Source organism: Tetrao urogallus, assembly GCF_951394365.1.
Source record: "Tetrao urogallus genome assembly, chromosome: 1".
NCBI classification, from domain to species: Eukaryota; Metazoa; Chordata; class Aves; order Galliformes; family Phasianidae; genus Tetrao; species Tetrao urogallus.
In genome coordinates, this window is record NC_136813.1 from 117,362,100 (window position 1) to 117,503,605 (window position 141,506).

The 141,506-nt window shown below is 47.7% G+C and overlaps 7 protein-coding genes across 15 annotated transcripts; 5 read left to right on the forward strand and 2 right to left on the reverse strand.

The window, feature by feature from the left end:
* Positions 1-4,529: 4,529 nt before the first annotated feature.
* PTMS (parathymosin) lies at positions 4,530-6,897 on the reverse strand (the record flags this gene model as incomplete). Its single annotated transcript, XM_079535257.1, has 5 exons — positions 4,530-4,580; positions 5,116-5,180; positions 5,345-5,426; positions 6,138-6,209; positions 6,850-6,897. 5 exons carry the CDS (start codon positions 6,895-6,897, stop codon positions 4,530-4,532), a joined length of 318 nt encoding a protein of 105 aa, XP_079391383.1.
* Positions 6,898-12,840: 5,943 nt separating this feature from the next.
* MLF2 (myeloid leukemia factor 2) lies at positions 12,841-18,806 on the forward strand (the record flags this gene model as incomplete). The annotated part of the gene is made up of 8 exons (XM_079549077.1): positions 12,841-12,890; positions 14,838-14,964; positions 15,430-15,465; positions 16,498-16,551; positions 17,299-17,424; positions 17,769-17,928; positions 18,015-18,255; positions 18,761-18,806. The coding sequence occupies 7 exons, from the start codon at positions 12,841-12,843 to the stop codon at positions 18,191-18,193; spliced, it is 732 nt and encodes a 243-aa protein (XP_079405203.1). The 3' UTR covers positions 18,194-18,255; positions 18,761-18,806.
* An 11,991-nt stretch (positions 18,807-30,797) lies between these two features.
* Positions 30,798-33,307, reverse strand: COPS7A (COP9 signalosome subunit 7A; the record flags this gene model as incomplete). The annotated part of the gene is made up of 7 exons (XM_079540851.1): positions 30,798-30,863; positions 31,143-31,294; positions 31,584-31,689; positions 32,150-32,352; positions 32,428-32,516; positions 32,972-33,047; positions 33,146-33,307. 7 exons carry the CDS (start codon positions 33,305-33,307, stop codon positions 30,824-30,826), a joined length of 828 nt encoding a protein of 275 aa, XP_079396977.1. The 3' UTR covers positions 30,798-30,823.
* A 5,888-nt stretch (positions 33,308-39,195) lies between these two features.
* ZNF384 (zinc finger protein 384) lies at positions 39,196-88,986 on the forward strand (the record flags this gene model as incomplete). Of its 8 annotated transcripts, XM_079544152.1 has the most annotated exons (10): positions 69,002-69,039; positions 69,383-69,438; positions 73,223-73,293; positions 73,446-73,686; positions 74,005-74,335; positions 85,608-85,832; positions 86,485-86,667; positions 87,477-87,555; positions 88,400-88,558; positions 88,711-88,986. In XM_079544152.1, 8 exons carry the CDS (start codon positions 73,228-73,230, stop codon positions 88,984-88,986), a joined length of 1,560 nt encoding a protein of 519 aa, XP_079400278.1. The 8 variants fall into 8 exon arrangements, with proteins under 8 accessions (XP_079400280.1, XP_079400278.1, XP_079400279.1 ...); XM_079544154.1 differs by lacking the exons at positions 69,002-69,039; positions 69,383-69,438 and adding an exon at positions 39,196-39,214; XM_079544153.1 differs by lacking the exon at positions 69,002-69,039 and having other exon boundaries at positions 69,379-69,422; positions 73,227-73,293.
* On the forward strand, positions 45,320-47,045 carry PIANP (PILR alpha associated neural protein; the record flags this gene model as incomplete). Its single annotated transcript, XM_079550259.1, has 5 exons — positions 45,320-45,336; positions 45,442-46,007; positions 46,403-46,484; positions 46,617-46,844; positions 47,024-47,045. The coding sequence occupies 5 exons, from the start codon at positions 45,320-45,322 to the stop codon at positions 47,043-47,045; spliced, it is 915 nt and encodes a 304-aa protein (XP_079406385.1).
* A 9,916-nt stretch (positions 88,987-98,902) lies between the features above and the next one.
* On the forward strand, positions 98,903-112,649 carry ING4 (inhibitor of growth family member 4; the record flags this gene model as incomplete). 2 transcript variants are annotated; one of them, XM_079548820.1, is made up of 8 exons in its annotated part: positions 98,903-98,994; positions 110,324-110,395; positions 110,578-110,744; positions 110,924-111,038; positions 111,355-111,463; positions 111,776-111,923; positions 112,321-112,382; positions 112,610-112,649. In XM_079548820.1, 8 exons carry the CDS (start codon positions 98,958-98,960, stop codon positions 112,647-112,649), a joined length of 750 nt encoding a protein of 249 aa, XP_079404946.1. The 2 variants fall into 2 exon arrangements, with proteins under 2 accessions (XP_079404946.1, XP_079404945.1); XM_079548819.1 differs by lacking the exon at positions 110,324-110,395 and having other exon boundaries at positions 98,958-98,994.
* A 9,242-nt stretch (positions 112,650-121,891) lies between these two features.
* Positions 121,892-140,001, forward strand: ACRBP (acrosin binding protein; the record flags this gene model as incomplete). The annotated part of the gene is made up of 10 exons (XM_079549478.1): positions 121,892-121,916; positions 122,236-122,445; positions 128,811-128,905; positions 129,333-129,438; positions 130,077-130,464; positions 138,379-138,511; positions 138,714-138,893; positions 139,000-139,167; positions 139,239-139,325; positions 139,888-140,001. The coding sequence occupies 10 exons, from the start codon at positions 121,892-121,894 to the stop codon at positions 139,999-140,001; spliced, it is 1,506 nt and encodes a 501-aa protein (XP_079405604.1).
* Between the last annotated feature and the right edge of the window lie 1,505 nt (positions 140,002-141,506).

Genomic DNA, 141,506 nt, shown 5'->3' on the forward strand with positions numbered 1-141,506 from the left:
GAAAGGCAAGTTGCATTGGTTTCCCATCTGGCATATAGGAATTGACTAAGAAATGTGACTACTAATCAGGGGGCCTAAAAAGGCCCCTTACCCCCAGAGAAGCACTGGGAAGAAAAGTAATGTATCTGCAATTATTATTATTATTTTTTTAATTATTATTATTATTTTTATTATTTACCCCCAGAGAAGCACTGGGAAGAAAAGTAATGTATCTGCAATTATTATTATTATTTTTTTAAGCTGATACAAAAGAGTGGTTATGGACTTTCCTAAAGCACTAAAGGTTTCTCCCCCCTGACCAGCAGTGTTCAGAGGGCCCACTTGTTCCGGGTCTGAAGGAGGGCTCATGATTCTGTTTGCACGATGCTTTTGATTACAGCAACCTTGTTTCATTTACTGGCTTGAAACTGATGTGAAAGACCAAAGAGACTGGGTGGGGAGCATCATTTGCCTGAGGTGGAAATGGGGAGAGGACAGATATAATACGCAAAGAATATTTGTTTCTGTGCTCAGCAGTTCAGTTCAAACTTCCACGACAGGCCTCTTTTTCTTCACACACTCACAGAAAGATGCTGGTGGGAAGGGACCTTTGAGGTCTCTAGCCCAATCTCCTTGTTCACAGCAGAGCTGACGCCAAAGGTAGATCAGATTCTTTTACATGTACCAACAGCACTGACAAACTTAATTCCAACACTGGGACCGGCTCCCTCCTCTCATGCTTCTCATCCACAGCTCACCAGCACATCCAGAGCTGTCTTCTTCATGAGACCATGCCTACGTGGCCCCTGAGGAGGAGCAGACACCCAGCTCCATCTGCTCACAGCTTCCTGCTGTTCAGCTTCCCCCTTATCCTGTGCTGCCTGGATGAGGAAGGCCTGGTGTGGCCACAGAACTTCTGGAATGTTCCCAGCAGCCAACGCTGGCTGGGCTTAGCTGTCCCATGCAGCCTCCAGCACTGCCAGCCACCCCCTGCCAATGGTCATGCTGAGGCTGTTGAGACTCAGTCCCACACCTTCAGGCTGTGAGCTGGTGGACCCATTGTCCAACCATTCCATTCGTTCAGCTTCTTCAAACTGAAGAACACAGTTGAAAAGTAATAATTACCTCTAGAGCTATGGAGGCATCTTACCCAAACCACCACACTGTGCTGTGTACACAGCCAGTCCATGCCCAGAAACCACTGGGTCTTGTCTCCTTTAGCAAGACACAACCTTCTGTGTATCACCTACAGGTGGCAGGGCCACCAAACATCGCAGCAAGAAAGGGGCCATTGACACCAACCATCTAGAGACCTCTAACAACACTGTGATCAGGGCTAGAAAGCTGCTTACAAAATTGCTTCCTGACGGCAAAACCTCTTTCATGTGAAACCAGCAAGGACTTCACTGCAGGCATATTAAAAAACTAAGGTCTGGTCTGCAATTGCACTTGCCCTGACCAAAAGACAAGTCCACCCGGTGCGCGTTCCTGCACAGACAGCCTCTTGCAGTCTAATCCCAGTTGTGCTGACTTCTAGTGTGACCTTTGGACAGCTTTGAGGGAGTTCTGCCCCCAGCCGATGAAGCTGACAGATGGTGACAGGAATTAACTGAAATGAGCAGAGGATTAGTGCGGAGCTGAGAAAGGTGGCTCAGGCTTCTGGATGTTATCACTGCTTCTGAGGGACCCCACCACCGATTTTACTGCAGAAGAAGAATTAGGCTCAATGGTGAAGGACTTCTGCAGGTCTGGATGCAAAGTGCAGGGCGTAAGTCCATATCCAAAACTTCTTCTGGAACTCTGAAACTTGCTGTGATTGTCCAGTCTGCTCCAAAGAAAGGAACTGAACTGTGCAATACCCAATCGTTATCTGTATCCCTCAACTCAAGTCAACAATGACATCCTGCAGAGCACCAATATGAATGAATGTGGAAGCAGACGTTCTTCTATTTCCTTACCTTCAGCTGTATCTTCTGTCCACAGGTAGTGACAAAGGTGTCCAGTAAAACTAAACAAGATGGAAGAACTGTCAGGAGCTGTGGAATTGAGGACTCCATAGAAACATGGAAACCAGCTGTCAGCCCCTCATCACTTCTCTCTGTCCTGCAGCATTTCTCTTGGAGGAAATGGGGAATGGCTGCATATGCCTAAAAGGCAGGTGCTGCCGCACTTACTTAAGGGTGATCAGATGGATGGATACAGGGATGCTGATGTTGTACTCATGTGGAAAGCAGAGACCTCTCCCACCTCATCTGCACAAGCACTCCTTACTACTCAAACTATGGCATCACTGCTGGGAAGATGCATGGAAATTGGAATGGGCTTTTGTAGAGGTTGGATTATCCTCTAATGATCCATGTTTGGTACCAAACAGTAAAAGTTGTCTGGTCAGCAAAATCTGGGGCAAATCCTGAGGACTTGCTCCAACGTGAAAGTATTTTGAAATGAGCAGGGACTGGAATCTATCAATTTTTTAAATGGAGCAATAGCAGGAATATAGAATTGCACAAGCGTGGTTAAACGATACGTGCGGGTTGAATCAGCACATTCATCATAGTGCCCAGAGGGAGCGGGAGCAGGGAGAGGCATTGCAAGTCAGCCTGATGCAAGAGCTACCTGCTTTTGAAATGCTGCTCACCGGGGAGATGGCCAAAATGGAGGTGGCTGCAGTTGCTGAGAGCTCCACGACACAGGGCAGAGCTGCACGAACACGGCCTGTGTTGGTGTGACAGCTTTGCTGCAAAGCACCCAAACGCAGAGCCTGGTGTATGGCTTCAGCTGGAGATGGGGCTGTCGCAGAGACCTGCATAGATGGGAAGAGGGCTGGCAGCAGCTGTACCATTTGCACCATATACTTGTCACTCTGCATGCCAGGCCAGGTCCTGCAGCCAAACAGGGACATTTGGAGAAAATGACAATGGATGGCTTGCATCTCCAGAGACCTGTGACTGTTTGTACTGTCAGTATCTCATCTGTTGCTGTCATTGGGCATGCACAAAGCTGCTGATGCTCAGACAAAAGTTGGTATTATTTACGGCTCCCAGGCTTGGTCACTCATTGTGTGACTGCCAAAATACAAGTTTAAAAAGGAAGAAACAGTAACAGCAACTTTAAAGGTCTCCAAAGATAAAAGGCAATTATTTGACAGATCTCTCCCAGGCAGCTGGTGGGACAAAGAACTGAAGCTCTTGCACTCTAAACATTTCCCTTTCATTCTGTGACTGATACTGCACAGGTCATGCTTGATGCCAGCTGGGGCACGGATGCTGCAGAGCAGCACTTGCCTGCACCCAGCAGGCACAGCTTAGGCTCCATTTCTAAGCCACCATCATCTGGTGCAGAGGCTCGGTTTGTTTCTAGAGCCTTGCCACAGCCCCAGAGCTTTACCTTAACGTTTGTTGCACATCCTTGCTGCAAGTGCCTGGCAGATGGAGCTGTGTGAGAGAGGGAGCAGAACCCTTGCGTGCTGATTTGCAGCATGCAGGTGCCATTTAAATAATTGTCACAGGTTTTTTAACTGACTGACTTCTTTCCACCAGCTGCTATCCAAGCCATCCTGCTTTTTCCAGACTGACTTCTACTGATCAGAGCATAACCTAAGACATAGACACAACCATCCACACAAGTTGTCTGAAATATTTTTAAACGCTTTTATTTACAGTGCTAGTTGAAAACAATATATATATTTATATCTATAATCCTCGTGATGTCTGTGCCATAGAAAATGCTGTGGCTATATTGCCTTTAATTTACAAAAAATGGTCACAAGAGAATCTCAACAGAAAAATGGAAATCAAAGTTTGGTCCCCAATTTATCTATCTCTTGATTTGTTTTAAAAAAGCCTCCAAATTAAAAAAATATGCAGTTCAGATGAAATTCATATATAAAAACAACCCTTTTCTTCTGAAAAATTCACGAGGGTCAGCTTGCTGTCATGTAAACTTGAAATAAAAAAAAAAAAGCTTAAGATAAATCCCATCTCTGCATATGGTTTAACAGAACCATTATTTGCTCGTAATATTCTTTTTACTTGTCTCTCAGGGTTCAATGGGAAAGCAAATGAGAGGAGGCCTAGGACTGGAAAATGCACCATGAGATCTGTGCCCGCAGCCTCCTGGACTCAGGGAGAACATCTGACAGCAGGTCCTGGGAGCAGAAGCTGTCAAGAATCTCAGTCACACTAGTGGAGAGGGAGGGCAAGTGAAAAGGAATGAGAGGTGCTTGCCATGTGAACAGCCAGTCGTGTAGGCTGGCAAGGTTACGCGTTGGGCCATGATGGAAAATGATGAGATTCTTGAGGGAAGAGGCTCATTCGTATGTGGGGCACAGCTGGAAAGATGTGGGGAGGTGGAATAATTTCAGGTAGGGAACATCATAGATGGGCTGGATCTCTGGGTGGGAAGGAGACTGCTGTATTCCCTGTTTGAGAGCTTTTTTTAACCGTTCCTCATCTGAGATTGTGTGAAGCCAGAGGCTAATGAACAGTGCAAGCACAGGCTGGAATGGAGGAGGAGAGATGGACGGAACAGAGGAAATGGGAGGGGAGGACTCAAGCGGAGGACCCATTTTCTGTCTTCTGCCTCTTTGGATCCACTTCATCCTGAGTACGACAAAGAGGGAAAAAAAAAAGTTACCAGCAGTTACTGCACCAGGACATAATTTCTCCAAAAAATTCTTACTGCTGCTCGTTCCTTCACACAAAAATCCTATTTGGCCACCTGAAATCCATTCCTCTTTGAAGTATTTTGAGTGTCTGATGACTGTTTCACTGATAACAGTTAAGACATGGACAGCTTCTTTTGCAGGAGCACCTGCACTGCTGCTTTCAGGAGGCGTAGCAAGCACAGGCTTACACCACTTCACACAGACCCTGAGACCTGGCCTGCAGCCCAGAAATTACAGGTCTTAGCAGGGTCATCACCCAGCAGCTCAATCGGCCCTGGATCCCACCAAGAACCCATAAGGATTTATTGTCCCTTCTCCACATCAGATTTGTTTACTCATCTTCTGCTGAAACAGCAATGAGATGCAGAGATGAACTGAGATGCTCAGCAAAAGCATCCTCATGGACTTCATCAGCACACAACATGGCCAGCTCGCTCCTTCTCACTGCCTTTACCCACACAATCACTTACCTCCTCCTCCTCTGCAGATCGTTTTTCTGCATGTCCGTCCTGCTCTTGCCCATTTTCGTCTCCTTCTAAGCACAACCAAGAGCAGAAATTGTGAATTAATTAAAGTAGCATTTAAGGAAATGTAATCTCACTGTTCAAGAGCTCAGAAGAGGAATTTTCCTCCTTGTCCTTTTATTTCCCCAAAATTTCTCCTCCCTGCAAACCCCCCATTTTTCCTTATCATACCCACCGTCATCTTCATCACCACCTTCTTCTTCATCCACATCCTCTGGATTCTCTTCCTCATCCTCTTCAGCTCCATTTTCCTCATCCTAAGCAAAACAAATTTGTCAGAACAGAAACTACTGTCACAGTGACGTTCCCATGTGCTCTTTGCTGCAAGAGTGAGAACATCCCTGCCACACCAGCCTCCAGCTAAAAGCACACACCAAACAAGTGACCTCTGCACTGTTAGTCAGACCCTGTCCCTCCCACATCAGCTGTCCCACACTGCCAAAGCCCTCCACCCCTCACGCCTCCTCGACAAAACCAATTCCCCCATTCCCTTCTCACACTGTGAACCTGTGACATGCGTTGAGCTCATATCATAACACACGTAGCAACATCCTTCTGGTTACAAGCTAATGGCAGCTGGTGCTAGCTGTACATCTACTCCAGATGCTCTTGACCTCTGTCAATCTGTGCATCTCCTTGCTGCTCCCTCACGCACCCGGGGATACCTGAGGAGATGCAGTGCCGCATCCTCTTACTGCCACCTCCTGACTCCCACCTGCCCTGTCTCCGTTCTCCACTTTGATCCTCTTGCTCATCGGCACTGCTCACTACACCAAGTTTTTCAAGACTAATTCTCCAGTTACCCTAGGTCTCGTCCGTTTGCCCCCCTCCCTCCGCAGCCTGTCTGCTCTGTTCTCTTCCTCCATCTCCCTTCACTCTCACTTCCTGCAGCGACTCTTGCCGACGACCCTTCCCAAAGCCCTCCCATCTCTCTAACCGCGCCTCGAAGAGATCACTCCACGCCTCACCTCTACTACCTCCTTCTTCTTTTCTTTGTGGACTGCTTTCTCCTCCAGTTTCTCCTTCTTCTCCTTCATTTCCTATAGGCGACACGGGGAAAAACATGGCAGCGCTCAGCGGCCAGAAACGAAGCCGATCGGACGCGCGGTCCCAGACAAAGAGAGCTCGGGGCAGAAGATGCAGAACGGAGGCGCGGACAGCACACGGCGGGCAGCCCGGCTTTCCCAAGCACGCAGGGCAGCCCGGCTGGCGGCACGCTTCGGGGCCGGCCGCGCGGCGCCGGGCAGGGCGGCCCCGGGCCAGGGGACGGCCCTCTCGCGCCGAGGCGCCCGCCCCCGGCCTCCTCCCGCCGGAGCGGGGCGGCAGGTTGTCGGCGCGCCTCCGGCCGTCTGCCGCCACCTTTGCGCTCCGTTTTGGTCGGCTTTCCGCTTTTCCGTCGCCCGCTAAAGCCGCGCGGAACCCCTCGCGCGCTCCCAGATCCGCGGGACGGAGCGGCGCCGCCGGGCGTTCCGCGTCCCGCTCGGCCCCGCGCCGCTCCGCCCCACCCCCAACCTCGCCGAGCGGGATCCCGCGCGCGGGCCCTCGCGCCCCCCGCCCCCGCTCCCCATTGGCGGAGGGCCGCGCGCGCCCCCCCCCGTCGGCCGGGCGGTCGGGGCCGCTGGGAGGGGGCGGCCGAGAGGGCGCGCGCCGCGGGCGGGAGCGAGCCGCGGGGGGTCTCACCTTGGCGCTCAGCTCCGCCGGCGCCTCCTCGACGCGTTTCTCCGACATCCCGTCAGGGGCAGCGCGGGGCCGCTCGCGAACGTCGGGGAGCCCCGAGGAGAGAGGGCGCTGGGAGGGGGGAGGGTGGCGCGCGGCGGGAGCTCCGAGTCCCAGCGGTCCGGCAGCACGGCTCCCGCCCCGGGGCCAAAGTGCCTAGGTCTGCCGCGATGGGGGATACGGCGGTGGAGGGGATTTATACCGCGCCGGGTGACGAGGGAAGGAGGGACCTGGCGAAGGGAGGGGAGAAGGCGGAGGAGGAGGGAGGGAGGCAGGGACGGAGGGAGGCGGAGGACGGCCGTCGGCAGAGCGGGCCTTGAGAACAATGTACGCTCGGCACGGACCGCGGGCCGTCCGCCTGCCGTCACACGCCGGCCCCGCGCGGAGTTCCGCCGCCGCTCGGTCGGGTGACGGCGCGGCGGTGTCCTCGGCCGGCCCGCCCCGCGCCCGAAGAGGGCCCCGAGGTGCGAAGGAGGAGCCGCCCCGGCATCGCGCCGCCCGCACGCCTCGCCCGGGCAACGGGCGGGCCGAGGCGCGCCGCTGTTCCCGCCTAGGGAATCGCCCGGGAACGAGTGGCCGGGGCGGGCTCGGCGAGAGACGCTGCTGGGACGCGCGGCGGGGCGGCCGAGCAGCCTGGCGACGGGCTGGCTCGTGCCGCTCCCGCCTGGAATTTTCCACTCGGCTGCCGCCCTCCCCCTGCAACCACTGCCAAGCCGGGCTCCTCCCCGCGGCCGCGTCCTGCCGGGCCGGGGACCCGCGGTGGGGGCGGGGCGGGCAGGAGGATGTTTTTCCCGCGCTCTGCGGCGGAGGCAGGGGGCGGGGCGGGGCCGCTCGCCGGGTTGAAGCGGGTGGGGGAGGGGTAGCTAGCGCGTCCCGCTTCCCCATATAAGGAGGAACTGAGGGTGGGCGTCCGATTGGGCCATTCAAATGAGCAGTTTGCCTGGCAACAGGCTTCCTATTGGTCGTTGGGGGCAGGCTCCGCGTGGGGGAGGGGGCGCGGGGAGCGTTGCTGCAAGGACCAAGGGAGGGCACGTGGGGATGCGGGCGCGGCGCGAGGACGGAGCGCGGGGCGGGCGGTGGCGGTGCCGCCGCCGCCGCCGCGCTCGTCTCTCAGCCCGTCTCTCAGCCCGTCCCGCCATTCCTTACGACTGCCTTCTCACCTCCGGCAGGGAGGGCCGACGAGTGACGTTCGGGGGCGCTACGCGAGTCGTCGGCGCCTAAACCCGAGCTCCGCGCTGCGGGAGGCTCATCCGCGGCCGTACGGCAGCGACCGCAGCGGCGTACGAACCCGCGTGTCCTCTGCGGGGCTCTGCGGCTGCTCCCTGGGCAGCCCGGCCCTCCCGCTGCCTGCCGCTCTGAGCCCGCCGGCCGGGCGCTGCCGCGGGGCTGACGACAGTGCCGCCGTCTGCGTTGCTCAGTTGTTGAGGGCGGCGGGAGGCGTGCAGCAGCGCCACCTGGTGGCACGCTTGGGCGATGCCGTGCCGGGAGAGAGGCGTCTCTCGTACTCAGTTTGAGTATTTGATAGAAAGGGAGGTTGGTGCGTAGGGAGAGTGATAAGTATACATCTCCTAAAGTAGGAATGGTGAAAGACCACGCGGGTGAGACAGAGGTGGGGGATCCCTACCTTGTCATCTGTTGTCTCCTTCACAGCTAGAGCAGTTCCCCTCAGATAACGTGATTAAGCTGTGTTCGTCTTGGCTGCATACGGTAAGTGCTGCCTGCCCCAGGGAAACTGTGCTTAACACAGACATGCAGATCCAGTCTAATGCAGGAGAGCACATCATGAAAATGCATGCATTCAGTGTTTTTCCTCCTGCTTCATAAGCCCCTCTAGCCATCTTTTCAGGTCTACATGCTGTCAGAATTTGAGTCCTGGCATTTGGTTCCACTTTCATCCCTCTTTCCTGCAAGAAACAGTAAATCTTCATTTCTGGAGCTGCATTCAAAAATAGGAGGAAAAAAAAAAATGAAGTTGATGGCTGGATGTTGTCATATTCTGCTTCTCCTTGTCAGAGATGCATGACTCACAGCTCTGCTGTTCTTTGCACCAATCCAGGATTTTTGTCCTTATCTTTACATCCTCAACTCCTGCACCATCACGCATCCTGTACCAGAGACACATCCATGCTAATGCACAAGCAGACCTCAACACAACATCCCAGAGAAGAAAAAATGAAGATTGTATTTGGTGATGATACTGTGCCCAAACAGTTACACTGACACAGGCAACGTGCCCTCAGATGCAAATACACAGCACTTTATGGGAGGGAAGTATGTTTCCAGCCACCTGTGCAAGAACCATTTGGTTAGGTCTGTGACCTCTTCCTTCCCCCTGTGTATTCTCCAGCAGTCAGTGTGCAGTCTTGCTTCTTCCTATTCAGACTCCCCACCATATTCTCTTTGCAGTTTTTACTCAGATCTGTTGATTCAGAACTTCTGCTACGTATCTGTATTCTTTGTCAGCGCTGTTCCCATGGCCATTGCTCCCACGTTGTCTCTGTTTTCCTTTCTTGCATGTACAAAATTCAGCTCATGTCCCCTTCGTTCTTCACGTCCCATTTTTCCCTGCATGCCTGTAGTTTTTTTTTTCCCTCATATCCTATGTGAAACTCCATGCCCTGGGACATGCCTGCTTCTGTATCCCATCTGCTCCTCTGATGCTGATAGTGGGATTTCATTGGCTTCTAGTGTGCCCTGTGGGCATCCTTTCACTGACACCTGTGTTTCTCAGGCCTTCTGTTCCTCCATCACATTGATACCTCTCTGCATTTTGTCTGCTGGGTCAATTTACAGCTTTTCTCTGCTCTTCTCTCCCCCATCTGAAGTCATCCCTTTTGTAGTATATGCATCTATACTCATCATGCAATGTGAAGATGTAAGTCACTTTTCAGTATGTTCAGCAGTCTTTGCTTGAAGTTGCTTTGCAAACTCAGCAGAATATATTCCATCTTTATTGGAGTCTTCAGCCTTTAGACAGGATGATGGAGGTACAGAAGTTGCGTGATATGTCACTGGGAACATCAGCAATATGCATGTCTGCAGCCTGGGTATGTAATTTTCTCTGTAAGTTACCATTTTTGTGTAGCATGCTGTTTGTACTTTGTGTTTTCGTGGGTGTGTACATCTGCAGTACTTACACTTTTGTGTACAGTGATGGTGTTTTCTATCTTTTCGTGCATTTTCTTTTGTGAAATTATGGTATATTTCTACTGATGTTAAATGTTAAGTCTGCCAGTACGCATCTTCATAGTGAGCATGTGGCTGTGTATTTGTATGGTATGTATTTTTATGTTTCTAGCACATGCATTTATTAATTTTGTTTTAATACCTTCCTAGTCTTGTCATAGTACCATTGTAGCCAGGGGGAGGAGTTACTAGTTTATGGTGAAGGCAAAAGTAACTCTGAGCAAAACCAAAACATCATATTTGGGTATGAGAGTATTCTAAGAATGTTATTCTGACAACTAACTCAAAGGTGGTTCCAAAACTCTTCCAAGCTACTTGTTGAACAGCAGAAGAGCAGAAGGCCTTGTGTTTGCCTCAGCTTTTCTTAGATGTTCAGAAATTCAGGCATAGAGTATCTATCCTTTCTTTTAAGGTGAAACCAGCCAAATCTGGGGGGGGTGGGGGGTGGGGGGGGGGGTGTGCACGTTTATGCATTTAATCCACATTGTTCATTTTTCTATCCTGTGTCCATTAAAAGTCATACAGATTATTGATTTTGTTTGTCCTCCGTGGTTCCATAATCAGAAGTCAAGAGGAAATTTCTAGAAATTCAACCACTGGCCAAACTTTGCATTTGGAAATATGTCTTTGCAAGAAGCAATGCAAATGAGCACTGCTGTGGGCTGCGGAGCAGTGCAGATAGCATAATGAGAGGAAGCAAAGGGAGTAAGAGTGATTAGGGATGAGAGCCAGCCTGTGAGAGGATCAGAAAGGGGAGGAAGGCTTTGAATCACGATTTTTGTGAACTTGTCTTCACTAATATAGCACAGATGGAGGTTGTGCTTCTCACTCATAGTGTGACAGACTCATTCTTGAGCAAAATATTCTGAAAGTAATCACTGCTAAGCAACGCATACCCCAGTCACTGCAAGCTGGCTCTAGCATTCCAGATATTGTCACTCCTGAGGATCAAATGAGAGCTGTCCTCTTAGGGTGCCCTTCATGTGAGGTCAGAATTAGTTGCTGGCTGAGGATTACGTAAGAGGCACGCATGAAAGGAACCGAAGCAGAAGTGGCTGTGGGTAGTTCTGACTTCTGATAATGAGAATTTCTTTGTCACATGGACATTCCCTGGAATATTTGGATGTGTTTCTGCCTTCTTGGAAGAAGCTGTTTCTGTCCTCTTGGCCGCAATGATTGGTCCCTGGAAAGAAGCAGGTGAAAGGTCTGATATTCAGCGTACCATTTATTTACCCACACCACGTGATATTCAGTTTGCTTTTAAAATGCGTACACTGTGGTCGCCCCTTTGGCTGACTGCGCAGCTAACAGTGATGGGGATGTTAGGGGGGAGGAATTCTGCTTGGCAGCAAGTCAGCAGCAGGCAGCAGAAGATGGAGTTCAGGGCAGTGGCATCAGTCCTTGATTCCATTTCGTCCTTTACTCACCACCTCCTTTTTCCCCATTCTCCTGTCTGGACAGCTTAAAAAAGGAAAGGAAATGAGGCAATGTGAGTAATGGTTTTGATTCATGACAGAAAACTGAAACAGCTTAAACAAAGAATGTGGCAGAACAAAAACGTGAGCCTTGCTGTGCATCCACACCGCCATGCTTAGGTACTGTGTGTCAGCAAATGGCCATCCACTTGGTGCACATTGGATGTAAAGTGGAGTACAGAAACCTCACGTACAAATGGTGTGCAAAAGTGAGATTCTGCATTTCTGACAACGGGGAACTTGTGTACGTTCCAGAAAAAGGCTGCATTTCCACTTTCCAAGGTGTCACATAGCTTTGGCCACCAGCGAGACAGTTACCGAAGTGGTAACACTGCTGGTAACATAGGTGACATAGGTTACAGCACGTGCTCCTGCACCTCTGCTTCCCCTGCCTCCGCTCTGGGAGGCAGCAACGACTGACGCTGTGTTTGGAAACAAATGAAGGAGCCCTGCCATCTCTGGGGGTGGGATGATTGCTGGGATCTGTGGAAAGCAGGTCATTTTGTCCCAGACTTGCTCCCAGTCCCATAAATAAAAATGCTTTCATTCTTGTCCAAGCAGCTCTCTCTCTGCCTGCCCCCGGATCCTTGCCGGCTAGCCGCACACACCCAATCCAGCATGGGGCCCGCCCCGTGTGGTAGGAGAACACGCCGAACAGGAAATGCTTTCCAGCCCGGAATACACTGAGGGGTGATTCAGGAGCACAAAACCGGAGGCAGGGAGGCCGAGGCAGTGTTTGCAGAAGCTCCAGGTGAGTTTCCGTGCCCACAGGTGGGCTCCGACCGACGGCAGGGCGCCTGAAGCACCAGAGCAAGAAGCACCAGAGGAGGGGCGAGATGTTCCTACCGCTAGGAGGCGCTCTGCCGGCCCCCTGCCGCTCTGCCCCGAGCAGCGGGGCCTGGGCGCCGCTTCCTGCCCGGCCCAGCTCCCCGCCTCCTCCGCTAGCGCACGGAGCCGTGGGCCTGTGCGCGCATGCGCGAAGCGAACCGGCTGGAGCGGAAGGGACGAGCAGGGTGCCGCCATGGGAGTGCGGGCGTGAGCGGCCCGCGTCTTCTTCGTTCTCCTCTTCCTCCTGCTGTCGTCCCCTCGGCACCGCCCGGCGCGCCTGCGGGCAGGGGAAGGGGCACGGCAGGTGGGGGCGAGCCCGGGGGTGGCGGTGACGGGGCGGTGAGGTTCGGGTCTGGGGGCGGCCGCCTTTGCGGCCGGGCGGGGTGCTATGCGGTGCGATGCGCTCGCGGCTCGCTCAGCGCTTCTTTCTCCCTCCGCAGAGCCCGCCCCCGTGGAGGGCAGCAGCATGTTCCGGCTGATGAGGGACGGGGAGCCGGAGGACCCCATGTTCGCTATGTGAGTCGGCTGGGGAGGCTCGAGGGGGAGGGCGGGCCGGGGCGCTGTGGCGGCGCCTGCCGAGCGGGGCTCTGAGTGCGGGGCCGCGTGCGGCGGCGCGGGGCTTCCGCGGGAGCGCGAGCGTACCTGGAGCGGGGCGGGCGGCGTGCGGGGAGCCACCGCCGTGGCTGAGGACAGTGTAATTAAATAAAGTAGGCCGAGAGCACCTGGCTGTCTGACAGTGCTGGAGTACCCGACCTTTATCTGTGCTTAAGGATTTCTGTATACGGAGTAGGGTTTTGATGATATCTTCTGTGCCTGTTGTTTGTGGCGGCTCTGCTGAAGAATTCATTAATGAAGCTGGAGAAAGGAGGTTGTGGATGCCCCATCCCTGGAGGTATTCAAGGCCAGGCTGGATGTGGCTCTGGGCAGCCTGGTCTAGTTGTTGGCAGCCCTGAACATGGCAGGGCGGTTGAAATTACATGATCATAGTGGGCCTTTTCAACCCAGGCCGTTCTATGATTCTAAAGGAGCTGTCAAGTTGCAAGGGACTAAACGAGGAGAATTCTAGTAGTTTTAAAATACAAGTCTGAAAATCTGATGTGGCTCCCAGTAATGCTTCTTTGGGTTTCTTCTTACTGATTCCTTTTTTTCTGTCCCCTACCCAGAGATTGGTTGGTCAGAGGTGGCAGTTCTTGCCAAAGTAGTTAAGGATTAGTGTTATACAGTGGGAGGTTTGTGTTGAGCCTGGCACTACTATAAATTTGTTCGAATTAATTTATGTAGGAAAACAAAGCCGTGCTCTTGCTTATAAAATTGATTATAAGAATGTTATCAACTGTAAACAAATTAGCAGGAGAGGAGACCTTGATGTCTCAGTCACAGGATGAGTGTATGTTCTCACTGATGTGGCAGCTATGAGTCTAGCTTTTATTATGCAAAGCATTCCCAGTAGAAACAGGAAAGTATTGGTTTGTGCTAGATGGTTTTGTGATCTCAGGAAATTATGTGCTGTTCAGGTTGTTTGTGCTTTGGAAGGATGAATGCAGAACTACCAGATATGCAGAGAAATGCTGTGATATTTCTCAGACTCCTTAGTGTGGTGGCTGTTTTCTCTGACTGTCCCCGTTCTACTTTTTCCCTCCTTGCTTTTCTAGTGTACAAGTATGCCCTCAAAATGGAGGCTGCACAGGAAGGAAAGGAGAAACATGTAGGGACCCTAATTATTGCTCTCTTTCATTCTTACACTGAGACTTGGACCTGTAAAAGCTTTCTGTGATGTCAGCCTTTTGTGGTTGTGTGCATAACGACCCAGGAAAACAGCAAATTGAGATTATTAGGGGCAGAGGAGTATCAAACAGTCAGTGTCAGACCATGTGGTGTATGCTGGAGATTTTGGTTACTGTGTTTGTGCACGTGCACCTAAGGAGGTGAGAGAACAACAATTAGGACTATGTACACTCTCATCCTGTTAAATGCAGCCCTTTCTTTGCAGCCAGGGCAGTGGTCTTTGCGTGCTTCCCTGCGAAATGCAGAACTATTCTTCTAGAACAGTTTGTGTGTTGTGGCTGTTAATGTTTTGATGGTTCAAGAGGAAATGAGTATGACATGATGGTAGTACTTGGACTGCAGGTCTTTTACCTCTTAGAGCAATGAGGTTTTGGAATATCCTTAGCCATGTTTGGCCCAAAAGTATATTAGCGGGAACAGGACATGGAGCTGCTGCGGAATAGACATCAGTTAGTGCTTAAGAGAGCTTCTGTGGCATAATACTTTCAGTCACAAGAGAAGAAATGGGATCCAGCCCCAAGGATTAGCATATGCGATACTGAGTTCTTGGGGTTCTGGATTTTCAGCTTAGAAAGTACAGTTGCATAAGAGAAACTCCGAGTCAGAATGGGTGTATTATGCAGGACTTTGTGTTCTGTCATCCTTTTCTCACCACTGTTCTCTCAATCTTTCCAAAAGGGACCCTTTTGCTATCCACCGGCAGCACATGAACCGCATGCTTTCTGGAAGTTTTGGATTTGGCCCACTGCTTGGTATCACTGATGGGACCACGCCAGGGGCTCGTCAGGCTGGCCGCAGGATGCAGGTAAGAGAGGGCTGACTACAGGCTAAGATTTTTTTAAAACTGCCTTGTTAAGCTTCTTTCCCCCACCGTTATTGGATCAGGCGTTTCCCTTACCTTCTTAGAGATGGTGGAGGTAGAACTGGTTTCAGAAACAGTGATGTTCTTGCTGTTTGTTCACTCTACATATATGTGTTTCTTGGCAGCTGTGTTCTAGGTTGAATGGGAGGAAGGGAAAGTGTATATGCTGTCTCAAAGCCATAAATCACTATAACTGAAGGAAATTGGGGGAATATCCCTTCTGTATGGTTTGTTAGTGGTGATACTGTTTGAATCCTCATGAGTCAGTGGGTTGCTTTTTTCATGCGTTTATTGGCTCTGAGTGTTCCAAGTCCTGTTTCCAAGAAGGATGAGGGTGCTCTGAGGAGTATCTAGTTGTTTGGCTGCCACAAGGTCATTGTTTATTCTGTTTTTCTGCTGTGTTGACAGGCAGGAGCTGTTTCACCCTTTGGGATGCTGGGCATGGTAAGTCCTCTGTTTTTCATTGCCAAGTTTGTGCTTCACTAATAGTAGCTTCACCTTGAGATTTGTTAGAGCTGTGGGCAACCAGTAGCAGAAATGTAAGTCCGTATATCTTAACAAGTAGTGAGAGTGGGATGGTTTGAAGAGACAAGTATGAGCTCTATTTATTATTAAATTTATAATAAATGGTGAACTGAATTGAAACTGAAGATAACTGGTTTCCCGTGGACCGCTATTCCTGAGTTGCTGTATGATTTTAGACTTTCCACTTCTTTCCCTCGTACTTTTGTCTGTGGAGCTGTTTTAGAGGAGTCCTTTTATATGGGCACCTCAAACAGAGAAGATCCATAAAGCTGTTACAGGATGGTATTTCACAGGAGTTGGGATAGTTAATATCCAGGAAGAATGGAGAGTCTCTTAACCTTTGTGTCTAAGAAGAGGCTGTGGATCTGTTTGGAGATCATTGTGAAACTGTGATGACACAAGGAAAAGACTCGGCCGTCATTAGGCAGAGGCAGTAATTGAACTTCCTTTGAAAATGGTTGCAGAATGAGAAGCCAAGAGAGTAATTCAAGAGAACAGAATTGGGAATGAGAGTAGCTGGATGTATGTGAGAATGTCGTTCCTGGAGCTTGTTGATCTCAGTCATCTGCTGTAGTAAAACACTGGAAATAAGTTATTCCAGATCTAGCAGCTTTAGCTGCCTCACTCTTCAGTATTAACTTAATGAAAGAGGCCTAGCGTCCTGGAATTGTTCTAGCTCAGAAAAGGATTAATAATACAAACAGTTGGACTTCAAAGGATAATAAGATTGTGTGTGAGTGCTGGTCTGCTGTAAATGAGAACAAGAAGCCACTTGAAGAAGGGAAAAAGGAATCGGTGCTTTTAAACTGACACTAATTTTGTTTACATATTGCACAATTAATCTGTGAGACCTGCTGGCTGAGTATACTACCTGCAGCCCTTAGGTTTGTTGTAATTCTTTTCTCCCATACCCATCCAAATTGACTATTCCTGTGCTGTCTGTTTTTGTAGGCAGGTGGCTTTATAGACATGTTTGGCATGATGAACGACATGATTGGGAACATGGTAAGAACCTTCAGTAAAGTAATCTGCACGAAAGAGGGAAGTACTGATGGTGCTTCTGCCATCCTCTCTGTTGTCTGCTGTCCTATTGTGTGCCTCTTTAGTGCTGGCTGTGATCAAGCTGTTAGAGTGGAGAAGCTGTAACATCCTGCTGAGCAGGATGGAGTGACAGAGGTGTTGTTCCTGGGGCATGCCTGCTGAATTCAGGGAGGAGAAATGGAATGGAATGGAAGCATGAGAGTAGACCTCTGCAAGAAACAGGAGTTGTTCTCCAGAAAGATGGACCAATGGGGCTTGTACTTGCAGAATCACAGAGTGGTTGAGATTGGAAGGGATCTCTGAATGTCATTGGGTACAAACCCTGCTCAAGCAGGGACACCTAAAGCAGAGTGCCCAGTCCCACATCCACGTGGTTTTTGAAGGTCTCCAAGGAGGAGACTCCACAACTCCTTTGGGCAGCCTGTGCTGGTGCTCCATAAACTGTGCTGTGCTGGTGCACAATAAATGAGTGCTTCCTGTTGTTTAGAGAGAACATCCTGTATTCTAGTCTGTGCTCTTTGCCTCTGGTCCTGGCACAAGGCACCACTGAGCAGAGCCTGGTTCCATCTTCATTGCACCCTCCCTTCAGGGTGAATGCAGCACAGATACTTTTGTAATTCTCTCCTGCTTTGTTGTATGGAGAGAGAAATGGCTGTTATCTTTTCTTCCCACTCTTTTCTTCGTTATGCCATTGCCCGTCTTCTTTTGCAGGAACATATGACAAGTGGTGCAAACTGCCAGACATTTACCTCTTCAACTGTCATCTCCTATTCCAACCTGGGTGATGGGCCCAAAGTATATCAGGAGACCTCAGAGATGCGTTCGGCACCTGGCGGGGTAAGGAGGAGGCCACAGTGTGTCATCCCAGCAGGAGGCTGCTGGTTTTGCTGGGGAAGGATAGCATTTCATTGGCAGCTCAGTGTTGGCCACCCACAGGATTTCTGCTTTGCAGTCAGTTGTGGATTGAGGAATGTGTCGTGAGTCACTGAACCATGCTGAGCGCCCCTGAGAGGAGATGGGAAGTGCCAGCTGGAGAGGAAGTCTTTTTTCCTTATTATTATGTTCCGTTCGACTGGGGCTGGTGGCAAGCGCAGCATGACTGAAGTGCTGTAGGCAAGAACCAGAGTGTCTTATCGGGCTGGGGGAATGAATTAAAATGTTGATTGTCGATCTACCCTCAGATTCGTGAGACTAGGCGGACCGTAAGGGACTCAGACAGTGGCTTGGAACAAATGTCTATTGGGCACCACATCAGGGACAGAGCGCACATCATGCAGCGATCCCGGAACCATCGTACAGGTGACCAGGAAGAGAGGCAGGACTACATCAATATGGATGAAAGTGAGTACTGTCCCGTCTTCCATCTCAGCAAACCCAGCTGCCGCTTCCCACCTTTTCCCTGGCTGAGCTTGTTCTTCCTGACACAGGTGATGCAGCCGCTTTTGATGATGAGTGGAGGCGAGAGACATCCCGCTTCCGGCCGCAGCGAGGACTGGAATACCGGCGTCACGATGGCAGCGGCAGCCGCCGGGCTGAAGGGACTCGTCTTGCGATCCAGGGCCCGGAGGATTCTCCCTCCAGACAGTCCCGCCGATATGACTGGTGAATGCAGAGCAGACCTTGTTGGGGGTGCAACATGGTCACCCCCAAGTCTACCTACACGTTCTTGTAAGTCCTAACACGGCTCTTTTTTCATTCTCCATTGCCTGGTTGCCTCTTAACCATATGGATTTTCTTTTCATTACCCCAGTCTTGCATTATTTTGGTTGGAAGAATGTTTTCTCGCTTAATGTAAAGAGCAGAGGAAGATGAAAGTCTTGAGAAAATACTGAATGGAAAGGTTCGGCAAGGTTAGCCTTGTCACCAAGAAAAATATGTGATGTCAGCCTTAGGTGATGGTTGAAATGGTATGAGGTGATGCAGGATCACAATCTATGGAGCGTTTACATTATCATTATGTAGAACTTAGAGACTTTTTACTGCCAGTCCAGTTTGAAATTAAAACAAGTGCTGCTTTCTGGCCTGTGTTTTGAGGGTTCACTTGGATATGGTCCTGAATTTGAAATTTGGGGTTTCTTTTTATTATTATAAATGTTAAATCTTATCTGTCTTTGCTGCTTTCTAATCACATTTTGCTCTTTTTATGTTCTCTCTTTGTTTCCCTTCCTTCCAGGTACAGACAGTGAAATTCTAAAGCCCCTTCAAAGCACCACTTGGACCCTTCTCAAATTTAGTATTAACCTCCCTGCCACTTAAGAATTGAAATAAAGAAACTAATCTTCTGCATTGCCTTTTTTTTTTTCTGCCCCATTTGGGTGCTGCAGTGGTTCATGGAGCATCTCACTAATGTGCAAGGAACACATTAATCGACCATTCCCTTTCTGTCCTCCTTTGGTTCTGTTCTTTCTGCCAGTAGTGGTGGGCACGAGGAGCTGCCACCTTGCTGCTTCTGTCCTTTCCACTCTTTCTGTGGTGGGTTGGGCTGGTTATGAAGTTTGTGTTTAGTCCCCTGTGAAAGAAAGACGAGGGAATCCTGCTAGACCCCCTTTGTTAGTCCCCCTCACAGGGACAAAGGCTTCTATTCCCCTCTTGAATTCTTGGTACAGCTACAGAGTAGCTGAAGGATGTGCGTTGGAGAGGTGATGAGCAGAACAAAAGCCGGATAGTTTGTGCCCTCCCCTCCTCTACATCTCTTCAGTTGGCTCCTCCACTTTTTTAATTTGTGAAACTTGTAACTAGATGTTTACTGAATAAATAAACAAACTGTAAAGAATTGTTCCATCAGTTTTTACCTTCTGCTAATCTAATCATGCCTGCTGTGGGATTAAGTAACTTCTTTTGTATCACTGGGAAATTACTGAAGAGAAACTTGGTGTCTAATTGTAACTTTTCTGTAAAGACTTCTCATGTAGTTAGGAAGTGAGATAATGCTCAGTGACAACGTGGAAACTGTAAAAGGTTTCCACTGTTTGCAAAAATATGCTTTTTCATGGCTGTGGTTTCACTGCATGTTTGATGGGGATTGGTTGGTCTTTATTGCTGCCTGGCTGTTTGTGCAGCCTTGAACAAGGGGCTCCTGCATGACTGGGAATATTCCCATTATTTTATTTCTTTGCAACTGGGGCTGACAGCGTATGACATCGTTATTAACGATCTCTTCTTAACTCTGGTATTAGATGAAGCTGGAAAGGCATTAGGAATACACAACTAAGAAAGGTCTCCTGTGTTTTTGGGCCAGTTTCCTGCTCTGGCATGCACTGATATATAAACCATTTCATAAATTCACTTGGAACGGAACAAAGGAAATCAGTGATTTACACTTGAAAGTAGTGTGCCAGGATTCTACCATGTATTTCCACGTTGTCCATCTGGGAGCTAACAGGAACAGGGATCTCAATGAGTACTGGTTGTTTTGTCCTGAAAATCAAATGTGGAATTTGGTGCTTTAAAGCTTTGTGTAGAGTATACATAAATTCTACCCTCCAAGGATGCACGGGGCAGAGCCTCGGCTTATGGCAGGCTCTTTCCCCACTTCCATGGCCTCCTCTGTCCCATAGCAAACACAGCAGGAGTTTTGTTCTTCCGGTGGCCATTTACAAGGCCTCCACAGCTGGGGTGCAGTCAGACAAGCCTCCAGCATCCATGGAAGTGATGAGAGGAAAGTTGGTTGAGACAGTGAAGTGTTGGAAGGGCGTAAGCTGGCTGCTCCCTGGAAGTGGCTGGAGTTGCTGGAGATTGCATAGTCTAGGCAGGCCCTGAAGTGGGTAAGGTCAAAGAAATAGCTACGCACTGAAGGAGGCTTAGTGGAAGATTAGTCCTCTTGTGGTTGTCAGACCTTGAGAGAAGGAGCTGAAACAATAGAGCCTTCATCTCAGCAGTAGTCTCAAGCTAATGCAAGATATGATACCTCATATTATGATCCAGGAAAGAACCAACTGGGCTCAGTAAGTTGCTTTTAGCATTGAGACTGTGAACAGCCACAAAGTTCTGGCTGTTCTTTAAGCTGATGTCTGAAGTAGAGAACAGGGAGATGGACACAGTGATGGAGGGAATGACTTTGTCCTTAAACACATGAGAATTGCCCTAATCTTGACACAGAACAGATTGAAGAGAAATGTGACAACTGGGGTGCTATGACCATTTGCAACAGTGACTCTTCACAAGCTGAAACAACACATGAGTAGTTGTGCCTCCATACCTGGATTCAGCCTCTGTACCTTGCTAGGTGCCATCCTGCTAACGGATCTTCAATCATGTGCTTTTGCGCTTGGTGGTAAAGAGTGGCAGAAGAGAGTTACCTGGCTTCTTGAACCTTGTTAATGGCTGTAAAGTCATTTCCAAGCCTCTGCCTTCTCTGGTATTCTAGGGAAATGAGGAAAAGGTTCAGTTAGAGGACCTTGTGTTGAAGGTAGGAAGCAGAGGACAGGACCCTGAGAAGTTGTAGAGATTCTGAATCAAAAAATACGTACAGGAAGTATAGGGGGAGGTGTTGTGGTTTAACCTGGCAGGCAGCTTCACACCACGCAGCTGTTTGCTAATCCCAATGAGATGGGGGGAAAAAAACAGGAAAAAATAGTAAAATTTATGGGTTGAGATAAAAACAATTTACTAAGGCAGAAAATGAAGGGAAATATATATACATTTATATATATATAAAACATTTATATATACATAAATATATTTACAAAACAAGAGTTCAGCAATGCATTGCTCACCACTCACTGACTTATGCCCAGCCAGTCAGTCCCTGGCCAACTTCCTTCCCAGTTTTAATGCTCAACATGAAGCCACGCGGTGTGGAGGATCCCTTTGGCCAGTTTAGGTCAACTGTCCTTTCTCTCTGCTCTCAGCTCCTTGTGCACCACCAGCCCCTTGCTGGCAGGGTAGTGTGGGAAGCTGAAATGCCCTTGGCTTTGTTCAGCACTGCTCAGCAACAAATAAGCCATTGGTGTGTTATCAGCATTGTTTTTCTCCTAAATCCAAATCACAGCATTGTACCAGCCACTGTAAAGAAAATTGCCTCAGTCAAAACCAGGACAGGAGGAGCTCCCCTCTGCCACTCTGCAGGCTCCTTCCAACCCAATGGTTTGATTTGGAAGGAACCTTTGAAGACCATCCACTTCCAACCTCTCTGCCATGGGCAGAGACACTTCTCACTTGACCAGGCTACCCAAACCTTGGACATAGCCTTGAGCAGCTCCAGGGATGGGACATCCACAGGCTCTCTGGACAGTGTGTTCTGGTGCATCATCACCCTTATTGTGAAACATTTAATATCTAATTTAATTCTATTCTCTTTCAAGAGCACTACCACTTGTCATGTCGCTATGTAATAGTCTCCTCCCCTCTTTCTCATAAGTTTCTTAAGAACTCCCTTAAGAACCTTCTCCAGACTGAAAAATCCCGATTCTCTCCACCGATCTCCACAGAAAAGGTGCTCCAGGCCTCTGGGCATTTTTGTGGCTTTTCTCTGGATCTCTGCTCTAACAGCTCCACGGTTTGTTTGTGCTTTGGGCCTGAGAGCTGAAAGTTGTACTGTAGGTGAGGGTCTTGTGCAGACAGAGCAGAAGGGAATAATCCCTCAATATGTTAACATCTGACTTTAGACAGCAGCAGGTTGCCTCCTGAAGAAGTGAAGAGGGTAAATTCCTTTTACTCCTCTAGACCTGGGAGCTGGTTCTTCAGCTACCCTGGGTTCTGCTAAAGTTTTCTCAATTGCTTCAGGCTGCCAATGATCTGGGCACAGCGGTGTTTCAATAAGCGTCTTGAGGGACTGTGAAAAAAAAAAAATGTGAAGGAAGAGGGAAAGGGCAGAGCAGTGGGAATAGATTCACTGTTTTTGCTGCCTTTTGTTCAGCAAACGCTAGTTGTGGTTTTCATCAGACCCTGGTTTGATGGAAAGTTGCTTGCTGATTACTGATACAGGTTGTTAATTCAAACAAATAGCGTGCACTGAGGAGAAGCGGGTGCACAACCATTTATTTATTCCTGTTCCCATCTTCAGAAAAACTATGAGGAGCTTGAAGTTGTTTAAAGTAAGCAGGTGAAGTCTGTGCACAGAAGGTGCGCTGCCAACTGAAATGCCTGAAAACAAGAACATGTGCAGTCAGAAAGCCCACTGCTGGTTAAACCCCTACAACTTCTGCTTTTAAATCACACTGAACTTGATCACTTCCCTATTAACTGGCTTAAAGTGAAAATGACTTCCTATTTAAAAGTAGTCCACCTTTTGTATCCGGGCATACCAAAGCCCTGGAATGTCTTCTTGTTGCTGGGCTTGCTGAGATTCCCCCCCCTGAATGAAGAAGTTAGTGGATGTTATAGCTGGACTTCTCCCAACAATTTACTGGGTGCTGCGGGAGTGGGAAGAGGTCCCTGCTGACTGGAAGCTAATCAGTATTACATCAATCTACAAAAAGAGCAGAAGAGAAGACCTGGGAAACATGTTAGTCTAGCCTCAGTACCTGGAACAGTTATGGAGTAGCTTACCCTGGATGCTGCTGAAAGGCAATCATCAATGGCATGAAGTTTAGGAAAGAAGAATACAACCCTGCAGGAAGATATGTGCATAGCCTTAAACCAGTTAGATTGATATCAAATCAAGAGCTTGAGAGGTCAATCAGGTTAAAAATAAAGACAGATATATCAGTTCTCATGCTTGCTTTCTCTAAGTTATCCCTGACTACTTTCATGTTTTCTGATGCAGTCGTGGGTTGGGTTAACAAAGGTGCTGCAGGAATCTGAAGTTACACCAGCATGGCAGGTCTAACTTTGCCACCCAGGCCTGTTCTCTGATTAAAAATAAATGAAAGCGACATCATTAAAACAACAAAGGGGCATACATTATAAAACGTGGTCTGCTGATAAATTTCAAGAAATGAGAGGAATGAGAGTCCCCAGAATACTAAAGTATTTCTGGTAGGAGGCTGTTCTGAAATTAATGCTCATTAGTAACTTGATTAATGATTTGAGAGAAGATATTAAGCCAGTGCTGATGAAGTTTTTAGGGGACACAAGCAAAAACGGAGGTGATAAATTTTGGTAAATGATGAGATGCACAGAGCAGTCTGTAACCACTGGTGTGGTCTTTACTCATAAACAGTATTTCTGGCTGCACTGAGAACAGAAGGACGTGAGCCTAGGCAAATAAATGTACTCTGTGCTCTTTCAAGATGGAGGGCTTTCCTGGCAACTCTGGATGGACCCTAGGAAGAATTACCTGGAGATCAAATGAACTCAGGCTCACCGAGCCTGCATGGCTTTTGCTTGATGGGAGCCAGGTTTCTGACAGCAGAGGGCTCTTTAACCCCGCAGAAAACACGCGGCTTCCCGATGACGGAGCTGGAAACGAGCCGCGGGCTTTCGCCGCACACAGTCGTTGGGACGGGAGGGGACTCTCCTGCTGCTCCAAAACCGGGATGGGACGTCCCCAAACAGGATCTGGAAAGCAGGCACAGGAACGAGAGGAGTCAGCTCCCGAGGAGCCAAACTACACGATTAAATTGTTCCCATCAGGCTTTTACAATCCATGAATCAGAAGGAGCGCAGGCTGGCAGGGTGCGAGACTGCAGGGGAGGGTGAGAAGGGGAGGGAGAAAACTGGTGACCTAACAGATGCTTCAGCGCAGGGAGGACAAAAGGCAGAGCTGCAGGAAACGGAGCTGTCTGTAGGCGCGGTGTTCTGTGGAACGAGCGTAACTGCGAGTGCAAAATCCCGAAGGCAAACAGCGCTCCCGCAGCGCGGACTCGAGCATTGGAGAGCGGCAGGATTTCAAATAGACCTCATTCCGGAGGCGAGGTTAATATCACTGGTGTGGTTTTGCAATGTTTAGCTGATGTGGGAAACGTTCTAAAAAAGTTACTGGATTTTACTTTTCAGCCCTGGCTTAAATGTAACTGGGGGTTGGTTGGTTGGATGGTTGGTTGGTTTTTCGCTCCTTGGTTTTTTTTTTTTTTTAAAACAACACTTCCTAAAATGCCCCCATGAGAAAACTCCATTTGGATTATTATTTCCTCCATAATCTCCTTGAATCTGGCTGCTCTGGCTGGCTGGGCTTGTAAATCCTGAGGGCTCTTAATGCAATCCGAGGGAGAGAGGAAAGGAGATACAAAGGAAAATGGGATCAGTGCTGTCTGTCTCCACTTGCTGCTGCCGAGAGTGGCAATACAGCCTTTTGACATCCTCCTTTACTGGTGACAGGGAAAAAACCAAACAGACACATTCCCAAACTGGATCACAGAGTCGCGCAGTAGAAAGGAGATGGCCTTTAAGATGTCAATAGCAGCAAAAGGGATGCACAAACTAAAATTAAGACTTATGTAGCTGTAACCTCTTAGCTGTAAATTGGAACCTCTTTGATAATAAGAGACAGAAAAGAAGAAAGGATCACCAGTAAATCACGTAATAACTGTAAGCATCTACTGTGGCAAGAAGAAAAAGACAAATGCAATCCTGAAGGCATTTCTAGTAATTATGGGTATGCACTACCACTGTTGTGCAAGATGCCGGTGAGGTGCCCAATGCATCTGTGCTCGTTTCTAGCCAAGAAAACTTAATTGAGAGTGCAAGTAAGAGCTCGTAGGATATGTTGTGTGAAGAGCTCACACAATAGGAAGAGATTGATTGGGCAAAGAAAAGTCTGAACACAGGGGAGAGAGACTGGAAGGAGGAACAGCTTAATCTAAAGCCACATTAGCACAGGAATGAGAGCACATAAACTAGTTGTGAATACATTTAAGCTGGAAATCAGAAGAACTTTCTATCAGGTATAGCAGTCAGGCTTGAGGGCAGCCTTCCTGAAAGAGTCATGGGATGATAAAATTAACCAGGTTTTTGTTGGTACCTGAGGAGCACACACACAGGACTGCAGCACTGCCAGCAGCACGAAGAGCTCACGCCTGGTCAATGAGCCTCCTGCTAATTCTACACCTACAGTATGAGTGGTCCTGTATTCTGTCCTTGCTCTTGTGTTCTGAAGCTGTTGTTAAATGCGGGGAATTCCAGAGGAAATGGGGCAAAGCCTCCGAACAAACATATCCCCCTGACCAGAAGGGGCTGCAGTTTCACTTGTGTCTTGCAGTTGCTTTTCATCTGTGCACACATGCTACAGTAATGGTGCACATTTTGTTATCCGTCCAGAGTTCACAGCTCTTAATTCCAGCTGACACTTGGGTGCCAAATGAACACATCACAACATGAATGTGGCTGCACATTGCACACACAATTCTGCTATGGATGAGCCCCTTCCCCCGAGCAGCAGCAGCCCAGACCAGCAGGCAGCCATCAGGCCTGGCTCATACTGCACCCACAGGGCTGTCCCGAAAACTGGGGCAGTCCTGAGGAGAAACAGCCAGGAGGGGGGCAGCTGGGAAGCCAGCAGAGAACTGGAGAAAGAGTTTTTTGAACCTTACAGCAAAACAACGGCTACTGCTAGGAACTGGGATGAGGAAAGAACAGCCCTACAGTCAGGAACTACAGAAGGCTACAGAAGGCTGAGCAGGGGCTGCCCTTCTTTTGAGGCCTAGTGGATCCAAGTCAGGGGTGCTCAGCAGGATGTGGTGCTGAGGGAGGATGTCTCTGTGTCCCTGCTGCTGGCAATAGGCCTGGTGTGTGGGCAGCCAGTGGCACTCCAGGCTGAGCTGTGCTCCTGTGGGAGCAGCCAGGATGTGGGGAGATCCCGCCTCAGGTTCAGCTCCTGGCTGCCGCTGCCAGTGCCGTGCTGCCAAGTGCAGGGCTGCGGCTGGCAGCAGTGAGCTGGGGAGTTCTTCAGGCAGGAATTTTTCCCAGTCATGCAGTAAAGAGAATTGCCAGCATTAACCCCAACTCCTAATAAGAAAATACGGCTGCCTCTCAGCGAGGAACAGCTGAAGGTGTTTGGCGAAATACAGACATTGCTCTCCTCACTCAGATGTAAACTGGGAGGAGCAGGGATTGAGAAGTTCAGTTGCTGCCTTTTCCTCTCTCTTGAATCCAGATGCACGAGCCCTATGTGTGGTACACGAAGAGGGTGGCAGCCAACTGCAGCTCAACAAGGCTGGCACTCTGCATGCAGGGCTGGCACAATTCCTGCTCCTGGAGCAGGGGCTGACGCAGCTCACGCCTCTCCTACAGCCCCCTGAGCCTCATTCTTTTGCGGTGCTGCTGCTGTCTTGTGTCAGATGTCTCTGTTCTGCTGTACTCAGGGCTTCTCCTTTCTTTGGGAGATTACGGGGTTAAAAACACAAAGAAGACATTTAAAATTAAAATTAAAACCTATAATAATAATGCTCAGTACTTATCTCACCCGTGCCATCTTCAAAGTGATTTACAAATGTTAACTAATTAATTAATTTCCACATTCTCCCTGACTCAAATTCAAAGTCAAGGATGAAGTGAGCAGGGAAATAAAAAGCATGGTTTTCAGGTGAAGGGCAAAAGGAAACCTCTGCTCCTGCCCACTATTTGCTGCAAGGCAAGGCCATTTGCAGCAATATTCTCATTCTGTGTTGAGCAACTCTCATTTATTTTTCAGCCATACAAAAGGTCTAATTTTATCTGCTACCTTCTGTTTCCTTCTTTTCTTAATGGAGATCTTAAAGGTGCTCCCTTCTGAAAGTGAAACGGAAAGACTTTCAGTGCTGTGCAGATGCCTCTCCGTCGAATACATTTAATCCCGCTCTCTGGACACATATGGCACAATGGGGCCTTGAGAAGTGCACAGAGCCATGGTAGTGTCTTGAAAATGCAAAGTGATAGTGTGCCCAAGCTGTGCTCATAACAGACCACTGCAGAGTACAGCCTGTGATGCTAGAGTATCGCCTACCTTGCTGCAGTCTCTGCAGCCTGAGTGCCAGCTGTGCTCTGCCAGACAGCTGTGCCTGCTCTTCCAGTGGTGGGTTCTCGACAAATGTCGAGAGGTGTCACCACACCGTCCCCATTGCATCACGTCACTAGCTTGGGGTAGCTGTGAAGTGCCCGAGTGCCTCCCCCCATCTGTGCTCTGTTCTTCACAGATCAGTGCTCTTTAACATCTTCACTGATGACACTGGCAATGGGATCAACTACAGCCTTAGCAATGTCACCCTTGCGGATGACACCAAGCTGTGAGATGGTTGACATGCTCGAGGGTTGACATGCCATTCATGGGGACCGAGACAGGCTCAAGCAATGGGTCCAGGTGAACATCAGAAGGTCTGATAAACCCAAGTGTGGGGTCTTGCACCTGGGTTGTGGCGACTCTTGCTATCAAGACAAGCCGGAGGATGTAAGGATGGAGCACAGCCCTGTCAGAAAGAACTAGAGGGCATTGTCAGATGGCAGCTGAACACAAGCCAGCCATGTGCCCTCACAGCCCAGAAAGCCAACTGTATCCTAGGCTGCATCAAAAAAGTGTGGCCAGCAGGGCAAGGGAGGTGATCCTGCCCCTCTGCTCTGAGCTGGTGAGACCTCACCTGTAGTACTGTGTCCAGCTGTGGAGTCCTCAGCACAGAAGAGACGTGGACCTGTTGGAACACATCCAGAGGAGGGCGCAGAAGTGATCCAAGGGGTGGAACACCTCCCCTACAAGGATGCACTGAGAGCTGGAGCTGTTCAGCACAGACAAGAGGAGGCACTGGAGAAACCTGCTGGCAGCCTATCAGTATATGAAGAGGGGCTATAAGAAAGAAGGGGACAGACTCTTCAGCAGAGTCTGCTGTGACAGGACAAGAGGAAATGGTTTCATACTAAAAGAGGGGAGATTTAGATTGAATATGAGGACATTTTGTATAATACGAGTGCTGAGACACAGGAACAGATTGCCCAGAGCTGTGGTGGAAGCCCCATCCCTGGAAATGTGCAAGGTCAGGTTGGACCAGGTTTTGAGCAACCTCATCTAGCTGCAGATGTCCCTGTTCACTGCAGGGGAGTTGGACTAGATGACTTTCAAAGGTCCCTTCCAGCTCAAAAGATTCTAATTTACCTTCTGTTCCCCTTCAGAGTCCATTCTCCATTCTCCTCCCTCCCTAGGCTCAAGGCACGGTGGCTTTACAAGTGGCTCCTCTTCCAAAGGACATGTGATTGCTACCTTAGTGCTTGCCAGGTAGCATTTCCCTGTTAACATTTCTCCTAGACTTGCCCTTCCCAGAGGTGGGCAAATTTGATGCATGCAGTCATCACTGCATCTCTCAGACATTTGCAAATGCGGAGAGCACAGCAACCTTCCTCACTGAAACAAACAGATGAAGGTGATGCTATGCAGAGGTGGGAAGGCTCAAAATAATTTAAACAAAAGCTGAAAGCATAGTCACCACCCCTTGCTGTGTTTTATGGAAAACAGGACTCATCAAGTAAACTCACTATTGCTGCCAATTAGCCAGACCTCTCTAAGAATGCTGAGACAAACCTGATGTAGATGTCTGCAATCTGCAAATCTGCTCCCACAGGCAGATTTGCCCCTCCTGCCCAGACAACATCATGCCACAACTCTCTTACTTGGTATGTCTGTGTCAGCTGGCTGCACCTGATGCCTTGGTGCATGGGATCATGAATCTGGGGCTGCCCTTAGGGAGCCCCTGACCAGGGACAGATATCACACAGGAGCAGCTGGCATGTCCTACCTGACCTTGCACATGGGGCCTCTGCTACCGACAAAGATGGCCCTGCCTGTAATCGCTGGCAGTTTCTGGGCACAGGAGACATTCATTTCCCACTGGAACTCAGTGCTGCAGTACGTCAATCCAGAACCAGCAAAATAATATCAGTATGACACAAGATGGCACTCTGTGGTGTTTGAGATGACCTCACACCTTGTTACCACTACAAAAATGGTCTCAAACCCTCCATTGCCATACGTCCCTAACAAGCCTTGCTCCCCTCTGTACTGCCTCCCCTCTACTGCCTTAGCTCCAGCTCTCATAGGCTTGCATAGGGAAATGATGCAGACGAGTTCATCCAAGCCACTGAATTGAGTAAGTCCCATTCATGCAGACAAAGTTCAGGGTTTTCTGTTGTTACACTAATTATTTGGTGGCTCGCTCAAGCACAAAATCCAGATTCAAAGAATCAAATGTTAGCACAGGCAGAACTGAGTGGGTATAGGAGTCACAACGTCAATTCACATCAGCGTACACTGCCACAGAGCCATCATGCAGCGTGACATGCGCAGCTGGCTGCCTCTGCTCCAAGCCAGTCTCATAGATGCATCCTCTGAAGAACATGATGGCTTCATTCTGGGCATCTCACAGCAGACAATTTCACTGGATTTTTTTTCAGCGAGACTCTTGGTGTCATCGAAGAACAGGTTGAGCAACACCTATTCTATGGAAACTCCCCAGAAGGGCACTAAGTGTGTTACTGTCATTCGTTTTTCAGACAATTCTCTGTATCATCACTTCCCATTTTTTCCCAAAACCTGTGAACCGAAACAAACACGATTTTTTTTTTTTCCCCATCAATGCCTGCATCTACCTTTGAGGGTCCCCAATATTCCGGATGCAAAGCAATTACATAAGAGACTCTTTAAATACTATTTAAGGTTAATTCCAGCTTTATGGACTGTTATCCCAACAACGTGGCACTTCCTTCTAGAATGAGAGGTATTCTGAAGGCACTGCACCCAGAAATAGGACAGGGGCTCTCAATATCATGGCTTATTTTAAAATATCTAAAAATTGGTATATGAGATAAACAGACACCAACACAGGAGCACAAGTTTGTATAGATATGTCCATAGATCTATATTTTTATTGTTTATATATATTTATAATATATTTATATTCTTTTAAAAGAATCCCTTCAAAAACTACCCTCCCACCTAGCAAAACAAAGATTAAACAATCAAAGATGGCAGCTGCACCCTGGAACAAGGTGTCCCAGGGGTCTCAGAGAGCCAAAATGATTGCTGAGCACCACTGCACTCTTTCCAAGCTTCTGTGATGCCCTACAGATGCAAAGGTGACAGGCAGACTTTTATGACTCTTTAAATTTACCTGCCAAAAGACAGGGATAAAGAAAGAAATGTGATTGTGGTGACGGAACCTTGAGGGGTAGAGGAAACAGTAACGCATTCAACTGGAAGCTTAGAGTGTGACATGATTAAAAGGTGGGAAGCACTGCCCAGAAAGGAAGTAAAGAAGACAGAAAAGAGAACATGCAGGAAAATTAGTTGGCAAGACAGATCTCAGAAACGAGCTCAGAAGCATCACACTTAGGAGGTGGAGGGGCAGCAAGAGTCCCAAGTCTCTTCCTCTCACCCTCCGACCTGTGAAGGGAGATCCAACTAGTTTGATTTAGACCAAATCTTCGCACTGCCCCGGAGCCTGTGGAGAGAGGAAGAAGTTTTAGACTGGACACTAAACTTCATCTCTGACTTCCTTCTCTAAGTGTACACAAAGAGCAGCTGGCATTCAAGGAAGGCTTATGAATCGTGCTTCAGATCAAAAGCTGCACCTTCTGAATTAGCAGGAGGCAGAGGTCAGGCTGGACCATCCCAGGTCTAGGGTGCAGACCCCTGCAGTCAGTGACCTCACTGCTACCAAACAGAACTCCCCTGAATACACATAAGGCAGAGGCTATGCTCATTTGCCACCATTCCTCACCCTTTGGCTTTGGAAGTCTTCTTGCTGGTCTGGCGCTGGTTGGTGCCAGGGGCAGGTTCCCTGAGCTCTGTGAGGTGCTGTTCCGGGTCTTGAGATGTGGCTGCAGCAGCAGCTGCTGTTGTCACTTTAATTGTTTTCTTCAGATTTGCCACCTGTAACAGCAGTGAAACAAGAACCAAGTAATTTCTCAAGTCTTTTTCTTTTTTTTCTCCTCTTCCCTTTTTTAAAAGACCTGGAGCTAAGTGCTAACTGCTGTCCAGACCTCTGCAATGCCGAGAAATGTTTAGCTGAATCACAGTTCTTCTTCAGGCACAACCCCCTGAGGGTTTTAGCACAGGGTAATGCCTTACTTGAGCAAGGGCTGTAAGTTAACAACAGGATACTGGTTCTACTCTTTCTTTAAGCAAGGGGTACTGCCTTCTCCCTCTTCAGCCCACTCACCTCACTCTCTATCTGCTGCTTAAGTGCCAGCTGTTGTTCCTTGTGTTGGTTGGCTCGGCTAACCTGTTCTTCAATGCCAGACAAGACAACTTCACAGCCCTGGCACCTGTAGAGAAAATGTTAAGCTGAACAGGACAGGTAATCTGTACTGCAGGGAAAGAAACATGAAGATGATAGATTTAACTGTAGAGAGCAAGAATTCTGAAAGGCAATGGCTACTCTAGGCAGAATAGGCACAGGGGCGCCAGTCCAATGTAATAACGTAGTGACATTATTACCTAGGAGGGAGACACATAACAAAGTGGCACTAGGTTAGGAGCTATGGACATATACTCAGAAAGACTCTTGCCAGCAGGTGGGACTGGATGCAAAATTTGCTGCAGTTTTCCTCACCCCTCCAATGTGGAAGAATTTCAAAAATTATTTTCCACTGCCGTAAGGGAAAAGGGATAGAGAAGGTCACATTGCTACGCTGCCCTCCAGCAACACACAGAGGATGATCTGGCGAAGCCCCTGACCATTCCTGCAACCTTTTAAGGTATTAATATGGGCGGCTTCCTCCTCACCACTCCTGCAATGTGCGGGTGATGGTGCTTAGCTCCTCCCTCCGGATGTCCCTCCCAATGCTGTAATCCACCTCCAGGCGCTGGTTCCGCTGATCCAAGCTCCCTCGCAGCACATCTGCATACACCGCCTCGATCACGAGGTCCTCCAGTTGCCGGACATTCTTCAGCTGTAACTGCTCCAGCAACACCGAATAGGGGATGCACTGTGGGGACATGACAGTAATTACCACGAGGTAAACTCAGAAGAAGGAAAAGTAGAGGTAAAATAGGGGGATTACCTTGATCTTGGCAGCCAGAGTGACGACTGACAGGTGCCTCAGTTTGTTCTTCTGAGCCTCTGTCAGGGGAGGGAGGTTTGCTGCTTCAGCTGTTGTCAAAGGGAAGAAGCAGGTATTAGAATTTATACCTCATTTTCTATTACCCAGTCCTGCAACAGAAACATCTGCACCAGTCCCATTTCTTAGAGCTTCAGCACACCAATCCCCAAAGCGATGCTTTATCTTGACAAGCCGTCACCATTAATCCACAGCTCAAAGGACCTTTTCCGAGCAGCCTCTCCTCTCCTCCATTTCAAGCCACTCCTCTAGCTGTCCCACACCTTATTTATGGAGGCTTCCGCATCCCAATGGATTCCTCAGTCCTTCCCTCCACTCCTCACAAACACCGTTGCCAAGATGCTTTTGGAAGTTCCCCATGCAGCACGCAAATGGCAGCACGCAAGCAGCAGCGCCTCTTTCTGTGGGCCTCCTCGGCCCCATGCCCAAACACAACCTCGCCCCCAGCCTGGTGGCACAGGGCTCAAACCCCCGAGCCCGACCTCACCCAGGTAGTCGGCGTAGGTGCCATAGGCGAAGATGGTGAGCAGGTGGAAGACGGGAGAGAACTCGGAGTCGGCCAGCTGCGGGACAGAGGGAAGAGTCAAGCCCCGCCGCGCCCCAGGCCCAGCCGCGGGCAGGGCAGGGCAGGGCAGGGCAGGGCGTGACGGGGCGGGCTCACCTCGCGGACGGCCGGCATGTCCAGCAGCTCCCCGAAGACGTAGATGCCCGGGGCCTCCAACACCTGGTGGATGAGACTGGCGAGCGCGGCGCCGCGGGCAGCCTTGGCCAGCAGCAGGAACTGTTCCTGGCTCTGCCCCGTCACCTTCCCCTCGGCCGCCATCCCGCCGCCGCTGGGGTCTCGGCCCCGCCGCGATGGCGTCCCGCAGGCCCCGGCCCCGCCGCCGGGCGCCACCTCCAGCCCGCCCCGAGACCGCTCCTCTATGGTGGCGGCGTCGCACGACCGTCCGCTTCCGGGTGTGACGCCACGCGGGCAGAGCGGCGGGGCGCCCCCCGGCGGCGGAGGACTGCTCGGGCGGGGCGGGCCGGACGGTCCCGCGGGCGGCTCCCGGTGCTGACCGGGATTGCCGTCCGCTTGGCGCCGTTGGGCTCCTCGGAACTCGGGGCCAGGCCAGAGCTTGGTCTCCACGCTGAGGCTGCCGGCAGGAAGGGGGCCCAGTGCTGGGAGGCCGAGGTGGAAGTCTGAGTTATAATGGTGGCGGCCCCGCCACTCGGATGCCGTGGAAGTGGCTCGCTGCTCGCCACAGCCACAAGCATCGCCGCAAGCGCTGTGGCCAGGGATGTGGGGAATGGCCGTGATTACTCTCAGAGATAGCGAGGCCTGCGGTTCTCCTTACGGAGGGATCGAGGGAGGAGAAGGGCTGACAAGGTCGAGCAGGGGCCGTGCAGGTGAACTGCAACACGAGGTATAACTATCTCCTTCCTGCGTTCACCTCTCCATTCCTGTGCTTAGGTCTACTTCACCACACCCTGACACCTGGTGCATCCACCGACACCAGCGCAAGGTGCATTCTGATCAGGTTGAAGCGTAGCCCTGCTGCTCTGTAGCATGTATTGCTCTCTCCCCCGCCCCCTCGTTGGCTCCTTCCATCTCAGTTTTATCTTCCTATCGATCTGTTTCTCTCACACTCTCTGACACGCTTGCTGCCTTTCATTATTAGTCCGATAAAGCAAGGCAGCCTGAGCATCCCAGCTGCACCAGCCTCCCTCCGTTCTCCTCCTCTGTGCTGACCCCAGGTCCTGTGTGCTCTTTGCTGGGTCACCACAATTTTTCTTCTCCTTTGTCCTGCATGGAGCTAAAACAAGGGCAAGGAATGAATCACACCCTGAGCTCTCTAAATGAGAAGGCCATCGTCTTGTGGGCAATGTGAGCACACGGTATCTTACCCATAACTTAGCAAAGTCTTTGCCTCATCCCTAGATCAGAACAACAGATGTTGAGATTAAATTTCGGATTTTTGGAGTCTCTAAGTCCCATGATTTCATTTTGTTACAAATTCTTGAATGCCTATCTTAACATTACAGGGTAACTGTGAAATGAGATGTCTGTGTAACCTGAGTCAAACGTTAGGGGTCAAAAGTAGGAGTGCAGATGAACACAAGCCTTTACAGCGTTTCCAAATTTTAAGATGAATCTCATAATATCGGGAGGTTGTGGGTTATTATTTCTGAGTGTTAGGGATTTGTAGTCCTCTCTGCAGCTACCTCTCTCTTTACCCCCCTCTTCCCAGAATGAAAGTACCATTCTTTTCCTGCTGTAGATCCACCTTCTTTCCCATGTACCCACTGCCCCACTTTAGAGCTTGCAGGGTCTGCGGAGTCATACTGCATTGTTCTAGGTGGCTTCTCTCTTTGCCACTGCAAAATCAAAATGACTTGTCAATATGCTGACAATATTTGTTCTCTAGCCCTTCTCCAAACATGGTCACATCTTCTGAGATGATTTTTCACAACTCTGTGCAAGTGCCACAGACTCTTAGATTGTAAGGATGGGGCAAGTCTCTTTGGCATGCAACATGATCAGGAAGATTTTTAACCCTATAACTTGTACTAGGTTAACACACAGGGTGGTAAGACCTGTGCCTAATTACATCTAGGGCAGCCTAACATCTATTGCTTATAACGGAGTTTAAGAGGAGGGTGGCTGCACAGTAATTCTTATTCCCATGCACTCTCACAGCCCTTGGGAATTTGCAGATCAGGAACTCTTTTTTGCAGACAGCCTCCAATCATGATTCTCCAGAAGAGAGAGGAACTTTCACCTCACATGGTGGCCTGTGTCTGTGATTAGGCATTGCCCAGTGACTGGCTCTCGTTTATTCTCTGCCAGAATACCTGGTATGCTTTTCCCAGGAAGGAAGTCATGCTGTAGTCAGGTCATGTCTCTTTCTGCTTTTTGATAAGTTAAACAGGTTGACCTCTTTAAATTACTGAGATCTCTAGCCTTCAGATCGTCTTTGATTCAGAGTTATTTTTAAAGCATGGACTTCAGCACAGAGAGGCCTGATCATCTCCCTTCTTCTTCTCACTCTTGTCTTTGCACAGCCAGGCACTTCTGCAGTATTGTCCACAGAGACTGTGCTGGTGTTGGTTTTTGTTTGTTTGTTTGTTTTCTGTCTGATTCCTTTTAAGATACCTTTTTTTCAATACTGAAAGTTGCTCACTGTAGACATAGTCTTACCTACTTCGTGGACATCCTTTCCTTTTCACAGCTGTACAATTTGCTCTCATCTGTCTTACAAGAAGTTTTAGGAGAGTGACCACCTTACCAATGCAACAGGTCATTCTGCACTGGCCCTACCCTCGTTATTTTCAATACTAACAATATTTGTGTCTTCAGCAAACTGTCAGAATAAAACATATCTGCTCACCAAGCACTGAATTAAATATTGACTTACACCGGACCAAGGACTCATACTTGGGCATCCACATCAGAAACTGTCACTCAGTGAGGGGCTTTCAGATGTGGGCCCTTTGCATTTGGTTCAACACAGTTAACTGGTCCACTTAATCTCCTGCTCTGTTAATATTGTGTAAGGCTGTTTTTTCCTCACCAGATTGTTTTGGGATATTAATGCTTCCAGAAGCCTAAATAGATCTAAGCCATCACCTATTCCAAATAAACCTGAAGTCACATCAAAGACTGACAAGAACAAAACAAGTTTATGCAGCAAGATCAGTCTCCTTCAAATCAGGCTGACTGGCATTAGCTGAAGAATCTCATATCAGCTCTTCTCTTGCTTTGCCTAGAAATTTTCAGGTCTTCTGTTTGCTCTTTACAAACACCAGCACAGCACCGCTCTTCTCCAGTCTTCTGGGACATCTCTGAAATTCCAGAACTTATTAACAAGTTGTTTTTCGAGCAATAGGACTGAGGAACCTGGCTTCTCTAAGGATCTGTTGCCTGTATTTTATACTTGCCATGCCGTCAGCCAAGGTACCTTGATGACACCCTTTCTGCAATGTGCCACAGCTGCAAGTCCTTTCCCCTTGCCTGTAGCCAATGCCTTGGGCTCCTCCTTCACCACTCTCTAGCACACACAGCTTCCTCAGTATTTTCTGCTCAATTTATTTCAGCTTGCTGGCCAGACTGCTCTGCCCAGCAGGGTTTTGCCCAGCAGCGTGGCCATGGGGTCTCCTCCACCACAGTCACCAGCAGCATCTTTGACTGCTGGCTCTCTCTCATACAACTTATTAGAGCTTATTTACCTTTCAGACTCTGCTTCATTTGTCAAGCCCAGCTGAATGCGGCCCATGGCAACTGACAGATGAGCTGATGGACTGATGGACAGCAGAGCAACTGCAGGAGCCTCACTGCCCTCAGGACACAAAGCTAAATCAGAGCAGCAGAGGTCCACTTGGCCTCAGGACTGGTGTAAATAACCTCTACGTGATGAGCGTGCCAGGCAGAAATAACAGCCTTCCATCTTTCTAGGTGCGATGGTGCAGAAGGTACACTATCGATCCTGGTCCAAATCTTGACCAAATACACAGCAGAGGGAGTTTTCACATTTCCATCTTCATTTTGTCTTCACATCACCTTCACTCGAACACCCTCAGAATAACACTTCCTTCTTAATATATCTCTCATCTTCTCTTTTCCACAGCCATCCACCTGCAGCTCCAGCAGCCCACCCGATGCAGCTCTTCACTCAAATGTCCCTGTTGTTTCTTTCAGCCCATCCCAAGTGCCTCCTTTTGCCACTCTGCTTTTCCAGACCCATGCTCCCAGAGAAGCGTGCCTTTCCCTTTATGTCAGGTGAGAGTGATGTAAGCATGACATCAGCTCCTGCACTTGCTGTTCACGTTGCCCCAATTCCTTTCCTGACTTCTCTCACACCTCCCAGGGTTTCCTTGATCCCTACAGCATCTTCCTCCTCCTCCTTCTCTTTCCTGCCTCTGGCTTCCTTCTGCAGTTTTGCTCTTCAGGGGGATTTTTAGTGTTTACGTCATTTGGATTTTCGCCCTTTAACTGACCTTTCCCTGGTTGAATTTTCTCAACTGTTTTGTGCTTCCCAATTATTCTAAACACATTCATCATAATTTGAAAAGGTCAGAAGGAGCCTGCCTGGCTGAGGTTGCCCCTTCCAGAGCTTTCTGCCTTTGGCTCCCCTTGGAGCCCAACCACGACAAGTCTCCAGTCAGTGCTGTCCTGTCCTGTCCTGTCCTCTAGCCACCCTGAGCAGCGGCATGCAGGCATATCCAGCCATGCACAGTCACTGTCCCAAATGTGAAAATCCCATGGACGCTTCCAAAGGCTTACAAAGGCCCTGATGGGTGAAAGGTGTTCACAGTCCTGCTCACAAGTGTGGGAGGGAACTCACGGAGGGTCTGATGGACGGCAGCAGCCCCAGAGCCCTAAGGTCTGTCGGAAAGTGGCACAGCCTGTTCCAGGCAACGCGCTGCACTTGGGCTGTGTACTGAGTGCCCTTTGGTCACCTGTGTCTGTTCCTGGTACTGTGGCAGGTTGCTTCATAGAGCAGCGCCATCTGTACTATTTCCTGTTTTATCAGGGTCAGTGACAGCCTTTCCTCATCATTTCATGATGAAAAGTTTGATTGTTTCTGAGGATCTGAGGAAATTGCTTTCTGGCTCCCTCATATTTCAGACCCTGGAGTGGAAGCTGCCTTGATGCCTCTGACTTTCATCTCCTACCCAGGGCTGCTTGGCAGCCGCCTCCTGATTTGGCCTGTGCCTGCTGATGGTGCTGATGGTGGAGGGCGAATCTCCCTGCAAAACACGCAGCCCCTCGGAGGCACACAGTCTTTTTTCTCTCCTTTCACCGCCACATCCCTGCCATCTCCAGACGCATCCATCGATCCCCAGCAGAGACAGCTCGGGGACCTGCGGGCCGATCCCGCGGCTGGAGCAGACCCCACTCTGCTCCCACAGCACCCGGTGTCCCACTCGGCCCACGCGTGGGCGCCTCGGCTCTGCCCGTGGGGCTCCCCCGGTTCCACGCCGGCCTCCGGGGCTGAGGCCCCGGGCCCGGAGCTCGGCGAGACGGGAACGCGGGGCGGGGGAAGGAGGAACGAAGGCGGCGGGGGCACGGCGGGGAGGGGGATCCCGAGGGGTCCCCGAGGCCGGAGCCGTCCGGCGGAGGCGTTCGCTCTGCCGAGGGAAGCGGCGGGTCCCTTGGAGACACCTCTCTCCATAGCAACCCAATCGCTTCCTGGGAAGATCCCGAAATAACCGACACGACGGGAGCGGCGCGGAGCGGGCAGCGGCGGCGGAGAGACAGCAGCACCGGGCAGGTCCGGCGGGGCGGCCGGGGAGGGCGGGGAGGGACCGGCGGTGCCCCTGCAAACCCGGCACCGGGGCTCCGGGCGGCGGGCCTCCCCGGAGGGCGCTCCTCGGACTGCAGCAGGCTCGAGGGCGACGGTGCCGGCCCGCGGCCGTGCCAGCAGCCATGGGGTTAACGGGAGGCAGCGAGCGAGAGAGACGGAGACGGAGAGAGAGAAAGAGGGGCTGGACCAGCGCTCGGCAGCTGTTTATTTCAAGGCATCTCTCGCTCCCTCTCCCTCAGCCAGGGCTCAGCCTCGCCGAACCTTCCTTCTCCTGCTCTCCTTCTTTCGTCCTGACCATGAGCGGCAGCGGCGGCAGCGGCCGTGCCCCTCCGGCCCCCGGCCCCACCACCCCGGCTGCGCCCCGCCCGGCTCCCCGCAAGGTAAGTTCGCTCCGGGCTCGGGCACGGCGTAGGGACGGGGCCGCAGGGCGAGGGGCGGGCGGTGTGCGCCCGTCCACGAATCCTCTCTCCCCGTCTCCTTCCCCGTGTCCTTTCTCCCTTCTTCTTTCCCCTCTCCCCATCGAGGTACCCGTCCCCTCCCAGCCGGCCGTCTTCTTTCCCCGCCGCTCCTCCTTTTCCTCTCCGGGCTGGAGGTACCGAGAGACCGGGAGGGAGCGGGCACAGCCGCGGCGTTGCTGCCTCTCGCCCTCCAGCCCCGGGCTCCATCACAGACCTGTTGTTCTGGAGCACCGGAGCCTGCGTTGAGCCAGACGACTTCAGCCTAATTGGCGCAGCTGGAGAGAAGAAACGGAGAGGTCAATCCCTCCTCCTGCACGGCCAGGGGTGCATCGTGTCACAGAGAGCGACTTGGATGGGGAGATGGCACCTGGAGCACTCGGATGCCCGAGAACAGTAGAAAGCTGGGAGGCAGGAGATTGGCAGACTCATGACATGTATTGCAGGCAGGCACTAGATGGCAGGGGACCGGTATCCTAGAGTGCTGGCTGGAATGGGGCCATGCTCACAGTTCCCAAATGCAGGAAGACTTGAGCTCAGAGGACCACTTGTCAGGGATATCCGTAGTGAATCCTGTTCCCTAGATACCGAGGTTTCCAAATTCACAGGCACCATCAACTCTGCATCCCTGGAGTGTGCCCTAGCCCAGCATTTCCATGCCCAGCCCACGGGTGCTTGCCCTGGCACCCAGCAGTGGTATGCCCGCCAGCTGGCACTGAGCCCTGCAGGACCTGTGCTGACACTGGGTGAGCCCACAGGCCCCTCCATGAGGCTGGCTGGACCATGGCACTAGCACCAGCCTATCTCCTGTCGGGATGCAGGCAGAGCAGCCTGACATGAGCCACGACATTCAGAATGCCAGCCCCGAGGTCAACTTGCTCTGTGAGCCATCATTCCCACAAGCACACAGGAAATCCCTCCCCAAATGGGCTCAGCTTCTCCCATGGCTGGGCACCAGTACTTGGCCTCACACCTCCAGCGGTCTGAGCTCCTTCAAGTGTACCGATTGCTTCCTTAGGGCAGCTGACCTGGAATCCTTTCCTTTCCCCGTTCCCTCCCAGAAGGATGCAGAATCCCTTCTCACCAACACTGAGACTCATGGTTGCTGGTACCAAAATGATTGCAGCTCTGCATCTTGGACCACAAGCTCCAGGATGCTCGCAGCCACCAAGAAAAACATAGATGCAGGGTGCTCAGGGCACAAGCGGTGTTGCAGCATCTCACTGCCAAGTGTCCCAACTCTCTCCACTCAATGCCCAGAGGAAGCTGCTGGGCTCCACAGTCCCAGAGTGCCATTACCTATCAGTAGCTATCACCATAGTCCTGGGTGCTGGCTGGGAGGTACAAATGCCAGCCAGCGTTCTGCCTCCGTGAGCAAGGCTGGGTCCCCCTCAGGTTTGTTTTGATTTTTTATTACCGTTCCGAGTGGGATCGTTGCCGTGGGGGAGCCAGGCACAGAGAGGATTTGCATGAAGCTCTCGGTGCTGCAGGGTTGCTAATGGCGAGTGCTGTTTCAGCTGGTAGCAAGTTTCATAATCTTGGCCCACCTCTGGTGGCTGTTCTGTTCCTCAGGGCCGTAAGCATCTTTTCCCTTCTCCTATCCCTCCCCCTGCTCCCCAAAGTGGTCGGCAATTTTGTTGTTCCACTGGAATATATCTGTCACGTGAGGTCACCGCTGCATAAGTAGAGGTGATTGATTGCTTAGGTTGCAGGGCCCCATCCCATGTTGGGCTTTGAATACCGGCTTGGAGACCTTAACCAGACCCGGTTCTCGCAGGAGAGCGGTGTGGAGTGTGGAGAGGCACGGTGATGCATTCCCGACAGATTGAGTGGCTGAGCAAACAGACTGCTGCATTTGGAACTAGCTGGAGCGCTTGGAGAGCAGACAGCTCCATTCCTAGAGGCACAGTAGCACAGCAGTCGAGCCCGAGATGCTACAAAAATACAGATAGATCATCGTCTGCCAGCCGAGCCAGGCAGGAGTGGGCGCAGCTCCCTTCCCATCCCCAGATGGAGGAGGCTGCCCGCTCATCACCAGCATGTCCTGCGTGTGCTCAGCCTCACCCAGCATCCCCGGTCAGAGTCGATCTCTTCTCAGCACCGAGAGCTGTGAGATTCTCAGATTTTAGGGCCAGGGGACCATTTTGATCATCCAGTCTGATCTACAGTGCTGCACAGGCCAGAGAATTTCACCCATTTCATTTCCTGTGTCAAGCCCACAGCCTCGGGTAGAACTAGAGCATCTCTTTGAGAAATACATGTAAATGCTTCAGGCAGCAGGGAATTCACCGAGTCTCAGGCAAACCGTTCTAGTATGTGGCCCTCTTTATTAATAGTATTGTTCCCCATTGTCAAAACTTCAGTATTCTGTAACAGAAGGTTACAGATTGCATTTGATGTGAGCGAGCTACAGCACGGGTAGTGCTGCACGTGGCTGGCACCTCCACTCTTCTATTCCAGTGAGAGCTTTTATACTGGAATAGGATTTCTCCTTGGGACTACTGCATACCAGAGTTCTGGACATGGAGGAGTTGCCCATAGCAAATCTCAGGGCTTCATCCAAGCACGGTGGCGTCTGGACTCCAGAGCTCAGGAGTCATATCTGCGATTCAACCTGTGCTCCCTGCTCAGAGCTGGCATGCAGCAGGTTGCACTCCCAGGCACTAGTTAGGGTGCACATTCCCAGCTCCCTTGGTGAGCTGCCATGGGTGCTTTGGGGCAGAGCTGCTGAGATCTGCTCTCACATCCCAGCTGCAGTGGCTGTGGGCTGCAGGAGATTTACAGAGGGAGGACGCTTGGCTGTATCACTGGCTTAGGGGAGCAGCAGCATGATTTGGGCTTCCATCCTGCAAATTCACTCAGAGCAACTCCTAATCTCCAACTCCTGGATTGGCTCCAGATCTACAGTCTGACCCCATAGTGGGGTCTGTACGCAATAGCAACGAGCAATGTAATTCTTACTCCTCGCTTCCAAGCACCGAGATTCACAAACTGAGCTCAGTGAAGTGCCCTGGGGAAATAGCTTTGTCATTCACACTCTGTCATCTGTGCATAACAGGACGCTGGAACGCGGTGATGAAGGCCCCGTACCTAGAGTGAAAGCACACAGGTCCATCTCTTCACCCTGGAAGCAGCCCTGTCCATTTTTATCACAATTAGACCTGGGAGACAGCTGAATGCAGGAACTGTGCCAGGTGGTGCTGATGCAGAAATCCAGTCTCCCTGGCAAACAACAACCACCTGAATGGTGTGAGGTGCAAAGACACTGGGATTTGTATCTCCAGGCAGGAAGAGCATTCAAGCTTCCTCCTTCCCCCCAAAGATCTGCTATTCTTTTCAGCAGCAGGATAGAAACTGAGTCAAGGGCATTTGCTGTGCTTGCCCTGAAGCATGGCAGTGTCTGTCCTCAGGACACAACTCCCCCTGTCAGCAGCTCAACGCAGAATGCCCCAGACATGCTTTATCTGCTGCTGTGCAGGTACACTGCAGGGAGATCCATGCCCTGCTCTCAGCACCAGTGCTGAGAGCATAGGAGAGTCCAGCCCTTGCTGGCTGGCATTTCAGCACGAATTCCTTCCCCTTTGCTCTCATGTGGGAGAAATGCTGGTGCTCTTTCATCAAACATGCCTGCTCTGCTTGTGCCAGGACACACACTTGAGTCTCTGGCCTCAATATCATGAACGAAACAGAATGCACTGACTGGCAGCAACTGACATTGTCTCAGACTTGCACTCCTCTGGAGCTGCCTTTAGGGTAGGGCATAAGAAATCACTTGCTTTTCACTGTCTGTGGCAGGATCTGTTTACAAAAGTGCCTTAGGTCTGAGCCTTGCACCTGATTTCCAGCTGTCACCATCACAGCAGATGTGCGGGTCTCGCTCCCTGCCCTCAGGTCTGGTTACAGCCACAACCTGCTTCCTAGGGCTGAAATTTAGGTTTCCAGGTGCAAAAGCAAGAACAGTTTGGGTCTGTAAGGTACAATAGGGATCCCTGTTTTCAGGCTTTCGATCCTGGGAATGCTCGGTGCTTTTGCTGGAGTTCACTGAGGCAGGCAGTGCAGGGAAGTCTCTACTGCTAGACTGGAGCTGGGTGACTCGTGCCATTGAGCAAACAGAGCATGGTGAGTGGGGGGGAATGCAGGCCGGCGCTGTGCGCCATATCGTGCCATAGCTCTCCAAGGAGGAACGCTGGCACTATTAGGTGTGTCCCCCTCTGCCCTGTGGGACTAGCATGGCTGTTCACCTCCAGATGGAGAGAATTTCCACTTCTGCAGTGGCACTACCCATATTCACATCTTCGGCCTGATGCCAGTGCTGTGACTGGTAATTCCATGCAGAATGTGTCTTTTCACCCAGAGGGAACAGCTGTCTATTCCCAGCTGTGGCATCCTGAAAGCAGCCCAGTGGTTTGCATGCACCCTGGCCTGAAAGACTCACACAGAGAGATTCCTGACATTTGGAATTCCCTCCCTTTCCCAAGTCCAAAGGAAATTCTGTCTCAGATTTCCTTGCCAGACACGATCCTCCACAGCATCATGATCACCATCCAGATGGCCAAGATCTTGCTAGCATGAGGGAGTCTCTAGCTTTGGAAGAAACTTGCTCCATTCTGCTGCCTCTCTGCAGAGCTGCATTTTAACGAGCCCCTTCTAAGGCTTAGAGGTTCAGGAGCAAAGTACAAAGAAACGCTGAGAATAGCTGCTCTTTTGTCCTCATCTTCATCTGTGGATCTCTCCAGAGACAGATCTTGCCCTGGAGGGAAGGGCAGGGCACATTAGCCGACAATTCCTTTTTTCCTGTGAACTTTGTTTAAATATTTAACAGAAGAAAACTAAAAATATCCCGGGTTAATGCAGTAGGAACCAGACAGCTGCTCTCTTCTTAGGTGTTCTTCCTCCCAGCCCCTCTTTTCAGGCGTACACGGTGGGGCGAGGGCCCCCAGCCCAGTGAGAAGGCTGCAGGAGAAAGGCTTCCAGCTCGGGAGGGGCTGCGGTGCAGGGCTGCCAAGGACCAAGAAGGGAGACGGCCGCGGCTCCCTGGGAGCTGCAAGGTGCAGTGCGGCGGGCACAGGACTGGAGATGCTCAGCCTCCACGATGACTCCCTCCTGAGTTCCCATGGCCAAGCGCTCTCTTTTCTCCATCCTAGAACCGCAGGAGGGCACAAATGGGGGTTGTCAGTGCTCGAGCTTCCCCCTTCACGGTGAAGGGACAAGCTGAATGTCGTGAACGATTTTTCCTGCATGAAGTCTGTGCTGCGGAGTGAATCCCGGGTCAGGTACATAACAGCTCACTGGGGAAGGGCCGGCGCTGCGCCATTCGCTGAAGGGAAGAGGCAAGCGGCATGAAGGGCAGGCGGCCGCGCAGCTGCCGGACTGGTGCCAAAACCCATCCAGGTACTGCGCCCTGCCCTGCGCTGCCCCCAGCGGATGGGTGACTGGCAATAGGAGAGCTGGCGGTGGAAGGGAGGGGCGGTGCGGAGGACGCTTGGACAAGGAGTGTAGAAAGGTAATTCCGTTTAGCTAAGAGGAAAGTAAATACTAAATATTTGATAGGCATATTTCGCTCTTAAGTTCTTCACTAATGCTGGACTTTTCTCGCTGATTCACTCTCTCTTTCCCAATCTTCCTGGTTTATCACTTGTGCGCTTCCCCTCTCGCTCCCTCACCCCGGCACACAATGAAGAGGCTCCTTTTTAATAAATGGATTACATGCTCCACACTATAAATAAACACGGGAATTAAGATTCCAACTTGTTCTGGCGATAAGCAAACAAAAGCGCCAGAGCCCCCCCTCGGCCCTCAGACAGGAGTGTCTCCCAGGAGGCTGCGCACGTGTCTCTACACGTGTGCTCAGGAGGCAGCTCATGCTCCCCTGTGCGTGTTTCTGTGGGTTGGGGAGCAGTGCTGCGATGGATACACCTGTATGCACTGCCATGTTGTGCCATGCTCTGCCCGTCAGGGCTGGGGGTTTGCACCAGTGCCGAGCAGAGAGCGACGGCCACGAGGTGAGGGCGCAACTTAACCTCTCTCTCTTGCCTTCCAGTGAGCAGCATGAGGCAGGACCTCGCCGTGTGACGAGGTGTTGCTGCATCTGCGATGGACCCCGGTGCCTGGTAGGTTCACAGCCCCTGTGGATGCGGGAAGGAGACAGGTGCACGTGCAGCGGGCCTTCCTAGCGTGAGAGACAACTGGATAATGTGTTCTTCCTCCTCTCGCAGCAGGATGCCTTTCCTGGTCTCCTCCATCCACTCCCTGCAGCTATGGCACTTCCTCCTCCTGGTTTCAGCCATTCCTCCACCCGCCGTCTGGTCTCTCCGCCCTCGTGGCCCCATGGCTGCCCGGCCTCTCTGTGCCCGTCGCAGCCCCTCGGCCCTCCGGCCCATATGCATCTGGGACAGGACCTCACTGCCGGAGTGGGATTCACGCCTTGCCACGCCACGCCAGCGGGTCCTGATCCCCCGAGGAGGGGACCAGCGCCATACCGTGCGGCTGAGACGCCAAGCAGCAGGAGTCAGGCCTGCCACCCCCTCTGGCTTTGAGGATGGCATGCCCTCCTCCCAGTACCCCTGGGCCATAGTGTGGGGCCCCACAGTGTCAGATGAGGATGGAGGGGATGCCAACTCGGCCAACCCCGGCTTCCCACCACTGGGTTACACCTTTGTCTCACCACGTGGGATGGCGACGGCGCAGCCCAACTCCCACTCGCTGCTGCACAATGCGGGGCTCAATCTGCGTGAGACCCCAGCCACCCTGCGGCCCTTCCTGTTCGGGCCCCGGGGTGAAGGTAGGCTGCCTGTTGCTTCTCCCAGCATCGTTCTTGCCTACAACCATGGAATCATAGTGTATCCCAAGTTGGAAGGGACTCACAGATGTTACCAAGTCCCACTCCTGGCCCCATGCAGGACCATCCCAAAATTCAAACTCTTTGAAAGTGTTGTCCTCCAGCAGCCTGGGGCTGTTCCCTTTTCCTTGAGGAGCCTGTTCCAGTGCCTGATCACTCTCTGGTGAAGAACCTTTTCCTAATGCCCAGTCTGACCTACCCTGATGCAACTCTGTGTTATTCCCTTAGGTCTTTCTGCAAAACCCATCAGTGCCCCAGCAGGAAGCCTGAATAAACTGCTGCTTTGTGGAGGCTGATAGGGTGGCTGCCACACTGTCCTTGTCCCCTTTGTCTTGCAGGAGTGGATCCCCAACTGTACGTCACGATCACCATCTCTATCATCATTGTCCTGGTTGCCACTGGGATCATATTCAAGTTCTGGTAAGTGGTGCTTGGAATTCATGGATGTTGTTTCATGATGGTGCTCTGGGACTATGGACTTGGGTGCTGAAGAATGTGCTGAACCCCTGGATGCAAGGGGCACTTATCATCTTGCTGCTCTTCTCTCCCAAGCTGGGACCGTAATCAGAAGCGCCGGCGCCATTCTGGGCAGCAGAGCGGTGGGAGGCAGCAGGACAGCCAGCAGCCCCTCACAGACCTGTCCCCCACTGCCATCAGCATCCTGGGGCCCTACAGTGATTCCCTAGCACCCACCCCTGAAGCGGAGGAACCCAGGCAGGGGCAGGAGGGTGTAGAGAAACTGGGGGGCCATGGGAAAAGCACCGCCTTCCAGCTCAACCGGTGAGTCCAGCAGGGAGCAGTGGGTGGCAGGCACAGAGAGCATAAGGTTGAGGATGAGTGGGGCAGTTCAACCCTCCGAGGAGGGCCTTTGGGAGAAAAGAGCACTGACTGGTTAGGGGGGCTCCAGGGCAGCTCAAGCACCCACCTTTAATTCTTTTCCAATTCCCTTTTCCCCCCAGAATTCCACTGGTGAACCTGTGATGCAGATGGGAGAAGCAGAGCTGGCTCCCCGACCCTCCTGCCACAGCGGGGAGCCCACGCTTCTGCCACCTCTGCTACCCCAGGAAAAAAACAATCTCCTTGTGCCACGGCCCGCTGCCACAGTCGTTAACTAACTCCACCAGGATGTGCCTGGGCAAATGGATGAGCTGGGTCTTGCTAGCATCCTGAGGGGGAAGGTTGGAGGCCACCTTGCAGGACGGCATGCGGAGCGAGCAGGACGTGGGAGGGGAGGCAGCTGTTGGTTTTGTGAAGTCATAGCCTGCCCTGCCTTTCTCCTCGCACACACACACACATGCTCTCCGACCTCTGCGACTCTGCCACCAGTGCATGCCTGACAAAGGGGTAGGTGAGGTGGAAAGGCGTCCCCTTGTCCCCCTGTCCCCATGGCCCCTCTGTGTGTCCCTTCCTGTGTCGTGTGCTTTGATGTGAATGTCTGGAGTTCAGTGGCTGCAGCTTCACCTCTGGGCTTGGGATCAGGTGGTGGCAGATCCTCCTGTTCCCAAGGCCTTGTCTTTCCTGAGGGCCCGAAGGCGAATCTTGGGAAGAAGAGGCTCACCTAGCACCTGTCCCTCTCAGCTATCCATTTCCTTGAAGGAAGCATTACCCCACCTTTGATATTCACATCTTCCCATTTTCTTTCTGCCTAGCACTCCTCTGTTTTCTGTCTTCAGCTTGTATCTTTCTTCATCTTAGTTCCCAGTGTTTCTATTTTTTTCTCTCAGTTCCTCCTCCCCTCTTCTCTTGCCAGTTAAGGTTGGAAAAAGTTCCTTTAGTTTTCCAAATGTTTAGATCCCTTGGAAGTCTCCTTGCTGCTCTGTTCTGCCCCCTCAGTCTCCTTCATCAAGGTTTTATCTCTACTCTGTGGTGATGTTCATCAGAAAATCAGAGTTGAAGCCTTCTGGGCATTTAGCAAGAGTCCTGTCCATTGAGATCCTGCTGAAGCAGCGAAAATGCAGCAAGCAGATACAGCTGCGTATGAGGAGTGTGAGCTTTGCTGGGCTGTGGTAGAGAATTGCTTTTTGACACTCGTGCTGCAGGCAATGAGCAGCAGAGATTACTCTATTTGCTTGGGATGGAAAAGAGCGATTTAGAGAGCTTTGGGGGTTGACATGCGCTATTGGGAGGTCTCTTTCGGAATGCCTTGTGATGGGAGAGCCCTGAGGCAATGCTCACCAAGGGCATTGAGAGAGGGGTATCTATGTGCAGCCAGACACGGGATGCCAACTTCCCTGACCACACATTGTTAGCAACAGTTGTTTCCCCCCCTTGGCTTTTGTGGATACCTTCAAATAAATTCGCAGACTAACATAGCAGCCACTGAACTGCAGAATGATACAAATTTAGGTAAGGTTGCCCCAAGACCTAATGGACTGATGGGTCCAGAGACAGGAACTCGGCCACCATTTTAAGGCTGTAGTGTACGGCACAAGGTCTCTGACAAAAAATTATCTTTTATCTCCAAGAATAGGAAATGGCCTTTCCCCCTTTATCTCTGTGGTAAAAGCATATTCTTGACAGGACAAAGCACAGGGAGTTTCCTACAGGGTCTGGTTCTGCCCATTTACCCAGCTGAACGACTAGTGATCTCAGGTCCCACCTGGCTCACTGTGAAGGACATTTAAATGAGAGGGTAACTTACAATAAGCTTCATGGAAAACAGTAGAGATTTGGAGAAAATGACAGGTCAAATAAAATTATTGGCTTATTAGAAGCACAGAATGGATGAAAGATGTAGGTGGAAAAGGACTCTGGAGGTCTCTAATCTAAGCACAGGCTGAGTCTCCACTCTCAGCAGTGGATATTATTGCTTCACTGTAAACCAATCTATTACTGAGCTTTTTCTTCACTGAGGCCCCTCTCGAGGCTTTAGTGGACATTTCAAGTTGCGGACAGACAAACAAGGGAGCCTCTGGCTCTTCCTGCCCGCTGCCCTGCTCCCACCACCCGTGAGTACAGGTCAGGGCTGTTCCCCCTCGCACTGGCATGAACAGAGCTGGAGAGGGACGTCTGCACGCAGCCTGCAAAGGGCTGCATCAGTTATTCCTGGCAGTTTACAATATAATGCCTTCAACTTGTTTAAGTAATCCTCCAGACCGGGCTAATTAGATTGCTCTTTGATCAATAGCGCTCATTGAAACAAGGCCAGAGTTTAGACTCTACCACTTCAAGGGCTGTCCTTGGACTTTCCACATGTTGTGTTCAAGAGAAGCCCTGTGAGAAAGTGGCAGGGCACTGCAGAAGGGGTAGTGAAAACCTTTTCCAACACTTGCTGCAGGAAAGCCATGTGCTCTGCTGGACATGCTTTGTAAACTCTGCAAACACATCAGTTTTCAGTGTTTTGTTTTGTTTTCCTTTAATGTGTCTTTGTTCCTATTTAAAGTATCTCCAAGGAATGAAACCTTTCATGGACATTGTGGTAAGATGGAAGCAGGGAAATGCTGTGAAGAAAGCTCTTAAAATAACAGAAGCTTGGAAACGCTGAACATCTTTTCCAACACCAACTATTCTAGCCAAACATGTTTTTATCATGGTCATTCACTCATGTGAAACAGGTTAAATATGGGAAAAACCTTCACTGTCCTTCCAAAATTCAAAACATTCAAAATGTGTTCGGACACATAAGCTTCTTCCAGTCAATAAATAATCTCACTGCATCTGTTTTCCCCATGGCTGGAGCCTTACAAACCACCTTCCCCTGTGCAGAATGGAGCCTGCCACCTCACTTGGTCCAGGTAATATTCTGTGAGATGCGCGCACACATGGACCAGTTGACACCACCAAGCAGAGGCCAGCACCCTTTCGGTCACAATCTGACAGGTTTCCCTGTCTTCCGGGTGACCGGAGGAAAAAGATCTGGGTTGAATTTTGTCCAGTGGAAATTTCACAGAGAGAAATGTGTGTGGGGAAAACTACTGAAAAAATTTGTTGAGTTGGGCTGAGCCTGTCTGATATTTCTGGTCCATTAGATGGAAATGTCTGGGTGGGCTGGGCAGCTGCGTCCCTGTGGAACTCCTCAAGGGACTTGCTCTTGCAAACAACAGGCCTTGTCTTCCTTCTGGGGTAAGGAAGAAAGGCTCAGGGCACAATCCTTCCCCCCTGCCCTGTGTTGTGTTGGAGCAAGACCCCGACTCTCTTCACGCAATAGAGTGAGGTGACCACTAGGCCAAATCCTGCCTGAGCTTTCCCATCTGGTTGGTGATGACTGGTTGACAAGGGAACAGAGCTCAGCCATGTGCTTCCACAGCTCTCCTCCAGTGTGACTTACAGCGACACAGCCAGCCCGGCGTCCCACAGCTTCAGAGAGGGCTATCTACCTCTTCCTCTGCGGCACCGAAGTGCCCTTGTAAATCTGGCCCTTCACACCCTTTCCTGCTAAGGAAAATTGCTTGGAAAGGAGCTGTTTGCTCACCTCCCACACATTCTCATATGAAAACACCATCATCTTCAGATCGGTCTGAGTAAAACTGTGGTTTTGGCTTTTCGCTCTGAAAAACCACGCCTATGGCACAGCATTATAGTCAAGTCCTGCAGTACAAAAGCCCTGAGCCAAACTCCAGCTAACCAACCATACCCCGGCTATGTCTCACTATATTCTAGCCCTACCTTGGCAAGACAATGGAGGGGGGCCCTTCTTTCACCAGCTGCCAGCAATCTGTTCCTCCTTTCCTGTTGTTTTCCCCCTCCCACTGTTTCCCTGCTCCTGTCCTGTACCAGAGTCTCCCTCCAGGTTCTGCTCCCCTCCTGCTGTTTTGCTCTCCCACTCTGCTCTCGTTCTCTCTCTACCATTTGGTCTCGTTCTGCTGCAGCTCCCACCCTCTCTTTGCTCTTCCTCCTGCTTTCCGCTCGGTCTCGCTCCCCCTCCTCTGCCCTTGTGCGCTGTGATATATATTTTTGTAGGATTTCTCTTCTTCTTGTGGTGAAATACTCAATTCTTGTGGGATGTTAGTTTCAACATTTTTAAATAAACCTTTGCAAAATACTGCAAGCAAAGCTCTTGCTGCTGTGGAAGAGGCTGCAACAGAGATGTCAGGGGTGGGAAAAGAGGGATTTCACACCGGTGGAACTGGAGCTCAGGCATCTGCTGTCCTGTGCCTTCCTCCAGAAGCAAGAGTGTCTTAGTTCTGCATCCATCTCACTTGGCTTCCTCATGACCAAAAAGGTCTCACAGCCTTCCTTCTAGCTTTCCCCAGGAGCTGGTCCTGCTGCAGGAAGCTCTGGGGGCTCTGCACACCCACTTCTCAGCCCCGAGCGGCTGCTTTTGTGGCAGAACTGCTACCACCCAGCCACTTTCTGGGGCTACTTGTCACACACGGGTTTGTGCTGAGAGCCAGGGTGGCGGTGAGAGGTGAGTGAAGCTGGAGAGACAGAGAGATGCAGGAGCAGAAGCCTCCCTCTCTCTGTTCCCCGCGGCTGCCTCCGCAATTTCTATTTACAGCCCTGCTGCCTCCCCTCCTGGCCATAGTGCTGCTGCTGCTGTTGCTGGTTTCCAGGGCTGCACTGTAATTAAGCATCCTCGTCTCCTGCAACTCCCCCACTTCGTGAGCTCCAGTGCTGATCGGTGCTAGGGTGGGCAAGGAAGGGGTACTGGAGACTACAGCAGTGCCAGTGGCACCTCCAGAGGGCAGCTGTGGCATCGTAGTACAGTGGAGAGGGCTGCCCCAGCCGGGTCTGTGGGAGGCTGATAGCACCTCTTTCTGTCACTGAGCTGAGGGGTGGGAGGAGGCTGTCCCTTAGCCCTGCTGCTTTTGGTGACTGATCACTGGCTCTGGAGACCAATCCGCTCTCACCCGCTGTGTAAGGAGACCGTGGGGCTGGAAGGCTGAAGAAATGTTGCTGGAGAGGTGGCAGATTCTCACTATGCTGACATTACAGACTCACATGCTCATTGGTGCAGTGAAATGGCTTACACAAACCTTGGCTGCTTCCAGCTAGAGCTTCAGCCCTTCCTGTTAGCTCCTCTGTCAGCAGATGCTTTTTTTTTTTTCCCAATGCCCTCTCTGCAGAGGCTGCAGGCGCTTAGTGGGAGCTTCCTATTTCTTCACCAGGAGTAGCTCCAGGAACTGACCCAGTTTTGGCTGGTTTCTTGGAGTACTGACTCCCCAGTCTGGCCCTGTCTCACCACCATTTTCCACTCTGTGGCTTTTGCCCACTTCTCACTCTGAATTCCCATTCTCTCAGCCTGCTCCCAGCTCTGCCTCCTCCCCTTGAATACCCATCCTTGTTGCTCACTTTTAGGGGGCTGGAAAGGGGAGCTGCATGCTAAACAAAGGGCGGTGGAGACTTAAGGAAGGGACATGTTCGATCAAATAAATCACAGAACAACACCTAAAAACTGCACAACTACATCAAGACACGTGAAAAGCCCCTCAGGAAGAGGTCAAAACCCAAGCACAAGGTATTGCTGACCACTGTGATTTCTTGGGAAAGAGATTACTGCAGAAACACATTATGAAAACAGCTCCCAAAGCTGGGATTCCCTCCAGCTGAATGCCTTCAATAACCTGCAATAAATTCTCCCATAATGTAAAAAATAAAAGAAATAAAATTCAGGCAAAAGTCTGCTGGTGGTGCCTGTCCATGTTAGGGTTTTGGCAGTGAGCTAGAGCACTCGCTTGCTTCCCCTGCTCAAGGAATACTTCCTCAGCTGGGGTTGGGAGTTAGGCCTGCATGTGCCCTACACTGCTCATCCCTATGGGGTTGTCATGTTGCTTTCCACTTAGTGTGCCCTCATAGAGTGCCCTTGAGACAGCCAGCCCAGCACTATGGGCATGGAAGCAGTGGAGGGAAAGCACCTGTAGAATTTTGAGCATCCCTGTGCTTCTCAAGCCTGTGGTATGGACTGGGAATGGTGGCAAAAGGCATGACCAGCTTAAGTCAGAGGTATCTCTATGCCATGCTCAAGGGATGCAGCTGTGCAGGTGGCAATTTAATAGGGAGTAATGCACAACTTAAAATTGCCTTGAAGAATCACCCTGAAACAAGAGACCACACATTTCAGTGTCATGTGAAGGAGCTGAGTAGTTCCTTTGGTTTACTCCTGCTTTGATCCTCAGAGGCAGAATTGAATCTTTACTGAGGGCTGCTCTGTCTCCCAGTGCACATTGCACTTGGTGAATAATAGACCATTCAGTGACGCATTCCACATTGATCCAAAGCCCAGCGTTCTCAGGAAGTGACCAGAATGCAAGCAAAACCATCTTCAATTTCAGATCAATCCCCACAAGGGATTTGGCAGGGTGATAAATGACAGTCTCTGCTCCGGGGACTTGTCCTGCATCCCTGTCAGAGCTCTGGTGGCAAGAGAGCAGTCACTGCAGGGCAGCCAGCCTAGCTTCAAGCCCAGACTTTGTAAATGGCTGGACATAGTGTGGGAGTTCATATAACAAGCAAGCACACAAGTCTGGGGTGACTTGTTTTCTGAATGTCAGAGGACCATAGCTTGATGCCTACTGGTCACAGCTGCGTTGCAGCCTGGCTGAAGGGCTGGTTTCCCCAGAGAATGCCTGGACAGGCAATCATGATTCTTGCAGGTGTCATCTGAGTCCCCAAAAATGACCAAGAAAGCAGGAGCTTTCTGAGCCCTCCCTAAACCAAGAGATGTGGTGGTTGTCCTCTGCTAGTGTCTGCTAGTGTCTAGCCAGCTTAGTGCAGCAGATGCAGCTTTGGTTTAAAGTATTTATTAACCAAACTCTGCATGCAACAGCTAAACACATCTACAGCGGAGGCTTGTACTAGTGCCATTAGGTTGACTCAGAATGATTTGGTGACACCAGGATGAGTTAGTTGAGCCTGAAATGATTTCCTTTTCATGTCTTTTTGCTTTACAGATTCCTTTCATGAGTGACATACTACATGTGAGTGAACATCATAGAGATGCAGTCCAAGGTTCTGCCTAGCATTACCACATGCTTCCAGATACAGAACAGGATTTTGCAGGAGGTGGTAGAGATCCCTTCTTTACAATGAAATTTCTAGTGCATCGGGTGTTGGGACCTTCATAGTAAAGCTGAGGGTAAAAAGACTGTATCTATAGTTAGATATCAGTTTCTTGCAGCTACTCATATTGGCTAGCCTGCTGGTGGCTGTCTAAAAACCATGGTGCAATGAATCTGAGTGCAGTAGAATAGAGGGGAGATCTTATCCCAGGTGTTTATACAGACTGGGTGAAGAACCCCTTGAGAGCAGCCCTGCAGAGAAGGACGTGGGGGTCCTGGGAGACGAGAAGCTGGACATGAGCCAGCAGTGTGCACTTGCAGCCCAGAAGGCCAGCTGTGTTCTGGGCTGCATTAAAAGAGGAGTGGCCAGCAGGGAGAGGGAGGTGATTGTCCCCCTCTAGTCAGCTCTTGTGAGGCCCCATCTACTGTACTGTGTCCAGGTCTGGAGCCCCCAGTACAGGGAGATTGTGGAAGCCCCGTCCCTGCAGGCATTCAAGGCCAGGCTGGATGTGGCTCTGGGCAGCCTGGTCTGGTGGTTGGCAACTCTGCACATAGCAGGGGGGCTTAAAATAGATGATTTTCAACCCAGGCCATTCTATGATTCTATGATTCTATGGTTCTACGATTATCAGTGTTTATAAATATCTAATGGGTGGGAGTCAAGTGGATGGGGCCAGGCTGTTTTTAGTGATGCCCCACAACAGAACAAGGGACAACTTGCACAGACTGAAACATAGGAAGTTCTATACAAACATGAAGAAAATGTCTTCACATTGTGGGTTACAGAACACTAGAACAGGCTGTCCAGAGAGGTTGTGGAGTCTCCTTTCTCTTTGGAGATGCTCAAAACCTGCCTGGACCCTTCCTTACACAATCTACTTTATAGAACTTGCTTTAGCAGGAAGATTGGATTAGATGATCTCCAGAAGTCCCTTCCAACCCCTACAGTTCTGTGATTCTTTGATTTTCCCATGGTACCTGCTACTCAGAGAAGAGCTGGGATGCAATGTGACTGAGGATAACACTGTCTCTTCCAGAGCCTCAGTGACAGCACATTGCTGATGCTGAAAGAGATGGCCTAACAGAAACACAAGGAGCTGGAGCTGTCGAAGAAACACTTGAAATGGAGTTGGGAGATAAAGAAAGAGCAGGAAAAGGCAGGGCAAACAGGGAGTGGGCAGAACCAGAAATATTATCTACAATTCAAGGATGGAGCAGGACGAGGAAGTAGGGTCAGAGGAAGGAATCAGAACGGAAGTTTGTAGTTAGGAGGCTTTAAAGTTGGGTAAAGAAGGACAGAAGATAAGGTGAAGGAGCAGTCTAAGTTCTCATAGGTACAAGGGTGCCAGTGACTTTGAAGCCGCTGTTTAGGGCTGACCCAGCTCTCCTAAGCTTTGCAGTCATCTCAGGAGCAGCTTCCCCACCCCTGCATCCATTTTGCAGGTTTAAAGGTTTCAGTCCTCTTGACGTTCCTTCCAAAGGATGACACATGTTGTTTCCTTTTGTTGCTATATTACTTTCTTGATGTTATTTATTTGGCCACTATTTTGAAGGAACTGAGGTGGAGGCCATATCATTGGACTTAGAGGGGTACCAGGAACTAAAGTATAGGGGCTGTGGTCAGAATATGCACAGCACAGAGATCACCAATGATGATGCTGTCAGCGTCTGCCCTTGGGCTCCCAGAGCTGGTATTTTGACCTCTGGACTTTACAGCTGAAAATGCAAGAGTGATACTACCTGGAGTGGGGTGTACTGAGAAAGGCAGTCTCTCAAACTCAGCTATGAATACAACAGAAAACCCAGAGAGAAAAATGACATGTGAGAAAAACATTCTGCAAAGAAGCCAAGGATGTAAACATGAAGGAGTGAGTGGTGGCATGCACATCAGATAGATGCACATCATCCTGTACATCAGAGGGGCAAGTGCCTGCTGGAAAAGCAATGCACTCACACGCAGTGATAATGTGAATCCAGACATCTGCCAGGTTGGTGACTGAAGGAAGAGGCCAGAATTTCCCAACTTCTGAGCTGGCTGTGCATCCTTGATGGTTGCAGACATTTGTTCTCTTCTTCTGTGATAATTGTATGTCATTTCTCTACATGGTTCACTGCACAAATGACTTCATGTACTTGCCCGAGCTGTGCTTTGTTGTATTTTGTTTAAATATGCAAAATTGTATGCAACTCCATGTGACATCTTATGCAAATCACTTCTTGTGTTACTGTGCATATTTGAAATTAATTTGAGTGCGATTGCAACCCTGACTGTGAAGCCCCTGTTTAGGCTGAGCATTCCCCTGGCTGCACCGATCCCTGCAGTTATCTCAAGAGCAGCAGCCCGAGCCTCCCCCACCTGCCGCAGCCTGGATCCAGAGGTGACATCCATGGGGGTGATGCGGCATGGATCAAGGTCATGTTCCAGATCTCTGCCAGTCAGAGCAATCAGAGGGAGAGGATTTAATGGAAAGCTGGGACTCCAGATTCATGTCCCAGAAGAGCCCACAGACATACATTCACAGAGAACAATTTGCAGTCCCCACAGAGCCAAGCTAGACTCTGGGCAGCAATCTGCCATCCAGCAGCTCAAGAGCTCAGTAAAATGTCATAAGGCATCTGGGCTTAGAAAAAAATACCAGTGTTACAACGTCAAGAATTAAACTTCCTTTCTGGAAAAGCTTGCTTCTTAATGATCTGCCCTTTATGGCAGCGAATCTGCAGACAGAGGCAAAATGCTGTAGATACAGGTGCCCTACGTTCTTAAAAAGATCAGATTCCATCAAAAACAAAAACTAAACACATCAGCCATAACACAGGCAGCAATACAATATCTACACTAATCTCTAAACACATACAAGCCATTTCAGCAACATTCTTCATGCTAATTTTCCCTTTTTTTTTATTCCGCCTGGCTATGAGTCAGCAGCTAGGCTTGAAACCCCTAGCTTTCATCACTGAGGAAGATGTAGACATCACTCCAGCAATGCCTTAATCTTCTACTAAAAAGCAGAAAACACAGCCAGTCACAGATCTTGCTGTAACTCCCATTTTACACTGGGCTTGTACATAACCCCCTGTGACCTACAGTGAAATACTTCATGCAAGGCTTTCTGCTGTGGGCAATCGGCCACATACGGGTGGCTAGGCATGCCATGTCCAGGGCTGCTGATGTCCAGGGCTGGCTACAAGGCAGATACTTTTGCTTGGTGCAAGACCCAGTGGCATGTCCAGTCCTAAGAGAAATGCTCTCATCTTTCTCCCTGGCAGCTGCTCCTGGGGCATCCCCTTCTCTCATCTCTGTGCCAAACCGGTCTCATCACTGTCCATATTGTCCTGCCTGGAAATGGGTGAAGTATGTTCCTCACGTCAGCTTGTGTGCAAAACCTCCATTAATAAAGTGAAAACAGTGGAGAAGATGGCCTCAAAGACTTTAAGTGCCCGACCCATAAAAGCATTGTAAAATCATTGCGATGTGGATGAGCCCCCTTGTGCTTATCAGAAATCCCATTGGATCTGCAAGACACCCAGCTGTCACCCAAGGCAACTGGCCCTGGGCCTACCTGTCACTTACTGTTTGCTCTTATTTCCACCCCAGCTCTCCATGTGCTTCAGGCAGCCATGCCATTTCTGGGATTTGTATCCTGCACTCCCTGGGTGACTACAGCAGTACAGCTCTCTCTGCAGGTTCCACTGGGCACCATCCTCACCACCCTGAGCAGCTGGCACCAGCTCCAGGCAAGCCCCAGGCGTCCTACTTGGCTTGTGCAGCATGAAGAGCAAAGACATTATGAAAATGTCCTGCAATCCCATAAGAAGAGAGGGCTGGCAGAGATCTCCTGGCCTGTGGCAGGCAGCCCCATCATCTACTCCTGCTCAGGGACTCCCAGTCTCCAAGCAAGCTCAGACTCCTGGCCCCAGCACTGCTGTTCCAAAGGCTGTGCCAGCTCCTTGCTCCACGCTATCAGGTGTGAAGCTTCTTCTAATTTCTAGCCTCAGTGTACTGATGGCCCAGCCTATAATAATTCATTCTTGTGCCAGCACTGTCCTTAAGCTTAAATTCAATGACAAAGCCCTTTGTTAACACAGAGTTAATGTTGCTTGGTGATAGCTCATTCCTTCCCAGAACATTGAGTTCATCAAAACGCAAACTGGTGGAAAAACAGGACATTTAGAGTTAAGATGCATGCCCAGGTTGCCTTCCTTCTGCTCCTCCGAGCTGCCAGCCCTCCGGCTGCATTCACTTGTCAGGTACGAAGCCCTCTGCCATGGTGAAGGTATACAGGCAGGGGAGTGCCAGACCCCTGGGGATATGCTGGGGGATAAACCGGATCCCAGCCTGGGATGAAAACAGAGTGCTTCTGGCTATGAGACACCCAGGCATTCAGTGCAGAGCTTCCAAGTACAGGGAGAGATGGCAGGTGATTAGGATGTCGTAGGGCAAAGATTTCTCCAGGCACTCTCCACTCTGCAAAAACACTAAGGAAAAACTTTCTGCTACGAGTCTGCTCATAAAAACGCATCCCCGTAGTACCAGGCCCTCGGAAGAGCTGTGCAGCGCCCACTGGGAGCACCCCGATGCGTTGCACTGCAGTCCCGAGGGTGGGCGAGAGCCGCTTCAAGCAGGCAGCGCCCTTAGCGCAGCGCCCTGCCACAGCTGGGCGGGCCGCGTGCTTCCCGGCAGCAGCACGCCGTTGGTCCTATTGTGCAGCTGCAGTCATGCTGCTTGGCCACAGAGGCTGCTTTGTCTAAGGTAAGGACACGAGGAGGCTGCCACGAGCTCCAGCCCCGTCCTGGACTCTCCATACACGTAACTCAGGCCAGCATTACAGCAAGTCACAGAGGTGCACGACGTTCAGGGATCAGTTCTAAAACACAGCGGTTGCCGAATCTTCAAGCACAGAAGCAGAGAATGGTCAGAATGACCCCCTCCTGTGCACCCCTCCAAGTTACTGCTGCCGTTTTCAGCTCATCTTCCTCTCACCCATTAAGCCATTAGTGCTTTAAAAAACCCGATTGTTTAAATAAGCTTATTGCAGTCACTGCTGCTGGCTATGCTCCCGCTAAGCAGTGTACTGCAGGAGAGAAGGTTCAGCTTGAGCAGCAGCCACCCATCTGGTCCTGCTCTGACAGGACTGCTTTGTGTCCTGTCAAACCAGGCTTTGTGCTAGGCTCCTATTTCTAGTAGTTTTGGGGCACCAAGCAGTATTTCTTAAATCTATGGCCTAGTTTCTCTAGTTTTTGGGGTTTGGTTTTTTTTTTTGTTATTATTGTTTTGCATGTTGACTTTCTGCAGGACCTCCCTTTTTCTTAGAACAGTTCCTTTTCATCCACATGCATGCTTGCAATTACCTGCAGATGGTGGGAACCAGTCTGGAAAAGCTGGAGCTTTCATCTGGCAGGCCTGGAAGGCTCTGATCCAGAAGGAGAGAGGGAATGAGTGCAGAGCAATTTCTTAGGTGACAGCTTCTCCCCAGGCAGAGCTAAGGGCTCCTGTGGCAGATGCTCACTCTGCCAGTAAGGCTGGAAAACAGCCCCAGGTGACCACAGTGCTGAAGGAGTCCCCGGAAAACATGAGAAACCTTGCTAAAATGAGCCCAAGTGATGATGCAAAGGAGTTTCTAGGAATAACTGCCCTGAGGATGTGGAGATAGTAACCGCAGCCCACCTGGGAGGAGTTGCTCAGCTTGCTAGGCAGGAGGCACCTGGCCTGTTGGAAGCTTCCTGCAACAGGGCCCAACTCACACAGACTGGCCCGAGGACCCACTGCTTCTGAGGAACAGTGCAGTAAATGGTTTCCAAATGGTGCACACACTCCTCTGGGCAATCTGAGAATCCTCTTGGATTCTGTAAATCTGTCTGGAAAGTCAGAGGTGCTCCTGCTGAGAAACAGCAACAGGAATTAATCTGTCAGTGCAGCTTTTGGGTCTGTCAAGAGCACCCGGAAACAAGTTCCCAACCACAGTGTACTCAGTTTGTCTGGTGCACAACTACCCAGAAACCAGGCTGCGCTGTGAAGAGTCAGAAACATAAAGGTATAGTGTATGAAATGTAAAAAGAATGGTGTTTTCTGTCAAAATATACAGATCACAGCCATAGGTGTGGACAGCAGAATCTGCTTGTCCCCAAAACGTAAGACCACTCACTGGGAACTGCCCCTGAAGTGTGCCATCCCCACAGCTGCAGTGGTGTGAAGGGGAGATTGGCTGCAGGTCCCAGCTCTGTGACTGGGCTGTGCGCTTTGCCACAAAAACTCTAGATGTGGCTGCTTCTTGGTTTGTTCAGCTCGGAGGGGCTGAGGGGAGGCCTCGTGGCAGCTGCAGCTCCTCGTGAGGGGAGCTGAGGGGCAGCGCTGAGCTCTGCTCTCCGTGACAGCAACAGGGCTCAAGGGGACAGCATGGAGCTGTGTCAGGGGAAGGGCAGCTGGGGGTTAGGGGCAGGCTCTGCACCAGAGGGCATTGGGGCCCTGGAACAGGCTGCCCAGGGGTGGTGGGCAGCCCCAAGCTGCTGGAGTTCAAAGAGCACTGGACAACACTCTGAGACGTAGGGCTAAATTTTGAGTGTTCCTGTGTGGAGCAAGGAGTTGGAGTCATTGATCCTTGTGGGTCCCTTTCAACCTGGGATATTCTATGGTTCTGTGATTCTTACAAGGAGAGCAAGGTGTCTTCCGTGTCCCAGGTGAAGGGATGGAGCTGGTATGGACAAGAAGGACATGGCAGCTTGCCCTGATTCTTGTAGGGACCTGTAATCTCCTACCATGTGACTACACACTGTGGCTGCTAAGGACAAACAAGCATCCAGGTACGTGATATGGATTGAGAAAAGATGGAAAGTTTGCAAGATGTGCTGTGAGTAGGTAACACTACTGTTTCTGGGTTTAGCTTTTTGGGAAATATATCACGAGGAGAAGGAAGAAATAATGCAGGGAGATAATCTGTCTGTGGTACAATGAGAGGAAGCAAGGCAGCTAGTGAGTTTTCCCAGACAATGTTGTGAACACATGTGTGTAAACACAACGCTTACCTGACACTTGGGAGTCCTGCCCAAGGGATGTGATCCAGACATTAGGAAAGCTTTGGAATATGGTAGAGATGTGAGAGCATCTGAAACTGAATAGCCACTCAGAGTAATGCAGCCTGAGTCCTCTTGCTGTGTCAGAATCTGCAATGAATTTCAGAGGCACTCCTGGTATAGACGTGATGCCTCAGTGATACTACAGCCTGTAAAAGCATTTACAGACCATCCCTCTGAGCTTTTGGTGCTTACTTGAGGGGCTACTGGCAGCTCCAGAATTTAAATAGCAGACTGCTTGTTCGTTTCTGCATTTCACTTTCTCACTATTGCATTTCAGTTTTTCACTCCTGCATTTTATTCTTTTGCCTCCCTTCCCTTCAGATTGCCACAGCCCCAGATGCCTCTCTCTTAATCCTCCTTCTCATGCCTTCCAGGCAGCAACAGCGTGTATGAATTAGCTTCCTACTCAATATATATTTCAATGTATATTTCTGAAAAGAAATCTCTGATGTCAATTCATCAGGAAGATCACATCAAGCCCATCTAACTTCACTCTCTGACAGGGTAACTGGCCGGGTGGACGGGGAGATGCAATAGATGTGATGGGTTTTGACTTTGAGACTTCAAAGGAAGGCATGAATCTCATAAACAAACTAGGGAAAGAATTATGTCTGGAACTGCTTAAATCTGAATGAAATTGCCAAAAAGTGTTTACAGCTGGTTCAAGAACACTGTGCCATTGGAGTGAAAAGGCATTTCTAATGGGGCCTCTGAAATCAGAGGATTCATTTTCGTTGGTGAAGACTTGAGCTGCCTGGTTGGAAAAGCTTTTTAACTCTCAGGCTGTAAAATGCTGGACTAGATTGGCCAAGGGAGTCTTGTCACTGGAGGCTGTTGAGAACAGGTTCAACAAATATCTGTCAGGGATGAGCTGTGCTTACTTAATCTTGTCCCTGGGTCAGGATGATGAATTAGATCATTGCCTGAGGTCTCACCCCAGTTTCATTTCCTTCAATTAAATTAAGCAGACCTCAGAAACCACTGACAGAAACAAGCTATAGCAAGCTCTGCTTACTGCCTCCTCACAGGCCAGGTGTTAGTCCAGCACTAACCTTGTCCTGTAAACCATCAGCCATTCGCCTGATGCTGAGAACCCAAAAATGAAACTGTCGTGTCTTCTGTCTGTACAGGCATGCCACACACTGAGTTCAGAGGGGCTTTTCTGTACCTCTCCAGAGAACTGAGCCTTTTTTAAGATCCTGGGGTTTAAACTTCTTTCCTCGGAGGGCTTCTGGGAGAAGATGTCATGTGGGATGGAAACCAATAAATCTTCTGCATTAAGAATATTAGACTGAGGACTGATCTCTTACCCTTGAAAGAAGGTCTCTGGGGAAGGAGTAGCCCTCTGCCCAGCTGAAGAAGCCAACCTCCCTCCATCCTCTCACAGGGAGAGCAGGGGAAGCAAAGAGGTAGACTCTATTACTGCAGCTCCTCTGCACTGCTGCCAGCTCTGAGCCTGTCTTGCTTCTGACAAATTGTAAACACCATCCTCAATAAGATTCACGTAATGATCTTTTTAAGGCTGTTGTCTTTGTGACCACGTCACATCTGTGCTTCATAATCACCTCGTGAGTGATGAATGCACAGAGATCAGTCTTTTCTTCTGTCATTTCTAACCACTGAATCTCACTACATAAGAAAAATTCTTGTTAGCAGGAGCAAAGAACAGGGCCTTACACTGTCTGTGAGTAATTCCTCTAAATGCATTTAATCAGCAAACTTCCTTTTCATGCTGCTTTTTTTGCTGAGCTAGAGCCATTACTGCAAACAGAATTATTCCCAAGGCCAGTAACATTGCTCCATGGTGGCAGTTCCCTTTTGACTCAACACATCACCTCCTTTTCCCCAGTGTTTTACCCATCTAAAATGCTCCTAACCACTCCTGTCATTTCACCTCACATCTGCCTTCCACCATATACTGTAGCAAATACCCTACTGAAATCCAGCTAGATTGGTTCTACCAAGTTCTTTTTTTTTTCATCCAGGTAAAGGAAAGGAGGTATAAAGAAAAAGACCAAGTTAAAGGCACATATTGCTTTTGTTGATAAAGCCATCCTGTATTTGATTCTATTTTCCACTTACTGCTGTAGAGTTAATTTTGTTTTCCTTCTGTAATTTGTTCTTAACCTTACACTCTATTAAGACTAGACTAATGGGTTTGCAGAGGCCCTGAGTACTTTGTTTTCTCTCTTCCTGAAATATAGCTCCCCTTTTCCACTCCTCGCATACTTACCTTGAATTTGATGGATTTGCTGCAAATCTTTGCTCCCCAGACTTGCCAGTTTTGTAAAACCACAAATATAGAAGCAAGAAGAGCTCTGGTCTTGATGCTTGAATTTTGCTTCTGCCCTGATACAACTTACTGTTCTCCACTCTCTCCTCCCACCTTCCTCAGCATCATCCTTCCTGTTGAAAAATGGCTCAAGGCAGCTGTAAAGACCCGGAGACGCTTTAGCAGCACTTTGGAGAGCACTGAAGATGATGTGAGGAGGGCATCAGCCAAGCATCCACAACTATGCTCTCATGCATTTTGAATGACATTTCTGTGGCTGCTGCTGTTCAGAAGAATATGGATGTCACGGTTAAGGGAGTGATCCCCAAACCAAACAGGTCCTGCTGCTAGGAGATGTGCCTGTACTTGGAAGAGAAGGAAGATGGGTTGAGAAGAGCTACAAAGGGTAGCAGGCCAGCTAGAGAAGAGATGTTCGTGTACCAGGGCTTTGCCGATGCCAGTGCTACTGTCAACAGAGATGCATTTCCACAGGGTCAAACAAGCATACTACCCTTCTGGCTTGTAGTATTATGAGGACACTGGACATTTGCTCACAGCAAATCAGTAGCACAGATCAAATCACAAACTCACAGAAAAATTCAAGCAGGAAGGAGTTTTCAGAAGCATATAGTCCAGTCCCCTCAGGGATCCTGCTCAGAGCGGGACAAGTGTAAAGCCAAATCAGGCTTCTCAGGGCATTTCTCCCCATATTTTGAACATCTCCAGGGGTGGAGATTCTGCAGCCTTTGTAGGCACTTGTTCCACTGCTAAAGTGCTCTCAAGAGGGAGAGGTTTTCTGTTTAGAATTTCCCCTGTTGCAACTTGCATCCTTTGCTTCTTGTCCTTTCACTTTGCCGCCTCCTCAGAGCCTGGCTCCATCTTCTCTTCAACTTTCAGACAGCAATCTGACACCCTTCTGGCCTTCTCTCAGCTCTCTCAGCCTTATCCTTGTGCACTGTGTGCTTCAGCCCTCTATTGTGGGGCCCTTTAACAGGATGTGCTGCAGTCTGTTGACATGCATCTTGCAACCTCAGCTCACACCTTCCAGATGTGGCCTCACACATCTCACATGGATGAGAATTATAGTTTCCCTTCATCTGCTGGATATACTTCTGCTAATGCAGCCTAGGTTGCAGGCATATGTCATGCTTGAAAAGCTTGCTTGATTGGATAATATTCAGAATCACAGAATCACTGAATACTTGAGACTTTTTGAGGTGATCTATAAAAACAACTTTGATTTAAGCCTGTTGAGGTTATTGCCACAGAGTAGCTATTACTGCACTGGAACAGGTTTTGTCTGTGCCTGTCTGGTATGCTTTGGCTGTGGCCATGCCATTGAGATCCCCCTCAGGCACTGCTGATGTGACAGTGTTTTTTCTCTTGTGCTGAAGGTACTCAGGCACAGCCTTTCTGCCTTTCTTCACATGTCCAGTGATTCCTTTTTCTCCTTCCAAATGATGGGACTTGTATTCATGACACACTGGCCAGGAAATTTGGTAAATAATTGCCTTTATCGCAGTGGCCAAACAAAACACAGAGGTCTGTGGCTAAGGTTGATGAATCCCAGGAGCCCTGAGTTACCATGTTCCTGCTCAAGGGACCCTGGTGTCCCAGAGCAACTGCTTCCTTCGATGAAAAATGCAGCACATTGCTACTGTGTGTGCTTTAGGTTCCAAAGTAAATCCCAGATGTGTGGTTTCTTGCCCCTGAAAGAGTAGATGCGGCTGCAATGCCATGATTCAGGGCAAGCATGTGCAGGATAATGCTACAACTCAGTTACTCAAATCTTACAACACTAACTAGAGAAGCTACCAAGCAGGGAAAGATGCAATCTATTTCCACGCAGTGGAAAGAAAGCCAGAAATGACGTGCTGAAATGCTCTCTAGTGTGCGCTGCCAGGGGAATTAATCAGCCGATTGCCAAAGAGATGTCAGCTCTCTGAAAGAGTGAGGACAACATGCCTTGCTGAGAAATGTACTCACTGGCTTGTGAGTACAAAACAGTGGCTTTGGGATAAACTTAATGTTGTCCCACAAGCAGATGAAAATTTGAGCAAGAATGAGCAGCCTCCATCCTTAAAATGGATGTCACCACATCATGATTCTTTCTAAACACGTTTGTCCATCAGTGAATTCAAGTAGCAAGAGAGGTTAATTATAGAATGCATCAGGTCTGCCAGCCCACTAGGACCCCATTGTGCAGCCTAACACTTACACTGATGGAGTGGCCACTGTGACCAGCGGTTAATATGCAGGCAGAAGACAAACACAGAGCATACAGTGGTGCCACAAGCAGCCTCCAGTGACTATGGAAGGTCCAGAGGTAGGTGTTTCCTGTGTTAGAGTGGTGAGAAAGGAGGGGGATGAAGACATCAGAGAAGCAGAAAGAGCTGAGACGGGAATTGTGACAAATAGATGTGACAGGAGGGGGTAATGGGAAATCGAGCAGGCAGGCAGTGTAGAGTTGTGTTTGCCTCTCTCCTGGTCAAAGCTGAGTTGAAAAGCTTGTTAGAAAGGTTGTGGGAGAGCAGCTGCTATGGCAGCTTTTGTCTCAGGTACCTTTCTCCACATAGTTTCTTTCCTGAGTTTGTCATGAGCTCACAGAGGGAAGGTTTAGATTGGATGTCAGGGGGAAGTTCTTCATGGAGAGAGCGGTGAGCTGCTGGAACAGGCTGCCCAGAAAGGCTGTGGATTTGCTGTCCCTGGTAGGGTTCAAGACCAGGTTGGATGGGGCTCTGGGCAGGCTGGTCTAGTACCAGATCCGGAGGTTGGTGGTCCTGCCTGTGGCAGGGGGCATTGGAACTTGATGATCCTTGGGGTCCTTTCCAACCCAAACCATTTTATGATTCTATGAGCTGGTCCCTCAGAGGAAGGAGGTGCTCAGCTCTGCTGTGTGCCCTCTCCCAGGACTGAGGCCTGCTAGCCTACACCTGCTACCCCCTTCTGGGTCTTGCCTGCGTCCCCCAGTTTCTTGTTCATCTCTGCTTGTTTGCTGTCCTGCCCCATAACTGCCAGCTCCTCTTAGTTGCCCTGCTCCCACTCACCAGCCTAGCTTCGTGCCAGGTGAACCTGCAGCTGGTGTGGTACTGCCATCTCCCCTTGCATAGCATTTGGCCCTCCAAAGGACAGGACATTACATAGGTGAAGGCTGCATCAAATCTGTCTCAATGCAGTCTCTTGGGAACTCCACCGCACTTTCAGAGCTGCTTGCACCAATTCCATCTGGGTTTTCAACCAGCACCATCCTCAGGCTAGCTCACCTGGTAGGTGTTGCAAACCACCAGCAGCTCTAAGGACAAGCACGTGGGACATGAGCACGCTTCATCAAGGAGTAGCATGAGACAGAGGCCAGGATACTTTTTTGTGACACATAGAAGGAACAAGGACAGGCAGGATAAGTACAGGGGGGCACCCAATAGTTGGGAAGGAAGGTGAAAAGGTTAGGTGTGCTTTCCAGAGAAACACACCTCTCTTTCTTTTACTTTATCTGCTAAGGAGATAAAGAAATCAAATGCCTGTGACAGATGTTAGTCACACTGCTTCACATGCTTCTGAAAATTGCTTAGCAGTGCTTGGGGTGGGAAGCCAGAAACTCCATGCATAGTAAGGGAAAATTAACCACCTGTCCCACTCCTCATGGCAATTGTGGTTTTACCTCGTGCAGGACATCTTGACTAGCTCTCCCAGCTACCTAGTCAAGGCCAGCCTTTTCTCTGAGACCCTCAGGTTAATTTGTTTTTAGGCAGCAGAAGAAGGGAAGGAGAAGTGCAGAGAGGCTACAAGGGGCTTTGGGGCAAAGGAGAGACATAAGAGACACCAGTGTCAGGCCAAAGTTCCTCTTCTGAGACATAAGACAGTATTAATTTGCTGTGTTGCAGAATGAGAAATGTCACCTTCAGAGATGATCTGACAATCACAAAAGTAAATTACATAGAGGAAAAAAAATAAAAGAGATGAGCGTCTGTGAATATTCATGAGCAAGTCAAAACCCCCAGATTAACAAGGAAATTAATTTCCAAACTGATTAGTCTGCCAACTCCTTTTATTTAAATAAATCAACAATTGCCTTCACGTGACTGCTGCTAAGAACAGAGCTAATCCTGGCTCCTCACAGGAAGAAGTTTTGCATTGCCTGGGATGACCATTGTCCCAGCACCTTTTTGGGTGAGGCAGGCACTACCTCTTGGCCACCAGGAGATTTCCTTTTGCCCAGCACTCCGGATATTGTGGTTTCATGATCACCCTAGCCAACCCAAATGCGGGTTGCTACAGCTGTGTGCTCCCTGGTCCCACCCTCTTACTCATGCTGGCCCTGAAGAGCTGTTTCAGCAGGCCAAGCTGGCACAAATCTCATATAACAATTAAAAAAAAAAAAAAGAAAAGTTTTTTGTTAAGTCAGAGTACTGAAACAGCTCAGCCAAATGCTTGGCGAGTAATAACATAAATGAGAAGGGAACCTAATTTAACCCGGAAGGTGGCTCCAGTGCCAAAGTTAGTCCTGCTGCACATGGTGGAATGAAGTAGATTATATCCAAAAGTCTCTCAGCACCTGAATTACAAAAGTTTAGGGCAGGGTAGGGCTGCAATAGCCAGCTTGGTTTCATGATTGCGTGGGACTTCTCCAATTCAAGGTGCACTGCGTTGTCCAGGAACAGCCTCATGCCTCATCCTGTGCCATCACCAAGGCTTGAAGGATGTGCTACTGCTTTATGTGCAGCCAAGCACGCTGCACAGCAACACGAGCAGTCTCGCTGGGCCTAATCTGAGAAACCACATTGTCAAACTGTGAGCTGCCATCCCCATCGGCGTCAAGTTGTGAATAATAAGGAAAAAAAAACCATATAGGTGCGCTTATGCTGTGTGCAACTGCAGAAAGGGGGTTACCCTGCCTCCTTTAAGCCTGGCCTCTCCCTTATGTCTGCTACAGCACTGATGTGGCTGAGGCGCTCCGGCTCGCAAAGCTGGCAGAAAACAGCCTTGCTGCAAGGCGGGCTGCGTGCCAGCGTGTCAGCGCCACGAGCCCGGGGCCGTGCCAGAGCCGGCGCAACTGCGGGGCACGGCCCACACGGCGACAGGAGGCCATCTGACCCGGCCACCGGCGAAGCGCAGGGCTCTGGCGTCCGGCCCGGGGCGACAGGTCGGCCGACACGGCGCGGGGCAGGGCAGGAGGCGGTGGGTTGCCCCGAGCCGCGCAGAAGAGACGCCCGGCGCCGGCCTCCGACGGCTGGCCCGGACGAAGGTAGGTGAGGGCGCGTGGACGGGAGCCCGGCGGAGGGGCGGGACCGTTCATGAATATTCATATTTCTTATGAATATTCACGAGGGCCGCACACCCGCACGGCGCACGTCACGTCGGGGAGGCCTCCTGGGCCGGAAGCTGTCTCAACGCCGGGCTGGGGAGCGCCGCGCGCCGCCACAGCTACTTCCGCCCTCCCCGCAACCCGGGCTCTCCGCTCGCCAGCACCCGCGCTTCCGGTAGGCGCGCGCCCACCTCTGCCCCCCGCTTCCGGCCCAGCCGCCCGCCCACCACGCTCCCGCCGCCGGGAAGCCGACCTAGGCCGGCGGCTGCCGCCGCTCCTCCTCTTTTTCAAGAGAAGCCGTCGATGACGCCGTTCCGCTCCGCTCGGCGCCCCGGAAGAGCTGAGTCGCGCTCCTCCTCTTGATCCGGAAGCGCCTCGCCGCTCCTCTTTCCGGTGAGGAGGCCGCCGCCGGAGTCGGGGTTGGGGTCGCCGCTGGGGGGTGGTGCTCGGTAATGCGGCGGGTGCGGGGCCGGGGGGGCCCGGGGAAGCGGCACTTCCGGCTTCGAGGCGCTCCGGAAGCGGAAACGGTAGCGGGCCGCCTGTCTGTCCGCTCGCCCGTCCGTCCCGGTGGCGGGGCCCTGCGGGGGGAGGTGGGTGCGGGCCTCTCCGATCCCGGCCGGTGCCCGCGGGGAGCCCCGCGCCGCCCATGGCCCGTCCCCGGGGGGCTGCAAGCGAGGGGCGGCCCGCGTCATGGGGGCCTCCAAGCAGCCCCGTAACCCTGGCGGTTTGTTTGCAGAGACGGCCCTGGAAGGAGGAGCGATGCAAGAGGAGGGAGAGTGAGAGGGGTAAGCAGTGCCCGCAGACGCGCCCGGGGCTTGAGGGCGCGCAGAGCCGGAGGGAGGAGGGAGGACCTCGGGACGGGACCTCGGGGTCAGGGGTGGGAGAGGGGATGGGGCCGGTGGGGTGCCGGGCGATTCCTCGCCAGGCAGAGGCTTTTGCCCAGGTCTGGTCGGCCGGGGTGATGGCTGCCCCTATGTCTGGTACAGCACCAATGCTGCTGTAGCTGTGGTGTGTGGGCTGGGGGGCCTGGGACTCAGGGTTTGCCCATTCTCTTTGGGGTGTTCTTGATGTACATCTGCATGTGCTTGTTCTAAAGGCATAGCAGTGCTTGAACTTGTTGGTACTGAGGAGCTTAGGGGAGGCACTTTGGCATTTGGTCCCATATCCTGTGTGGCCTTCAGCATCTATAGCATTTTGCAGTAGTTGAGCCCAAAAGCTCACTCTTACTGGCCAAAGGTATTGGGCAGACACAGAATGACAATTTCAATAATTGTTTTGTCAGATGAAAGCTCTACACTACGTATAAATAAATGCTGAGTATCTGGAGAATAAAGGAAACTACATTAAAGTCAATCTCTAAATATCTGCATATCCAACCTTGATTATACCTTCCAGAAACACAGCCTCTGCCTCACCGTTTACTTGCACGTGCTTTTTATCTGTGTGTTTGTGATTAAAAGTGATGACCTGCAAAGAAGTATAAGCCCAGCCCATTAAGTATGTGACTTTGTGAAGTTCTCTGAGATATAAACTTCAGTTTCCTTGTCCCTTGTGAGTTCTCTGGTTCACTCAGTTGTTTATTTGGTGCATGTACATTTGTGGCTTGTACACAGAAGGTGTTTTTGGTTTATATCAGGAGGGTACATTGACATCTGTCTGATACTAGACTGGTGAATAGGAAGAAGGTCCCATCTCTGGCCCGTTTGTGGAAGCTGGGATGATGAAGGCACTGCAGTGGGAACGTGCTGTGGTACAGGGTTGAAGCTCCAGCCCATGTGGGATAGTTATAGAGCAATTGGAAGGGTTGCGTGCAGAGTTCTGGTAAAGTAAGTGTGAGTGGTGTTAAAGTGGGGGCTATGAATAGGGGTGCATGTTTTCAAAATGTCCTTTAGCTTAAAAGTGGGATAGGGGAGGGACATCTGTGGGTATTAGAATGGTAGTTTGGTAGAGGAATCTTATCTTTGTTTTCTCTCTTTGGAAGATTGGCTTGCTAGTGAGACTGCATGACAGCTTTGACTCTTACACTGTTTCTCCTTTTTCTTCACATTCTTGTAACTTCATTACATCTCAGTCTTTCAAGCCAAGTCTTTTGAGTCCAATAGCTGCTCAAGCATAAACACTGCTGGATGGGAAGAAGGATTGTTAGAGAGTTTAGTGAAAACAGCATAGTCACCTTTTGAGAATTATTGAGAACTTCTTTGGTTCTTCGGTTCGTTTTTGTGTTGTTTTGTTGCTTTTTTTTTTTTCTTGGTGTGTGGGCTTTTTTGTTTGTTTTGGTTTTAAACTGAAGCAGTTTGTAAATAAGCAAACAAAAGATGGGTGCTTTGTGAAGGTCTGGCAGGAACTAGATAGAAACAGGAGGCCACTGCGTGCCACCCGTCTGTGCTCATTTGGATTTTACAGTCTGAAGGTGGAGGTGCCTTTCGTGCTTTATGCTCCTTAAGTAAGAAAGTTGTTGTGAGGTTTTTCTTGAAATTGATGTCCTTGCATTTTACTGCTGAAGTTTACGGTTGAGTCTGAGGGATTCAAGACTTGACAATTACCAAGTTTATTTAAAAAAAAATGTATGTGATTACTTTATGAGACTTCATTTTTACGTAACCAGGTTTGCTTAGGGTTGGCTTTTTTCTTTTCTTTAGCTGAGCAAATAGGAGCTTACTGATTTAAAACAACAACAACGAAGCTCCTTTACATTCCAGCCAAAAAAAAACTTCTTGATTCAGGTGGCGCTCAGTTGCCAAGGAAGGCCTTATCCTCTACATGTATTTTTTCTTCCTGTGGAAGCAAACAGTCGTGTAGTTGGGTGTTATGTACATAGAGCCTTGTTGTTGACAGAATACATAATTAATTTCAGTAAAAGAAGCAAAGGAAAGACATGTGCCCCATTGGATTCTGATTGAATTGCTGCAATGTAAATCCAGAGTAATTCAGTCAGGCAGCTAGCAGTGTGTCTGCATGCCACTGATGCAAGGTAAATAAATCATTCCTAAGTGTGTTTATTGGTTGATTTGTAGTGAGTGAGTGAGGCAGGAATACTTGGCTTTGCTGTTGCGTGAGCAATTCATAAAAACAAAATTAACAGGTAATTTGGTTCATTTAAATACTGCTTCTCTACGTAGAGGAAAATTATCTCTGCGTTTTGGCTCATACACAGTAATTCCACATGTATTTATTCTGTCCTAATGTACTTCTGGAAAATGTTTCATGCTTCTTGGGGCATGTTCCTTAGCTTATCTGATGACTGAGATAGGTCCTTCAGAAACAATATTTACTTGTTAATTAGTCTACTGCCACATCATAACAGAAATAGGACTGGTACGATTTGCAGATAGCTGCAAACCTGTAGTGTTTGCTTTATCTAAACAGCTTGCTGTGCCAGATGTAATGTTCACTGAGCACAGTTTTTATTGCATTTATTTTGCCTGCTGATTTTGCCATATTTGTTCAGAAACAGGTACATCTACTCCAGAAAATACTGTTTTGTGGATCTCTTAGTTTTTCAATAGCATCTAGAGAGCATTGCAAATTGCTCTCGATAATGATATTACACAGAGGAATGACAGGATTAGAATAGAAAGAACAGTAAAATAGATTCTTTCAGCTAGGTGATCCTAAAGAGATTAAGCCTCTGTCCTCAGAGGACTATCTTCTGGTGTCTGACTTGTCCATGGAGAGCTGAGATTGAGCAGTGGGCACTAGACTGAGGGCAGAATCCTACTGATTCTTATCCTGGAGACAGGACTGCAACAGGCAACAGAGAGCTTGACATGGTACCTCTTGGGAATACCTCGATACCTCAGGAGCAGGGCAGCCAGGTTGTTTCCCTGCTCTGTTGTCTTGCTGGATGAAAGAGGTGGATCTTGTCTGTCAGGATTGAGTGACATTTCTGGTTTTCTTATAAGAGTGGGGCTGGGGTGGTCAGAGCAGAGTGCTGCGGGAAGTTAGGAGCCTTGAGTTTTACTGCTTGGTCTTCTGTGGCTGTCTGTTATCTTGGACAAGTCTGTTTCCCTCTCTCTGCCTGTCCTTCTTCCTGTACAACATGCTGCTAATGTGCCCTTGCTGCATCTGGATCCTTAGTGAACTGGGGTGGAGGGACAGGCAAGGTCCAGAACTTTCACTGCTTTTGGGGTCAGGATGGTTGTGACGGTGAAAAATGGCTTTCAGCTGTATTTGCCAGGTTGCACGTGCACAGACTTGATCTTTTATGCCATGTACTTGGGTGGATGGTAGTTGGGGAATATTAGAGGTGTTTTGGGTCAGGTGTAATCATTGTTAATTTTATTTTGCATGGAGAACTACTAGGCAAGAGGTATGGGCCTAAGTCTGTGGGAATAGCAGATAACTTTTTCCCTGAAAATAACAGGATTTGGGTAGATAGCTCAAAAGTGGGGAGTGACTGCTTAAATGAGAAAGGGGAGATTAAGGAACTGTCACAGCATTAGACTGAGGCAGTTCCCTGTTGGAGTCATTTTGGGTTTAATATTCCTTTTCTGTGTGTGTGTGTGTGCGTCTGTCTCTGTCTTCCTTTTTCTCCATTCCTCTTCCCTTCCCCCTTCCTGTTCCCCCCTGTGCCCAGCTAGGATGGAAGAATCTCATTTCAACTCCTCTCCGTACTTCTGGCCAGCAGTGCCCACGGTTTCGGGACAGGTAAGATCTTTGTCTTTCAACCCATTTTGCTGATGTTGCTTCACATTAGAAGTTTGTGAATGATGCATGTTTCTGTTGCTTTTCTTGCTCAGCCAACTGCTGGAAGAGGCTGTACTGCAATATTCTAAAAGCTGTTCTTCCCACCTGTTTAGATTGACAACACCATGTTTATTAACAAGATGAAGGAGCAGCTATTGCCCACAGAGAAGGGCTGCAGCCTTGCTCCCCCCCACTACCCTGCCTTGCTGACAGTGCCCACCTCAGTGGCCCTTCCCACTGGCATTGCAATGGACTCTGACACCAAGCCGGAGCAGCTGACACCACACAGCCAAGCCCCTGTGACTCAGAACATCACCGTGGTGCCAGTGCAGTCTGCTGGGCTCATGACAGCAGGTAGGGAACTCTGCAACAGGAGGATGCCAGGATGTGTGTAGTGCAGGATTCTGGAAAATCCTCTCGGGACTGTAGATCATCCCGAGCATTTCTGATGGTGTAGACTGCCTTGCCTCTAAGCGTAGTTTCACTGTGAATCTCTGGGAAGTCTATTAGTCTAGCCTCTGTGCTGATGTTTGACTTCTAGCTGTGAAGACTGAGAATGTTTTGGAGATGTTAAGCTGCTCTTCTGTTTTAAATGTAGATGTATAAACCTTACTTCTGTGAGATGAGGAGATCATTAGAAGGGTAATACTTGACCTGCATCTTTGTTTTCAGGTCCTGGTCTCGTGATAACTTCTCCATCAGGCTCCCTGGTGACTACAGCCTCCTCTGCACAAACCTTTCCCATCTCAGCTCCCATGATCGTCTCTGCACTACCCCCTGGCTCCCAGGCAGCCCTCCAGGTGGTGCCTGATCTGACCAAGAAGGGGACAACCACCCTCTCCGAAGGTGGGGGGGGGGGCGGGGGTGGGGGAGTTGCCCCCAAACCGCCTCGGGGCCGGAAGAAGAAACGATTGCAGGAATCGGGGCTGCCAGAGATGAGCGACCCCTTTGTGCTGTCAAATGAGGATGATGAGGACCAGCACAAGGATGGCAAGACATACAGGTGGGGAGCAGGCTTAAGCCATGATTGTTACATTGCATGGGGTTGGGGGTATATTCAGCTCTTCGGAGGGTTACGTGGGGGTGGGAGAGATCTTTGCCTCTTCCTTGTAGAGTCCCTGAATAGAGAAACTCTTAGCTGCAGAGAGGGTTGAGTTTTCTTGATAATTCGGAATGTTTGCAAGCTGGTAGATTGACCCCAAACTAAGCATCTTCTTTGTAGTGAACAACCTCAGTTTTCTAAACATATGAATGTTAGTATTGCTTGGTTAGTTAATATTAGCTCCTTCAGAGGCTGAGCCATATCCTTGATGCTGCAGTTGGGTGCTGTGGCTGGCATACTGCAGAGTGCAGCACTGTCTGGTGCACCTGGAGCACTTCTGGTGTGGTTGAGAGTCCTAGTGTACCTGAATGCCCCTGAATGAGGACTCCGATCTGTCCAGTATAAATTCTCCATAGTGAAGGAACACAGCTGAAGTGAATTGTGGTGATAGCATCTGTTCCTGTGTGCCCTGCCCCATGTGCTGTCTTACTGTTTCAGCATTCCCAACAAAACAGGAAAAAAGTTCTGTTCTGAATTAGATGTAAGGGTGTTACTGAGCCCAAAAGTTACTTGATAGGAGGGGAGAGCGTTCTGAGCCTTGAGGTTGGGTTTCTGAGCTTGGAGGGATGTGGCTTAAGGAACTTGCACAAGTGAGTGCTGGGAAAGGGAGAGAGGTTAACTAGGAGGAAGTACTTAAAGCAGAGGGTAATAAGGAGCACAACATTTTTGAGAACGTGGCAGCTGGACAGAGCAGATGAGTGCTAGGGTGGGGATGTGATGGTCAGTGTTGGTTGGGAAGCAGGAGCCAGTATGGGTATTTAGTGATGTGTGTTTCTGAGGTTCTGAGGGCTGGTTAAGGTCAGTGAGTCAAAGCAGAGATATATGATTCGTAGCTCATCTCACTTCCCTACTATGTGTCCATGAATCCTTCTCAGTTTCCCTTTTACCTCTTTTTTTTTTTTTTTTTTTTTCTTTTTTGTATCAGTTTAGTTATGTTTCTGGAAGTAAGTCATGAGTATGAAGGTACCTCCACAGAATCTATGCATCCATCCCAGACTCTTGTTTCATTTTTAACTACAGCGTTTTTAAAATGTTTACATTTTTAAATCGATACAGTCAAATGGCTGCAAAACTAGAGCTTGGAACAGTCCTTTTATTCCCTTACCCAATGTCCCAGTTTTTCCACTTTGAAAATACAATCAGCGTATGGTGAAGAGGGGTGGGAGTGTTAGGTAGCTTGCTATTTTTAAGTCCACCATTTATTTTGGGCCCTAGCCACAATTCCACACTACTCAAGCTGCTTACAGTCTGGGTTGCTAATTAGGTTGTTAGATATGTATTTACAGGGGACACAATTGGCAGTGAACGTTAGAATTAAAGCTGAACCAAAGCTTTAATTATAGCTCCTTGTTTACATGGAAGTTTGGAAAAAAAATGCCAATGCCCATGTGGAGTGACTCAGCAGAAACTTTATGAACACCCATAGTCTCTGTAACTGATCATGAAAAAGACTTTGCAGAAAAAAAGAAACCCACACAAATAGGTTTATATGTAGGAAACATGTAACCAGGAATATTTCACATCTTCACGTTTAGTCCGCCTCTGTCTCTTCTTCCAGTTCCCATTCGAAGACAAACTTCCTCTGAGCAGTATTAAAGTGCAAGATAGCCAAATTGAGATTTATTGAAGACCACCAAGGGGCTGGAACTAAGAAGAATTGTTAAACATAAAGGACAATGAGTGCTCTCGTAGCTGTGGGAAGATCTTTGTATATAACATGCATAGGTTAAAACTTGAGAACTCGTGGGTTCCTTCACTGTTCTAGGTGATAATGATTTGGGTAGTTGCCGTTACTGTAGTGCGCAGACGTATCCTAGCTAGTTTAGGATTACATGGGAGGTTTTTCTGAACGTGATCCCTTCTGGGCTGAAGGAGTTGCTTGTGGTGTACGTGCAGGCATTTGTGTGATTTCATTGACTTATCCTGATACGCTAAGGACAGTCTAGTCAGATGCCTGGAAGGAGTTGTACTATACTGATCAGTCTGACTACTTTTGTTTTTTTGTTTTTATCTTCATGAGCTCTTTTGTCATGGGTGTCTGAGCTGGTGGCTAATTTCTCTAATTCTTGACTCCTGGCATATTGTGAAGAAGGATCGAGGCCTTGAATGAGCAGTACTGCAGGCAGGCCTTGAAGGGATTGCGGCACAAAGACGACACAAGTGTTGCAGATCAGCCCATTGAATGTAGCGATTCCTGCCCCAGCAAATAGCAGATGTTTTGCTGCAGTCTCTAGAAGTGAGTTAGACTGCTGTGGCATTGATGCAACAATCTTTTACCACTAGGTTTTTCTTGGTAAGAGAAGGCGTGAGGCTTTTACTGATGATGCTGTTGCTTGCAGATCTTGCACGTCTAGCCTAAGGATTAGTCTGGCAAGAGTCCTTGTTCTGCTTTGTGATATTAGAAGAGGCTTGTACCTGCAGGGGACAAGCATCTAAACCAGTTCTGTGAAGCATTTTCCATCATGAATAATGTCATTTCAGACTTGTCTGGATTCATTGTCAGTTCTTCATTAATAACTCCTGACATCATGGTAGAATTTACTTTTTTCTCCTGCGGAAAAAGAGATCAGCATCAAGAGTGTTTCTACTAAGATGCTGTCAGTGTGTGCAGCACATGATTTCTAATCAGAACTTTAAAAGGTACTGAGGAAGAAAGGGCATAGATCCTGGAGACAGTGGTATTTCTCAGTACTGTTTTGGTGTGTGTTCAGATGCGCTTCTTAAAGCTTCTGGTGTGATGTGTAGACAAGGTGGTTGAAATGGTTCAGTCTCTCTGGTTCAGACCGTCAGTTTTCTCTGTCAAACAGTTCTCTGAATAGTTTGGTCTTGCATTTACTGGAGGAAGGAGCCTCTTTATCAGCACTAACACTTAATATATTAAGTTTTTTGTCTGGGATGGTTTTGTAGGCTCTGCTTTTGAGCAAAGGATACAAGTAGAAAAGTTGTAGGCATGAGAAGGACCTTGCTGTTACACTGTAGTCATAGAGCTTTCTGTTTCCTGCCTTCATTGGTAAGTTTCCTTACTTTCTCTGGGCTGGAGGGAGTTTTAGTTTGGGAGACATAACCAGCTAAGAGACATAAGCTTCTGAAGTGTGTCTAGGGAGAAAAAATGTGCAGAAGCCTTAGAAGTCTTGGCAAGAAGCAGAGACAAGCTGTGAAAGGGGAAAAATCTGGATGATGGAAATAAGGGATGGAAGTAAGGGGAGCCCAGTGGCTTGAATACAACAGGCGGTGGGTATGTCCTTTTTTTTTTTCAGCCCCTTTTTTTTTTTTGGCCCTACGCTGAATTTAGTGTTGCTGTTTGACCTTCCCATGTGGTGATGATTTTGCTGTTGTTTTTTAATAGATTTGAAATCTGATGGTAATGGCTTTCATAAGCCGTGTCTGCCTGAAAATTTGGTCAAGTTGTAAATTTTGAAAATGATCTGTTAAGCATGCTCTGAGATGCTGTATACTTTAGTAGTTGAAATACGCAAAGATTATTGTATCATCTTTGTTGGTATTTGAGGTTTGCATGAATCCAGGCCCTGACCAGACTGTTTGTCTCCGCAGAAGAACTAAATAGGCTCTGACCTCTCTGTGTTTATATGAGGCTGTACTATGTGTGTGCTCTCTATACTGTGATAAGCGTCTTCTAGATTAGTGCTGAAGAGCCAAGCTTGCTTTTCCTTCAGTCACGGCCCTCATTCTGCATCAGAAGGGAATCTTTGTGCTCAGTGTTGGCAGGAGCCTTCCCCTCTTGCAGGTGCAATGGCAAGGTGAAAGAAGGCAGTGCTTGATTCAAACGCGGTGGAGACAAGAGTGAGATAGGGCTAGGGCTTGGAGCTGATTGAAGTCTGGAAGCTTGATAAGGCAGAGATGGGAATCTCTGAAAGGAAGGAGGAGAGAGGAAAGAGCCTCACAAAGTAGAGGATGTGATGGAGAGCCTATTTGCAAGGTTATAGAAAAGCTAGGGAGGGTCAAGACTGAAACAGGAAGAAAGAGGCAGATCTGCAAGGAGCTGGAAAATGAAGGAGGTACCTCAGATTAACAGAACAGATGGGGAAAAAAGCATGGGATGTGGACAGACAAGTAGAAGTGTGAGGGAGAGGAGATAAATGTTAATAAACAGGGGAGAGTTACTGGCAACTGAGGATGAGGAGGCTGGGGCATATGGGAAAAGAGCCTGGGGCTGGGTCTTGGTGCAGGAGAGACAGGATGGCTACAGGCAAAGGAGAAATAGAGATTGAAGTATGGGGCAGGAAGTTTGACCACATTCCCTCCAAAGCCTAGAAATATTAAATCCAGCATTCCTAAATTTTGCCACGTTTCTGCTGTCAGCACTAGTTAGTATATAACCTCCTCTGGCAAAGAGCCTCACCCCCCTCCGATGCTAGAAAAAGACAACAAACTGCTATTAATATCATTTATTGTCCTAGCTGTGGTGGCAGAATCTGTGCAGAGGTTCTTAAGATTGCTGTTGACCAATGTGGGTGTCAGTGTGATGCCACATGTTGGAATTTCTGTTTGCTTTTTTTAACAAGTAGTTCCGTGAGCAGCGGAACTAATGAAGCCTGGTTTCCAGCGGCTCTCTCCTGTGTGGATTCTCTGATGTCTAATCAAGGGTGAGCTCACTAGCCTTTCCCTCAGCAGGGGGCTCCAAGAGGGTCTCTTATCTTTTCTAGCTGCATATTTTTGTGACGCTTGTTGTGATTTTAAAATTCTTACCCCTTTTTCGGATTTGGTTAAAATTGGCTTATACTTTCAAAGTTCTAAGGAGGACAGGTGCACATGTACTTCTTTATATACACACTGTTTGTAAGCTTTGCTTTGTATATGAGTACCGTGTCAGAAGGTTAGAAATGGTAGTTAAGACTGACCATGTGTCTCGGGATATGATAAGGAGAAAACCTGGATTATGGTAAGTTCTCTCCCTTCTATTATGGTGTTTTAACTACATGTTTGCATGTGCACGTGTGTTCTCATTGTAGTTCATCATAGTGCAAAGTAAAAAGAACAGGAAGTCACGAGTTTTAATTTTAGTGCATTTTACTTGCTTGTCAGTGTATGCAAGGGAGTGAGGGAGTCAGTAACTGTTTCAGCTGGAGAGAGAGAGCATCAAATCTCTTATGTCACACATCTGTCTGCGTGGTCACACCTTAATTTGACCCCATTGAGTCAATGCACTTTTGTACCATCTTTGTTTATGTGTTTACAGTTATAGTGTACTTGATAGCCTGTCAGAGTCCAGAAAATTTACTTAGGACCAGTATAAAAATTGAAATGGCATGGGGTTGTGGAGTTGAGAAGGATAAGGATGATTTGGGGAAGGCAATTGACTGCTAATGTGAAGAACCTGTAGGCTGTTTGGTACGGTTTTAATAGTGTATCTTAAGTCGTGGTTCAGGCCGCACTCTGCAAACACAAGTTAGGTCACATCTGGTGTTCCCAAAACCATAATCCCTTGCCAAGTATCATTGAATAGTCCTCTGTTACATGTTGCATCCTTTTTAGCTTTGCACAAGCATAGTATCTTACAGCTACAGTGCAGAAGTCTTATAGGGGCTGTGATTTAAATGTATGTACTGTCAAGTTCCTTTAAAGGAAAATCAACGTTTGCAGATATTGGGTTAGCCACTCAGAGTTAGTGGGTATATCTTACTAGTTGTTTTTTTTTCATTCCTGTCTTTTGTCACTTCCTACTGTTAGGAAAAAAGAAATGGATGCTGTGGGGACAGATGAGTGTGGAACGCTGATACTTCTGTGTGGCTCCAACAGAGGAGTGATTTTGCCTTCTGAGATTGGAATTGCACTCGCTTGACAAGTCTGATGCTGTATGCATCACAGTGGTTATGAAGAATCCCGACCACTTGCTTGTTAAGTATCTATCTGTGCAACATAATAAGGATGCAGTTCTGTTGAAGCAGTCAATAAAGCTGTATCAGAATATGTGGCTGCACTGCAGAGCCAAATTTTGTTGACACAGATGACCTTACTTCTGGTTCTAAATTTATTAGTGTTTCTTATGGGGCTTTTGTTTTTTTTTTAATTTAGCATTGGGTATTATCATGTTCGTAGGAAATACCTTATCGTATTTTATTGCTTCGCTAGTTGTTTATTCTAATGGTTACTGATTTCAGAAATCGATAGAGGTCTTAAGCCTGATGTCATTCAGTGGTTTCAGAGGTCAACAGAAAATCTTTTGACAATTTATAGATAGAAGTAATTGCTGGTAGATAATTGTGGGTGTTGTTGTTGTTGTTGTTGTTGTTTTAAAGGCTAAGTTTTATGTGGCTGTTAAACTCGAGCTGCTCAAACAAAATGTGGTTTTAGTACAGCCCAATGTAAGGCTTAGTTTCTTGGTTAATACAGCCTGGCTTCTCCAGCAGAGTTAGGAATTGAGACCTAGATGCTCAGGCACTATTTAAAACAATGATGGCCTGGATAGAATTGGAGTAAGGAGCTGGACTCGAAGATCTTTCTGGTGGGTCCATTCCAACTCGGAACATTAAGTGATTCTAGGAAGTGTCCTATTGGCTGCAGTTGAACATCTTTAATCTAAAGAATAAGTTATGTAAGTAATGGGGAAACAGTGTCCTGGAAAGCAGTGCAGAAGACTTCTAGAAATTAAATGACGTCATGTGAGTTCCCAGTGTGAGGCTCTGACAGAAGATGGTAAATGCACTTGCTGAAAGAATAAATAACAAGGTATTTAAAGGAAGACAGGCAATTTGTGAAGCACACTGAAATGCTGCATAATTCTGGGTCTGACATTTTTTTTCTAAGATCATTTGGAAATATTGACAGAATGCAGGAATCACCTCTGAGGACTGGAGAAATGCTATATGATGAGAGCATTTAAAAATAGTCACTGCTTTGCCAGGACAATGGTGCATGTTTGTTTTCTTTAGTCTTACCATGATACCAAGCAATGGAGGGTCTGTGGAAATAAGTCTATGAAGATCACTGTGTAATTAGCAGACTTGATAGCGTGCATGTCAATAGTGTAAATTGGCAAACGGACGCAGGAGTACAATTTTGCAAGCTTGCATTTGGCATTCATATACTTTTATTTAGGTCTTATACAAGTTTTCTAGCCTTGTATCTTCAATATTTTATCTCCTTCCCCTTGCCTCTTACAAAATATTAGTGAGGAAATGTTTAATTTGCTTTAAAATAGGGGATAATTTGAAGGTTAAATCAGCATTTCTTATGCACTGTGCATCCATTATTATGCAATGATTGCATTAGTTACTTCATTAACTCTGCATTGCAAAGGCAGTAAATTTCTTTCCTTACTAAATATCTGTTGACTCAGGAAGCCTAAACTTAACTAGTTTAACTTCTGACCTTTCTGATCTGTTGTTTTAAGTTATTATTATTTTTAACTTGTGATCGTGTATTTGAAGTCTAGCAGAAAGAGCAAGGGCTCAGTTAAATTTGAAGATGAATCTCAATAGGAAATTGAATTCTGAAAGTCATGCAAAAGCTTACAGTTTTCACAACTGTGATACCAATTAATTAATCACTTGATTGAAAAATGCTGTTAATTCATGGTAGGCAGATTTTACTATGAGATGATATTTCAGATGGTATTTTATCTCATAACAGCCTCTGATGAATGAGGCGAAACATTCTATGAGAAGGAGCAAAAACATGGCACTGTGTGCCTCAGAGTTGTAGTCTAGCTCCTATAAGCATAATTTTGTTTGTGACTCATCATGATGACTTTCATATGGGAGCAGAATTAGAATTATGTATCCAACTTTTACTGGCATTTCATGATTTTTTTTGAGGGTGTTAGTCTTACCATGCACATATTCTTTTTATCTCACTTTATTTCTGTAGATTCCCTATAAAAAGAAAAGATCAGAAACATTGTAAGGTGTTACTTCTGTTCCCTAGTATACTGATGAATATAAAACTATTTATATGGAGAAATGCACCTCTGCATTATTAAGAGTTTATTCTCCAAGGCTAAATTTGCAGAGCCATGACAAGCAGTCATAGGATATTTTGTTACACTCTCAATGGGAATACTGCATTCATTTCTGTTACTTGCTTTCAGAATACAGTGGAAGTAGTAGTAGTTCAGAAGCACAACGGGGAGAAAAGGTTAAAAATGCATATGAACAAAAAAGATGACTTATTTCATGTAGCGCTGTGTCTGTGCTTAGCAAACAGCACTCCCTACTTTTCCTCTTCCCAGCAAGGAGAATTTCAATGAAATAGAATACGGAAACACTGCAATTGTCAGGTGCGACGTCCTCATTAGCCGTATGGATTTAAACATTTTTTTTGAATCCATATTTCCCCACCAGAGGACTGACTGCATCCTCCCCTTTAATATTAGATGTAGTCTGAGGCAAAATGCAAAGCTGTTAATTAAATAGATCGCTTGTTCCCATGAAAATGCCTGCAACCGCATAATGCAGAACTCTAAAATGCAGCTGTCTGCTCTATTCCAGGGCCTTTTCAACTCGTAAGGCTGATGAATTTGTTAATGCTACATAACATTCTTGCCCTCTCTCAGCTGATGCTAGTTGGATTATTGGAAAATGAGTCCATATATATGAAATATATTTTCATATTGTTTTAAAAACAATTTGGAGACCTCTGCAACTGCTAAATGCAGACAAGTGAGGTTGGTTGTTGTTGTTGTTGTTTTATCTTCTGAGGTTTGGAGGGTTTTTTGTTTGTTTTGTATGTGGGTGTGGGGTCTCTTGGTTTTGCTGTTTTTCCTCGCATTGAGATTTATCTTCCATTCTTATGCAGGTTCCAGGGAGATTTTTGTCAGAATGGAGAAGAACATTGTTTCTCTGCATCAAAGTTTATTCTAGGGAATTTCTGACCTGAAGGCAGATACCTGACAAAGCAAAGAAGTAAAGAAATTGCTGCGCAGGTGTTTTGGACAATAAACTAGATGGCTTTATTGTCATTAGATACTTAATGGGTGGGAGTGCTTAGACATAGTAAAGTTCATTAGTTTTTTTTCAAAAAAGAATGGGATGTTTAAAATATATGGTCATATACAGCAGAGAAGATAACAGTTCCCAGGACTGTATGTACACTAGAGCTACATGTCTAGAAAAGTAGTACACTTGGACAGGTAGCTGAATTCTAAAACCAGTCATTGTAGGAGCCAAGTGATTGAGAACATAATACAGCCTCTGAATGTTGTTCCAAAGATGTATTATTCTCATGGTTGAAATGATCCTGTTTCTTGTTATGGGGGTTATGGCTTAATTCCTTGCATTAGCAGGACACTGGACTTGGAGATACTTTTCAATTCAGTGTTCACTTTAAAGTTCCTTTTAGCATTGCTACTTTCAGGAATACAGTTCTCATTCTCTAAATATGACTAAAATTGTGGAGTGCCTATGCTGTCTTCAAGTGTAGCTTTAAATTTTTCATAAAGTCTAGAGCAAACTGGACAAGTGTTTAGAGAGAGAGAGGGTTTGTAAACCAAAACCTGCTTTTTCTAAAAGGTGATCTTGATGTTCTTTCTTGCTCATTGCATCTCAAATAGACCTAGGGATAAACAGATTGCTACTATTTGTTGATGCTAGAAAGGATGGTTGTGTGTATGTGAGGGAGGAATTATAGGTTAAACACATTCTTTTATGTGGTGTTTTCAGTTGTGCAGTTAGAAGGACGTAAGAGAAAGATGAAGGCAGAAAATGTGGAAACAACTGTTAGAGATGATAAGGAATTCAAAGGAACGGTGATATATAAGAAAAATGGCATATGTGTGGTAAAGTTCTCGCTGGGGAGGCATGGCTTCCAGTTAAATGGCTCAAAATCAAGCTGTGGCTTGGAAGGGCCTGTGGAAGTGAAGGTAGGTTCTGGATAAATATTGCCTACATTACGTGTGCTAATTAGACCACATGCTTCATAAAGGCTTCTGGCTCCAAAATAAATAGCCATTGTAGTAAATGTAATGAAGTATTCTCCTAGGAGGAAGAGAAACACTTGAATGTAGGAAGGAGCAGGATAAGCTCTCTGTTGTTTGTAATAACTGCAGAGACTTTTGTCACTGAGCAATTTCTTAAATGCTTGTAAAACTTAAGGAAATTCCCAGGCACAAAACATAATTAACACAGCACAACAGGTTGAACAGAGGTCTTGTAGGTGGAATTTTTCCCTCGGGTGTGACCCTGGAAGTTCCAAGTGCAGGTTCCATTTTGTCTTGTTTAATTGAGAAGTCTGCAAGTGGAAAAACTTTTAGTTCAGAGAAACCTTCAGTCTGCCACTTGTTGGCGTGCACTTCTGTGGGAAGATGATAACCTCCAGTAACTTGGATGTAGTCTCTAGCTCTCTGTGATTTTATTAACCACAAACTCTTTTACCACCTTTAATTTTATAAAAGTACAATCTTCTCTTAACCTGGTATTATGGTGGAGGAATGTTTTTTAACATCAGCATCCATTGGAGATAGTTGCCCACTGCTTCTCCCTGTTCAAAGAGTCTGTGTTATCAAACGTGCTTCTGATCATTGTGGGAACAGATGGGTCCAAACTCCCAGACAAAACATTTCAAAACATCACTGAGATAGAAACGGTGAAAGCCAATTAGACCAGTGAAATATCTGATCTGATATGCAGAACATCTTTTGAGACTCACTAGGAAGGCAGCACTGTTGTTACTTACAGCATTGTCTTCGTAAACATGTCTTCTCCAAAAATGGGAGCAGAATTAAATGGTTTTGTCATAACTGCTTTTGCAGACTTTGCAGTACATGGAATTAACTTTTATAATGAGGATGAACGTTAACCTGGGATTTTCAGGTTTTCCAACTTTTTTGGCTGAAATAAATAATAGATGAACAAAATGTTTTTTGTCTGGGAGTTGTTGTTCCTGTCCCCTTCAGATTGCTGTAGAAAAATTTCCAAAGTGCTGCCCTGTCTTCCTTGTAAGCACAATAAATTAATCTCTTTGATTCTCCCAAGACCTTCACTTGTATGGCTGCGAAGTATAGTTTGGTCTCTTCTGCCAGTTCCTAGCTTAAGATTGTTCCTCTGGGACTGGAGCACTTGCAGCTGAGCACAATGTCCCAGGTGAAACCTCCCCAGAACCTCATAGTAAGAAAATATCCCATATTCACTCAGTGTGGATGAGCCCTTCCAGTTAGAGTTGATAGATATTGGGGCTTGCCCCCATATGACACTGTCTCTTCCCCTCACCCCGGTCCCAGGTGCCGGATGTGTTCGCTGACCTTCTACTCCAAGTCGGAGATGCAGATCCACTCCAAGTCCCATACGGAGACAAAGCCACACAAGTGTCCTCACTGCTCCAAGAGCTTCGCCAACAGCTCCTACCTGGCCCAGCACATTCGCATCCACTCAGGGGCCAAGCCCTATACATGCAGCTACTGCCAGAAGGCCTTCCGCCAGCTCTCCCACCTGCAGCAGCACACACGGTAAGGGCCAGAGGAGGCTGGGGGCCTTCAGCACTGCATGTTGCTGTCATCCCAGCATGCTGTGAGTGGGCACCCTCCGTGGGTGACTACTCGGGGAGACCTTGCTGATTTCTGTGGGCTGGTCACGTCTCAGACACAACCAACCAGCAGTCGTGGTATCTGACACGTTAAGACCTGTTGCTTGCTGTGAGGGGCTGGGTGTGCGCAGAGGTTAATGCTACTTAGTCTGAGGGGTGTCTGCAATGGAACAACGTCATCTGACAAAAGGTAGGGCTGGTTTTGCCAGCGCTAGAGTAAAGGACACATAGAAGATCTGTTCCCTGTCACCCCAGCATAGTTCTGCCAAACAACTCAGTCCACGCTTGCAGCCCCCTGTTATTTCAGCCATAGGTTTTCCACACACAGCTCTGCCAATGCCCCTCAGTCCAAACTCTATAGTTTCTCTCTCTGGATCCTCCCCCGGTGCGGACAGACCACAGGCTCTTGAATCCAAGGGGAGCACGGTTTGAGGCTGAGTGAGCTCATGCCATATTGGAGTTCCTCTGTGTAGCAGATAGTGGTGCTGTCCCACCCCCTTTGTGCCCTCATTCCGTCAGCACTAGCCAGATGGCGGTCGTGTCCAACTGCTGCTGCTCCTCCTCCTCTTCGGCAGGATCCACTCCAAGCTCCACACGGCGATTGTCAAGCCGCACAAGTGTCCTCACTGCTCCAAGAGCTTCGCCAACACATCCTACCTGGCCCAGCACCTCCGCATCCACTCGGGGGCCAAGCCCTACACCTGCCGCTACTGCCAGAAGGCCTTCCGCCAGCTCTCCCACCTGCAGCAGCACACACGGTAAGGGCCAGAGGAGGCTGGGGGCCTGGCCCTGGCCCCCCCGCGCTGCCGGCATGCACCTGTGGAGCACACGCGCGCCAAGCATGCGGGGGGCGGGCGGGGGACGCGACCGGCTGCACACACAGGAGGAGGTGGCCCAGCAGAGTGGACGGAATGGAGACTGCGCAGGAGACGCTGACCACGGCAGGGCAGAAGCGGGCATGTGCTATCCCTGGGGATCCTTGGTCTGGCACCGCGGGGGGTACAGAGAGAGAGCAATAGAGTGAGAGGCATTGGCCATAGGGGATCCCAGCCCGGTTCTTCGGGGGTTGGACTGAGTGTGTGGAAGCTTGTCCTGGCATTGCAGGGGGACAGGGGCATGAACACATTTCCCTGATAACATAAGGGGAGAACTTTTGGAGTGTGTATCCTGAGAAGGAGCAGAGCTACTTTCTTGGTACTGTGGAAGCAGGAGAATGGATTCCTCTTGGTTCTCCTGAGCTTGAGGCAGGGAGCCTGGGCCCCCAGACTCCTAACCACCCATTTTTAGGTGGCCCACGTGCCAAGCCAGCCACCCATTCATAAAGTCTTACTCCTCAGTCCTAGTGACATTCTGAACTCTGCTTGTCTGCATGTACTTTCTAACTCCTAGCTGGACACAGGAGCTGGGCAGAGCTCTCTTTGTCCAGATAGAACAGCAGCTGGAGGCAGCATCATCCGTACCCTTGCTCTCCTGAGTGGCTGTGAGATTTGATCATAGCATCAGGCCCTGGCAGTCCGCCTTGCCTGTCTATTCACTGCTTCCCATTTGTGCTCTTCCTCCTTGACAGTATCCACACTGGGGACCGACCCTACAAATGCGCTCACCCTGGTTGTGAAAAGGCTTTCACGCAGCTTTCCAACCTGCAGGTAAGAGGCTGGGCATGCCCTGCTCAATAGTGTGGGTGGCAAATACAGCTGTCAAGCGGGAGGAGGTGGAGAAATTGGGGTAGCTGGGAGGAGAGTGAAAGAGTACAGAAATACTATTGAAGTGCTGAGTAGGGAAAAGATTCATGGCTTTTGTGGCACTAGTGACCCAAATCAGTCCCAAAAACAGTTGCATCCTGTAAAATTATGAGCTTGACTAGAATGTGGCGAGACCTTAGTAACATTCTTCCCATCTGTTCCGCAGTTTTCTAACATAGCTGGGGCAATAAATTTTCTAAATGTTATGAGTGGAATAAAATCTCACTATCTGATATTTTTGTTGTTGTTTGTTTTACAATGGAATTAGTGTAAGACTAGAGATTTAGGGAAGCAAAAGTAATATGTCCTGCTGCAGTATTGAGGAGGAAGGGAAGAGTGAAAAATGCCAAATAGCAAAATGCCAGCGATCAGTTAAGGAAGATCTTGCTTTGACAGTTGATAGACATGGGGAGTCAGTGTGAAGAGAGGCAGGAGAGAAGAAAGGCAGGAAAAGATTGAAAGAATTGCATTGAGACTGAGAAGATGGATGCTGCGGAGAGTTAGGAGACTGCTTTCAAATGTGTAGAAATGCTGATAAAGAATTTGTGGGGAAGACACAGTGGGCTGGAGTGGAAAGTACCACGTTCTGTGCTAGGAGCTGGGTGTACCTAGCTCAGCATACTGGGTCCTGGGGGACTTGGAGCCTGGTTGGAAGGGAGTGTTAGAGGTAAAGCAATCTCCAGTATTAATATTCACCTCTTTCTCTGCACTTGCTTTCTCTTTCCTCTGCCCTGCTGCCATTCCCCAGTCCCACAGACGGCAGCACAACAAAGACAAACCTTTCAAGTGCCACAACTGCCACCGTGCATACACAGATGCTGCCTCGCTGGAGGTACACCTGGCTACACACACAGTGAAACATGCCAAGGTCTATACCTGCTCCATCTGCAGCCGGGCCTACACCTCGGTGAGTGTTGGCTCCTTGAGAGCTATCAGAAGTGGGAACATTTCCCCAGAGTAGGTTCTGTGGAAGCAGCACCATGAGTTGTCGTATCCCTCCCTGTTCCTTTTTTTTCTTCTGAGTCATCCCCACCTGTCATGCTGTTCTTCCCATTGCAGGAGACGTACCTGATGAAGCACATGCGGAAACACAACATCCCTGATCCACAGCAGCAGGTGGTTCAGGCCCAAGCCCAGGCCTCTCAGCAGCAGCAGCACTTCCAGCCGCAGGGAGGTGGGGCAGCAGGGGGCCCTTCTGGAGACACTAACCAACCCAATCCTCCCCCTCAGTGCTCCTTTGACCTGACTCCTTACAAGACTTCAGAGCATCATAAGGACATCTGCCTCACTGTCAGCACCAGCGCCATCCAAGTGGAGCACCTCTCCAGCTCCTAGAGAGACCTCAAGCCAGGGAGCAGAAAGCCTCTTGTGCATAGCCTGCGCCCAGGGGCACCGCTTGTGTGGTGGCCCTCCTCGTGCAACAGTCTCCGGCCTCTCCTCCTGCAACAGCCTCTTCTGGCCGTGTAACCCTGTTCATGGCAGCCCCTTGAATAACAGCCTTTATCAAGGGGGTGCTCCTTCTGTGCAACAACCTGCCTGGTAGGAGGATGCTTCCTTGTGCAAGAGCTCCTTTCCTGTGCTGGGATCACTTCCTCATGCAAGAGCCCCTCCTTTAAAACCCAAAGAAAGGCCTCTGTTTTGCCTTCTCTCACTGTAGGATGCGTATGAAGGGGTGGGGAGGTGTTGAGACACGCGTGGTGAATGGAATGGAGTCCTAGTATGTACAGGGGCTTGGACATGCTTTCAGTGGGCCACAGAAGAATGTGGCAGGGTTCACAACTGGATGGTTTATTTTATTTTTTTTTTTTTGAGGATTTCCTTGAGTGTCTAAGAGGGAAATATCCATTCCTGTTCCTCCTGCTTGTGAAAGGGAGGAGGGGTCGATTGTTCTGCCCCCAGGACTGGATGGGAGAAACCTCCCCAGTGGAAAGTGAGACCAGTGTGGGGGAGAGATGAGGCATGTTCTCTGGGCTGGACAGGTGCCTGCACTGCCTGGGGGCTATGGAGTATTGCACTCTTTCTTCTCCCCTAGTGGAGAGCAATAGAGAGGAGTCTGTTGGAACTGGCTGCTGCCTCTCCCAGCTATCTGAGCAGCGTAATGGCCAAGGCCCCATAGGAATGTGGGTTCCTGCTCGTTGCTCTTCCTGCCCGTTGTGGATGATGTCCTAGCAGCTTGTACTTCTCTCCCTCCTGCTTCCCCCAGCTCCTCAGAAAAGCCTGCAGGCATCAACAACAAACCAAAAAGCAATGGAGGGGAGGGTGAGAGACTGCCAAAATAATCATCGCCCTTCTCTCTACTCCCTTTCTCGCAAGGTGGAACAACAGCAGTTCTGACTCACACCCCCCTGTCCTGCCCCGTTTCCTAAAGGGAAGGAGGAGGAGGAGTAGACCAGTCTTTCAAGGAGCCGGCGGGTGATAGGGAAAGGCTAGCTTCTCTGCTCAGCTCCCACCAGAGTGCTCTCTCAGGCTCCTCTTGCCAAGACGGGCTGGACTCACATGGCAGTGGTGGCCTCTTCTGGACCCTGATCATGGGAGAGAATCCCCAAAAGGTGGACAGTGGAGAGAAAGGGATGAAGATCCCCACAGAGAGACCAATCTAAAGAGAACGGGGAGCCAACAAGAATAAACTGAAGGCCCCGTGAATTTATATATATATACATATATATATATATAAATATCTATTCCCCACCCCTGGCCCGCTCTGTCCTTGCTGTAACTGTTTCTATCTCTGTGTTTATAAAACGCATTATCCTGGCAAATTTTTATTTTCAATCTTCGTTTGTTTTTTCCCTCTCTCTTTGTCTTCTCTTCTCCTTCCCTTTTGGTTTGTTTATTTGTTTGTTTTAATTTTATTTTATTTTATTTTATTTTTTGGTCCACATGACTATGGTCTTGTGTATCACTTCTTAGTTTCTTTGGATCGTGGAGGCTGACTCAAATGAAAAGGCAAGGGAAAAAAGCATGTGTTGGGATTTTAAAATACCCACTCAAAGCCTATAGTTTCAGATTTCTGTACGAACAAACAAAAGGAGCTTTTTTTTTTTTTTTTAATCACATTGTGTAGAAATAAACTGGTGTAAAAGGCTCCTCAGAGGTGCTACTGCAAGCACCCTGCCCCTGTGCCGTGTGTTCCTTCCCCACGCACCAGACTGCAGCACGAGCATCTTGCTGCTGCAAGCACCGAGCACCGTGAGTAATGCATCCCTGTCTTCAGGCAGCCTTGTGGTTTGCGTAGTGAAAGTTGGAGCTCTGGACCTGGGTAGTCTGTGGCAGAGAGTTGCTTCTCTGTGTTTAGTCAGCAGGCTTGGCTGCAAGTGGCTGAAGTTTTTTGTAGGTTCACAGATGAGGCTAGAAGAGACTACCTGACTCCTACATTTTACAGGTGACATTTCAAGCTATTTATTCTGCACTGAGCCTCGATAGCTAAGGTGTATTTTAAGTGCACGTTCACAGAATGTATTGGCTTGATTTTGAGGCACAGGGACACAGCAAATCCCTTCCATTGGTAACCCGCTGCAAGGGCTTTGTGTTCTTGCTCTCTAAATATCTAAGTCTGGTTTCTCTTGGATTTGGTTGCCTTTGGCTTCCAGTTCAGATCCATCCTACTGATTTAGAGAACCTTCGAGCTTCCTCCTCTGACCTGGCATTTAAAACACTAACATCTCTCAAAATCTACTTTTTACAAGCTAAGTAGAGGGAACTCCTTCAGTCTTCCACTATAAAGGATTTCCTCCTGCCTGTGAATTACTCTTATCTTTTATTTTCACATCATGTCAATTTTTTCTGAATCCTGTAAAAACATTCATTTCTGAATTAAGTGTTCAATCTCCGGTGCCATGGACAAGGTTGCCCTTCCCTTTGCCTTAAGTCTGCAGAGGATTGCATTTTCTCTTTTCTCCAGCATTATAAAGGAGCTCATGTTAGCTGCTTATCTGGTGCAATTCCTAAATCATCAGAAATCTCAGCTTCCTATGGTAATCTTTTCCCCTTTCTATAGATAGTCAGAGTTCTTATTTCCTGCTTGTTTAATGTGAGACGGTCTCAAAGTCCATTTTGTTTGACCTGGCTTATAGTGGTCCAGGTCACAAGCCACTTTTGCCAGTTTTTGTCACCCACAAACTGTATCAGTTGTTACTTTTTAACTTTCAGATCCATCTGACCTACACTAACTTGAAAAGCATCATTCAGTGCAACTTTTTATTAGCTTCTTTTTGAGACTTGCAGGCTAGAAGGCATTTCTTAATCCTCTTAGTATGTGATTATGTACAGTAAATCTTTTTGACTTATGGTGCTAGGTCAATGCCTTATGAAAATTTAAGTATGTTGCACCTATGCAGTCCCCTTTGTTAAACCAAACGTATAATGATGTCATCAATGAATGAATCCAGGGTTTCATTATTTTTTTTTTCCCCTCTACAAAACCTGTATTTCGTAAATCTTTGGGTTATAGGATTCATTCTTCACTCATTCATTCATTCTTCATCTTAACGGCTTTTCCATTATTTTGCCTCAGACTGATTTTGATGCTGAGTCCTTTCATTTGCATTTTGGGAATACTGTCGTGAATGTCTTACAGTATTTCTCTAATATCCCACATTTAATTAAAATTGGAACTGCTGGGCTAGAGAGATTGCTAGTCAACTCTTCTAGGACTGTTTCTTTACTGACTTAATATATGCCCCCAATAGATGTTGTCTGATTTCTTGCTTTGATACTACGGTACTGAAGAGAAGTTGCTATTTTCATACTCCTGCCATGTTCTGTTTCTGACTATGGGATTAGAAGTATTTGCTGACTGATTTTCTTTATTCTTCTCTAGCAGTTTAATCATTTTTACTTAGCATGGATATTAGCAGTATTTATTTGTCTGCTTTTTATTAAAAAAAAAACAACAACAATAACCAAAACCAACAAAAACACATCAAAAACAAATGAAAGCTCCAAAATTCCTTTCCTTTTATCGGTGGTTTTGCTTGCCGCAAATTTTTCCTTACTAGTTTTTGAGGGTTTTTTTTTTTTCTATCTAATAATATCTGTTTTATCTCATTTGTCTGGCCTTCCCCTTTTCCATGTGTTGTATTTTGGCCTTTTGTCTTTTTTTCCCCCTTGTTTCAGTTGTTTTTTCTTGCTCACAGACTTTCTCACTGAACCCAGAACAAGCTTTTCCTGAAAGCTTTGCGGAATTGGGATGTTTTTGGCCATACAATCATATTTTAATTAAAGAATAGTTTTCATTCACATTTTCCCGCCTTACATTTTTTTTTTTCTTCCAGGCAACTCAGTTCACAAGTTTGCTCACCTTGGAATTTGCTTTGTGAAGCACAGACTATGCATAGGTTTATTACTGCTTGTAGCTCTCCTCCACAGGCCCATGTTCAATACGAACATATAAAACTGCCAGTTTGCACTCACATTGCCATGTCTTGTATGCATCGTGTTGAACTCTGAGAAATCGACTTGTTTTGCGTGCAGCGTCTAGTTTTAAGGAAATTAATTTTGAAAATGGGAAGGACATTTGGCTGACTGCTTGAATACCTTGGGGAATGTCTTGCAAGTTAAAACATTTCTTGCAGTGTTGTGAGGTTTGTTGTTGTTTTGTTTGTTTTGTGTTAAAGGTGCTTGAGATCACCTTCCCTTGTTTGGTGCATTGTTTTCTTATGTCTTCTATCCTTCCTTCTTGGAATCTATTACCAAGCACAGGGATGTCTGTGTATTTAAGGCTGTACAATTCTTTTGTTACTGGTAATTTCAAAGGTACTGCTTATGTTTGTGCAGTTTGCTGCTGTTTCTGTAACTTTTACTATCACACAGGAGGAAACTGGCTTTTATTAAGGTGCTTTCCCATTTTGTTTCAGAAGTGCCACTTTATTCCTGGACTTTTTTTTTCCCCCCAGTCAGTTGAATTTCTTATTTCTGTTTACACCAGCAACAGGAGTCTGGGTAGAAACAATGAAAAATACTTCATTCTCATTGTCACCTAGTTGAGTTTTTATCAGGTCTTTCTCTTTGAATTTCTGAGGCTGTTTAAGACATTCAGAGTGCCTCAGGGTAACCGAAACAGTATAGTAGCTACATGCAGGATGCAAAGCATAACATCCATACACAGTTATCCGCTATGGAGAAGAAGCCTCAAGTTTCAGAGTGTGACTTTGTCAGATTTGTATTCTCAAGCTGACAGCAGTTCAAGTATTTACCTTCCACTTGCAGGAAATGGATATTCTCCAGCAAGATCCTGTGGTCCTTCCTCTTCAGCTTCCTGAAATCTTTAACTCCGCATTTTCTTCGTAATGCCAATCCATTTGTTCCCATATGTGTATACCGAAGAAGACTTGGTATTGATTCTGGAGTTCTGTGTTAGTTTGCATCTTGAGTCTTTGCTGGAATGTGGCAGCACTCCTTGTCCTTTCCTGAATCGGTTGTCACTTCTTAGCTGGATTTTGCAAATTCTCATTGCTTTAAAAGGAAACATCATGTAGGCTGGAAATCATTTAGAAAAGTCACCCACAACATGGTAATGGAATCTTAGCCATGACTAATGATAGCATTGCTGGTCTATAATTCAGTTAAATCTTCAAGAAAGATTTTAAACTTGCACAATTTAAAGCCCTATGGTTGATCAACCATGTCGCTTATTTTGCTGGTTTTCACTGCCATTGAAACTGCCATTCTCTTCTTTTTTTATTTTCTTTTCCTTCTCATAAGGTCTTATTACGCCTTTCTTCAGTACATTAAAGTCTTCTGCTATCACAAATCTTTTCTAATGAGTTACATGCCCATGATCGAGCTGCTGTATTCATCTTTCCAAACAACTGAATTTAATTGAGCTGGTGTAGGTGTCTCCCAGTAAGGCTTGGCTCCCTCCTGTAGCACTTAGCTATTGCCTTTCTTTTCCTTTACAAAAGGACCAGGCTGTGTTGTACTTAGATGCAAGTCTTGCTATATTAGTCCTGGACCATCTTGAAGTACCAAACTTACATTGCCACAAAAGAACATGTAATTCTGTTAATGAGATCTTTTTCATTCAATTAAATCAAATACTATTATGTTTCCTTTCTTAGCTGAGTGTAACCCAAATAGATTACGCTTTGATTTTGCCAAGTCAGCATTAGGTCAACTGGCTTCTAAGCTACCTAGATGATCCCTCTTATTTTTCAAATACTTTTAAAATGAAAGTATTTACTGGCTTTCTGGAACACACTCAAACTCCAAAGTTGTTTTGAAAGGAAAGGCCATTGTTTCCATTTGCTTGCCAGATGATTCTTTCAAAATTCTTGATTGTGAGTTTATAGCTATGCAAATTCTAGGATGTTTTATGGGTGGAACTAAACGTCTTCATAGATATCATTGGCAATAGGTAATAATTCATTACTTCATAGATTTGTCTACATCATCCAATTTTCTTCATAATATAGAATATAACTAGGAGATTCTGCTTGTCTTCTATATTTTTATCAATTATTTTATCATCTTTATATCAACAAAAGGATATATATCTTGTCTAGGATTTTGCAGGTAATGTACCCGAAAGCTGCCCAAGTTTACTAGTACAGTTCTGAACATAGAATGAAATTTTTTTGTACATTTCGCTAAGTACATGATAGGTACCTGTCCAATCGTCATTTCAGGTACAACAGATTAAATTTGTGTGCATGGTTTCTTGTTTCTGTATAGTAGAACACCAAAGTACTCAAGAGATGTAGTGACTTGGTCCAACAAACATTTCGATTTCATGTAGTGTCTATGTAATGAATGGAAAAAAAAAAAAAAAACTGCAAGAAATCATGACACCAAAGAACTAGAGTCTATGCCTAGTTTTGCTGCTGAATTAGGATATGTTTTTGGATTGTGGATGCAGCTATAGTTTGGGGCATTTGGCATCGTCTTTCATATGCAAGGCTGATTAACCACGTGTGGGGAAAGTGCTCCAGATCAACTGATGTTTGTGAGAATGGAGTGAGAGGGGGGGTGGGGGTGGGGAACTAGTCTTTCCTGCAGAGGAAATACAGAGCAGGGACCTCCAAGAAGAGTTGAATGTGTACCTTTATGGCAAAAAAAGGGAACTAAGTGAGAGACTTTGAAATTGTAGGCTACCTGCTGGGTATGCATAATGATCGCTCTCAAGTACTGACCTTCACCTTGTGGTCCGTGGACAACATTTAAGAGGTCTGTAAGGTAACTGAAAAACCAGAGGCTTACATTTTAGGCAGGTGTTTACATTTCCAAGGGAAAATATGCAGGCATCTGTAGATCAATAAAGGCTGAGAACCACTAGTCTTCAGTAGGCTGTTTAGCTTCCCTCTGTGAGCTGTGCAGGCCTTCTGTGGGGTACGGTCAGATCCTGCGTGAAATTACATCACCATGTTAGCAACAGGGTGTAATTGAAATGGTGAACTCTGGTGAGGAGAATGGTAACTCAACTATCAATATGCGAGGCTGGGTGGGGGACAGCAGTGGATGATATTGTGCCTTGAACCTACTCAACCTATCTTCCTTTAAAATTACCTGTGTCAGACATAGGATGGCTTAGGTTGGAAGGGATCTGAAAGATCACTGAACTCTAACCCACTTGCTGCTTGCCACCCACCAGCTCAGGCTGCCCAGGGTCCCATCCGACCAGTCCTCAAACAGCTCCAGGGATGGGGCATCCACAGCTTTGCTGGGCAGCCTGTGCCAGTGCCTCACCACCCTCTGAGTAAAGAATTTCTTCCTAACATCTAATTTTCTCTTATTTCACTTTAAAACCACTCCCCCTTGTCCTATTACTATTAGACCATCAGAGAATTGCTGTCCTTCCTGTTCATAAGCTCCTGCTGAGTACTGGAAGGCTGCAATGAGGTGTCCCTGGAGCATTCTCATCTCCAAACAAAACAAGTCTAACTCCCTCAACCTTTCTTCATAGGAGGAGAGTCTGAGCATGTTCGTTGTCTCCTTGGGACCTGCTCCAACAGCTCCACATCTTTCTTGTGCTGAGGGCCTCATGGATGCAGTACTCCAGATGGGTTTCACAGGGCAGAACAATCACCTTCCTCGTGAGGAACAGCCAGGATGTATGTGATGGATGCTTGAAAAATGTAACAGAAAAGCAGAGATTCAAGATAATTCTCTGCCTCTGTTCCTGGCCAGAGAACCAGTTCCAGTGCGGCACTGGACACCTGTCCTGGCATGTCTCAGGATGTCAGAACCTTGAGGAAGCCTTACTGTGAGGTTTATTAGCTCATACCTCATCCAACACTGCTACACTGGTACTTTAACTCATAGAAGTGTTTGTGCTAAAATATATCACACCTCAGCAGTAACAACAGTAGTAACCTCACTGCAGATCAGGATTCTTCTGGAAACCTGAGAGATGTACTTCTCCATTAACCTTGAGTTTTTAAAGAAAGCATAAACAGGAAGAAAGCAAACTTCTCAATTCAGGAACTAGTTTTTTGTTGGAAGAGTTTTTACTTCTACTGGTCATGATGCCACATGAGTATACAAAATTCCCTCTCCCTTTTGTTTTTCAATTTTACAGCAGTAGTCAATGAGGTTAAAGATTCATTTGTGCACTTTGCTAAGGTTTATCATTTATATTTTTGGAAAAGGTATACTGTTCTGTCTTTCATATCAGCAGTGACAGCAAAGCCAGACGGTGTTTTTCTTTCTACCTCAGTGGAATAGTGTTTTGACACATACACAGCCTTGGCTTGGAGGGTAAGCTGGGATTCCCGAGTAGTCTCTTGACCAAACTGGTAATATTGAAGAACACCTCTTCCTTAAAATCAGCTCCATCCACCATGGTAACTGCAAACAAAATGCTTTTAGGGGCTTCTGGTTTAGTCTTGTGACAGGATATAGGAGATACGATTTTTATATAACAGCCATATCCTTCTCTTTAATTAAAGAGTATAAGGCAATTTAAATAACAATTTTGAAGTACTTTACAACAAAGTGAGGCTTAATAATGCTCAGCTTAAGTGAAACCAGTTGCTTCATGAAAGAACCAAAAAGAGTAAGAAAAGGTTTTGATTAAAAATATTGAGTAACTTTAATGACTACAGGAACAGGACTATTTGTATCTCCAGAACATTGTGGATCTCTGTATTAACCAAATAGTCTGTCAGCAAAGCGGTCAATAATTTGAACAGCTGCGATTCATTCTTGTCGCAGCCTCTCAGATTTGTATTGCAGACTGCTAGAACACTTAATCCCTGCAGGTCCATATAAATAAAGATCTGGTGCCTTGGAAGATTTTTAGGAGGAACAAGAAGAACCAAGTCTGATCAATTTTCCTCGTGGATAGTATCTAGTAACAAGGTACCCTGAACAATGGCTGTTGTATAGTCAATCAGGAGAATAAGGAGGGGGAAAAAAACCAAAACAAACAAGCAAACAAAAGCAGGCAGGCAGCAAAAATGCAAATGAAATTTAACATTTACCAAAGAAATTCACTGTCTCTTCAGCACTGCATCATAGAAAGTTAACTCAGTCTCCTGATACAGCAATCCTGGATGTTATGTTTTGGTCTAAAGACCAAAAGAAACAAGATAATTTTGTCTCGGTTCCTTCATAATCAGACTTGTGTCCTCACCTTCTCACCCTTGCATGCTGCATGCGCAGCCACTGGCAAAGGGCTCTTAGGGGAAGGAGTCCTGAAGCCTGTAGCAGAAGGGCCTGTAACCTGGAAGTAATACGTGGCAGTGCACAGTCAGAAAAGCGGTTTTGTCGAGGTGGAGAAAAAAAGAGCGCGCTCACGTGTTTAACTTGGTGTAACTGTTCTAGCGGTGCGGTACGTACCTAAAGTCTGTACTGCTGTCACTGTACAGCAAAGTCCAACTCTGGAATAGCGCAGCAGTTACTCGTGGCTGGCAAGTAGCATGGTGGATGGCAAAACCGCTAACTACTACAAACCAGCAGCTTCCTCACTTCCTCACCCAGCCGATCCCCCGGGAGCGCCTAGACGGGTTGTCGGAAGTTAGGCGCAGCCAGGAGCGACCTCTGGTAAGCCTCCAAACGACGAGGGTTGATTCTTCTAGCACGGAGAAGAAGGATGCAGGCGTTTACCTCTCGCGGCGAAAGGTCGCGCAGGGCAATTCCCTTCTCCGCAGCCCCGTGCGACAGCCCTCAGGCCAGCGCTCCACCAAGAGCGGGCGAAGAGGCAGCCCCCCCCCCCCCAACCGCAGCCCCAAATGTCCACAGCAACGAAGCGGAAACGATTGGGAAGAAGGGCGGAAGTGGCTTCGCCGGCATGGCACGAGCTATTTCCGGAGGGGAGGGCGCGCCGGTGTCCGGCTCCTGCCGGAAGCGCCAGTGTGTCGGGTCCCAAGATGGCGGCGGGGATGTACCTGGAGCACTACCTGGACAGTAAGAGCTGCCGGGGCGGGGCCGAGGGCCGCGGCTGAGGACGGACGGGCAGACTGTGCCTCGGGGCGGGGACTGAGCCCTGCCTGGGCGCTGGCCGAACCGCGGCTGCCCCGAGCCCCGCGGACGGCAGCGTTGCTCGATGCCTGGCTGTGAGGCTTCCCGGAGCCGTGAGGGCTCCCGGCCGCGCTCCCTTCGTCCTTCCTTCCTTCCTTCCCTCGTCGCCGCGCAGAGGCGTCCTGGGGCTGCTTAGAGGCGGCGGCAGGGGCTCCGGCTGCTCGCTCGTAGCTAGCTGCCGGGCAGGGCTCAGAGGAGCTGCCTCGGCAGCCCGGCCCTGCCTCCGGCCGTGGGGACGCGACGCCGCGCTATCTGCCTGCCCCCGGGGGAGCTTCCGGCTGCTGCTGCTCCTCGGCAGCGCGGCTTCGGGAGCCTTTCTGGGTTCGTTGGTGGAATGAAGCTGAGGGCAACTTCTGTGTCTGCTGGGGGATTGTTGCTGCAGCTGCTTTCGCTGACATTTTAAAAATGCAGCCTTATTTCGGCTATGAATACTGATGGTACTCCTTTAAGTTGCATATAACTGTATCAAATTATGTTCTCCGCACGGTGAGACTTAGAATATAAATATATTCCTTCTCCCCTCCGGTCTTCTTAAAATAGACCAGTAAAGTGATTGGAGGAGTTGTTCTTGAAGAAATATACTCATGGGTTAAAATTGGGTCACCTGTTTGATGAATGCAGTTTTTACATTTTCTGATTGGATGTTAACACTGGAGATGAAAAAGTTTGGTGTGTTAGAGCATGATGTTAGTGGTATGTATCTTTTATTTCAGTCTACTTGGCCAAGTTACATCTGTTGGCATATGCTAGGTAGCACTGGAGCATGGTTCTTCAGGAATTGTGCTGATCTAGATCTCCTCCAGCACAGAGCTGCTGTGTGGGAACAGAGCTGAAGCATTCCCTGCGTTACGATCTACGGGAGCATATAGTGAATGAAGGAAGGTCAAGAACCACAATACATGATGTTTTGCCAAAAAAGCTGAAGAGACACTGGTAGTGGACAGGCAAGAATATTGATCTAGGAGCTTTGAAGAAGGAGAATGCAGAAAGCAGGAAGAAAAGTTGGACAAGGAGACAAAGATAGCTGGTAGATGGGAGGATGGGGGCTGGGCAAGAGTGGAGCAAAGGAGACAAACGAAGAGTAAGCGTGTGGGGGATGCAGTGTTTCTTTACTGCAGGGAGCACAAGTGTATATTAAGAGCTGTGAAGACGAAGTAATGAAAGATTGAGTTTTACAGCCAGTAGACAGGAATGAGAAAGATTTGCTGCTGAGTGTAGTGATGTATGGCAGGCATGAAGTTAAAGATGAGAAAAGCTTTAGATGAGTTTGGTAGCTAGAGTACTCCCATCAATGCCAAGTGCCTCAGGATTTTTGTCACTGTCAGCTAAAGTCTGTGAACATTGTGGGAACTCTTTCATCCTCCTCTAATACAAACATGCAGCAAAAATTACAAACTTCTATTTTATGTCTCAGCCAGGATGTGTGGTCCTGCAGGTAGATGTTAATAGAGTGGTGCTGTTTTTTTTTGTTTTTTAATGTGTCTTCTGGCTAAACAGATGTTAGGAGGAGCAAATTGTTTGTTACAGTGGCTTTGTGTTCTTTGATTTTTGTTTGGTATCCTGTGTATCACATGCAACATCCCGTTATTAGCTAACTGTAAGAGAGCTGCTGTGCTCAGTCTAGGAGTTTCCTTTAGAAAAGCAGAGTATGTAGTTTTTAATACTTATGGAAGAGAATATATCATATCATCCTTCAATGAGTTAGTTTACTGATTGGTTTTCCTGTCACTGTTTTGTAGTAGTTCATTTTCACAGTTTCAATATTTTGTTGCACCTATAACGCCTTCTGCCTGCCGCGTTCAAGTGTCCTGTTACTAAATGCTTATTGCTTGTGTAGATTCAAATTAAATAAATCATCTTCTTTCTGGTAAACTAACCAAAACAATCAAACAAACAAACAAAACCTACTCTCATCTTCTGTCGACAGCTTTGAATTTCTGACTTTCTGAAAATGCGTGCAGTCCTTTAGTACCAGTCTTCTTTATGGCGCTAACTAAAGAAGTCGGGTTATTGCTCCTCTTTTGAGCATGCCCTTATCCCTGTTGGCCATTGTGTTTCAGCTGGAAGTTCTTATTTGGCAGTTATCTGCCATAGTAATCAAGCCTTATTGTTTCTTGGAAATACGGTCTGGCATCCTTTATCCCTTACTTTCCCTAAGTGTATTACTTTACACGAGACTAGATAAAATGTATCAGGAATTAGACTGCTGTCTTACTGCCCTAGTGGTCTGTTCCTTTTGTTTTTGTTCTTCCAGTCTATCTCACTTACAGGCAAGATACACTTCTTTAATGCATCAAGACCTACTTCACATGTGATTTGCATGAGTGGTGCTTGTAATTGTCTGTAATGAGTTCAGAAGCCCTATGTAGCCTTTTAAACTCATTTTAACGTATCTTATGCATTTTGTTGTTATTATAGATGCAAGATGCTTTCTGGTACCATAAGTATTTGATGCAAACTGTAGCTTAATCACTAAAAAAAAATTATTTTCAGTAATGATGTATGATTCTTACCAAAAACCAAGTTCATCAGAAAACTTGTGGAGGTTTTCTCCCCTCACTCAGTCAATATTGGCACCCTTACACAATTCTTTAAGGTGATCCCAGATCAGCTGTTCATTTCTTTTTGTGGTTTCGCACCTACCTGAGCACACTGTGTTCTCCCTTACTCCGTGCTTTTTTCCTTTTTAAAAAAACATTATTTCACTATTAACAGTTAGTAAAAAGCAGTAATGATCCACAATATCTGAAAACTGATATGAATAAATAGTCCAGAATGTTTGATCAGCTCTTCTACAAATCTCTAGTATCTGCAATTACTTCTTTGAAAGAAATTCTTTGAGTGTTCTTTTAGCACCTAGTTTAGATATAGCTTTCCATTGACTTTTTTTTTTTCCTCCCACAGCATTTCTCCTCCATGTCGTTCACTGGCTGGATCTGCTCAGGGAATGTGTGAGGAGGATGTGATGAAAGAGGGCAGTTGTTTGTAGGACCTCTTCGAATCCTTGAAGAAAGGAAGGTGTATGATGAATTAAGTGCAGATGGTAGGAATTAAAAAGGTGGTCTCGTGTTTGAGGCAGTTGGATACCACCCTGATGAAGTGAGTTTGATGTCTGTGTTTGTTTTGAGGACGTGCTTTTGACAAGTTCTTCTCAAACAGATCGTTCTGCCCTTAAATTGGGTGAACATTTGTAGTTAGAGAAATAGACTTGCAGAATGCACATGAAGAATGCAACTGAAATGTGCTTTGAGCAGATAGTTCCCACTTGTGAGAAACTGTAGCATTTTTAGACATCTAAAGAAGCGCATTTGCAATTACATGGCCTTAACTCTTTATCTTGTTTTTTCATTCCTTTGGTGAGGGAAGCAGGCTGTTCCATAGCAGTGTCATGAGAAAGCATTCTCATGTCATATTAATGAGTACCTTGAACAGCTGATTGCCTGGTTGGGTTTCAGATTGGGTTTTGGATAGTGTATGTGATGACTCTTATTAAGCAAAAAGGACAAAATAACGCTTTCAGTCACTAGTCAGTTGTTTGGTATGAGAAACAGCTGGTATGACCATTCCATGTGGCAACTGAAGCCTGAATGTTAAAATGCACAGAAGATTTGACAAAGCTGTACATACAGGCTTAGTTATTTCAACTTGTGACTTTTTGAGTCCTCTATTTTGGACCTCTCAAGATTTTTTTTCCAGGAGATTTTTTGTGCTAGCCAGGTTATCAACAGAGTTCTTGGTAGAATTGTCTGTCAGCTTCCTAGCCCTGGTATTTTACTGGCTTTCAAGTGGTTGTTGTAATTTAAAACTGGTTTTAGGTTTAGGATTAGACACACCCTTCCGTGCCCCTGCTGTAAGGTGTTAATTTTAAAGCTCAATTGTCTGAACTATGTTATGCTCCCAGCAGGTGTTCCTGCAGCAGAAAAAATGTCCGTGTTACTTCTGTGCTGAGCTGCCTCACGGAGGAGCTCCATATTGGGTCTTCTCTGATTTCCCTCCTTCCTTCCTTCACCAAACTGAAGCTGTCCCTTTGATGACAATACCGAGCCAAAGGATTAAAGAGAGAGGAGGAACGTTTCTTGCTCCAGTTCTGTTCTCTTTGATTATTTGTGTGGCTCTTTCTTCACCTTCCTTTAGTGACTGAAGTTAAGCATGAAAAGTTTTCCATCTCTTCAAATATTGTTCTCCTTCTCTAAAGCATTTAATGGTCTATAAAGTATTTAATGTCTGCTTCTGAGGAGAGAAAGCCAGATGCTGAAGTGTTTTCCTCCATGCCAAGAAAGGAACACAACTTTAGTTTGGGGGAAGCTATGGATGCAAAGGAATTAGAAATGTGGAAAGGGATGGAGGAGGAATAAGAGGAAAGAAAACCGTGGTATTCTGTGATTGCATGTGTGTGAAAGCTCTTCTAATGAGTTTGTGCTTGGTCAGACTCTAGTTACTGTGTTTGGCTCAGTGTTTGCTCTCTTACAGAGCTAGAAATACTTAGTGCAAGCTTTAAGGGAGAGAAAGGAAGGGTGACTAATACAGATCTTCTAGAAGACAAGATGCAAACACCAGAGTTTTCTTCGTGTTCAGATGTTTCAAGAGGACTGTAGAGCTGTTAGTAGGCATCAATGAAATGCATGGATAGAGGGAAGTTGCAGTTTTTTGTGAGTCTCTGTGAAAGCGTCACGATTGTAGGGATTGTCTTTGTAGTAATGTCAATGCATCTCTTTATTTACTTAGAGGACGTCAGAATAAAGTAAGTTACAGGTAGTGGTATCACAAAAATCTTTTATGGCAGCAGAACCGCGGAATGTACCACTCTCCAACTGTCTAGTGCCTGAATTTACTGTGAACTGCACTCTGCTTGCTTCCTTATGATAAGGATACATCTGCCTACTTTGCAAGGGTCTGTAATCCTTAGGAAATCAAGTGGTGCCTTCTCTGCTGGTTCCAGCCATTGTTGCCCACCACATATTCTTCAGTCTGGACAGATGAGGCTCTGGCTTTATTTGCCTTGCTGAACGTAAACTTTTATAATTCCATTTGGAAAGCGTGTATCAGAATGGAAGGAAATTCAGATTTTCATTATAGTTGAGTTAGTGAATAAATGTCATTGGAAAATGATGATAAGGGACAATTTAAAAAAAAAAAAGTAGTTTCCAGCTTCTCCCACCCCAAACCTCTAACTATCTAGATTCTGCCGACATTTGGTCTAAATTAGATCTAAATACTTGGAAGAGTCATCCGATGAGAGCTGGTAGCCTCAGTGAACTCAAGAAGCAAAAGAATGTCACTGGTCTGTCTGCTCTGATAGCTGCTTGACGTTCCTCCCATTGTCTTGGAGACTGCCAGTCAGGACCTATTCCAGGAGTAGACACTGGGACACGATGGAGTCCTCAGCTGGTAAGTTAGCACGGTACTGTGTAGTCACTTTTGGGGAATTTCCCTTTTAATTTTCATTTGTTTATTATTCTTTATCCTTATGAGGGAGACATCAAGTTTCCTTTGCTCCTTTTATTCTACTGGCACGTGGACATGTACTGGTTCAAGGCTTGTCAGTATTAGAAAGCTTATTCCTGAATAAGCTCAGAGCAACAGTAGCAGCATCCACCTTCTTGAAAGTCATCTTTCTTCCCCTGCAGCTGCCACGGGAATGTCTCTTACCAATGCAGTATGTGGCCATAGCCTTCAGTTCCTGCTTATAAATCGTTTCACGTTATACTTCAGATGCACACATCTCTTAAATTGTTTTAGTGCAGCGTACTGAAAGATGCCTTTCACCTTTATGAGACTTCGGATTAGTTGCATCTGTGACGCAGCACATATGGTCTATGGAAAATTACAAAAGATCTCGTGAAAGGGAGAGGATTTGGTGATTCATAGGCATCGCTTGTTTCTGTGTGAAAGCTACAGGCACAACCCACACTCAGCTAACGCTTTTATTACTGCTAATGGCCAGTTCGTTTAAAATTGATTTTGTTGTTGACTGGTAATTTTTTCAGAGCTTCCCCAAATGGTTTTATAAGACAAAACATTCTGCATTTTCTCCATGTTTCTTCGCTTGACCAAAACCGAATCTGGTGCGACCATTTTGTCAAACATTCCTGTTCTCTCTTTAGTGGTGCCCTTGGAGATCTGCAGTGGGCTGGGAGTGCCTGGAGTGCTTCTAATTTGACTTGCCAGTCTTCCGTATCCTGCAAACTTCTGAAATCGAGGTAGATCTTTAACACAGGGATACAGTTCCTGTCAGTACAGCCTGCTGTCTTGGTTGTGGATACTGTAGTATTGAAAAGTCAGAAAGAACCCTTCATCCCTTCAGGAAAGGGCACATTCTCTTTTGGGGATTGTTAGGCTTCTATGGCTACTGCGTGGACTGCTGTTGCTGACTGTTACTGTGTCTCTGGACGGTGCATGACGTAGATGTGCCTGAGACTGGCATGCAGTGCACTGGCCCAGCACTTGGGATATTTAATGCGGCAGAATTCCTGGCTGGCCTTGAACAATTCAATCTGCTGAGTACCTGAGTACTAGTTGTAGTGCTGTTCCTGTAGAGGTGGTGGTGAGGATAATGTTGGAGATTAGGCTGCACATGCTGTTGTAGTGCTGAGCACTGTGTGAATGGAGAGAAAGGTACATTATGCTCTGGCTCAGATTTTAATGGACTGTGTAGGAAGCTAATAAATGGAGAACAAAGCAAAGTAGACAGAGTACTTTAAAAGGGTTTCGTTGTGTAAAGGGAGGGAAGGAAGGATGCATCATTCCACTTAATAAGGAAGCAAGGAAGTTGCTGAAGATTACCCTAAGCCAGTTGATCTGTGCTGTAGTTCAAATGCTACAAAATTCTGAAATCTCTTAGCACCAAAAAGTCCTGTGTTCTTCCCTCATGAGAACTCAGCAGTTTTTCATTCCAGAGGGCAAGGAATTTACCTGTTTCTTTGCCAGTCTGTCACAAGCAGGATTTCTTAATTGCTGTCAGCAGTGTAGTGTTAAAGCTGGTTGTTGAAATCTGTACTGTTTAATAAAGCATTGTGATTGTGTTTTAAAATGCATTTTGACTTTTTAATAAACGTAAGCATACCTGGACATGGTAGATGAGCGGATATCTTGGGAAAGGCACCATGTATTTGTGTAGTACTTTGGTGCCATAGATCTCTTTGGAAATGTGGAAACTCACAGTACAAACCCATTATCTGGCACTGCTGAAACATGCACAGTGAGAGGATGAAGAACAGCAAAAGTTACCAGATTGTACAATTCCATGGGCTCATGGGCTTGCTTGTTGTGGGTGTGAATTAACATCTCAGTTCAGCAGCTGAAGTTTAAATGTCAATTGCCTGCACTGACAGCTGTTCACCCATTACTTTTATTGATTTGTTTTCTGTTTTGTTTTTGATTTGAAGGAAGGAGGGTGGTGCTGGATTCTAATTTTTGGAAAGTTAAGGGTTCTTTCGGGGAAAGAGATGTGGTGAGAGAAGAACAGGAATGGTGGAAGGAATGGCAAGGAAAGAGGATGAAGGATGAGAGAAGAATGGGGATGATGAAAGGATAAGGACCTGGGAAGCAGAAAGGAATAAAAAGTTTAACCTGTAATAGAGAATGAAAACAAGGTAAGAAAAGGAAGGGGAGGCAAAAACTTGGAGACGTGCAGTGATGCATAGGGTAATCTTGCTGTGGCAGGAATGCAGGATACATGGGGGGCTGCGCATTGCTCTCTGCGATCTGTACAAATGAGTGAAGTCACAATAATGAGAGTCCATGGTTTTCTATAGTCTCCCTTCAGGTTCTGGAATGCCTATGTAAGGTCCCTGCCTTCTCTTCTCTAGGCTGAAGCCCCAACTCTCAGCCTGTAGGGGAGGTGCTCCAGCCTTCTGATCATCTTTGTGGCCCTCCTCTGGACCTGCTTAATGTCCTTCTTGTGTTGGGGGCCCCAGAACTGGATACAGTACTCCAGGCGCAGTCTTACAAGAGCAGAGTAGAGAAACAGAATTGCCTCTCTTGACCTGCTGGCCACACTTCTCTTGATGCAACCTAGGATGTGATTGGCCTTCTGGATAGGAAGCACACATTTCTAGCTCATCTTTAGCCTTCTCATCAACTGACACATCCAAATCCCTCTCCTCAGGGCTTCCCTCAAACCATTCTCCACCCAGCCTGTATCTGTGCTTGGGATTGCCCTTACACAGGTGCAGGACCTTGCACTTGGCCTTGTTGAACTTCATGAGGTTGGCATGGGCCCACCACTCTAGCCTGTTCAGGTCCCTGTGAATGGCATCCCTTCCCTCTAGCGTGTCGGCTGTGCTACTCAGCTTGGTGCTGTCTGCAGGCTTGATGAGGATGCACTGTCCATGCCCACTGTCACATGTGACACTGCCCGCTGTCCACGTTGCCTTCAGAGATATTATAATAGCATTAGACCCAGCACTGGTCCCTGAGGGACGTCACTTGTCACGGGTCTCACTTGGACATTGAGCCATTGACTGCAATTCTCTGAGTGTGACCATCCAGCCAATTCCTATTTCAGTGGATGATCCATCCATCAATTCCATTTTGTCATGCAGGGCAGCGTCAAATGCTTTGTACAAGTCCAGGTAGATGACATCAGTTGCTCTTTCTTTATCCACTGATGTTGTAACTCCATCGTGAAAGGCCACCAAGACATCTGATTTTTATGGGACTGCTGAAGTGTTGTTTTCTGATAGCCGTCACAACATTGGCCAAGTAATTTCAGACCACTGGAAAATACTGTGATGAAGAGTGTTTCTTTATTAGTACTTTTGTTTGTTAGAATAGATAAGTTCTTTTGGGTTAAGCAGCAGAGAGCAGAAAGCTTTCCCATACACAGGTAAGCTGCCTGCCATAGAAATTGCTCCTTTAAAACTTGTTTAGCTGCAGCTTTACCTTGTGGAGGTGAAAGGAGAAAGGACGCTTTTCCAGGTGAGGGTGTGTACTGGTGTGTGTGACAGCTGGAGACACTTTTCTTTTTGCTGCAATACCTGTAAAAACCAGGGCATGATTCCTTTCAGGTTCTCCAACAGCAGCAAAGTCCTGTCTGAGTTTCTCTTAAGCATGAGTGTGAAACTTACCCATAACCTCATTTAGGGTTGTTCTGTCCAGAGAATAGCATCCCACCGGTTTTTGAGCTAGCTGAGGTATTCTCTGTATCTTGATAGTTTCTAGCCTTGCTGGGGGAAAACAGTATGTGATGGAGCGTGTGCTTTTATGAGCTCTTTTTTAGATGGACAAAAAGGAAATTACATCGATCTTTTTTTAAAAACTACCAAGAATTCAGATGGCCTGGGATTTGTGCATATCTGACATACTGTGCACCATACAAGAACAAATGCTGGTTTTCTCTAGAGGATAATTCTCCTGGAGGAGAGAGTGAAAAATAGCGTGCTGCTGCATGACCATGTTCCATTTGCTGTGCAAATGGAAAGGTTTGCAGTCAGTGAGGCTGGGGATTACAGAAGAAAAAGGGATGATATAAAGATTCTCAAGCTGAATTTCATCCCTGCCACAAATTCTCTTTGTAAGCGATGACGATTTTCAGTTCTGTGTGCCCGTTGTGTTCTGAGTCGGTGCGCGTTTGTTTTTTGAGCCATAGGGATGTAATCTGGTAGTGGGCTGCTTGAGCCCTGTGTAAAGGCTGTCGTACTGGGCAGACAAGGAAGCACAACATTTAGGAATAGGCAAACAACCTCAATGTTGCTGCTTCCTAATTTTTTGAGAACTTGATCTCGCAGTATTAACCTTGAATGCAGGGAAGTGGTGCCTGCGTGCTGAGTGGTCATATATCCATGTACGTAAGGGCCTACTATCTGCACATTTCTTAGATATTTAAAACAGAAATGGCAACCAAAATTGATTGAAGCAATATTGAGTAAGTGACGTACAAAATCCTTATAAGTAATTATGTTCTGATTGTGTGGAAACTTACTTGTTAACTTATTTGTTAAAGAAACAGCTTCTAAGCCCAGCGAGGCCCACAGTCGTTCTTACATTTGTAGAAATTAATTCTGTGGCATGTGTATGGCACTTGTTTCAAAATAACTGAATTCCTTTGTGTGCAGACCTTCCCTGCTGGGTGATTGCTTTTCACGGAAATGTCTCTGCTGTAGAAATGTGTGGTGGTGAAAAACAGAGACTGCTGTTGGGGCTGATGTGTTAGACAGCCTTGAGTAAGGGTAGGGATGCCTTCATTTACACAGTGTGTGTTGCAGGGTGGGTTCAGGAAGCAGAAATGCTCCTGTTGTGCTTCTGAAGAGCTTTTTTTCTACAACCCCATACTCCTCCCCACCTTTGTTGTTTTTAATAATAACAGCAGCAACTTGCAAGGTTGTTTTTTTTTTTTAAGCTATTTATTAGGTGTAAAGTTGACAACAATCAAGCTTGGACTTCAGGTCAATGTGGTGACAGTAGATCTTAGTGATTAGACAGGCATGGCAAAATAAGAAGTGTTTTTATCAGGCTTGTCAGCTGAGCATGTGGTGATGACCAGGTGCTGAGTAGCACAGCGCGTTGGAAATTAATTGGCTATCAGCTTCATGTTGCTGGTTCAGAGCTGTACAGATGTTTTGTTGTTCACAATGTTTAGCATCCTTCCATGTGCAGGGCAGGCCATACTGAGTATGTGGTGTAGAAGGCAGAACCAGGAGCAGGGGGTTAAGGCTGCTGTTTACTGTTTCGTCCTGCCTCAGAGTTGTTCATTGCTTCTGCAAAGTCTCCTATCTCTGTCTGTTAAAATAAATAATAATCCTGACTCACTTTTCAGTGAATTAGCACTTGATCAGCTTTAGTTTTGCATAGAAGTAACTAAATGGTGTTATTTACCAGCTGTTGTGCTGTTTTTTGGGTTTTTTTTGTTTATTAGTGAAGTGAGTTCTTGGATGTGGTTAGAATGCTGCATCAGAATGACTGACTGTATTACAAAAAAAGTTTTCTGCTTTTCTGCTTATTATAATTCATGCCTTTCTGTGTGGCAGTTTTCTGTTAGCTGATCTGGTGCTGTAGAATTGAACACCTGGGTTAAATGCATCAAGTTTTTATAGTCTTTCTCCTTTATGGTTGACAGCAGCTAGAGGCACGCTAGTGTGAACTAGGAGAGAGTTCTGGGAATCGCTGGACTGCTGTGGCGTTAGTTAAGCTGAGCAGTCAGTACTGTTGAACTTAGCTTTGGTTTGACATCGTGGACAGGGACTTGACTTCTCTATGTATTCTTCTTTCCCTGCAGGCATTGAGAACCTGCCTTTTGAACTGCAGAGAAACTTCCAGCTCATGCGAGATCTGGATCAGAGAACAGAAGGTGAGGATTAGAGATGGTTTCTGTGATGAGAAAGGAATCGTGCAGCCTGGCTGGCTTTTCTCCCTTTGCCTTCATCTCTGGGACCTCGGGGAAGAGAAGGAAACCTGCAGCTTTCTTAAGAGGACCCTGTAGTGTGTATGTATGTACACATATTTACGTGTTGAATGGTCAACTTGTTTCAGACCTCAAGTCGGAGATCGATAAGCTGGCCACAGAGTATATCAGCAACGCACGGACTTTGTCGTCAGAGGAAAAACTGGGGCTCCTCAAGCAAATCCAGGAGGCCTACGGGAAATGCAAAGAATTTGGGGATGACAAGGTTCAGCTGGCTATGCAGACCTATGAGATGGTATGAAGGGAAGTGTCTGGTGGTTATTTTATGAAAGACTGTGCTGAAGACCCCGATCTCTCTCTTTTGAGCCTCACCCACTCTTGCTTTTCTGCTCTTAGTGCAAGCCCTGTACTCTCTCTTCTTTGCTGTCTTGGGCTCTGTTCTGTGGTAACTCTTGGTCGCTGTCTTTTTTGCAGGTCGATAAGCACATCCGGCGGCTGGACACAGATCTTGCTCGCTTTGAAGCAGACCTGAAGGAGAAGCAGATAGAATCGAGTGACTATGACAGTTCTTCCAGCAAGGGCAAGAAGAGTGAGTACCACCACTGGGCTGCAGATTGATACAGGAGGCAGCCAAGTGACTGTGGAAGTGGTGGGGATGAAGGCAGGCACTGAAGTGGTACAGACTGTTACGCTGGAATCTGAAGGACAGGTAAAAAGATGGTGACCTGGGCTCTTCTTGTGTGAGCATATTCAAGGCCACTAGATAAAAATTAAGATGAGATGCGTGGCCTAAAGCCAATGTACATTCCAAAGTAGGATTGCATTTTGGTGCTGAAGAGGTTGTTACTGTCAGGTGTCTGTTTTAACAGAATGGAATATGCAATAACTTTTTCTCTTGTTACCAGAGGGCCGAGCCCAAAAAGAGAAGAAAGCTGCACGTGCACGCTCTAAAGGGAAGAATTCTGATGAGGAGGCACCAAAGACTGCCCAAAAGAAATTAAAGCTTGTCCGCACGTAAGCATTTAAGACACTTGGGAGAATGAGGAGCAGCACTACAAATCAGACCAAGGGAGGCTTAGCCAGACTTCCCTATGAAGAATTTGATCCCCACCCCAACCAGATCCTGTGTGTTTCTCCTTGGAAAGAAAGGAAGGAGACTTTTTAGTTTTTTTAAGGGAGTGTGGTGTGAAGGGGAAGACAGATCACTTCAATGTATGTGGATGTATGTGCTGTAAAAAGAGGAGTGGCTGTCTCTGGGCAATGGGAGATATGAAGGGAACCAGTGCTAGTTGATTTACTAACCTGATTTATTTCTCTTTCCTGCAGTAGCACAGAATATGGAATGCCTTCAGTCACATTTGGAAATGTGCATCCTTCAGATGTATTGGATATGCCTGTGGACCCCAATGAGCCTACTTACTGCCTCTGCCACCAGGTCTCCTACGGGGAGATGATTGGCTGCGACAACCCAGATGTAAGAGCCTGTACTTGATGGAAGTGGGGGAGAAGGGAGTGGAGAGTCTCCTACAGAAAGTCTTGTGCTGCTTGGGTGGGGCCTGATGTAGAAGCAGTGATAGTAGCAGGGCTCATCTCAGCTGGGAAGAGCAGTGGACTGGCCAGTTTAGTGCAGCTTTTTTGGGGCTTTTCCCTAATAAATGGATGTTTTCTTGGCCCCATACTCGGCAAGGGATAATTCTGCTTACTAACGATGTATAGGTTGGATATGAGACTCCTGTTTTCTGACAGATCCTGTTAGGATTGCTACTAGTGGTTTCAGAATTTGTGATTAATCATTGGGAAGTTTCAGCAGACCAGAAACAATGATTTCAAAAGAGAACTGCTTTTTAACTGAGTGCTCTCCACCTCAACAGTGCTCCATCGAATGGTTTCATTTTGCCTGTGTGGGTCTGACAACAAAACCAAGAGGAAAATGGTGAGTGAGTGATTAAAACAAACATACTGCACGGCCCATTGGTCTCTGAAAAGAGGAGGGTTGTGGATGACAGAAGAGAAAATAAGAGAAAATTAAAGAGAGTAAGACTTTTTCAGCAAAAGAACTTGAATTAAGGCTTTGGTATCTTGGAAGAGATCCTTTGAAACTGTAAACTCAGGGTTCATATCAGATCATAAATGCTGGCTTTTTGCTTTCCTTTCTACCAGGTTCTGCCCTCGCTGTTCCCAGGAGAGGAAGAAGAAGTAAAATCCCACGAGCCTCGGATACTGCTGCAGGAGCTCTCTTCCCCCTGCCAGGGCCTCGTCCCAGCTCCCCCAGCCCTTGGGACCTTGGCCAGGGGGAGTCTTTGCCCTGTTTGTGGTTTGGGCCATCCCTGGAATGGTGTGTACCCTCACGGCAGTTCCAGTATGTTCTGTATCCCTGGCTGCTTCCGAATCCCTAAGGGAGGCCCTCTCTGTGTACTATTCCAAACAGGTCTCTGAACCTCAAAGGGAGTGAATGAGGGCACCAGGGTAGCCACCAGATTCCCAGGGATTCAGGTAGCCCCTGATTTTCCTTGGCTTTCCTTCAGCCTCCTCAGAGTTCATTGCCTACTCTCTGCTGAGAGAACAAGGCTATGGGATGGGGGAAGGAAAGGAGGTAAGTCTTCAGCATTTTAGGTCTTCTATTTTCCTGGATCTTTTTCAGGAGAGAGGGAGTAACCAGGCCACTGCTTAATCTAGTAGCTTGGTTGAGAGACTGAAAACTTAATGTACTCCCTATCTTTAATCATTCCACTACTTTGTCTGGCATTGAGCAGCCTCTTTTGTTGGGGCAAGGAGGAAGGAGTGTTTAGAGCTAGCTTTATCTCTTACTCCTGGGGTAAACCTGCTCTCCTGGGAAGCACATTGTATGAAGGAAGAAGAATTTCTGGCCATGTGGTGAGAAACAGTTTGATCTAGCCTGTCTTCTGGCACCAGAATTCTCCCTCCCTTTAGTACAGTGGAGCTTCTCCATTATGTTGATGATGATGGAAAGTTCGGGGATCCAAATCCCACTTGTATACTATAGAACTAAATAAAATTCATTCAAACAAATGCTCGGTTTGTCTTGCTGTTACCTCGAAAGTAAGTAATTGGTCTCTTAGTTCTTTCTCAGCTCAGCTTTTCTACTGACAAATGCAGCACAGCTTTTTTCATGTAATAATCCTGAACATTCTGCCAAGGTCATCCTTTAAAATACAACTAATACACTTGCGAAAGAGTTTCTAAGCTTTCTAATGTCTGTGGAGAACATCTGCCTCTTTAGTCATTTCCTCACAAATGAAAAGATGCTTATTGTCATTTTTGTTGGCTTTTCTTTTTGTCAGTGGTCCTCTGTTAAATGAGTGAGGAAGAACATAGATGACCAGCCCTCACTATAGCTATCGGGCAGAACACTAAGAAAATAAGTTATCAGGGCAAAGCTTTTGCATCCAAGAATGTGGACAAGTTTTTTAGATATCCTGTTAACTTGTTCCCCAGTGAGTCACCTTCACCCTGGACCACTTTGTTGCCAGAAACTCCAGCTGCTGTTAATAAGGTAGTGTTGTAATGTTGGCAGGTGAGGAAATGTTCCTTACTGAAGATAGCCTTTATCAGTTTAATCAGTTCCTAAAATCAGAATCTTTTGAGTTGGAAGGGATCATTAAAGGTCATCTAGTCCAACTCTCCTGCAATTAACAGGGACATCTGCAGCTAGATGAGATTGCTCAAAGCCTGATCCAGCCTGACCTTGGATGTCTCCAAATACAGATCTTCCAACACTTGTCTGGGGCAACTTGTTCCAGTGCATTATTGCTACCCTTACTGCACGTAATTTTTCTTATTTCCAATCTCCTCTCTTTTAGTTTGAAACCACTTCTTGTCCTCTCACAGCAGACCTTGCTAACGAGCCTGTCCCTTCCTTCTTATAGTCTCTCTTCAAATATTGAAAGGCTGCCGTCAGTTTTCCCTGGAGCGTTCTCTTCTCCAGGTTGAACAGCCCCAGCTCTCTCAGCCTGTCTTTGTAGGGGAGGTGTTCCATCCCTTGCATCACTTCTGTGGCCCTCCTCTGGATGTGTTCCAACAGGTCCACGTCTCTTCTGTGCTGAGGACTCCACAGCTGGACACAGTACTACAGGTGAGGTCTCACCAGCTCAGAGCAGAGGGGCAGGATCACCTCCCTTGCCCTGCTGGCCACACTTTTTTGATGCAGCCTAGGATACAGTTGGCTTTCTGGGCTGTGAGGGGACATGGCTGGCTTGTGTTCAGCTGCCATCTGACAATGCCCTCTAGTTCTTTCTGACAGGGCTGTGCTCCATCCTTACATCCTCCGGCTTGTCTTGATAGAAAGAGTTGCCACAACCCAGGTGCAAGACCCCACACTTGGATTTATTCAATGTCGTGATATTCACCTGGGCCCACTTCTTGAGCCTGCCTAGGTCTCTGTGAATGGCATCCTATCCTTTGGGTGTGTTGTCTGTACCATACAATTTGGTGTTGTCTACAATCTTGCAGTGGGTGCACTCAAACCCACTGTCTGTGTCTGTGGTGAAGATTTAAAGAGCATTGCTCCCAGCACTGACCCTTGAGGAGTACTGCTTGTCACTGATCTCCGTGGGGACATTAAGCTGTTGACTGCTACTGGGTATGATCTTGTAGCCAGTTATTCATCCATTGAACAGCCCATCCATCAATCCATTACTTTACTATTTTAAGAGAAGGATGTTATGGGGGACTGTCAAAGGCCTCACCAAAGTTCTGATAGGTGGCATCAGTGGCTCTTCCATTGTCCACTGACCAAATGAGTGCTGAACTAACAGAGCAAAGGCAGGATATGGTCTGTAGTTGAAAAGCGCATCTGGGCCAAGTGCAAGAATGACAAAGGATGCGATAGCTCTTGGTGAGATAGGCCTCTGGGTTGTGATGGCCAGCATTAGCTGGAAGTTCTCTGGGAAACGTGTACTAGAGAGGTATTTAAAGTGGGAATTTTGGCAAATATGTGTGAAAACCAAGAATTTTTAAACAGCTTACGATGACAGATGAAAGGACATTAAAAACTAGCATTGAAAGAGAAGGACTGAATGCAGTAACTGTGCAAAACTTAATCAAAGGGAGAAAATAATAGAATCAATAGAAGCTAGAAATGACCAAGTACAAAATTGAAGCCATTGGAAACAAAGCTTGCAAGTGACAGGGCTGGAAACACAAGCAGCTTTTTTTAGATTGTCTTTTGTTTCTGGTGTAACTGAACATGGCACATGTCCATTACCAACTGCAGATAGCAGAATTGTTTGTAATGAGAGGAGGTGGAAGTGTTCTGAAAATATTTATTATGAGTTTGTGCTGGTGTCATATTGGAATGATATAGTTCCCTGGCAAACAGTAAGGAGGATTTTAAACGGCGTCTACTGGGGAGAACAATGTGAATTGGTGATCTTCAGTAAATAGCATTTGTAGCCCTGCGAAAGCTGCCCCAGGTGCCTGGGTTCCAAAATCAGACAGGTTTAACATTGGAAAAGCAGCAGCTCTGTGCTGGACTTCTGGGATGGCAAGAGGATTGCTACAAGTCAGCTGACTGTTACCAACCTAGGTTTGAAACAGGGCAGCACTTATAAGCAAATTGCTTCTCTTTAAATCAAAGACCTCTTTAAAACAGGTCAATAAAAATGTTTTGACCAGAAATAGCAAAAAGAAAATCTGTCAAAAATGACCTGATGTGATTTAAAAAAAATTTTTTTTTTTTGAAAGGTCATTTTTAATAGTTACCTGTCATGGGAATAATCACGTGGGTAAGTATCCAAAAATTCTACTTCATCCAAAATTTTGATTATAGTGCTTAAGACAGGGAGAAACTACGTTAGAGTCATCACAAATTCCTTTAAATAGAGCTGGGTGGTTGACAGATTCATTGCAATAGCAATCAGCACAACATAACCACCTTCTCAAATGGAGCTGGAGAAACTGCCTCTTGGAGCAATTGGTAATGACATAGTTAATGGCTAAAGTCAAATATGAGATTCAGTAGCTGGAGCAATGCAGCACTACAAGAAGTAGGACTTGTGCCGACTTCTGTAAGCACATCTACTAATAAAACTTGGCCATGCACACAAACGACCTGTTTATCTTCTCACTACGCAATTTTCTTACCAGTGGGCATCATTCCCAGGCAGCAGAGCAAGCACAGACTTTGGTGGTGTTCATTGAAATTATTGGGGATGAATTCTTATGAGAAAATGACTAGGTATAAATATGTGTATCTGAGAGTTGGAAACACTGATTAGAAGGGACTCCTGGAAGTCACCTGGTTCCATTTCCCCCTACAAAGTCGGGCTGCTGCCAGTCCTCAGGCAAGTGAGGTGTGTGGATAGCACAGTGCTGCAGCAGGGCAAGCTAGATAGGAAGTGGCTGCTGTGTGGTTCCAAGAAAAAGGTGATGTTGCTGATGAGCTTAGGGCTTGATTCAAATGCTGACCAAATCACTCGGGAGATCTCAAGCTGACAGCTGAGAAGAAAGATATATTTACCTGAGAGATAGCTTGCTTCTCCCAGGAGGTTTCTCATTGCAGATGCACAGATGCACTTTATCAGGAGGTGGTAGTTGCAGATGACAATGGGTTTGCTCCCCTCCAGCATCTGCAGAGAAATGGGTGATGCTTTCTCCAAGCTCCAGAAGGGGACATGAAGGGTATCTCGTTGTGCTCTCACCTCAGTAAAGCTTCACTAAAAGCATGCGGGCTGCTGAGGTGACTGAGCACTGCAACACAGCTGCAGTGAGTCATCGTGCAAAGTGGCAGTGGGATCATTGATGTTTCGTTTCTGCTGGAGCAGGGCAAGACACGTTGCTCGTGTCCCAGCTGCGTGTTGGTGGCTTGCCTAAGATGATAATGCAAACTTCCAAGTGAACTTGGAACCAGGGCCCTGCACTAAGCAGACCTGGCTGGTTCAGCAGTCTCTGAGCAGTTGTCCTGTATAAATGACCACAGTGTACTTTTCTCCCTGCTGTGTGAACCAGGAAGAGCTGACCTTAGTCTTGTCAGTGATAGTTCAGATTTCTGGCTAAGGATCTTGCAGAAGGCCTTGCTGGCATAAAATATGTGCAAAGAGTTTTACTTTCATGCCCAAGCAGAAATTGGATCTTGTGTTTCTGAGGTTAAATAACACTGGTAATAACATGGATTCTTCCTCCACAAGTCCAGGCCCAAAGTTTCCCAATCACTTCCACTGCTGAGAAATCAAAGGGCTCTGTTAGCTCCACAAGACAATTTTCCAAGTGGTTCTGTGGCTACATATGGACCTGCTATGTACAGGAAGGACAGAGCTTCAGGTTGGAAGGGACCTCTAGGGTTGACTTCCAAGTCCATGGATAAGCAGTGAGCATATACACTCCTTTTGGCTGATCTGAGCTTCTTATCTCTCTCGTGGTGGATTTCCATTGGGGAGGTGATATCCTCCTTCAAACTGACCTGCAGTGCTTAACTTCTCTTGAGTGACGTGTTGATAGAGCTACAGACTAACAAAACCAAGACAGAAAACAGCGTCCTGCCTTTCTTTCCAAATACTACTGAAGGAAGTTCCTCCAACTCTGTTGCCTAGTAGTTTCAGTATCAGGAGATGTATATATGTTCTTATCAAATAAAATGCATTTCATTTATAAAAATAGTCAAGCATCTTGATTAATATATGCTAATTTATGTTTATTCTTCTGAATGCATTAAAAAAATAAACGTTAGTTTAAAAAAGACATATTTGCCTGTGTCTTAAGGACAGGCAAGCCTGTGATGAGCACTAAGCTCCTACTGGTTTGAAAATGTTCTCGAAGTTGTCCACTTCAGTCTGTTTTTGCAGATTTGCTTTCTGCACAATTTAGTTTCTGTACAATTTAATTTCAGTGGATTGGGTCACTGCCATTGAGGGGATAACCTGTTCAAAGCAGGAAACAAGGCTGGGAGGAGAAAAGGCTGGAATTAGTTTTTACACATCGATGACAAGCATTCAGAAAAAGTGTGAGACCGTGAGATTTCCTTGTTCTGAAAGCCTGGATGATGCTATTCAGTTGCCACAGAAAGATTTAGGTGGGGAGGGACCTCAGGAGCCCTGTTGCCCAGCCCCCTGCTTGCACCGGGCTGTGCGCTCAGGCTGTTCTGCCCACATCAGCCTGCCTAAAAGGCCAGAGCAGTTCATTCAAGCATGCTTTTAAGAATCTGCCTCATTGTAGTTATTAGTTCAAGAAACCATTTTAAAATGATGTTTTTGCAATCAATTAAATATTCCACTTTCTAAATGGGGAGTAAAAAAATATTTCATTATTTCCTAACAAAATAAAATTAGGCCATTGGAATTAATGCACATTATTACGTACAGTGCTTGTATAAGTGTGAAGAGATTAATGCACCCACTGAGTTAAAACAAGGCTATATTTACCAGCGCATTCGAATAGTTCTCGGTCAGTGACAGTAAACCCACAAAAATAAAGTGCAACTCAGAGCGAAAATCAGGTAACCTGTTATTAAACTCATCAGTTTGTACCACTTTGGTTTAGTTCACCACGCTGTCTCATGCTTTTGCCTGCAGAGACGCCAGCCCTGCTTGCAGTAGGCTGGTGCTCACTCCCTTTCCCCACTTCCGACCAGGCTCCGTGTGCCCTTGGCCCCGTGGGTCCTTTGCCCAGCAGAGCCAGGGCCAAGCTTGGTGCCAGGCCGTCAGCACCTCACAGGGCCACCACAGCAGGGCAGAAGTTGGTCAGGCTTCATCAGCACATCACACCCAGCACGTTTCTGTGTGCTTACCTCCATCCTGTGATGTTTTCCATCAGCCTGATCAAGGAGCAGGCAGTGTTTTCTGGTAGCAGAGGAGGAAGGGCCTGTGAGCTGTGCTCCCGGGCTTTCAGGTATTTTTTTCTGTCAGAGGTGTCTGGGGACACAGCAATCAGACAGTGGCATGAAAAACACAGATCCTCTCCCAGCAGAAGCAGTGCTATTGGCGGTACTTGCTGCAGGATGTGCTGTAGGCCTGGTGGTTACAGCCCACTCCACTCAGATAAGTGCAGGAACATATCTGCAGGAAATGCAAGCTTCTGAACACAAGGCTGCAAATCTGCTCCAGGGCATGAATGATACAGCTTGTAGTGTGGCATCAGTGGTGCAACTTTACTGGTGCCAAGATAGCCCTCAGATGTCAGGAAGTGCTGGAATTAACCTCGATCTTGTGCTATACTTTGCAGACAGCTGACCCCACAGCAGGGAGCAGCCCACGCAAGCTCTCTGTATTGATGACTCCTGTTCAAAACATTTATCCTGTCCTCATCTTTGCCCTGAAGATAAAATAGTATTTGCAGAAACATACAAAATAAGTGTCACAGAGCCAGCTGGCACAACCATAGCCAAACAGCTTCCACTGCACTCACCATCCCCCTGCCTGGTGCACACTACACAATGCTGTTCTGTGCACTTATGGACCGTAAGATTTCCCTGAAGGATTTCTGACAAGCTGAACCAAACCCAAGGTACTCACAGAGGTAGGATGGACTCAGCCTCAGAAAGCCTTTAGGTACACGGCAGCCAACCTGTCCTCACATCACTAAACATAGTTTTTCTAAATACACAGTAGCTCTCCCTAGGATCTGCTACTAGAACATCAATCAAGGATGATTCCTTCGTCAGCTCCTTCATCATATTCCTCATGTTTGAATTCCCAGTGTACATTCAGGGACTCTGGCATGCTCATTCTTGTTTCCTTCATCTATATGCCATAAACAGCAGGTCCAAACAGGAGTTCTTGTGATAACCCTGTGTGATGTGCCAGGTTGGTGCTTTCCTCAGTCATGAATTTCCATCAGCCACCGAGGTGAGCATTATGTTCCCCCAGGGAGATGCCCAGTGATGGCAGAACACAGCCTGGGCTCTGCTGTCACTGCAGAGCAGAGGTGATTCATGAGTCTGGGGAGCTGAAGGCTCTAGAGATGTCTAAAATGCATCTTAAACTCTGCAATGGAAAAAAGAAGAAATGGAAAAAGCTTGAGCTTTGTTGTCTGTTTTAATGGGAGTGGCAAGAAACAGCTAGAAAATGTCTCCTGCTCACTGTGTTTGAAAGATGCCATAAAAGCATCCTAAAACTCAGTGCTGTTGTTAAAAGGTTGACCTTCAAGCCTCGAGGAAGTGTTGCCTGTCAACAGGACCTCTTGGAGCAAACAGTAGCTTGTCTCCTGCAGGGAGACACAGAGCTCTGTGCTGCTGCCAGATGCCTTTGTAGTGCCTGGCTGCAGTGGTTTGATCTTTCCTGGCAGCTTGTGTGGCCACTTTGTTCACTGGCAGCTGGTGCTCTGCAAGGGCAGCCAGCATATCTGCATTCTCTCTGCAGCTGCTGCACAAAGCAGAGCTGCTTGCATCTCCTGCGATCTGCATTGGAAACCACTTTTTCGGGGGCTTCCTGCTGTTTGGGCTGTCCAACACTCTGTTTTGCCTGCAGATCTCAGATCAGATTAGGCTGTGTGGTGCGGCAGTGGGTACTGAAAGCTGCTGTGCTGCCCTGGTTTTTGCTTATGGATGCAGTTTCTGGTGCGGCTGTGCCAGACGTTGCTTTGCAGCCACAGTCACACTGGCAGCTCCTTGCCCATGATGATTGTGGTCATTCTCTGTCACATCAGAAGGCACCCAGCCAGAGGAGGCTCTCCCAAGCACTGCTGGCCATCAACCATGCAGTGTGCTCATGGCTCACTGTGTCTGCTCACTGGGCTTCAGCCTTGGTAGCTGAGTGCCCCTGGGCTGCTCCATGCTCACAGGCTGTACCAGCACTGCTCTGCCAACTCCACAGTCAAAATCCCTCCTTTTTCCATGGAGGTGTTCATGTCCAGAGCACAGCTCTGTTCCCTACTGCCTGGGACACTCCCTCTGGAAGATGCTCCACTGACTCTCATCAACCAGAAAGTGGCACAGCTGTCCAAGAGAGCTGACACCGATTTCCTAGTGATTCTTGAAGCAAGTTGCTGGTTGGACACTCTCTGTGGAGGCATGAGGTGGGCTTCGGTCTCTGCAGGTAGAAAAGGAATCAGTTTTATATCCTTTCTTCTGCAGAAGAGCACAAAATACTTTAAAGTTATAAGGGACACACGTGACTCCTGCTCCTTGGTATTGCCTTGTCCCCTAGTCCCCATCTATCTGCTCTCTGCATCAGCTCCTTCATCCCTTGTGGTATGATCATGCTAGAGCTCTTTCACATCATGAGCTCGCGCCTCGGGTCTCCTACACTGGTCACTCCAGTGCCCACCAGCCCTTCCCACTTCACTAGTACCAGTGGGACTTATGTCCACATGTCCCCTCATCAGCCCTTCGCACCTCATGTCCCTGTGAGCTCCCACCAGCCTTTCCCACCTTACTGGTACCAGCGGGGCTCCAGGCTCCAGCTGTGATGCCATCCCCTTCTCATTCCGCTGCTGCCATGGCCACCAAGCAGAAGGCCCAGCAGGACGGGAGTGCTGGGGCAAGGGGTAGAAATGTTGAGGTTGCCCTCCCTTTTGAGTGAGTGACTAACAAGGCTGCTGCCCATCCTCCCAGGGGCCACAGCAGGGCCTTGGGGCACTGTGCTTAGGCTGGGGGGTGGGTGTTAGAATTCCCTGCTACTGTGCCCTCACCCCACATCTCCTCCAGCCCCGTGCCTCTCACAGGACCATCATGTTGGGCCTGCTCTCTGTTCCAGCCCTCAATCATGCTCAACCAGGGGGGGATCTGGAGGTTCTAAGAAAGGATGTAGAGTGGAAAGTGGCACAGGGGATGAAGGAGAGAAGGGAGACCCCAGCCAAAGGCAAAAGACAGAAAGTACATTCTGCTGTCTCCCCAGGACTGCTGATGTTGCTGGCATCCTCTGCTGCGCCACCAGTGCCTCCCGTGGGCAGCCCTCTGTCCAATGATGAGTACCAGCTCTTCTTCTCCAGCCTGTGGCCAATCTGGAAGGCCCATGCATCCTGCCACCTACGTCAGACCTTTGGCTGCCTCAGCCCTGCAGTCCTGCGGCTGGATCAGCGGGAGAACCATGGCCATGTCCCTGAAGGTAGGACACTGTGAATACCTCAGGGTGCTGCTGGGATCACTGCACCTCCAGAAGCAGTACCTGTCAAAATGCCTACAGACAGTGGGAATGGCGATGGGATGGGCCTTTCTGGGGTCTGTAGTCCAAAGTCAAACTCAGATCAATACAATTTCAGCACTAGATCACCCTGGCTTTGGGCAGACAAGTTACAGAAGCCTCCAAAGTTGTTCTGATTGCCTGTCTGGGAGCTTCAAGTGCTGTGCCACTTTTCTTGCAAAAAAAGTGGCCAATGTGAACCTCTCAGGCAGGAATTTCCAGATTTTTCTTTCTTATTTCATTTGGCACCACCAAGAAGAGGCTTTCTTTCCTGTTCTTTAGCTCTCCTCCAAGTCATTGTGGGCTGTTATTATATCACCTCTCCTCTTCACAGAATCGCAGAAAGGTTGAGATGGCAGAGTCCTCTGAGTTCACGTGGTCCAACCCCTCTTCTAGCAGGGATACTCACAGCAAGGGTGCCCAGGACCATATTCAGGCAGCTTCTGAATGTCTGAAAGATCTGCTCTGCCATCCACAGTAAAGAAGGGCTGCCTGCTGGAACTCCTGTGCTCCAGAATGTGCCCATTGTCTCTCGTCCTGGCACTGGGCACCAATGAAAAGAGCGTGGCTCTGTCCTCTGCACCCTCCCATTAGGTATTTATAGACACTAATGAGATCCACCTATGCTTTCTCTTCTCCAGGCAGAACAGTCTCAGTTCTCTCAACCTTTCCTAGTAAGAGAGGCACTCCAGTCTCTTAATCATCTTTGTGGCCCATTGTTGGACTCCACAAACTGTCATTTAGAACATTAATGAAGGTGTTGAATAGGACCGGATGAAATATTGACCTCTGTAGTACACCACTAGTTACTGGCCTCCCACTAGGCTTTTCACTGCCAATGACTGCCCTCTGGACTCAGCCAGTCAGTCAGTTTTCAACCCACTTCACTGTCTGCCAATTCAGTCCACACATCAAATAATTCTCTAGAATTATTTGAGGATCTTATATGGGACAGCCTCAAAAGCCTAACTGAAATCCAGGTAGACAATATCCACTATTCTCCTCTCATCTACCAGGGCAGTTATTTCATATTATTTCATATTTATTATAGAACCTTATCTTGTTGATCTAGCTCTTGATGATTTTCTGGTTGTTCACTTGTCTGGAAATGGTTTTCATTATTGCAGCTCCAGCACTTTTCCAGGGACCTATTTGAGCTTGCCTAGCCTCTGTTTCCCAAGGCTCGCACTGTTCCTGAGATTGGCAGGGTCATTTGCTTTTCCTCTAGTCTTTGGGCACTTCTCCAGTCTTCATGATTGTTCAAGAATTACCAAAAGTACACTCACAATAACATTTGCCATCTTGAGGGTTCATCCCATTGAGATCCATGGATCCAGTTCACTTTAGTATTCCCTGATCTGATTGTCTTCCACCAAGAATACAGCCTCAGTTTTCCCTTTTTCTTGGTAGTAAAGACTGGAGCAAAAAAGGCATCCAGTACATCAAATCTTTTCATGTCCTGAATAATTTGGTCCCTGCCTCCTTAAAGAATGGGCCCACATTATCCTGGTCTTTTTTTGTTACCTAATAACTTAAAGAACCTCTTCTCATTGTCCTTGACATCTCTGGCCTGCTTCAGTTACATCTAGGCTTTAGCTTTCCTAACTTCATCCTTGGATGCTTCTGCAGTGTCTCTGTATTCCTCCCAGATTACCCTTGCTGAAATGAACAGCTCTTTCCAGCTAGATTTAGGGTTTAATGCAGAAGGCTATCGTAGGCCTTTAAGAAACCTTGAGCTGATAAGCTGCTTTTTAAAGTGTTTAACATTTCTGTAGCCAAGAAACATCCCAGTTCAGAAAGTGCCATAGCAACAGCACCCTTTAAATCTCTGCAATCATACTTTCTCTGCACCCCTGCATCAGAGAATTTAAGTGGCATAATTATATCTCTGCAGCTGAAAAACTTGGGACTACTTCTGTTTTATTTTTCTTCTGAGAAAAAAAAAATAGGAGCGATTTTCTCATAAAAAAATATGTCTTTATATTTAGCTATGAACGTCAATGAAATGAATGATTATCCAAATGTCTCTGCTTATTTGGACTGCAGCTTGAGGGCAACTATTTCTTGCTTGTTTCTGCAGCTGTGCCAGGGGAATGGTTCCCATCCTGCACCAACAGACCAAAGGAGAGGTGCTGGGCTTCCTGCCTCACTTGCTAGCACCTGACACTGAGGAGCTAGGTGCAGTCCAGCACTGTGGACCACCAAGCCACCATCCTAGTGGTTGGAGACATTCCCACTGCTGCTCTGCTTTGGGTCTCTCACTTCCCGGTACCCAAACCCTGACAGCAGAGGGGGTTGGTGTCTGTTGACCAACATCTTTGATCCCCATCTATCTCGATCTGAAGCCTCCTGCATTTCCCTTGTAGCAGGGACCCACTGCTGAAGCCACACGGGCAGCTTAGCCACTGCCTACAAGGACTTGGGCAGTCCTGGCACTCGTGAGTGTTGACTGTGCTTCTTCACATGTGGTGCTCAGGAAAGCAGTTATGTCGTGCTTTAAAGAAGGGAAGTTCAGGGCCATGGAGGTGATCAGAGGGATGGAGAACCCCCTCCTATGAAGAAAGGCTGAGGGAGCTGCACTTGTTCAGACTGGAGAAGAGAAGACTCTAGGGAGACCACACTGTGGTCTTCCAGTACTTAAAGGGGCCTTATAAGCAGGAGGAAGACCAGCTTTTTACATGGACAGATAGTGATAGGACAAGAGGGAATGGCTTTAAACTAAAAGAGGGGAAATCTAGGTTGGATATTAGGAAAAATGATTCACTCGGGGAGGTGAGGCACTGACACAGGCTGCCCAGCGAAGCTGTGGATGCCTCATCCTTTGAGATGTTCAAGGCCAGGTTGGATGGGGCACAGGGCAGCAGGGCCCAGGGTGGCAGCCCTTCCCTGTGGCAGATGTGGAACTTTTAGATCCCTTCTAGCCTAAGCCATTGTGGCTCTGAGCAGTGTGGTCTGATAGTTGGTGACCCTGCACATAGCAGGGGAATTGAAACTAGATGATCACTATGGTCCTTTTCAACCCAGGCCATTCTATGATTCTATGATTCTATGATTCTATGATTCTATGATTCTATGATTCTATGATTCTATGATTCTATGATTCTGTGAAATGTACATGTAACCTCCTAGTGTTCTGTTACATGGATGAACTGTGTCAAGAGGAAGTTTTCCTAACACAGGTGTAAAAGTAACTTGGCTGGCTCCATCTTTCAGTGAAGATGTAATTGTAAAATAATTGCTTGTTACTTGGAAACCCTTCAGGACTTGGAGCTCCTGCACATGGAGTTGGCCACAAAGCCCAAGCCTCCTGAGATCCAGCAGAAGCTGTAGCTGTTTGCAGCAAGCAAATGGGCAGGATGAGCACAGGAACAAAGTAAAAGATTTTATGCATTAAATTAACTGTGCTGGAAGGTCTCCTCCTGGCAAGAATGTCAGAGGATTCAGAGAAAAGACAAAGGGCAGGGAGATGTCAGGTTCATTTCAGTCAAGTTGGTTCCTGATGAACAGCTGAAATTATATTTTTGCTGGTGAATCTTTATGCTAAGCGCAAGAGAAGAGGTACCATTTAGACAGGTCTATGGCCTCCTGCTTACTGCATGGCAGAGAGCAACTTCTCAAGTAATCAGCCTCAGGTGCAAGTAATACCTGCGGTGTTTTCTGCATGTTTTTTACATGTAGAACCTTAAACCTTTCTCACTTCCTTTGAAGACTGCTGACTTATTCAGCATTTTGCCTGTATCTGCCTCTGTATGATGCGACAGGTCTGTCCTCCCTGATTTCTGATCATCTTCATCTTTGGATCTGTTGCTTTTCTCAAAATTAACAGCCAACTCTAAGCTAATAACATGGCAGAATGGGATGCTCCGGTTTCTGCGCAACGCATGCCGAAAAAACCCATCTCTACCACCTCCATCAGTGCTTGAACCCCCCTGGCAGGCCTGCAGGGACCAGTCCTGCAGTCACTGTGTTGTTTTCTGAGGGTTCCCAAAGACACTTTTCTCTCTAAAATTTTCCCTACCTGCTTACACGTAGCTGGATTGAGGGTGTTGCATTTTGCTGGGACCACAAAGAGTTCTTCTGGGTTCCAGAGGAGCCAGGAGGCTCCTGAGTAGCTTCTCCACTCTCTGCGGGCTCACAGAATGCTGCAGGAGTGGGCAGGATGGCTGGAGGAGCTTTGGAGCTTGTCTGAAGGCAGGACACAGACCAAAATGGTGAGCACGTCGAGCTCTAAGCTCTCCTGCAGACACAGGCAGTCATGGAATTGCTCTGCTCATGCATGTGCAGAGCAGATGGAGCACAAAATCACCTCCTTCCCAAAATTTCCCAGGGTTTTGGGCTTCAGATTTGAGCCAGTAAGGTCAGCAGTGCCCTCAAAAGGCTGTTGTACAGGTGTGCACAGGCACAGACTTTGCCCACAGCATGTTGGACTTTCCACTAACCCTGGTACAGCTAGAATCACTACAAACTGACAAGGGCTGCTCTGAAAGTAATGCTTCCTATTTTATTATTTATTTTGACCATCAATGTCAAAGGTGGATGGACGTTGCTGGTATGGCAGTAGAGACTAAACCTCCCTGCCAATATTCTATTACATTTTGTTGCCATGCTACAGAGGGCAGCAGAGGGGCAGTGTGACAAAATGGAGTCTGACATGGGCGTGAAGATGAAGCAAAGGTATGTCACTGAATTCCTCTATGTGGGAAAAAATTGCACCCATTAGCATTCACCAATGCTTGCTGAATGTTTATGGAGACCAAACAGTGGATGTGAGCACAGTGAGGCAGTGGGTGGTGCATTTCAGCAGAGGTGACAGTGATGTGAAAGACAAGCCACATTCCAGACATTCATTCACATCATGAAATGAAGAGCATCTCAATCAGTTCGTCCGTGTGAATCAGTGGATCACAACTAGGGAACTGTGTATGAAGCTGAATATCGTCTGTGATGCATTGGAAATGATGGTGGCAACGTTGGAATATCACAAAGTTTTTGCCAAGCGGATCCACAGATGCTCATATAGGAACAGAAAGAACACTGCATGCAAGTTTTTTGGGATCTGTTGAACCAATACGTGACTGAAGATTACAGTTTCTTGGATCATATCATTAATGGTGACAAGATGGGGTGTCATCTCTATGAGCTGGAATCAAAACAGCAATCCATAGTGAATTCTCCATCGAAGAAAAAGTTTCAGACATATCCCTCAGTGGGTGAAGTAGTGTGCATTGTCTTTTAAGATAGGAAAGGGGGGAACCTTCTGCATTTTCTGGAACTCAGACAAAACATCAACTCCAACCACTACATCACAATGCTTACTAAGCTGAGGGCTTGAACTTCCAAAGTCAGGACAGAAAAGAAGACAACCTTTCTCTTACAACACAGTAATGCCAGGCCCCATGCCAGTTGAAAGACCATGGAATACATCGCCAGTCTTGGCTGTACTGTCCTACCACACTCACCATATAGTTCAAAATTGATGCCTTCTAACTGCCATTTGTTTGAGCCACTGAAAGATGATCTGCATAAGCAACATTTTCCTAGCAACAATGTTGTTGTAGCAGCTGTGGAACACCGGGTCATCTCCACTGGTGCAGATATTTTCAAGCACAGCATGCAGGCTCTTGTTCACTGCTGGTGAAAATGCTTAGCTAATGGTGGTGACTATGTTGAAAAATAGTGTTTTGTAGAAGAGAATTTGCTCTATCAAATGGTGTTACTGTGCTCTTTGTATCAGTTATAGTTTCCATGCAAATAAATAGGAAGCACTACTTTCAGAGTGACCTATGTATTTTGTTTTGTAGAGGTTGTCTTCCCTGGTGATCCCAGATCTGGTCTGGTCATCTCTTAACCTACCACTGCTACTTGCCTTTTATGCTTTCACCTTTCAGGGACAGTGCTCTAAGTGGCCTTGCTTGAGCAGGGCTTTGGACTGGGTGACATTCAGATGTCCTCTTTAACCTAAACCATTCCGTGATTTAGTGAATAATAAGAATCCTTATTGTGTCCTGCAAACAGGAGGTTTGGATTTCTGTAGAAAGGAAGATGCTGTGTAGATAAGGGCAGATGGGTGAACTGAACCGCTGGGGAATGCATAGCGAAACATGTGGCATCAAATGTCAGGAGTTTTAGCAGTACCAAACTGCAATCTCCACCTGGGGGCAGCTTTAACTCTCCGTTCATCACAAGCATGCTCTGAAAATAAGCCTCTCTCTGAGAGATGCTGGTCCCAGTCATGCTCTGGCTGATCCTGAGGCCTGCCCCCACCTCCCTTCTCTCTCACCCATCCCTAGGACCTGTCTGCTCTGCCTTCCCTGAGGCACCATGGTTTCAGACCTTCTGCCAGTTTGCCCAGTATCGCTGCTCCAAGCGCAAATTCTATGTCAAGGTGAGCAGTGGGACTTGGGCCATGAGAGAGAAGTGTCACCTGGGAGAAGGAAGGGGCCAGAACAGAAGAATACAGAAAACAGACCACAGATACTGTTGTTGTACAGAATCTCGCACATGCCTCCGAAATTGCACATTGTTTTAATTAGTGCTGTGAGCAGATGCATGCAAGCAAGGGACAAAACAAAGGAATGCAGGGAGAGTAGATGGGAAGGGAAGGGAAGGGAAGGGAAGGGAAGGGAAGGGAAGGGAAGGGAAGGGAAGGGAAGGGAAGGGAAGGGAAGGGAAGGGAAGGGAAGGGAAGGGAAGGGAAGGGAAGGGAAGGGAAGGGAAGGGAAGGGAAGGGAAGGGAAGGGAAGGGAAGGGAAGGGAAGGGAAGGGAAGGGAAGGAAAGGAAAAGGATTCTTATTTCTGTCTTTTCCACTCAGCGAATCCCATGTCCGAGTTTTTTTCCAAAAGGCCTTCTTCATCCAGAGCAGCAACCTTATGATGTGGACTTTTGGGCAAAAGATGAAAGCTCTCCTACAGAAGCAGGTATGGATGCACTGAATGGCTCTGAGTGCCTGTGATTGCCTGATGATTGTCCATAGCTGCTCTTCCCTCCAGAAACACTGGATGTGAGGTTTGGGTCTATGCTGTGCTGTGGGACTGGTAGACATGCAGGTGCTGTCATGTCAGCACACTGCCTAGGAAATTCCCTCTTCCTGGCCTACAGAATGGTCTTGTGATTGAGGAGCAAGAGGCAGTGAGCACAAACTGGAGCACAGAATGTTCCCTCTGAATGCCAGGAAGCACTTCTGTGCTGTGCAGATGATGGAGCACTGGCACAGGTTGCCCAGAGAGGCTGTGGGGTCTCCTCCTTGGAGATCTCCAGAAGGCACCTGAAGGTGGGCCTGGGCACCTGCTGCGGGTGTCCCTGCTGGAGCAGGGCTTGAGCCAGATGATCCAGAGGGCCCTGCCAGCCTCAGCCATGCTGTAATTTTGTGAAGGATTGTGAGACTGGCAAAAATAGTCCCAGTCCATCAGGAAGCACCTGTGCAGAATGGTCATGGCTCTGCTAAGAGGGGGAGGCAGCTATATGGCTGCGCTCAGAAGGGTGCCCTCCATGCTCCTGGAGAATAACTGCTGGAGTGGCTCCCAGTCCTCCTGTTCTGCTCTCTCCCCAGTACCAGAGAAGCCGCCTCTTTCTCCTGCTGACCTCCATCTGCACTCCAACGTGGACATGCTTCTGAAGTACTCCTATGCGCTTTCAAGTCAGAAACCACTGGTGCGGAAGATCCCACCAGCCATGCCAGTGGTGCCCAGATCCCTGCAGGACAAGGGCCCACCTGTAGCACCATCTGCCCTGCCAGTCCCACCCACCCCTGCCCCCTCGCAATCCCATGCCTGGGCAGAGAGCACTTGGGAGCACCGCCTGCAGCGTGGCGTCTGGCAGCTTATCAGTGCAGCCCTCTCCCTGGAGACCGCGGCAGGCACAGAAGTCCCTGCCGTCACTTCAGATCTGGGGAGTGTGACCACCGGTGCAAAGGAGAGGATGCAAGACATGGCCCCCCCTGGCAGGTGAGGCAGACTCAGCTCCACACTTGGTGCAGTGGTGATTGCCACGTACCATGCACACAGATTGTTCCTCATGTGTTAGTAGCAGCATGGCCAGTGGCCCTGTCCTGAGCATGGGGGTGAGCTCTGAGAAGCAAGCCCCATCCAGAGCAGGTGTCCCTGCATGAGCAGTCCCTTGAACACCTCCCTGCCCTTGCTTGAGCACAGAGTGAGCATTGCTAATAGGTGTTCCGTTACTGTTCTGTGTTCTGTTGCTGTCCTGGTGACATGAGTCATGAAAAATTGCATTTTGGCTGAGCCTGAGCTGTATGCAGGAAGGGCTTTGCCTTCTTCACCTCCCCACACTGCGCTCACTCTCCTCCCAGCTTCCAGCTACTGACAAACCAGGCAACCTGCAGGAGGTGCTTCCTTACACTCACAGTGCCTTGGGTTTCTGGAAGACACCACTGTATCTCTATGCTGCCCTGCACACAGTATCAAGCAGGTATTTCTTCATACAGCCTGGCTTGAGAAGATTTCTGAGGGTTGCTCTGTTTTCACTCAACCCAGGACCAGGGAGCACAGAGCCTTGCTCCTACCTTGTCAGGACCTGTATTGCTTTTCAAGCACATGCATGTCTTCATGCTCTGGATTTGAGCACTGCTCTCCCTGGGTTGTTTGTAGTTCTGGCTTTGAGAGCATCTGCATTTTATCACTTTGCAAGAGCAAAGCTGCTCCCACACCAGGCCTACTCCGGACCTGTGACAGTCCAGCTTGTTGCAGACATTTCTTGCATCCTTCTCTGTTCCTGTGATCTAGCGATGACCTGAGAGGATCCATCCACATCACTGTTCAGGCAGGTGGAGTTGCTGAGCCCAAACAGAAAAGGTCTGCAAAGCATCATTTTCTTACCCTCACATCTGTTTTTGGTCCGTCCATACTTTGGTACGGAGGATATGATTTTCATAGATATGTCATTTCAGCTTCTCTCTGTCTCGGGGCAGTGACTTACAGGAAAGTAAGTGCATCGCTTTGTGCATGACTGCACATGTGGTGTCTTCTGAAAACACCATGTGCTGCTAGAGTTAAGCCTGAGATCCCACTTCTCCATGTAATTGCATCAAATTCTTAAAACCATAACTGTTCTCTTACAAGGTTGTAACTTGTGTCATCCTCTTTCCTAACACTGCAGGAGGCTTTTACTGCCCAGCAAATATTTCCTGGTATATGTAGTCTAAGGTAAAATTATGCTTCACTGAAGATATGTTTGTTTTCCCTGCCTCAAAATTGAGCCTTGCTCTGATTCAGTTATATTGGGATTACAGAGGGACTGCTGTGATTGCAGATGACACTCGTTATTCTGTTGCAGGGTTCCTCAAAGACACTAATGCTGGCTGTGTCTGCAACCTGACAGCCGAGTGCCATCAATCATGCTAAGCAAAGCTTAAACTCAAGCGAGATAAAAAGGGGAGCTAGGCTGCGCCTGTCAGCTTTACTGCTTGCCACATCCTGCCTCTTCTCCAAGGGACTTCAAAGCATGACCTAAAACAGGGGCACCGTGCTTTGAGGCATTTCCATTCCTGCAGTGATGGGTATGACTTATTGGCACACAGGGTCCTGCTCAGCACTGGGTTTAACACCAGGTGTGTGTAGCTGTGACCTGGATGTTGGGCCCAGGATGCACGTCTGCCCTGCAGGCTCATGTCCAGTGGGACTCCCATCCCTCCTCACTTGGCCCTCCCTGTGGCAGCTGCTCTGTGCTACTCAGTGAGGCTGGTGGTGACCTTGAGGGAGAGATGGCAATGACAGCAAAATAACAAGTTTGAGAACTCAAAGCACACTTACGTACTGTTTCTGCTATCAGTGATTCATTATGGAGAAAAAAAGATGCAGTTTATTGTATCTATTTTCATTTTTTTTATTCTTATTTTGCTTTCTGCCTCAAAATTAAAGAGCTTCTTACCTCCATATATTTCTTCTCCACACAGTTCCCTATATGCCCTTCTTCAATCCTGGAATAATCTAAGCAGAGCTCTGTAGCTCACATGATAAAGCCTTGCAACTCTCATTTCTGTGGCAAATTTCATCATCCCTTTTGGACAACAACACGCACCAGGTCTGTACATACCACTCAACAACACAGTGCAACACATTGGAGGATGTCAACACAAGAACTGCCTTGCCCCTTTTCCAGAACTTCCTGCTGCTACAGTGTTTGTCTGTATGACCCCTGCATCCCATTCAGCATCCCAAGTCTTGTTGACACAGCCAGATTCCTGGTGCATGGACCAAGACAGAGTAATGCCCCACATTCCCAGTGACTCCTGTGTCCAGCGCTTGTCAGTTGACTTACACTGTTGCCCAGGGAGGTGGTGGAGTCTCCTTCTCTGGAGATGTTCAAGACCTGCCTGGATGCCTACCTGTGCTACCTGGTGTAGGGAACCTGCTTTGGCAGGGGGGTTGGACTCGATGATCTCAGGAGGTCCCTTCCAACCCCTACAGTTCTGTGATTCTGTGTTGGTCTTGGGGCACACACAGGCTGCTGAGACATCTCTGGCACTCTGAGGTGATGTCAGTTGGCTGGAAATCCCCTCAGTCCTCATGCTAAGAATTTGAGAGAGATTTCTCAGACTCACTGACTCAAAAAGATTTATTCCTAGCATGTACTGTTAAACATCTCCTGTTATGAATGGACTGTAAGATATTTACTGTTGTGGGTTACATGACACGTCAACAAATCCTTTTTGGCTTCAACACATTATAACCATGCCATGTCTTACTTGAGATATGCTTTAAAAGAAAAAAATATATATATTTTTCTTTCTGAATCTGTTAACATTATCTTTCCCTTAGTGGTTTTGGTTTCCTGCAGCAATCCCCGAAAGTCAGAAGTCGCGAATCCGTTGTTTGCTCCTTCTCTCCTGTTTGCCACATGCTGATATCGGAGATGTTCAGCAGCTGCACAGTAATGGCCCAAATTCTTTTCATTATGTTGAGGGAGAGGTGGATGTTGTCAACCAGCCCTCCTCAGCAATACCCCAAAAGTGAAGTAGGCAGAGGTGTGTTGCTCCATGTCTCAAGTCACTAAAGCAAGATGGGCTTTTATCCAAAGTTTTGTCTTTTTGTCACAAAGGAATTCTGTGACTTAGATGAACTTTCTGACTTAGATGAATTTTCTCAGTTGTCTTTTTTCACTTTCCCTTTGAGACATCACCTATAAGTATTGTTAAACATTTTCCAGGACAGCAGTTATGACGTTATGGTGCACAGGCGCTAAGCTGAGCTTGTATTCCCATGACAGGTCTTCAACATTTCCTGATCCTTGAATATTCTGCACACTTGCCAGCAGCCTTCTCCATGCTCAGCAGTGTGTTGATGAGTACAGGGATCGGGCAGCAGTGCTGTTAGGCTGGGCTGGGTCTTCACCACTGCTCTAAGGTCTCTGTGACCAGACCAAGAGCCTCAGCACTGCCATGAGTAGCAGCAGGGAACATCTCTGATCTGTGGTCTCTGGGAAGGAAACCAGCAGTGGCCCAGGTGCACCTAGTGCTGGTAAAACAGGGCTGGTAAACCAACCCAACTTGCAACCGTAAGGCCAGCCAGCCTCAGAGCAGAGATGTAAAACAGAGATAGAGCTGAAAATAGATGTGAAAGCAAGAGCAACATAATTTCTTGTTAGCCTCAGGCTGACAGCATGACTCTATTTCCTCTATGGGTGAGAGGATGCTATAGCACCTTGTTTTGTGCTTCTGCATATGTGGTCACCGGCAAAGTCAGTGAGTAGCGCTCAGGAGAGTGAGGCGTTCTGATCTGTATCTGTAGTTAGGCCATACTGAGTACAGTCTATGAATCTATGAAGTTTGTCGTGAAGCACAGGCTTCTGCCCACTCCTGACTTTGAGTCTGTTCTGACAAGTAGGTCATCAACATTCAGCAGATGCTTTATTGCTGCTTATTAGCTGCTTATGGAAGCACTCTTTTTAAAGAAGGTGGGAGCTGAGTTCTCTTTCATTACCCTTCTGCCTCTAGTTCTTTGCATATGGCTTGGGCAGCACTTGCTGCACTAGTACTGTGTGGGAAAAAGCAAAGGGCTGTTGAAACCACTTAGTAGCAAACACATTCTAAGCTTCATGTTATTGTTATCCTTTTTTGTTGTTTTTTTTTCTTTAAAATACAGCAAGCAAGACCTTTTTCTATCTTGGTGATGGAAACACTGGAGCTATTCATATTGTCTTTAATGACTGTAAATGTCTTTCTCACTTTAATGGTTTGGTCATGCTGGTATGATAAAGAAGCAATAAAATCAAAACATGCCACTAGAATATCAAACGAATAGTGAAACAACAGTGATATATGTGTAGGTAAATTGTTTCAGGTAATTTTGGAGAATAATGTCAGGTTCATTAATCAAAGAGTATGAATCCCACCAAGCTGATTCAGGTAGCTTGCCAGTGTTTAAAGCCTAAGATCCAGCTGTAACTGAGCAGCCAGGATCTGAGTGCTGGCAGAGACTGTCTTCAGCTGTCATAGACTTATCAGCACAGCAGACTGAAATCTGGCTCTCTTGGGCTGCTCTGCAGCAACTGCTCTAGAGATAAACTCCAAATGTTTAGTAATTCTCACTCAAAGAGCACTTCTCTACAGAGAAGTAGCACTAGGTGCACCCAGGGGCTGGCCCTGGTTGCTCTCCCAGGGAAGCCCAGCGCTCAGTCACAGTGAAATACTGAAGAGACTGTATTAAACAGCCACAGGCAGGATCCTCATCTGGGATCAGCACAGACCAGAGGGACTTTTTGCTTAAATTTCAAAAGCTTTCCTGTGAGTGTTTAGAAAGGAATAAAAAAAAAAAATAAAAAAAAAAAAAAAGAAAGAAAAAAGAGAGATTATATGGACTCGTGGGATGTAGGAGTAGACATAAAAGATCTTACAGGTTTTGGAACTGTGCTCTCCATAGTACACGGACTTTGTTTCTCTTTGTGCTGGCACATTTTCATTCTTTCCAGCTTTGTCAGAATTGCTACCTGTCACTCCTCTCCTCAGTTTGCATTCTTTTCATAGAATCATAGAATCTTTTGAGTTGGAAAGGCTCATTAAAGGTCATATAGTCCAACTTCCTTGCAATGAATAGAGGCATCTGCAACCTAAATCAGGTTGTTCAGAGCCCTGTGAAGCTGACCTTGAATGTCTCCAAGGATGGGGCTTCCACCACAGCTCTGGGCAACCTGTTCCAGTATCTCATTACTCTTATCTTACAGACATGTTCCTTATATCCAATCTAAATCTTTCATCTTCTAGTTTGAAACCATTTCCCTTTGTCCCATCACAGCAGACCCTTCTGAAGATCCTGCCCCCTTCTTTCTCATAGCCCCCTTTTGAAAGGCCATCCTCAGGTCTCCCCAGACCCATCTCTTCTCCAGACTGAACAGCCCCAGCTCTCTCAGCTTGTACTCGTTGGAGAGTTGTTCCATCCCTTGGGTCATTTTTGTGGCCCTCCTCTGGACATGCTCCAAAAGGTCTATGTCTCTCCTGTGCTGACAACTCTACAGCTGGATGCAGTACTCCAGGTGAGGTCTTAGCACAGAGCAGAGGGGCTGGGTCACCTCCCTCAGTCAGCTGGCCATGCTCCTTTTGATGCAGCCCAGGATATGGTTGGCTTTCTGGGCTACAAGGGCACATGGTTGACTCATATCCAGCTTGCTATCCACCAGTACCCCGAGTCCTTTCTGACAGGACTGTGCTTCATCATTACATCCCCCAGTTTGTAGTGATAGCAGTGGTTGCCGCAACCCAGGTGCAAGACCTTGCACTTGGATTTATTGAATCTCATGAGGTTCACCTGGGCCCACTTCTTAAGTCTGTCTTGGTCTCTCTGGATGTCATTCTGTCTTTTGGCCTTGTCAATTGCACAGCTTGGCATCATCTACAAATTTGCAGTGGGTGCACTTGATCCCACGATCAATGTCATTGCTGAAGGTATTAAAGAGCATTGGTCTCAGTACTGACCCCTGAGAAATACCACCTGCCACTAATCTCTATCCAAACATTGAGCCATTGACCGCTACTGAGTAAGATTTCTTATTAGTTACCATAAAACAGTCCACCCATCAATTTCCAATTTGGAGAGAAGGATGTTATGAAAGACCATGTCAAAGGCCTCACTGAAGTCCAGGTAGATGACATCAGTGGCTGTTTCCTTGTCCACCAGTGCAGTTATGCCGTAATAAAAAACAAGATTTGTCAGGTAGAACCTGCCCTTTGTGAAGCCATGCTGGTTATCCTATATCACCTCCCTCTCTTCCACATGCCTTAGCATAGCTTCCAGAAGGATCTGCTACATGATGTTCTCTGACACAGAGATGAGGCTGACAGGTTGGTAGTTCCCTGGGTCATCCTTTTACCCTTCTTAAAAATAAGTGTGACATTGCCTTTTTTCCAGTCACTAGAGATTTCACCTGACCACCATTTTGTTCCTTCTCTGCTCTGATCTTTACTCCTCAAACATCCAACCAGGCCAGTTGTACTGTGTTGTACTGGAATGAGAGATACACAGTCTTGCAATACATCAGTTACTAGGTTTTGAAGTGCCTTCATTTTTTCAGTGGATGTTGTTGATGTGCTGTGGGTTGGCACCACTATAATTTGTTCGTGCGTCTGAATCCTATTTGCAGCTTGTCCAGAGTGCAGCACAACACCATGTGTTGAAGGAACACCTTCTCTTGTCTCGATGCAGGCTCAAGCAACATCTGCAGCACTCTGATAAAACAATTTTGACCATAACATCTTAAAAAAAAAATAGCATGGAGACATTTTTAGTGACCAAGATTTTCCAGGTTCTCTTGTAGTATCTAAATGAGAGCAGTGCCTTCAGAGCCACTTCAGAGATCCTGACATGCTCGCTTGCTGCTGCTCTCTATGAGCTGTTGGGGCACTGGATAATTACTTCTGACCTACATCCCCACTCCTAACTGAAATTTGGGCTATCAAGCCTCCAAGACATGGAGAAATCATGTCACCATTGAAGCCTCTTCATTTCAGGAGCAGGCAGAAGTGCAGTCTAACCAAGTGCTCACTCAGCAGTGCCCTCACTCAGCTACACCTGGCTCCCTTAGCTTCCCACTCTCTGTGAATGTTTTCCAGGTGTTAGGAAATCTCACCTTAATTACTTTCCTCTGGTTCCCCCATCTATCTCTTCTCTGAGGTCTCAGCCACTCTCAGGGAAACTCCTCCATACACATTAGCACATGAATGAATTTCGAGAACATTTTAACATCAGCAGTTGCTGCTCTTGCCTGTTCATCTGTTTATCACTGGGACTTTTCCCTGGTCACAGGAAAGAAATATTTAATGAGTGTTTTTATGTCTTCTGCATCATTGTTGATAATTCACATGATTCTTGTATAATAACCTACAATTTCTGCTGTTCCTAAGACGTAAAACATTCTTACTGCTGTTATCCTACTATCCTGTTTTCTATCTGTGACTTCCTGCATGAGTTTGGATGAACAGTTAATTCACCACCATTATTACCAATTAATTCCTCTTTCCATCAAAAACATTGGCTTAAGCAGAAGAGAGACATAGTATTCTCCAGACCACAATGGACTGCCCCATAATTGGCTTAAGCAGACTCTAACAAAGATCTTGCTGTGCCATTGTAAAGATAAAACTACACAGCAGCTGCTTTGGTGATACTGGGAAAATCCCTGAAGCTGTGCTCCTCCTCCAGTCCCTCTGAAAGCCCCCCCTCCATGTCGCACAGGCAAAGGCACAGGCAGACCATGCTGGCACACTCACTGTGCAGGTTGGCCAAGGCTTTCTCAGAAAGGTTTTTCTATTTTGTGTCAGGCCTGTTTTCCTCCCCTTCTGTTTTTACCTAAGGGCTTATCTTAGCTCATGACAAGGGAAGAGAACTGACCTCCTTCATTCATTTCTCTGCCAGTCTTCTTGCCCTGAAGAGGAAGGAAGCAGTGATGATCCTGTGCTATGCAGTGCTGGAGGGAGTCTGTGTCTCCTCAGTTGTCACCCAGGCATGGAAGGAGTTGGAAGAAAAGATCCTTGGGTTCGGAGATTCGGTAAAGATGCTGATGCCCACCTTCGACCCCCATTGTGGGCAGGGCTCCCTGTAGTACTGACTGCAGTGCTTGTAGGCACTTGTAGGCCATTACAGGTGCCACCCCGGGAAAAGCCAACCCAGTTGAGCCAGTGAGGCAAACCCACACTAGGGATCCGGGCTCCCCAGCCTCTCCCCCTGACCGCACCATCACACCTCCCTAGGTGTGTGACAGCCTTGGGAGGCAGCATATGGACCTATGCCCTGCCTGTGCTTTCTGCTCACTGAAAATGGAGCAGTGCCAGAACATCTACAACCTGAGGCGTGTTCACTGCAAGACAGGCAGCTTCATCGCATACATCAACCCCCAGATCTCAACCCAGCACCGGGCTGCAGGCAACAAGGTACCGAGCATGCTGCATCTCCTTCTGGCCTGCGAGGAAGGAGATGGTCAAAGTGGTGGGGAAGGAGGGAGAAACGCATGGCTCTTTTCATCCCACCCCTTTGCAGACCAGCTTCCCAGAGCCCTCGGAGTATTTTGGCGCACAGGTTTCTGGAGGCCTGCGACCAGAATACTGGTGCAGCCTGATAGCCACCTGGGGCTGCGATGACCCTCGTGTGATGCTCTGGCTGCAGGCAGAATATGCAACCTTCCAAGCGGGGGATGTCCCAGGCAAGGTGGGTGCTGGGAGGGTGCTCCATCTCTCCTTCTCCTCTCTTTTCTCTGGTTTTCATTCCCGTCTCCACAGATCTGTGACTCAGGTGGAGTTCAGCACCCCACTTATTGCGCCTTCAAAAGCCACCAGTGCTTGCAGCACAGCCTCTACAACCAGAGGGTAAGAAGCAGCCTCTGCCATCCCTTACTTAGCCTTTGCCTTCTCCTCCATGGCTGGGCATAGAATCATAGAATGGTTTAGATTGGAAGGGACCTTTAAGATCATCTAGTTCCAACCCCTCACTATAGGCAGGGACACCACCTTCTAGACCAGGTTTCTCAAAGCCCGGCCTTGAACATCTCCAGGGATGAGTATCCACAACCTCACTGGGCAGCCTGATCCATGCTTGCACAGAAGACCCGAGTCCCTGCAGAACTTCACCTGTCAGTGCTTTTCCTTCCAAAAGGACAGAATTGGGTGTGTATGGGGTGGGTACCAACAGCAGTGGGATTTGCAGAGGCATTGATACATGACTGCAGAGTGTCAAGATAGGTAGCCATGGGAAACTTTCCATCCATTAGGTTGTCCTTATATTTCCTCTCACAAAGGAGAATCTCCCCCATACACCAACTTCCTACTGGTAACAAAGCCCAGAACCCCAGAGTTGAACAGAGGACTATCTCATATTTTAGGAAGTGTGGTGGTTCCAACTCTATGAAACAAACCCAAGCTCTTCTTTCAGGTGATTCGCCATGGCTGCTTCACAAACCAGACCTACCACGTTCTGAGTGAGGAAGAGGGAAAAGAGGAAGTAATGCGCTGGCACCAGAGGTTCCTCAGCCTCACTGAAGGATGAGGTGCAGTGGTGGGCAATGTGTAAGGGATGCATGGAATTGTGGCAGTGCAGAGAACCCAAACAGCTCTTTCCAGGCTCCTTGCTGATCAGTCAGCAAGTCCATGGCCAAATCTCATCACTTGGGCACCTACTCTGCATCCTTGACAGCAGCACATCAGGAGAGGAGCTGCATCCAACAGCATTTCACTGTGCTGCCCACTGAAACTCCTCTTGAAAAGGTTTTCTCCAGATGAAGGAGCCTGGGAAAGGTGTTGTCCCCAGTTTATGGATTTAGAGCCACCTGCATGAAGTCCCCAGCAACCCTTAGCCTTCCTGACCCTGCAGATTGACATTAATCAGTAGCATTACCAAGGCTGAATCGTATTTTATAAAGAGCCTATAAACCTAATTTGCTCCTTTCTCTCTGCTTCTGCCACTTTGTCACATCCACAGCAACCTCTCTAGTTGGAGGTGGCTCTCCACCTGCTCCTGCATGGCTCCCTGGTGGCTCTCACTCACTGCAGCACACATGCCATGGGTGATAATATTCTGAGGATGAGGCCTCCAGCATGGCATCTCACCTTGCCAGCCCCAGCAGAGGCAAAGCCAGGTGTCCTGCAGGTCTTAAACAGTTTGTGAGGAAGGAGTTAATGTAAACACTTTGCTTTCTTTGACAGCTGCTTTACTTCTAAGGTTTAAAGATTTCTGGGGCCTGTGTCCTCCAACTCTGTATTGAAAATAAATTTAAACCACAAAAAGTCCAATGAGGCTGAAGACAGAGTGCCAAGCAGGGAGCAGGCTTTCCCTACACCTTTCCCTGCTTCCCCCCCATGCAGTGGTCCTCTCTGGACTGTTGTCTTCATCTAGCCCCACTGGCCCACCAGTAGCAGTTGTGCACCTCCACCAGGTGCTGGCACTGCTCCACCACCTCAGCCTGGGCTGCACGGAAGCCCCTGCAGCAGCACAGGAGATCGCCATCATCCATGGCTGCAGATGTCCTGTTGCACAGGTGGCCAGAAGTGCCAAAGGCCCCACACCAGGACTTCCAGTCACAGAAGTCTGGGCTGGCCAACAGATAAACCAGGTCATGATCTGTGTAAGACTTGAAACAATTGCTCTTGGACACCAACAGCTTGCAGGAACTCACTCATTGGGAGTGAACCTCTATTATTCTCTCAAAACTTCTCCTCCAGGACGTAGTCCAACTTGCAGAAGGGGGCATGACCTTTCAGCATGTGCACACCTCACAGGACATGCCATGGCACTTGCACTCCACCTTCATGTGTAAGGGCATGGTGGAGCAGAAGACAGCTGCCAGACGGAACAGAGACAACCTGTGGGGCACCTGTTCCTGTGGGCTTTAAGCAATGACTTCCCCAACAGGCTTCTCATGAGGCCAGAATGGCCTCATCAGGGCAAGATTAGTCAAAGGGATGGGAAAAGGGGAAAGGGGAGAAGAAGGGAGAGGAGGGGAGGGGGGGGGGGGGGAAGGGGTAGGAAAAAGAGAAGGGAGAGAAAGGGAAAGG